Below are 123,621 nucleotides of genomic sequence, written 5' to 3' on the forward strand. Positions count from 1 at the left end.
AACTTCTAGATATAGCTACAAATATAAGATATATCAGACCATGTGCATTAATTCAATATTTTGTCTCAGACTAGCCAAAAACATGGGTTTAGGAAACAAAAATGCAAAACCAGGGCATTTGTAGAATTTTTTTTTTGTGGATATAATACTGTCTTTCAGTGATTTGAGGTTTAATAATAACCTGTATCCTCACCTTTGTGTTTAATAGTCCACAATGGATTTCCATTAATTAATCTAATGACATTTAAACAAATTGCTGTCAGCACTTAGGGGTGATGCAGCGTGACCATTATGTGACATGTGCACACACTGCACTGCCAAATCTTCACACTGTTGTCCCACATATGGGTTCTTTCACATGGTGCACTAGAAGCTGATCCACACATAGAGTCAAAATATTTATTTCATCTCTGTGCAGAGAGGAATGCTGGATGGTAAATCCACAAAGCTGGCACACCTTCTCTTTTATATGCTTTGAGCAGTGAAACATTGGCATTTCCCATATCCATAACAACCTGAAACCATAGTCACTGACCTCTCATCCTCTTATTCCTGCTGAAAGGTACACTGCACACTTATTTTACTGCATGTGGTCTGAAAGGAAGAGGCTTAGGTGAGGAAGAGGCAATCATATGGTGGGTATTATGTTATTTAATGACCAAGACTAACACAAAATTCCCATCTTTGGCTTTGTAGTTTGATTTCCACTGTTTACTTACTTCTCAAGCCATGGCTCTTGGTTCCTGAAGGTTTGGTTATTCCCTCATTTTTCATAAGCTTTTTTATTTACCCTGTACTGTGCTTCAGTGAATTTTTTAGCTTTTCATGACACCTTAGTTCAACAAAAGAGAGAAGGGCTTACACTGTTATAATCCCATGTAAAACTGGACCTGGTGCTAGACACACCTTTACAAATAAAGGTGTCACCCATTTTGCTGATAATGTTTTAAAGCTTGGCCTTGCCGGGTTGTTCTCGTTTTCAAAACAACTCACAACACAATGCTACCTGTGACCTATGTTTTGAGTAACACATGAAAGAAACTGAAAGAGTATTGTCCTGTGGGTTGTTGGAAACTACTGATCTGTGTCTACAGCTCTTTACTGTGAACACTTTCTCTCCCCCAGCCTTGCTCCAACATAAGGCAGCTGTCATCTTCTCAGCTAAACTGGGAAGCAATATCACTACACTTTGATATGAACACTGCCTTGATCGTCTCTGGTGTTGAATCCATTTTCTTATGATGAAGCTTCTAACAAAAGGCCAAAACACTTTAAGAGACAAATACTTATCAGATCAGTAATTCAGTTTCAAACTTTCAACAGTCTGTCTTTTGACGGGGGAAACACTATCCACTATCCACAATGGCAGGGACACTCACCTGTCCTTGGGCTATGCAAATGTTGGAAGAAAAGATTAGTTTATCTCCTGTACTCCTAGTTTAATCCAGGATGTGGCTGATAGCACTCACATTAAATTTACAAAACGCAGAAGCAAAGGGTGAGCAAGCCCAGCTGCCATGCTTTTGACCTCTTTCTTGCACATCAGTTATGAGATGACTGACCAAATTTTCAAACCTTTTAAATGTCTTTGAATGCTTGGGTCTGGGGTTTTTTTAAAAACTATTATTATAATTTTTAAGTGTAAGACATTTTAAGCAGCAAACATGTTTCTAATTTGGCAAATTTGGACAGTGCTTTATTGGCAGAGAGGAGCTAGTAGACCAAAAACTGTATTTAAAGACACTGAAGATTGCATAAACATATCTGATTTGTTTAATTATGTGTGTTTAATTATCAAGGCATAAATACACTAAAAAGATAAAGTCCTTTTTTTAAGATTCTGTATATAGAACAGGTTTCCAGAGCTGATGATTACAGCTGTCACTGTCACTAGCCTCCTTTGGAAACATACATACATCTGGAAATCAGGCTGCTTTTGTTAATTTTTTCAGCTTCAGGTCCCGGGCACTAGAGTTTTACTCATTGTTCTATATATATCTTGAACACAGAGTGCCAAAGCTAAGAAAAGGGAAAAAATCAAATTGTTAAGCTGTCACTGCAGGGCTTTTTAAAAACTAATTTAAAAATTAAAATTATTTCTAATTTGTCATAGAGTCCATTTCCTCTTCTTAGCTTTGGTAAAGTTGTAAACTCTTAATTTTCCAGGAAAACACAAAAAGTTAGGTGCCTACTATTCTCAGGAAGAACTTAAGATGAGAGAATTGAGATTTTGAACAACATATTTATTATAATGAAGGGGCTTGTGATCCTGAAAAAAGGCATCTCTTTTGTTGGTTAATTATTTTGCTGTAAACAGAATGACTTGGGACATGAGCCACAATAGAAGCAGACAGTGCTATGTCCCTGTTGGCTACTGGGCAAATCTTTCAGCGCCTAGGAAGGATGGAGCTTTCAACCTGTGACAGTTGCTGGTTTTACCGATGTTTTATTTGGAGAATGACAGAATGTCTGTAACTGTTTCAGCTTTTGCAAGATTCTTGTGTCACAAATAAAATGACCAATTGTGATATTTGCTTCTTGCCTGCCTGCTGATCAATAAGCAGGTCTGGGTCAGTCTCTCTTTGCATTTAAGCATCTACTTGCCCTTGAATGATTTACATTCAAAAACCAGAGTCAAGGGCTCCATGTTGTCTTCCAGGACATATATGTTGTGAAAGCTTTGTTTAAAATACAAGTGGGACTTTCCCCATTTGTGCATGAGAGCTGGGGTTTTTTGTGTGGTGAGAACTGCGCACTTGTGATGGTTCCTGCTTACAGTGGTTAAATAGGGCTACCATCTGTTTGGGATTGGCTGTGGCCATATTCTGATTATTGCCAATACTACAAGCCATAAACACATAATGGACTGCAGTTCTGAAGCAGTTTGGACATACAAACCAACAGGGAAACCCAGGCTCTTTCAAAGCAAATGAGAAGGTTGAAGGCCATTGGCACTTCAAGTATGCATGCACAGCTTAACTGTGTGTTACAAGATGGTAGATCTCAGCCAGGTATTTTGTGAAATAATTCATATCTGCAGATGTGACTGTTGAAGAAAATTCCACACATCACTCCTCTCTCACCTAGCACCAACAAAAGATGTCTTCACAGAAGGTTTCTTCTGAGAACCATTCCATTACTTCATAACACCAGTGATAATGTATAGGTTACCTTTACTGTTGCTTGTGGTCACTTTCTTTCTAGCCTTAGTCAGAGCTTGTCTGCTCCATCTATATTTGGGATTTGCTGCTGGAGTAGTCTTCTCTCTTTATAATGAGCCAAGGCAGTTCATAAAGTCTTTGTCACTGCTTGTGTCAGCACAAGAAAAAATTGCAGGAGTATGCAGTCAACAGTAGGAAGGGGAAGCAATATCATATATATTATATCATATCCTTGCTCTCCTAGAACTTTCCTAATCTCCTCTAGTACTGGTTACCTTAAATTTGTGTTTTCAGCAGGTTTTGCCGCTTGAATGAGAAAGTGACTTTTATTTTCTAACTAGTAACCAATGTCAAATCTTTCTCAAGGCTTCCTCTGCCTGTGGATTTCAGACTTACTTAAGAGCTTCTAACAAGGCCCTTAAAAATTTAGAAACATTTAGAAAACTTTACTTCTTTATCATGAATGATTTGTTTCATCCCCTAGCCTAGGTAGCTTAGCCTTACACCACAGAAGTCAGGGGACTCATCTCTTTTATACTGGTTGGGAACCTCGCAGCCAAGAATCTGCTCCACTAGTTTACCTAAGAATTTAATTTAAGAAGTAGGATTTAAAAAGGCAGGACTATTTCAGCCCCATTATGCGTTCACATCACAATGTTATGTAATTCTACCTTTAATGTTTTGCTTCAGAGTATTCCTTCACATAGTTTTTCCCAGAAAACAATATAACATGGGTGACTGTCCAGCCAAGCAGATCTTCTGAACCATAAAGAGCATAATTTTTGTTGTCAGTATAGGTATTTTATTCCTTGGTTCTGTAAGAACTCCCAGGTAAACTTCATCCAGTCTTGGCAAACATTCACCAATTCCTACAGTTTTTGTATCACATTTTTAGTGCCTCTTCCTGTGACAATGCCCCATCATCAGACAAACATCAGCATATCCTTTCCTTTGTTGTGAGAACTACAGCAAAATACTAATTTTGCTGCTGCCTTTTGATGTTCTCCTTTGATAGAAAATGTGTACTTGTTCTGGATTATATTTATTTTTCCTTAGAGGATAAAATAAGGAAATAACAAACACAATGTCCAGAGAAAAATTCCTCCTCCCTATTCCCATACTATGAGAAAAATGCCAGTGAGATGGAGAACTACAGCCCTGGCTATGGATACACAACAAATGCCAACGGTTCAGATTATCATTTTATGTCATTTATAATCAGGCAGTCCCTATTGATTACCACTCAGAATCAGAGCCTTATGCTCTGATAAGTACCTCTGTGGAAGGTACTGGCAAACAATTAAGAAGAGAAGCAGATGTTTACATGGAGTTATTAGTATCTAGAGAGCTTATGTAATTTCTGGCATTTCCTGTTTCCAAGTGGACTATAAACAATGTTAAACATTTACATCTCCAAAGTTTTAATTGCTCTCCATAGGGATTCCAATAAGATATGTGCTGTATGCATTATTATACATGTTTATTAGGAGCAGGAGACAGGAATGGTGAGTTGTACAAATACTGATGAGGAGTTCCTGGCAATTACCTGTAAAAGAGGCTGGCAGCTCTTCTCTCAACATAGGCTTTCTCCCAGTTACATAATCTATTTCACCTGAACTAAGAAACTAATGAAGGATATTTTGAGGGTGTAAATATTCATTCACATGTGGGCTATAAAGATATAATCCACTTAAAATATATATGGAATCTCATTACAACCAAATACTGTCAAGATGCCCCTCCCTGCTCTTGTATTCTTGCTCAATATCTCTGACAGCACACCTGCTGTGTAAGCACAATGACAACTTCATGAGGAGGCTACCTGCAGACTGAGTCAGATGCACTTGTTCTGCTTCAAGTTATTTTATATACCTACAGATACCAAAAAATCACAAGCATTTTCCTTCTTGGAAGCAGGCGCAGAGTTCTGACCAAAGAGACTGCAGGCAGGTGTGCAAAGTGGCGGACACAGGACAGGTGATTTTTAACAGCACTCAAGTCCAGAGCACACCGCTGAATTTACAAGGACAGATCTAAGTAAAGACATGGAACCCTGGTAAGACAGTGAAATACTGGGCTGAAGCTGGAAGTGTGCCCAAATGCCAAGTATTTATCACCTTAGAGTAGAAAACCCTTTTGCCCATATATGTCTGTCTATGTATCCTGGTGGTGTCCTAGGGGAAGCAGAGTTTTAACAGTCTTCTGCTGAAGAAGTGTTTTCTTTAAAAACTTCTAAATCCATACTCCAATTACAGTCAAATTTGACAGAGAATGAAATAATGAAGACTTGCTTCATGTATTAGAAAAACAAGAGAGAGGCTGGCAGAGTGATTGTCAGATATCAGCATTCTCTCTAAGAAAAAAGGCTTCACAAAACACCAGCAAAAGATGCACATGGGATGGAGATTCTGCTGCTTGCCTATCCACAGGAGAGCTCTAGTCAGCGAGTTTACTTACTACTAACTAATACCTAACTAACCAGAAAAACACTCTGTAGTCCGTTTATTGGTGTCTAGTAAGCAGTGAGTTGACAAAATAGCTTTGATATAACAAAAAAACCCAAGTAACTATAAGATGTAAAGCTCAAGAAATTGGGATTTATGAGTTGTGCTACTTCTGGAACTAATTATTTTGATTCAAGAAATAGGATTTAAAGGGGTCAGCATCACATTTTACATGTATTCATAAAATCCGCTCAATTCAACATAAGCATAAGCAGATAACCCATCATTGGTCAACTTTTAGTCACAAGAACTAAAATAATTAGTTACTGGAATGCTCTGGTGTTGCGGTGCGACCGCTTTTCTATTCTTAGTTATGATCTGTGTAAGTTTATTATTCAAGTTGTATTTTGATGCTAATGTTATATTCAGTTAGTAGGTTCGGTTTCCCCCTGTTCTGTTATTATAATGGTTCTGCCTAGGGCTCCTTTCCCGCCTTTCCCCCTCACAGTTATCTGTCAATCCCCAGTTGTCAGAGCAACTCCCGCCATCAATGTATCTATTTTTATGTCTATCATTTATCCCCACCTTTGTTTCTATGGTTTCTCCTAAACCCCTCCTTTGTTCCCTTGGTAACAGCTCTGTCTGTCACTATCTGCCCACACCCCTTCCCTAGAATCTTCCATCCTGAGCAGAAAGTGATTGGACCAGAAGTTGTTTCCCCTCGTCAACTAGTCCCCTGTTCGTTGTTGCATAATATCAATCATTCCTTTCTGTAAGTTCATTTGCCGGGGGACGGGTCGTTCCTCCCTTCTGGAAGCTTTTATCATCCCACCCTTTGGCGAGTTTACTGCAGTGGTCGTCCTTTGCGGAGTAAATCCAGTTCCTGGTGCGGAAACCTGCCTGCCTCCTTGCCTTTCTTCGTGCCCGTGCTTCGCTGCTGCCTTTGTCTTGCCTAACAAGGTGCTGCATTCCCCGCCGCGCCGGGAGGGAGAGCGCCTTAGGCAGCCATGCGCCCCGCCTGCCTCCTGCCGGGAGCCGGGGCTGAGCGGCCCCGTGGCTGTCACACGTAGGCTGCTGAGGTGCCTTTCTGTGGGCTAGCCGGGCTCGGGCTTTCATGCACCGCGGCACTCTAGATTTCAGCACTTTTGAATCTTTTGCTTCCTAAGTACACCTACAAGCATTTTTTAGTGTTCAAGACTTAGATGGACAAAGTCTCCAACATGTGCCCCTTGCATGGAGTCTTAGAAAGGAAAGGTCTAAAATAAAATGCTATCTGAAAAACATAACATGACTCCCGAGTCACTGATGAATTGTCAAAAAGTAGTTCAGGAGACAATAATCAGCCTTGCTAGTTCCACTTCCATTTCCTTCGCCATCTAACAATTTCTCGTAGTACCCCTGATCTTTAGTTTCCTGGCAGAACTGTGCAGGACATGAATTATTTCCAGAAGTTTTCAAAAATACCTAGATTATGATCTGGAATGTGTTTTTCCCATCCAAGTAATCAACATGCACTCTTGATATGGATTCTCTGATTTGTTAGCACTTACCTTACAAATCCAAAGCCCAACAATATCTCTCCACATTATTATTACTTGAATTTCATTTCTATTTTAGTAGGTACACTCAGGAGATGTCTGTTCTGGTTTTAATTTTCTTTTCTGTATTTGAATCCCAAAATGGAGAATTTGAATCCCAAAATCTCTGAAATGGCACATGTTTAGTGAGTGAGAATTTTAAAACAAGTCTCTTCCTAGTGCAGTATTGTAAATATATAAATGGACGTTAAAACAAATCTAGGAAATATTTTTAAACCCTCTGTGTCTCAAAAGAAGCCCAATTCCTATAGATTACCATGTCAGAAGTGTTCATCCTTTGCATGGGCTTTTCACTGATACTGTATTTCCTATGTCCGTGCAGGTCATCAGCCAGGAAAGGCTGCCAGGAAAGAGGAACACTGCTTGCCTGCATCTCTGCAATGGTCCAAAGATATGATACAATGCAGAGGAGATGAAAGTACCACCAGCTCAATCTTTTTTGAGGATATTCTCCCTGTGAGTCAAATATTTCTCCCTGACTAGCCCAGAGTGCTGTGGGTAAATAGACAGTTTTGTGATTACATGGGACAATTAAAAAGAAAAAGTAGTTGGGATTTTTGATTTAACAAACATTTGTTTTATTTCTATCTATTTCATCTATTTCTCTGATATTTGTGCCATCCTACATCTCCATAGCGTGATATGAGGTAAAAAAAATGTGCAGGGTAACGCAACTGTTACTTAAACTTTTCATAGTTATGTCTAATTTCCTAACAAAATCCAGCTAATACTAAACCACTGGCTACCCATCTGCTTATTTCGGCTGGGATGGATCTCTATATATGAGCTGATTCATTTATGGTCTAAGTCACTACATATAGAGGCTGCAGAGTAGTCTAGATGGCAAGCAGAATAGTACTGTCTGGCTGTATGTTCACACTGCTTTCTCAAAAAAGCAGACTGGCTTAGTATTTATACATACACAGTAAGGAAAGGGAGAAGGGTACAGATTTTTTTGTTGTGCAGGTGCTGACTCTGCTAAGTTGAAAATGGCTTGTGATGAGCCAGCCTGCTACACTGGAGGTCTGGAGCACTACTGAAAGTTATGGGACAGATGCATAAGGTAGAGGTATTGAAGATCAAGGATAAAGGCTTGAGTGGTGTTTCCAGACCTTCAGAATTACTGCCTCAGAAACTGGAAACTGCAGCATCAACAAATGTGCCGGTCTCTTGTTAGACCTGAAGAAAATGAATAGGGAGACTGCAGACCACAAGTAATATTGAGCAAATCCCTGACTCCTTTAAGTGTAAATTCAGGTCCTTTTCTGTAAGAGAATTGTGCCTATATTTATACTGCTTTTGCATCTTGAAACTTAAATGCCAAGTAGATGGACCTTTGCTGTCTCCTACTTTTGCCAGTCTGTGGATGAACTTTCCCCAAGCCAGTAACATGTCAGGCAGGATACAATCACAGGAAGCTGGATGAAAGGGAGAGAGCTTTGTCAGAAAGTTAACTTCTGTATTTTTGTATTCAGACTGAGCAGGGATTGAGGGCTCAATCTGTTTGAGGATTCTGTGCAGAGATGGCGACACTGGCAAACTGAAAACACCTCATAATAACTGGAGCCAAACTGCTGCCATGGAGGATCATGAGCACAACCTCCTTTGCAATCTCTTTTAGTTTTCAAATTTCCACTGGAGATATAAGATGAATAAAAATAGGGCTTGTCCTAGGCACATCTAAGTAGTAAAAAAAAATCCATAAAGTGGAGAAACTCTATAGCCCTAAACAGCTTCATACAGGTAGTCAATAAACCATGTTCTCGGTTCTCTGAAAAAGTGAAAACCATTGAGCTATAAACTGCCATCGAAGAGCTGCCAAACTTCATTTGTCATCAGTGATGGCCTGAACTACAGAAAAAACTAGAGAGGAAACTTTTACGAGACCATACAACTTACCAGGATAAGTTACGCTTACTGTAATGCAGCAGTTCAGATGCATAATTTATATTGGTTTCCTTATTTGACCCTTTAATTTAACTGCTTTTGGTAAAATACTGTAGTCAGTATTTTGGAGTCACCAGAGTCTTCCTTGAAATCCTTCCTGGGATTTATATGCTGTGTTCATGGAGTAGCCTGATGCTGGAGAGAACTTTTATTCCTAGCCAGTGCTGGTGATAACTTGTTGACAAGAGTTTGGTTTGGTACTTGCATTACCTAAATCTTAAATAAGTTTTACCAAAATGAAAATAGCTTTGAGAAAAAGGTTTTCTTGACTTTTTGGCTAGTCATTTGCATTAAAGTGATCCTAGGTTTCCCTTTCTGGCAGAAACAATGAGTTAAGGCACTTGTAGAGGAATAGTGATCTCATGTAAAAGCTTCACCAGCACTCTTGATTAGACTTGGGATCTTGCCCTTTTAAAAATGTCAGTTGTGTCCTTATTGCCCATAATTAAGGAGGAATATAACTCCAAATAAATGATTTAGCACCTAAAAATAACCACTAGCTATGTCATGAGAAAAAATGTGCTTCAGCTCCCTGTGGCTACACAGAGAAATATTCTCCCTTGGCAAATGCAAAGCTTCAAAAGCAGTAAGAGCCTGTCAATCTTCTAAGCTCAAGTGGTATCACAGTTGGAACTGTCAGGAGCCCCTAAACACTTCCACAATAAATGGTTTTCCACAGTAGACACAATATCATTGAAAACACGGAATACTTCACATTAAAAAAATAACAACCAACCAACGCATTACACGCATTACACTATTATTCAGGACAAAGCACTCTGATTTCCATGCTTGCCATCACACTGTTTTACTTATGTTAATGATAATATACCACTACACAGTGGAAGCATAAAAGGAAGATTAGCTGTTGAAATCTGATGACCTCTTTCACTGACACCTCTTAGTCACAGAATAACAGAATAATTCAGGTTGGAAGGGGCCTCTGGAGTTCTTGAGTCAAATGTCCTGTTCAGAGCACAGTCAACCAAAAAACACTAGAATAAATGAGTAGGAAAAGTGGCCCAAGTCACTCTAGAGTTAATCTGCCTTTTAAGTCAACAGCAGTAAAAATGTTATGCTGGAGTAATAGGTACTTATGCAGAGGGCTTTCTTTATCTGTAACAAGAGTATGCAGCAGGAGTTTTACCAGTCTTTTCACAATGGGTTACATGTGGGAAGCATTAGGAAGTGGAAATGGCTGAATAAGGAAGTATTCTCCTTTGCCCCATGGAAAGCAACAGAGCTTGATGGGTTACAGGATGTGACCTATGGAAAGACATGTGCTGGCCCAATAAAAGAGGAAGTGATAAAGTCTTCTGAGTTTTGGTTACTGAAGTTCTAAATTACAGAAAAGTGGCAAAAGTTTGTGTCTTTCCTGCCTCAGACTAAGTCAATAAGAAACATTCACTGAACATAGTCAAGACTGCCAGGAGTTAGCTAAAACCTCATCTGTGAGATTTTTCATTCAACTGGCAATTTAAACTCAAGACAACATTAAATTCTAATTTTCTCACGGCATCTTCTCAAAGAAAGTTTAAAAAAAACCAGCTATAGGATAGGGCAACATGGAGAATAAATGTAAGGGCTGAGGAAGATATGTTTAAAGCAACAAATATTTATAATAACTATAGATAGACATGCAGGTGAGTTGTGTTGATGCTTTTGTGGATGCCATAGTTTCATCATTATCTTCTCTGCTACCATTGATTGTGCTCCACTCCCACAAAAATTAGTAATGAAAACATGCAGGACTAAAGAAGCTATTCAAATACACACTAACTGAATATCTGAGCCAAAAGTCAAATATTTGTCATCAACTTTGATAAACTGTTACTTCCCATCAGGTTCAATTTAGTGTTGTTTATTCCCAGGAACACCCATCATGTATTGTTTGTATTAGGATTGGGTCAAGAAAAGGAGAAAAACCATGTCAGAATCTCAATCTGTGATTATTCTAGCCATAGATAGCAAGAAAATTTCAGAGTAGAGAGCAACAGAAATTTTGTGTACAACCTTCCAAATTTGATTTGGTTAGAATCAGAAATCTTAAATTTCTTCTAAACAACTCCTATGCCTGTGAACCCAAATGCTATGTGACCTGAATGAATAAATGTTTTGAGTAAGACCTCTGCCTTCTTCTATAAAACCATAGACATGTTGCCTGTAACTTTATGGAACCATCCTGGGCCCCTATATTGACAGCCCATGTTTTATAACAACTGGAGGATGGCTGTTTCACATGACAGGATGAACAGCTAGATAATCCTGTATGGCAGAGCACCTTCCATCTCACTTGGAAGGCATTCCTTAAATGCAGATAACAGCTATTTATCTTACAATGTGCTCTTGTTCATTTGGCAGCCAAAGCTCTGTGAGAGTTGAGTAATACATGCCTTCTGCAGGCCTTTGGTGAACTCTGGTAACCCTTCTGCCTGCCACTGGCTCACTTGTCATGGACTATACGGGCAGGTTCAAAAATTCTCTTGTGGGCTGGCACTGCCTAGAGCCACAATTTTGCAAACAGTTGTTTATCTGGGTGTCTTCCATTGCACTAGAATAACCCTGTGACTGGGACAAAAACACCCATTGATGAATGCCCTCTCAGAGAAGCCACATACACAACAATAGCATATGTTCTGCATTTAATTGTGATTTTGCAAACATTGCATTGGTTGTAAACATCAGCTAAGCAATAATTGTAGATGCATGCACAAGCAATATAGGAGTCTTTGTTAAAGAAAGAACATCTAGTGAAAATTGTACCTACTAACCTAGCGCTTGCTTGCGGCTAATTACTGTAACTTCCAGGGGGTGTTAAGACATGTCAAATCAATTATTTCCATTTGTGTTTTGAAATTTTTTTAATTAGTCAAATAAAATTTACATTAAACAGTATCTTTTTTTTTGTCAAATATGCAAACTAGGCACTATAAGAGACAACGGGCACGAACAGCATAACTCAGATTCAGCTCCAATGCCTCCAGCAGTTAGACAACATAACATTAATAAAATTAAAATAAGAAGTGGTTCAGCAAGATCTACTGTTGAGGTCAGAGCAGCCAACACATCAAGGAGCTGAAAGGCCTGTACTAGTGTGCTCTTGTTAACAGAAATTAATAAAGCATGTGTATACACATACCTGTCTATATATCTGTTTACTTAACTGTGTTTTTGAACACAGAAATATCATCAAAATGTTAAAATCATGAAAAGAATCCCAATGAGGGTCATGAGAACATGGGATAATTTGGATTAGAAGAGTCCACAGATCATCTCTAGACTAACCTTCTTCTCATACAGGATCTGCTTGGGATCAGGCTCAGTGTGTTGTCCAGTTACATTCTGAAATTCTCAAGGATGGGGATGACAGCTTCTCTGAGTAGCTTGCTCCACTGTCTGGCTGTGCTCAGGGGGTACAGTTTTTCATTACACCAATCTAGACCTCTCCTGTGTTGGATTATGCTTGCTTACCATGCTCCTGCCATCTCATTCAAGTTGCAAACATCAATCACTAGGACTCTGGCATTAAACCCTTATCAATTTGCAGTCTCTCTATTTTTCCACTGAAAGTACAGATTCCTCTACAGGAAATTTAAACTTTCTGAACAGGTAGTGATTTTCTGTAGTTCCCTGACAAGTTGTTGAGGACCACCACCTGGAAAACACTGTCAAAATACGTTTCCAGTTAAAGGCTTGTCAAATTTCAGCACAGAAGACTGGGGAGCAGAATGGTTGAGCACCAGTCTGGAAATATGATCCTTAGGAGCAGATGGCTAGCAGTGAAGAAATCTTAATACTGCCAATGAAATAAATTTATCAAGATGGAGAGAAAAAGGTACAATAGAGAGAACATAATCTCTCTTCACTAATGAGAAAGAGCTGGCACCCTAACTGCTGTAAATCAGTTGAGCTCCAGTTCTTTCAGTGGAGATATATGCCTCTTACACCACCTCAGGATTAGGCTTGAAGTATCCTGTCCCCTAAGGAGCTATTCCTTGTCTCATTCTAGATATCATTTTCCATGTGCCACACATTATACGCCAGCCAGGAGCTGCTTGTTATGTCGATACAGTGCTGCACTGCACGGTAATTCGTTGCTCGCTGACATGTCAGAAATTTTTTTAATGATGTGCTTCTGCTACTCCAAAATAGGGTGACCCCTGAATATTAAGTTTTATTTACATTAGGCATTCATTTAGATATTGCAGCAAATCCAAGATCCTCACAGCATAGCTCAAATTCCTTTTGACGCATTCCTTCTGTTTGAACAAATAATCTTTAATAATTTTTCCTTCTTTGGCACAAGTCAAGAGTGGAGAAGGCATTACAAGGACGAACAGATCTGTCAAGAAATCTGTAGCATGCTAGAAGGTGCACAGGCAGTTTATTTGTGGCACTTGAGTGAGATTGAATGAGTGCTACATTAAACAGCTCTTATTTATCTATAGAATGGAAGGAAGAAGTAGAAGGATCACATTCAGTTTTAAAATAAGAGCTCTCCTAGGGATGTGGCAGTGCATAATTGTATTACAAGTCTGGCTGAATTTGCAATCTGATGCAATTCCAGTATCAGTCAGGAAGTCAGAAGTCATTGCATGATACCATTCTAGATCTTTAATTACAATCCCTGTCTAAGCAGGTTTTTAAGTACAAGTTAAAATCTCACTTCTACAGGATCACTCATGCTTCCAAGTTAAAACACACGCTTGAGTGTCTAGCTTAATAATGGCAAAGCTTGATTAATTCCTAAATCAAACCAAGTGAAGATTTTCACAGATAAAAGGAATTCAGACTGGCCCCTCAAACTAGGTGCAATACCCCATGCCAGGGCAGGTAAGGCACAAGGGCTAAAGAGACGCATGACACAAGATGATTCACATAGTATTGATCTTTAACGAGACTGTCAGATAGATTATTCACTGATGTAACTCTGACATAATGCCTGGCAAAGCTGACAAAACAACGCTGGCAGAACAATAGGATGGCAAAGTGTGGAGTGCAGAGGCTCACTGCCCCAGCTCTTATCTCTGCCACTTCATGCCAAAGAGATATAATTGAAAGCCAGTCTTCAACACAATAATACCTATTCACACATTCTCCGCATAGCAAATGAAAAAAGCAGGACTACACTTACTGTTGTGCTACTGCCCCTGGTGCAGCTTTTCCTCATTCATTAGTTCAACAGCCAGTTAATCTGCTGTACACCAAATGAGACACAGGATTCTTAGTAATATCTCAGCTAATACACACACAGTCAAGGTATGCAATGTAATTCCATATGATTTGGCTAAACCAAACTGGATTTTCTCTCCATTGGGTCTAACGGATTATATCCATTGCAGGCTTCAGGTTTCTGGTTCCTTCTCTTGGGATGCTTTAGTCAACGCATTAAAAAAATACACCTTTGTTTATAAATATTGTAATAGATGATGTGTATAAATTTGTGCTGAGGCTACAGTAATCTTACCTGATGAAAATCCTAGCATACCAAAGGAGAGTTCCGGGAAATTCCCTCTGATGAGATTACAGCGATATACGCCTATATTCTTGAATATTCGTATCCAGAAATTTTGATTACAGAGGATTATTCATCTGACCAAACCCTAGCAATATGCATTTGATATGCATCATTGATAAGATAAATATGTGTCTCCTAGAATGTATATTGCAGGAGATTTTCCTCTAACAGTTTCAGGGAAACTCTCAGCAAGAGTGACAGCAAGGAAGGAAAAACTACATGAATATGCTAAAAGGATAAGATCAACATAAGAAAGCAAGAAACCCTTCCCAGCAACCCTCAGAACTTGGAAATGTATGAAAAAGACTTTGTGAGAGCTGTCTCTCCGTGATGCACAGAGGAGAAGGAGCCATAGTGGCCCCCCCTGTCTCACCCAATACTGTTAGCCTGGTTCAGCACAAACCTGATCTTTGCTTTTGGCCTTTTCACAATTGTATTTTAATTATGGAATAAATTCTCCTTATTAATCAAATTGGCTAATTCATTTATAACAATATGAAATCTAGAAAGAAAGTAATTCCATTGCATCAAGCTGTTTCTGCTCAAACTTCCCAAAATAATTTCTTTTCTAGCAGAATCCAGGTTCAGAAAAACTTCAGCTCTGTAAAAAAAAGGAAGCCATCTTTTTTTTGTTAGCTTTGCTTCTAACTCACTTTAGATTTCAGCTATAACATTCATAATATTGTAATATTTAGAAGCATTACAGTTCTGACTTCATCTGAAATATTCCAGTTCCATTGTGATTAGATTTGGGATGTGAAGTGTTGGGGGTCTTTCTGTAGAAACCAGTATTGAAAGAAAATAAAAATATTCAGAGAAAAGTATTAGAGTGTCACTGTAAGTGACAAACCTGTGCCATCTCTTATAAACTCTATCTTTCCAAAACTAGAAAATATAAAACAGTTATAGGGCCTCAAGATATACGTGAAATTAATCTGGTGAGAAATGCAAGAAATGTGTTGGGGTGCATGTTGTTTTGCACTGTTTCTATATGTTTTGCACTGTTTCTATGTTCTGTGGTTGAGTTTTACAAGTTTTATATTTTATTCCCATTGAATTCTATTAAGTTAAGATGGCGACTTGAGTAGGGGATTTCCAGGGCTCCCTCCCCCTCCCTCAGTGTCCGTTATATGTCAATCAGCCGGGTCCTCCTTGTTTTATGTTAATTCTCTTGTCCATCAATGTTCCCCCTCCCCTGTTTCCCTGGCGACCCCCCTGTCCATCACCCCCACCCCACTCCCAGGGTCTGGAAAGTTCCTCGGGGTTCGGGTGGTGAGTGATTGGGCCTGGGGGGAAAGCCACTCCTTTGGTTTCTGTTGATTTGCTGTTTGATGTCTCCTCATTTGGTGTAATGTTATGTGATTGGTTCTTTGTTGTTTCTCCCTCCCCCTGGGGTCGGCTATGTAAGGCCTGACCAGGGGTAGGTTCGTGGTCAGTTTGTCGTGACCCTTCTCCCTCTCGTGCTTTCCCTGCTCCTCAATAAACCCTTCTCCTACCACGGCAAGCTGACTGACTCGCGTTGTTCTTCACCTGCTCCACCGCTTCGCTATTGCCGCTGCCTGTGCTCCTTTTCGTCTCCCCTCTCTGGGACGCCATCTGCAGCTATACCGCCCAGGGGTCCCAGGTCGCCGGGGGATCGGCTCTGTCCTTCGACAGCCAGTCGTCCTCTGGCCAGGACAGAGTGTGGCCGCTCGCGAACTCTCCTTCTTAGAGTCTCCGCTCTGTGGAGCGTGCCGGGCCACTTCCAGTGAGCGACCGCAGAAATGTACCAGTTTATATAAAGAATAAAAAGGCAAAAGCCAAGTTGATGCTAAACCTAATGAAGCCATGACAGAGATACAGATAATATACTTTAGCCACCTTGCTCTTTTCTCAGTTGTCATAAACAGTAGTCACTACTGACTGTAAGGAATATAAAGGAACAGAAAACACCCACATTTTTAGTTTAGCTGGTGCTTGTAAACACTCATAAAGCATTTATGACAACAAGGGCTTAGCAAGATCTCTCTCTTAACATACTTCAACAAACCAGCACGGACTTGCACATATTTCAAATTAAAAATTATAATCAACCAAAGTTAGGCTCCAAAGTAGGAGGCTAAGCTCCTGTTAATTCTTCTGTGTGTGGACCACTACATGCATTTTCACTCCTGACCATTAAAAAGAGGAGTGGCCATTAAAAAGAGAGATATAGAAGACTCCATGACACCATTTTAACCTTTCTTTTTCTTAATCGTCTTGCTATTATGTGGCAAATAGAAATCTCAATTGTAGGAAATGGCTACTTTTATGAAAGCATAAACACACATGCTTAAACACAATAACAAAAAGAAATGTCCCTTATCACCAACAAAGGGGAAAACAAATACACCAGTTTTCTCCACTCCCTCCTACCCCACCCCACCCCTGATGCAGGAATTTTCACAGAATTAACAGAGTCTACTTTGAAGATTCAGGTCAGGCAGAAGCAGTTTACAGATATAGGAGGGAACACAGAACAATACAGTTCAGCCTTTTATCTACATGAACTCTGACTTACAAGTACTAAGACTTGTTTAGATTTAGCACACCTCTGAATTCCACCATGAAGGGGCCTGATGGCAAAGAACCATCTACACAGAAGGAACTTTGTTTCTGCAGATGTAGCTATGTGGGCCTGGTAACTGAAAACTGCAGCCAGGCAACCTTGACATACCTCTTTTCCTCTGGTCTGCATTTGGCCTGTGAGATTATTGTGCCCTTGACCAACTTTCAGGTCTAGCAAGGCTTCCACTCAATTTAGTATCTGAAAAAATAACAATGTTTCAGGCCACAAAAGATGCTTATTTTGCTCCTCCTGTTGCCAGATTTTTTATCAAGACTTGTCTACAATTCAGGTTTTTCCATCTTGTTTTCCTAGCATGTGGTATCCAAAGAAGCAAAAAATTTATAGCTTCGGATGTTACTGATGGAGTAAAATAGAGCCGTGCCAAGTTTTCTTTACTAAATCCTACTTTGCTTCTCTTCACTGATTTTGTCTATATAGCTGTACCCCATCTAATCTGCTTCAGGGATCACTCACCCCACTGCCTATGAAGCAATAAGGTGAATGGAGCTTGTAGACTTACCCAGTACAGTTCTCTTCCCATTTGGCCATCATTTCTGGCATCACTAATCTCTCTTTCTAAAGTGTTTTTGTTAAATAACTTGATAAACTAGAACAATTTTTTAAAAAGCACGTGATCCTCCAGCATAATAGTCTATCTGCTTAAGTAATTACATGCAGATTTGTTATCTGCAAAAAATACTTTCTCTGAAAGTAGATGAAAACATATTTAAAACTTTCTGCAGGGAGGCATTTTCTGAATAGTTGTTAATTCAAGACTTGTGCCATTCTTGAAATATTTTTTGAGAGTTTTAGGAGCATTAACAAAACTTGTAGTACCTGTGACCTAGAGCCACAATCTGCTTTTGTACTTTCCTGCACAATTAAGCAAAAGCTAAAAGCTCCCAGGCCTAACTCAGAGCTGGTATTCTTCCTCCAGCCAGAAAGGATGGTTTGTTTCAGAACAGAACCAAGAAAAAAAGGTTGTCAGCATTTCAAATCATCTCTTTGGCATTACTCTACAGATTTCCCTTTCTCTCTAAGCCATATGAACTGTGTGTATCTTCCACACCTAACTGTTGCATACAACTTTGTGTGTTGGGCTCTTGAGCAGAGCTCGTTAGACACCAGCCCCATTATACAGCTTGGCTCTAGATGAACACAAGAGAGCTCACTGAAGAGCTGGGAGGTGGAGTAGTGCATGGGAGACTTTCTTTGCCTGGCTACAAATCAGAGCAGCAAGTTTCAAACAAGACCTGCCAAGGGGTGAGGGAAAGAGGGATATGGGCAGAGTTAATGCCAAGTACCATCAAGCAAAGCCTGCAGAAGAGCTAGGCAGCTGCTGGGAGTCAAGTTAAGGACTTAGTTGAGTGAACATCCACTAAATCTGAGCTTGAAGGCAATCTAAAGTTCAGATCACAAGTACAATTGCACTGGACCTGAAACATGCCAATATCATTGGGAGAAGAGTGGTATCATTTCAGTACTTGTTGTCATGTATGGATGACTTGACCTTCTAAGAGTATGGATGACTTGACCTTCTAAGAGTATCCAGGTATTCCAGCGTGAAATGTCTTTTCAAGTGTCTCAGAACTACATGTCCCAGGCTCAAGCAGCACACCTTCAAACATCCAGTTTTAATTTTCAATAACCAAGCCATGCCCCTTGACTGAGACCACAGCAACAACCCACAGAGCAACAGCCATAAATCTGTACTAGCACAATGCTGATTTACCTGCAGAGTGACAAGAGGAAAAATTTAAACATTTCTGCCTATTCTGTGTTATTGTCTGTGAAGACCACGAGCACATCGGGAAGCTGCAGCTCCCAGCAAAGGAGCTGCCCAACAAGCTTCCAGATAACAGCTGGAGCTGCAAAGAGAGGAGCTGCAACTTAGCAAAAGAACAGACTGTCTTCAGCCACTTTTGGAGGTTATGACACCTTGCTGTATCTACCAATACAGGAGGAAAACCTTCAACAGCTGTAAATCTGTATAGCAACAATAACTACAAAGGATTGGTGCAACTTTCTATAAAAGGGACAGTAATTTCAGTTTTGACAGACACCCAGAAAGGTCTTACAGCAGTAAAGATCACCTTGTTCTCTCTTTGCATGAATCTAACCACAGTGGTACTGGGACCCACATACGCCCCCTATGCTGCTAGGACAACCACTAGTAACAGTAGTAACTAAGAGTTCTCAGAAAACGTCTAGCTTTACCACTCCCGTTTGCACTGTAAGACCTACCCCATGTCTTACAGAGCAAGGAGTACTGGCAAAGCTATTAATACTTAGCCACAAGGTGCTATCTTGGTATAGTTATTTAGATTTTATTTGCTATTAGATTTCTTCTGCTTTACATGCAAAGATGACTATGGCTTAGATGGCCTCAAACAAGATTTATGCTCTCTGGAAACCTGAGATAATTTAGGAAATGAAGAAAGATAAACCAGACTGTCTTTTACATGTTTACAATATAGCATGTGTTCATGATCTCTTGAAATATGTGTATGTATATGTGATTTTCATACCTTTTTTCCTCAACTATGACCCAGTCCAGATCTCTGATCTATGTAAGATCAGAGAGAGGAGAGAAAATACCAAAATTGGTATCTCCCCAGAGAAGGGGAAAGAATTATACAACACAGAAGACAAAATGTTTTGGGCTTTTTTTCTGGCATTGATCTAGTAGTATTTGTGATATCCTAAGCCTAAATCTCAGCATACAAGACTCTACACCATTAAAAGCACTCAAAGTGCAGAAATGCTGTGCCATGTACGGCAACTTCTGATTTTTAGAACTTTTTTCTTCCCAAATAGCAAAAGTATAAGTTATTTTCTTAAAAAAAAAAAAATCTGAAAAAAATCCCTTCTGGAATTACATTTATCTGACTATGTTGAAGTGATCTGTTTTATCTCTGTTGTCTGGCATTACATGTGGCAGCATAGCATGGTGTAACACATCAAACAGTATTTAGAGTCCTAGAACCATAGACTCATGAAATGGTTTGCATTGAAAGGGACCTTACAAATCACCCACTTCTAACCCCCCTGGCATGGGGACACCTTCCATTAGACCAGGTTGCTCTGAGCCCCATCCAACCTGGCCCTGAACACTTCCAGGGACGAGGCACCCACAGCTTCTCTGGGCACCTGTTCCAGTGCTTCACCACCTTCACAGTAGGGGATTACTTCCTCATATCCAATTCAAACGTACCATCTTGCAATTTAAATCCATTCCTCCTTATCTTATCATAACGTGCCCTTGTAAAAAGTCTCTCTCCAGCTGTCATGTAGACCAATTTAGGTATGAAAGTCTGCTCTAAAGTCTCCCTGGAGTCTTCTCCAGGCTAAACAGCCCCAACTCCCTCAGCCTGCCTTCATAGGAGAGGTACTTCAGCCCTCTAACCATCTTAGTGGCCTCCTCTGTCATGCTGTTGGCCCCAGAGCTGGATGCAGTAGTTAAGCAGAGTACAAGGAGAGAATCACTTCCTTAACCTTCTGGCCATGCTGCTCTGGATGCAGCACCATTGCCAGCTCATGTTGACCTTCTTCTATATTCATAAGTCCTTCCCTCCAGGGCTGCTCTCAATCTCTGCCAACCTGTACTGGGGCTTGGGATTGCCCTGACCCAGGTGCAGGACCTTGCAATTGGCCTTGTTGGACTTCATGATGTTTAAACAGGCCCATCTCTCAAGCTTGTCCAGGTCCCTCAGGAAGTCATCCCTTCCTTTCAGCTTGACTGCCCTACACAGCCTGCTGGTATTAGTGAACTTGGTGAGGGTGCCCTCAATCCCACTGTCCATGTCAGCAACAAAGATATCCTAGAGTATCAGCCCCAATATTGACTCCTAAGGGACACCACTAATCACTGGTCTCCATTGGTTCATTGACTGCTGACCACAGATTTTTGGGTGTGACTATTCAGCCAATTCCTTATCCATTGAGTGGTCCATCTGTCAAATCTGCGTCTCTTCAGTTTAAAGAGTAGGGGTGTTGTGTAGGACAGTGTCAAATACTTTGCACAGTTTCAAGTAGAATAATGTCAGTCATCCACCACCTCTGTAACACCATCATAGAAGGCCATCAAATTTGTCAGGCACAATTTGTCCTTAGTGAAGCCATGCTGGTTGTCACGAATCAGTTCTGTTTTCCATGTGCCTCAGCATAGTTTTTTGCAGGATCTGCTCCGTAATCTTGCAAGGCACAGAGGTGAGATTGACCATCCTGTAGTTCTCTGGGTGGTCCCTGTAGTTTCCCTTTTCCCCCTTTTTAAAAATGGGAGTCATGTTTCTCCTTTTCCAGTCAGTGGAACCTTCACCAGGCTGTCACAACTTCTCAAGTGAGATCTTCATCCACCCAGTCCCTTAGTATTCACAGCTGCAACTCATCAGGTTCCCTGGACTTATGCACCTTTCCTGACATGGTCTCAAACCTGATTTTTTTCCTACAGCAGGTGGTTCTTCATTCTTACAGTGCCTGCCTTCGCCTTCTATGACTTGGGTGGTCTGGCTGGAGCACTTGCCAGTGAAGACCAAGGCAAAAAAAGTTATTGAATATTTCAGCCTTTTCCACATCCCAGGTCTCTTGTCTCTTTCCAGAGAAGGCCCACGTTTTTCATAGTTTTCCTTTTATCACCAACACACCTATAGAAGATTTTCTTCCAGCCCTCTGACATCCCTTGCCAGATTTGGTTCTGTAAGAACTTTAGATCTCCTAACCTGATCTTTGGCTGCTTAGATGGCAATTCCTCACAGTTTCCCTTTGTTTCCATCCTCTGTAAGTCATAAAATTAAACGAAAGGTTCTTCCATCACCTAACCCCCCCAACATTTCACGTCTTTCTCCCAGTAGCATTGGTTAAATGTTTCTGGGTTTGTTGAATTGAAACAAAATTGCCACAAAAAGTTCTGCTAAGAAATTTTTATTCTGCTTTGCCTTCTACTTTTGTTAGCAATTCTCAAATGCATAAAGAGATGACAGGTAGGTTTGATATGCTCTCAGACTGGAATGGAAGCCTTTTATGCCCTCTTCATCCAGGTGTGAAGGACAATACAAAGTACAAGTAGAAGGACTAGTGAGCCAGGCCTTCGGTGAGCTAATGTGCTTGGAAGGGACCAGAATCCAGCACAGTCCTGCTGCTAGAGCTGCTATAATCGGCTGAAAGCTGAAATGGCACAGTGCTAGGACATGCAAATTAGAAACATACTCAGTTAATGGGTTTTGACTGTCTGATTGTAAGTCTGATTTAGAAAATGTTGAATAGTTTTATTATATCTGGTTAGGTTGACCATATGTTGTTAAGATAGGTGTAGGAAGTTATGATGCTGTGATTCTTTCTGGCTCATGTTTTAGCTAGTATTAATACTTGTTAGCTTTTGGTATTCAAGGGCAGATTTGGGCCTAGTTCTCTTAGAAGTATTGTCAGTATTGTGGACTGGATCCATGAAAAGAAGGGAGTTCATTTTGTCATAGATTAAGCTTGCAGTATTACAGAAGACAAACTGCTTAAGCAGCAGGCTTGACCTGGGATACCTTCTGTGCATCCTGCTTTCCAAAACAAATGAGCAGTCCAACCTGCAGAACTAATGTTCAGCTTTAATTGCATAGTGTTATAGCTTTTGTCTTATCATACACAAACATCCTCACATATTTTAGCCTTGAATTAGTTCAAGGTTTTCTCATCTGTTGATAATTCAAAGGCTTTGTTACTATAGTCCCTTTCATTCTCTTTCATCACCTGTCACTTCTACTCCCACTCTGCCAGTCTTTGCCCTATCTTCTAACTGCAGGAAAAAAAGCCAACAACCTTCCCCATACTAGGGAAGAACGCACTTTGAATGACCTACATATTTTCAACTTATCTTGCAATACCTGTTTATAAGGGGACTGTAATGAATACATGTACAAATCAAGCAACCTCATTTTTTTCAACCTCATTTTTCACTTTACTTTTCTGTTTTCTGGATGTGATGAATTTTAATGCCTACACATCCAAGAGCCCCACAATCATGTCAGGACACAGCACAGGATCAATAGAGATGAACACTACCTTAGCTGTTTTACTTATTGCAGTCCTTGTGTATCAGAAGCTGAGCCTCAGAGAATGGGAGCAGCGCTCTTTGGTAGTCTGTGTCTGACTAGGATTTGGGTGTTCCCACACATTTAAAGGTTTCAGTCCCAAACTTTTACACTAATTTCTTCTGTTTTTATGGGAAATCACCAAATCTGTTTATGACATTGTAATGGGAAGTACCAATTCTTGCCTGTCCATTGCAGGATCTTTGAGATGGCAATCAGTTTTTATTACTAGTCTCTACAATGCCAAACACAACAGAACACTTATAAAGATCTGCAGGAATTACTGTATTACAAACACTGTGAATAATTTGGAATAGCCAGTAATGTTTTGTGTCATGTTTTGTTTTGTGTCATGGCTCATCTCAAGTAGTTTCTGGTTTTTGTCACAATGAAGAATAAGGTTGGGGTTAGATGTCCAAAGCTGCAAGCACAGAGAGAAAGTAGCTTCACCTAAATTCCCAGTGAGGCTTTTCTTGTCTGAAAACATTAAGAGGAAACAAGAGACCTGCGATGTGCTAGAGAATGAGTTGATGGTTCTTCCTATGCTCTGCTGTGTAGGCACGCGGAAGACATATCTACACAATGGAAATGAAACCAGACAAGACTGGCACTCTGGAGTTACCAGATTAGTAGTTCTACTGAGGCCAGCTGTGTAAAAAACCTAAGATACTACTCAGCTAGTATCTTACTAGCTGAGTACTACTAGTATCTCATATGTTTATTGAGTAAGCACGTGAGACTTAAACAGTCATGTAGTGTGGACGTTGGCTATGTAGTACAGACTGTTGAGAGAGAGAGAGAGAGAGGAAATTCCTCATTTAATCTCTTGGAGAAGCCATAACTTCATTAACCAGCAGCTATTTACATATTTTAGCAGCTGCCTTTCATTCAGAAGCGATTAAACCACTCAATAAATTTTCACCAACAGTAGCTGCTAGAAATAGAGTCCTTTTAAAACAAATTTAAAAAAAGCCACCAAGCAAGCAGTCTAAAAGACAAAAGTAGACATTTAGTACATTGCAGTTACAGTAGCAGATTATGAAAGTGTTGGTCACATTCATAAACTGACAGCGGCCTCCTCCCACCAATGCTGCATCCCGTGCAGCTAAATCCACCATCCAGATCTCTGAAAGTCCAGCAGACTTGAAAGAACAGATGACTCATCTCGAGGAAGTCTAAGGCAGACTGCATAAGGAAGCACTTTGAATAATTCACCATTCACCATCTTCCTTCTAGGCCTGTATTATACAGGCACCATGCAGTTTGCCTCTTCCAGTGAAGCAGTGGCCTAAAACTGAGCTCAGTTTATCTATCAAATATCCAGAAACAAATGATTTGACAATCACACAATTAAGCTGATACTAAAGTAACTGAATCCTTCCTCTTCCTAACTCTAGTGGAGTGCTCCTACGAGATGCTCTTCCCTTTTGAAAGGCTGACAGTTTTTCTTGTTTCAGAAAGCTGTACAGGTTTTCTTGTTTCCTTACTCAAAGGATGATGATTAGCAAGAAGCCACACCCATGCTGTCAGACCTAGACTGAGCTAGACTGACCTGGCACCCTGACTGCCAAGTCTAAATATCGTCAACTGTTATGCCTCAGTACAGAACAGATGCCCCTTAAAACAGTCACAGCTGGTTTTATACACAACAGACTGTTCATGCAACACAGATGGCTAAGAACAGAGCAACTCAGGGCTTTGCTCTTTTCCCTGGCTTCAGGTCAAAATAAAATGAGGGGTTTGATCTGCATATTATAAGAGACATTCTGGACTTATCACACATGCCATCCTTACAGATGTTGCTTTATTCTTTCATGAAAAAAAATGAATGGAATGTAAAATAGGCAAAGACAGCAAAATCAAAATTATAAACCAAAAACCAGTGCTACTGAAGCCCAAAACTGCTTACTCTTTTGTCATGGAGACTAGATTTGCCCCATATAATCAAGGTCAGGGTCCAGATAAACAGGACAGTGACTAGGAAAGGAATCAGAACCAGCACAATGAGAAGAAAAGAAAAATCATACCCGTGGATTGTAACCCAACTTTCAAGTAACACTATATAGTTGTTTTCTGTACATAGATGAAGTACAAAACACTCTTCTGTGAAATTCTCTGGTCCAATGAAATTGTAATTGTAACAGTATGTTGAAAACATGGAGAAGAGTAAATGAGATATTCAGCTGCTTTGATCTTTGCTTTGGGCCTTTAACTGCTCCTTTAAGGCAAGAACTTCTAGAACTATGATGTCATACTGTACCAGCCAGCATTACACATATGAATCTTGTCAGATAAATCTTGTCCAGTATAAGAAATACCCCAACAGATCAACTGCTGGCTTTCAATGGCATTCTTCACTGTAGTCTAAGAATTTATTTTATGGAGAATTCCCATAATCAGGAATTGCTCTTTCTTAAAAATAAAATTGAAAGTAAGTCTAGGATGCTTTGTTTTACAAATATGGTCTGAGAAGGTTTTCCTTTGCTGTCATGTTGAGTTAACATATATTGTTTTGACTTTGGGAAATGAGTAGAGACCCTTAACATGGTACTATAAGGAAATATTATGGTCCTATGAGAAAAAGAGAAGAATGGGACGAGACTGTCAACTGAGTCTCCAACTTGAGACTAAACTTGTTTTGTTCTATCTCAGACTAATGACTTAAACAAAAGCAGTGAGATGTAATGACCCAGTGCCTTTCTATTCTTTAAAGAAGAGACAGTTCCCACTGCTCATTCTCTGTTAGACCAACCTGTATGTTTGCTATAGCAAGAGATGACAGTTGTTCCATCTGTTATGATCTTACTATCTTAATTGGGTACTCTAGTCCTGAACATAGAGTTAATTTCTACTCTGTGAGTGTGTTTCTCAAAGGCTAATTCTTCCACAATTTCAGAGTACTTAATGTACTGCATTATTTGCTGTAGCTGAATATTTAATGAAATTCCAAGGCTTTGAATAGGAAGAAAACTTCCCATTCATTTCTAATAAGGTGCGAAAAGAGAAAAACACTAATACATATCATGCACAAAGTAACATTTGACTGATTTGACTGACAAGTCAGCTTGGCAGAAACCCATAGACATGACCTTGGGAGGGAGGATGCAAAATTCAGGTGAGCACTCACACTGCTGTGACTGGGATTGGCAAAAAATACTGGACAAACTGTAAGGCATTCAGTGGCAGACACATTTTTGCATAATAAACTGGTAACCCTCACTAAAAAGACACATAGCCTAGTTAATTTGCATAGGAACTTTCTGAGAATGACCTTCTGCTTTGACTGCTTTCCGGTCTATAGCTGGAAAGCCAAACCTTTTTTCCCCAAATACTGCTACCATAAGTGGGATTCAGAGCAGCCAACAATTCAGCTATGAATCCCACCTCAAAGTACTGCAAAAGAGAAGCTATTTCGTGCAGGAGCATGTTGACTCAGTGGGCAGGTGGACAAAATTGCCACTGGCAGAAGCTTGCAAGTGTTCATCAAAGTTAGTTATGAGGTAGAGTTTTATGTCTACAGCCAGGACTGGGCATAAATTAATGTGTAACTGTCTTTTTCGGGTTTTTGAAGAGGTTAAAGTGTAGTGCTATTACATGAAAATGTATGTGTTTGGGCATCATAAGTTAAAATTATATTCATTCTTTTTCAGGTTTAAGGTTTCTAATATCATTTTCTATATCCACTATTTTCTTCATGGATATTCATACTGAATTCATAATGACATACTCGGTACTGTTGAAGACTGTAGTAGAAACAGGTAGAAACAAATATAAATAGATGGAAAACAGAAACACGGACACAGCCATCCCAGGGATGAACATGTCCTCTTGTGCCATTCAGCCAGTAACTATCTCCATCAAGTAATTGGTCAGACAAGCATATGTCACTTTGGGAAAGCAACAGGAGCTGGATGATTTTAAAAATGAAATGCCTAGATGGATGCTCTAATCCACTCTAAACTACTAAGGCACTAGTAGCTCCATTCTAGATACTCATTATCTAATGTAAAACTTACTCTGGTTTCTTCAGTTTCATGAAGGCACTGGGCAGAACACAGAAGGTCTTCAGCTATGTTATGCCACATTAATCTATGAAGAGATTTATGAACAAGAAGAATAAAGCAGTCAGTCATGACTCAAAGAAAAATCACTTTTCTTTTTGTGGTTCTTCTCTTTCTGCTGTCTGAATTTACAAAGCTGATCAAGAGCTCTGAAGCAATTCACATTTTCTCTATGGTGTGCATCTGCGATTAGCCAGTCAAACCTAGCTTGTTCCCCATATTCCATCCCTTGACTTAAGTATAATAAGGGGCATAAGCAATCAATTCGCTACCTCCTTGTTGCAAATGAAAAGCCAGAATTATACACTCAAAAGCAAGCTGACTTTAGTTTTAAACTGCAATCCCAAGACAAGGAAAATGTCTCTTTTACCTCTCTATGAATAGTTCACAGCTCTTCTTTTGCAGTGCAGTTCTTTCTCTATATATTCTCTTGCTCATTTCCTTCTTCAGCTCTCCACTGCCAATTTCATGTCAGATTTTCCAGTCCAAGGTTATGAATGCTTTACTGGCCTTCCTCTCTCATTGTTTTTGAAACTGTGCAGTGAACAGGACATGCTTCCCTTACCATTAAGTGAATGTTCAGTCTTTGTCTAAATGACAGCAAAGCGAACAAGGGAAGAGAACAATAAGCCAAAACACCCAGAGACAATAAAGTTAAAAGTAGGGTGTCACATTCAGGTGTTTGTTGCATTCTCCTCTTCATCAAGACCTTTGACTCGGGCATCTATGGCATGGTTAGATTGAGTCCACCATTATTTTCATAGCACTGATGAATGAACTCATTCTAGGGGAAAGTAAATATTATGATGCTTGGCACTGGATCCCTACAGCTTTGATGCTATTTGAAGTTTCCTGCTGCTTCAAAGCAGAAGGAGTGGTGACTTGTGCTATTGAGATTACAAAGGCCTGCCAACAAGGCTGCAGCTCATGTACTGGTCTGTTAAGGTCCTGAGTGGCAGTGTCATCTGGCACCCAACATTCCGCTTCATTCTTCCTTGTGGTTACACAAATAAAAGCACTGTTGACACTTTCGGGATCTTGGTCATCCAGAGCCTGCAAAGCATTCTGCCAAAGAAAAAGGCATTCAATGTATACAATAATCCCACTAAATCCTCATCAGTTTCACTGTTGTGAGTAATAGATCATTTTACATTGTTAATTATATGCTGACAGCTAGCTACAATAGACTGGCTCTAAAAATACTGTCTTCCAAGAAATTACAGAGTTGGTCACAGAGTAGCTATCATGACAATTAGCAGAGACATTGCTATTTTGTTCTCACGCTATGGAGCTTTCCCTTGCCTATTATGAAATGGCTTCTCCTCAGTATTTTGTTAGCTTCTTAGTTTATCAGAGAACAATGAAAACAGTTTATCAAGCCACTGTTAAAGAAGCTCTTGATTTGATCTGAAATGCATTTATCCAGCTAAAGACATTGTTTGGTACTGAGCAAACCTTTCTGGAATGACACAGATTTAATTTTATGTGAATATTAAGCAAGCAGTATTTCAGTGACAGGCAGGAGAGCTGTTAAGATCTGTGTCCACACTGTAGAGATGAGTTTGGACACATGTAGCTGTGAAAACAGAGGAAAAAAAGCTGGACCATTTCATGACAATGATGATAATAACAGCAACATCAACATTAATAATAATGCCAAAACCATCTTCTCCATCTGATTTAAACATTTTGAGCAAATGAAACAAATCAAACATCAAAACATTTGATTCAAACATCAAAAATATTGAGCAAAGCTCTCAATGAAGATTGTTTAGAGAAAGAGAAAACATTTACCATTAACTGAAATAATACACGTGTAATTGGAAGGAAAACAGTTAAATGCTAAAATCTTTCCTAACTCTACACAGTCACCTTTTGAATGAGTCAAAATGATTGATGACTCTTTGAAATCAGTGTAATAAAAACAAAGTCAAACTTGACCTACAGAGTTTAATCTTAGCTCTCAAGTTTAATCAGTGGAGACAAGAGATTCATGTATGCAAAAAAAAAATCTCAATGTCAGAACCACTGACATATATATCTTACTGCTGTAACTGCCTCTGGAGACCTTGTCTGACACCTTCAGTGCCAAGCATTATGTAAAAACATTTTATTTGATGTAGAGTTAACAGTCAAAATGGAGGAATAAATAATGAAGAGATAAAAAACCATATCTCAAGTCCCAGTCTTCTTCACAGCCACTATGCAGTATTGTCTTCTTTGTGGATTGTTTGTGGTTAGAATCAGATTTATTGGGAGATAAAAAATCTGATCATCTTCAGTCTGAACAGCACTACATGAAAAGTCAGAATGTTGGCTAAAAGAAAAATCATATACCCTGTCCTCAGCTTCCACTGATGATATAATCTCTGATACAGCTTGCCAGAAATAACTGCATCTAATAAACTGAGAGAAAGCACAATTGAATTTATTACAATTGGGTCATCTTAGGCAATTTCAGTTGTATCATTCTATGCAAATGATCCCTGCATTCTGATCCACAAAACAAGTCCCCCAAATAAGAAACTAAATGCAGTGTTGTGCTGGATAAATTCCTTAGTGATGAGAAATACCTATCACATGCTGACAGGTTGTAGGTAGGTCTCTGAGAAGCTGCAAGACTCTTCAGTTTGCGGCCAGTATTTAATAAAGAAGATGAGGAACCCTTTCCCTCTTTTGGAATCCTTCCAACACTACTTCAGAGCTGGGGGCTATCAACAAGTGCTTTGTGGCATAGGAGCTGTATCAGCTGAATACACCAGGAAAGGCCTGCACTATTGGTGCACAAGTGAAAAGAGGTAGGAGAGGAATTCCCCCAAGCCTCTGTCTCAGTGACCTCAGTGACCTGTGGCCATAGTCTAACAGGAGCACCACAAGTGAGCATTTCTACTCTGCATAGAAGCAGTGACACCCTGAGAGGAGCCCCCCACCCACAGCATCTCCTGCAGAAGGAAGTAACAAAAAGTCAAGGTATCTTGGGATTCCCCTTTTTCACACAGTCTGTCCTCAATACCTGTGACCATTTCTGGAAGAGGTAAACATTACATGTATTATGAAATAGTAGAATTTGGTCTAAAAAATATCTGCAAGTTCTCTACACAAATATGTCCTGACATCAGTGGAGATAGCTTATTTCCAGAGTGGCTTTGTCCACAGTTCAAAAGCAAAACCAATGAGAGTTTGTTGTGAATTAAGAATGTATTTCTTTATCACTCTGTTGTCTGTTGGCAATAATTTAGCCAATTTTTTATGGGTAGGATCTCATCTGTTATCGTAAAATAATTCAAGAGTATGTGTGTATAAATGGAAGAATTTAGCAAACTTATCCTTGAAAGATTGATTTGCCTTTGAAATATGACCTTTCTTTTACATTTCACCAGCTCTTATTACTTGAATATTATTCGGGCTTTTTGAATGTGTACACATTCGCTTTCAAATGGAACAACTTCCACACCAAATTATGATTTGAGATAGAACGACAGAGCTTACTAAAGGAAATGGGTTGCAAGTTTCAAAGCAAAGAGGTTACTCCTTCTCTATTATATTCAAAGGAACTTCTTTTACATCATTTATCATATAATGGGAAGCCTTCACAAACACTCAGTATTTCCAATTTCAAATAGTGAAAAATTAATTTGCTTAAAATATTATGACACTTTAAAAATGTTGGTTCTACTTGTCTGCCTTGTAGTTTTAAGTTTTTAGGTGTTTTATTTTTCTCCAATTGGGGTCAGTACTTTTACTTTCAAAACAAAGGTATTTGCTCCAGAAAGTCCTTTCTCAGCACCTACAGGGACTGCATACCAGTTTGAAGGAATGTATGTGGGGGGCGTGTGTGTGCGTGCGTGTGTTTGTGTGTGTTCAGTCCCAAGAGCAGTAGTCTCCTGTCTTTCCTATGACTATCTGATAGTCATAACTTCATCTTTCTCTCCTCTCTGGGAGGAATGAAACAAAAACTGTAAGCTGACTCTGTCCAGCAACAGAAATAACTTAGGCCATGGAGAAAACACAGAATGGTTAAAGATCTGTAGGAGAAAAATCCCAATGGCCACATCAAGTTCTCATACTAGAATCTGGGGGAGTATTTAAAGATGCTAGTATATCCTTGTTTGTTTCTAAACTTCTCCCTAAACACTGTTGTTGTATTGCATCTAGCTGTCCCCTCCCATACCTGGTTCGGTGGGCTGTCCCATGGGTGGTCCCTCCCCATTGGCATCCCATTGGCCACGGTCCTCTTTCCCCGCCCCCTCTCCCCTGGACAAAACCCCATAGCAGGCGGTCTGGGGTCTCTTTTCTTCACCTGGGTGGCTGCACCATCTCACGTCCTGTCTCAAGCTAATAAATGGATACCTACACCCACGTGGAGGAAGAGCGCTCCTTGTCTTTTGTCCTTCGTCTATGCTGGTTCTGTGCTGGGCTTGGATTCGTGCTGGCCGGATTGGATTCATATAAGCCCAGAAACCCACGGAACGCAGCACACTGTGTTTTGGCTTATGTTGAAAACATAAATCCAGGATCTGACCAAGTATGTCCCTTCTTCTGTTCTTACAGAATAGGGCAAGGAGGAGAGAAATGCTGTGGTCCATCTTTGGAAAAGGGCAGATCTGTCATGGGTTTAAAATACCCACTTCTTCACCCACTTGCACACTTCAGTGTATTCATACAGGTGTATGGAGTGCTGCTTTCTCCTGCTATAATGCCTTGCATGCATGTCTTCTTTCTTTAGCACTCTGTGCAAAGCAGTTTACGTGCTTTTGTCCTGTAGCTCAGCAATGCCACCATTGCAGGTAAGAAGAGTGCTTAGACAGGAGAAGATTCTCTTCATTATGAACCTCATGCGAGCTTGCCCATCAAGCATTGCTCACTTAACTAAACACATGCAAAGGCTTTCTATGTGCTGACTTGCAAAAGCATTGCAAAACACAGGAAAGAGAGGAAAGGCAATGCCATTTGGCTGACTGGACAGAAGACAGAGCCATCAGTCCCATGTCTGAGACCTACACCAATATGCATTGCTACTGAATATTTGCAGAGCACTAAAACCACACGTACCAAACTGCTCTGCAAGTCTGTCATTATTTTCAGATAAAATAATGGCAACTAGCAGGAAGCAGCAGTTCCGACAAAGAGTCCAGTGGTACTGCAATAGGGAACTTTCAAAGACAAATACCCTCCTCAGAGAAGAGAGGCTTGAGTCATCTTTTTCATTGATACTTAAAATGTCCCAAAAGATATCAACACTACTTACGTATTCTGAGATTATCTATTTGGTAGGATGTTCCAAAAAACAACCACTGGGCTCAGAAGCCTGAAGTGAGACCTCAGGCCTTTTGGCTGTTCCTTGAAGCACCAGGTTTACAGTGCACCAAGCAGAGAGCTAACATTTCACATGTGATTGAGGTTTGTCATCATTCAGCCATGCATTCAAGCATATGGCTGAAATTAACTACCTGTGTAAAGTGCTTTGCTAGATCACAGCTTTCCATCCATCAATGTCTGAGACTGAGTTATCTTACTAAGACAGGTCAGTGGGAAGACCTTCTCCTACAGTTATTTAATTGCTTACTGAAAGTAAAGACAAAATCACAACTTGTGGAGAGCAAAAAACCCAAAAACTTGTGGGCAGTGATTTTTGACAACCATCTCTGAGAAGTCATCAAAAGTTCTAAAACATGGTCTTCAAAACCCATCAATCAAACAAAGTTGTGTGTCACTCTATTCTAAGCTGAAAAACCTCCTGTCCTGCAAGAACAGACATAATATTGGGATATTAAAACTTTGCCATGAAAGCTATTTTTAATAAAGTAGTTAGCAACATTTCTGCTGACATCCAAATGCTGGATACTAAAAATACTTTCCGTCTATTTCAGAGCAGCATTTTATATGCATAAAAAAATAGCTGCTGTCTTCTTCAAACACAGAACAGGTCTGACTTCTAAGGCTAAACAGTGGAAAAAAGCAGAGTCCCAGGGCTGTGAGCTATCTCTTTTATACTAAATTAGATACATTGTTACTGCAGTCATGTGGCAAATCAGGTCTTTGAATACACAAAATGGCAAGACAGCCATGCTACTGCAAATTCCGAAAGAGAGTAAATAATATTTTTACAATCTGTGTATATACATTGATCACAATGCTGTAAGGTACCCTTCCATCTTAATGAGAAAAAAAATAATAAAATCTGAATACTGAAATGATACTCAAAATATTTTCCCATATTAAGCAACAATGTTTATAAAAGGTATTATTCCCCTAGCCAGCAGAAAGTGAACAACTGACTTCCTCCAGTATTTCAGTCAAATTCTCTTCAGCAGCTTCCACATGTCACAGCCTAAAATAAACCTTTTTCCCATTTCAGATGTAGAGGAAGATGATGTTCCTGATTCCTAATGTCAGGAAAAATCACAGTATGACTTCCTTCCTTCCTTCCTTCCTTCCTTCCTTCCTTCCTTCCTTCCTTCCTTCCTTCCTTCCTTCCTTCCTTCCTTCCTTCCTTCCTTCCTTCCTTCCTTCCTTCCTTCCTTCCTTCCTTCCTTCCTTCCTTCCTTCCTTCCTTCCTTCCTTCCTTCCTGCCTGCCTGCCTGCCTGCCTGCCTGCCTGCCTGCCTGCCTGCCTTCCTGCCTTCCTGCCTTCCTGCCTTCCTGCCTGCCTTCCTGCCTGCCTTCCTGCCTGCCTTCCTGCCTTCCTGCCTTCCTTCCTACCTCCCTCCCTCCCAGGGACCAGCTCCCTTATTCAGAAACAACTAGTTCCTAAGATAAACATCGACGCTTTAACGTCAGAATAGAAGCTTCCAGGTTGATAATCGCTGACGAAATCGCCCTGCAGATTGCATCTGTTGAGATAACCAATGACACCACCCTGATACATGTGAATACATGGCTTCTCTGGAGTCGATTGACAACATCAAGACACCTGGACGGGGCCTTTGTCCACCTCTGCACATGGAAAGCAACAGCGATGCATGTGAAGAGACACAAAGAAAATTCGGTCATTTTTGCCTTGGGCAGAATAAACTGTATAAAACCTCGCTGTGCGAAGCCGCAAGCGTGAACTGGGGGAACTCTGACTCTCTGGAGGTCAGATCCAGATTCACCCAGTGCCGATCCCAGGCTCGATGCTGTCTCTTTGGCTGTGGTGGTTTTGAAGACCAAACTTCAGTCTTGCAGACAAATTAATAAATCTTTGCTAAATTTTCTTATAAGTTTGGCTCACAATTTGATCATTTATATCACCTCCCTTCCCTTCCCTTCATCCCTCCCCTCTCTTCAATAACCTAAGTGATGGCTAGGAGCATAACACAGAACCTTTGCCTTGGGCTCCTTGATTAGAACAAGTGGAAGTCTGTAGGGACACAATGCAAGCATCAGTCCATTGAAGCCAAGAAAAGCTGCTGTCTGATGTGACTAGAGTTTGGATTTCATCTTTTGCTATGCATGTTTTGAATTTGGGGGAGGGGAAATGCCAAGTATTCACGTGAATTTTCTTGTTATATATCAAAGATGACACTTCCATGAATGTTAGAAGCATTTAACTTGAAAAATTAAGTTCATGATCATGAAGTGCTTAAGATCATGAAGTCTAACCATAAACCTAACACTTAGCACTGCTAAGTCCACCACTAAACCAGACCTATAAGAACTCCATTTGAAATGTACTTTTTAACATCTCCAGGGATGAAGACACAACTACTTCCGGGGCAGTGCATTCAAATACTCCACAACAACTTCTGTGAACAAAATTTTCCTAATACCAGATCTAAACATCCTCTGGTGCAACTTGATGTGATCTCCTCTCATCATATTCCTTGTCACCTGTGACTGGCTTCCAACTGGATTTACCTCCATTCACCACCATGGCCTGGCCATCCAGGCCAGAAAACAGCACACCTGTCCAAGCCATGAGCAGACAGCTTCTCCAGAAGAATTTAGACAGTGTCAAAGGCTTTGCTAACACCAAGTAAAAAACATCCACACTCACTTCTCCACAGAATCAGTCACCCTGTTGAAGATGATCAGGTTGGTCAAGCAGGACCTGATTTTCTTAAACCTCTGCTGGCTGGGCCTCATCACCTGCTTGTTCTGTACATGTCACATGATGGCACAGAAGTTGATTGCCACCTTAAGATGAGTGCTGTCACTGCTCAGTAATCATCCCTGGCACTGAGGTCAGGCTTACAGGCCAGAAGTTCCCTGGATGGTCCTTCCTGCCCTTCTTGTAGATGAGCATGACGCTGGGTATCCTCCAGTCACCTTGGGACCTCCCAGGTTAGCCAGAACTGCTGTTAAATGATTGAAAGTGACTCAGTGAGCACTCCCCCAAGAATAAGTGATGTTACTATTTAAGACTGCAGCAATGAAGGCATTAAATACCTCAGCAATATACTTTCACATACAAGAAATGCCCTTTCTTCTTTCTATGACAAATTAGAAGAACTCAGAGAAGAATGGTAACAATACATTTGAATACAAAAACCCAAAGGAAGCAGGAAGCAAATACAAAATCACTTGAATCACTACAGCCAATAATTTTTCTTTGGGGCCTTCAATACTCTTAGCTAGGGGGAATAGCACTGATGAAGGTTAGGAGCATTGAGTTGTGCATGCAGAATTATTTTCTGTGTGCTCAAGACACTGAGTTAGAATCAAGTGTCAAGTCTGAAGAAACTAAGATCTGGGGACATGGATCAGAAAATTATGAAGACTGTGTAATAAAAATTAAAAATGGTGCTAGGTAATACCGTAACTTTTTGTTGCAGTTGATTTCCCTTCCAGAATCCAAAGAATTTGTTTCAAAGTCTTGAAATCTTACTCACCTTTGTTAACACTTGAAAAGAGTTTTTATACCAGCAAGCTCTGCTCAAATGCTGCTACTAATGTGATGTCTGCATATTTGGAAAAAAAATTGCAAGGGGAAACAGACATTCCTTCACAGATCCATATACTGGAATATTATATAGATCCATGTATTGGAATGTTACACTTCCTTGTGGACAACCAGAAACTTCAGTGAACGGGTGAATTGTGCTCCTTCCTGTTTCATTCTGATTGGAGAATTATGTAAGACTCTGTCTCCAAAGTATGTAGGACAACAAAATATGCCAATTACAGGATTAAAGAAAGTGGCAGGAGTGTGTTTCTTTCTATGCTGCATGAAAGCACAAAGAAGTTATTTACCCTGTCCTTCAGACATTTCAGTATTTCCAGATCTACCAAGACAAGAAACAGCAGTCTTATTCCAGAGATCTTGTTCTCACCAATTGCTCCTTCTTCTGACCAACCTGTGCTATGATCAAGCACAGAAGATACAGCAACTTGAACATTAATTTATCAGACTAGAAACTGATTTGATCTGGAGCTGCTTCAAATTCTGCAATTTTCTAAGTTTAAATTTTCTCTGTAAAATCAGTCTTGTTAACATATTCCCTGGACATTCTTCATTTATCAGAAGGGTGCTTGGAATAAGAAACATTATTCAAATTTTCTCTCTCTTTGTAACCTAAAGATTCAAACCAACCTAAAGCACATTGACAGAAAGAGGTTACAGTTTTAAAAGTTCACCAAACCTGAATTTTGCAAATGTTTTGGCTTAGCTCAAAAAATATGATCCCTTGTGATGTAGTCTGAGCTTTGATTTCCACTAATGTTAATCAAAAACCATAAATGACATGTCTCAGAGGCAGGTTCCTATTGGTAAAAAGAGCAAATATTACCCAGCAAATACAAAACCCCCCTGGAATCACATTTGAACCTCCTTTGAGACTGGCAAATCGAAGCCCTGAAAGACTGCATTAACAGGAGAATGTGTCAAATTTGCTCATGTCTTGAATCCAGCATAAGTGCAAGTGATCCATCAGCTGCAGGCCATCATATCCCTGAGAGGGTGTCCTGCTTGTTCTTTCACACAGCTCCCTCTGTCAGGGCTTAGATACTGATTTACAGGAACAAAGCTTAAAAAGTTTCCAAGCATTAAAAAAAACCCCAAAAAACAAAAACAAAAAAATCACAACCAAACTGAAAAACAACAAACCCGCATGGTTTGACAACGTAAATTCTGCCACCTACTGACGATGAAACCTGCAGTTTACGAACAGGCTGAGAAAGGCCTGGCTCACACAGCTGCTGGTGGGTGGGCACTGCCTTAACTCCACCGGCGCCCGTGGTTCACCCAGGCACTTTGTCAGAGCATGCTCAGAGCATAAAAGAGGATGAGTGTGTGCAGCGCAGCAGTGCATGAGAAGGATGACCAAGCCAGTATGTACAAACCCAGTTCATTCATCACACTGGAACTGCTACTGCCTCTGGATTTCATCTTCAGAGAGCTCAATGAGCATATTTAGCTATTGGCTGCACAGAAACATGGTATGGGAAGAGGGAAAGGCAGCAGACACTGACGTTCTTTCACAGTCCTTTGGCTTACTGGAGAACAATCAGCACTCTCCATCTTTAAAGTGTGTCAGCCACATAGTGATTTAATGAGATTTTGCAATTTCCTAAAATGTCAGATGGCTCTGAACTGAGCCATACACAAAAAGGACATCATCTGAATCAGTGAAAATCATCAGCCAGGGAAAATGTATGTATGTGTCTCTGCCCAAAATCTTCTCACCTTATTTTCATTGTCCTGTGTCTTGTGCACAGGTTCTAGGAAAAGACAAAGCATTTAGGGTAAAGGTTACCTGCTGTTACAAAAGGAAACAGCAAATTGTGTGGTGTTTAGAAACGTGATTTCAGAGCAAAATCATATGGGTTAAAACATTAGCTTCTACATATCTGCCCTGGAAGCATTCCTACGCTACATAGGTATAAATTCCTACATAGGTATAAATTGTTAGTTACCACATTTCTTGGTGCTTACCTACAGTGAAATTGCTCTTCAAGCTTTTGTAAAGGGGGTGGCAAATGCACAGAAAACCACAGTTGAAATAACAAACAAGAAAAAGCTACGCTGCTTTAAAAGATGTGTTACTAATTAATAAAGTCTGCAATTAATCATTAAAATCCTAGCAAGGACAGACTGCAACAGAATCCAGGCTTGCCATCTTTATCCTCCTTGTTCTAATGATTTGAAAGCCCTTTGTCCCTGACACAGACAATTAACTTGACAATTTGATGGCTTAACACATCAGTACTACAGTTAAAACATTTGTTGTCCCTCAAATGGTCTGAGTCACTAGGCCACAACTCAGGACTGGGTACAACTTTTCTACTCCAGAGGAGACACACTAGAACAGGCAGATACAGACATGGTAACAACAAAAAACAACCATAACCCTAATGAAATAGTGCTAATGATTGATAGTTCATGCCCATCTAGAAACTGACAGGGAGGAATAAATGCTGCAAGAGATATTTGGTGAGATAAAAGAAAGGAAAACAAAACCAGCAGAAGCCAGTATCTTTTCTACTTACAGTGAGAATAGGTCATCTGCCTCATCTTTACTGATGTGTTACACACTTTTTGCAACTTGCTTAATGACTTCCATGATGACTTATAGATCAAATCCTCCTCACAAAAGAATGGATCTGCACTATAAACAAAGCATGGTTCCTTATGCAAGCTTACTCACTGAGATGGAGATTATCTATTTCTCCAAGAAATTTCACAGGAAAATCCAGTACCACAGAAGACTTGCTCTAAAGAAGGATGAAATGCAGTCAGCTCTCCTAATTCTTTCATAAGCTAGCCTACTCCCCTGAAAAAGGTAGATACACCCATTAGAGAGGTGGAAGAAGTCCCCTCTTCCCTGTACCCTGTCACCACTTCTAAGCAGCAGAATATGTCCTTTGGAGATTTTGTGGAATTGTCTCTGATGAAAGCAAACTTCTGTGGAATTGTCTCTGATGTCTATGATGAAATAAAACTTTACAATAGGAAGACATTTATTTCAGGAAAGTCTCTGAGGTTGAATTATTTGGCAAATGTGATGAGATAACCCCTGAAAAAAGGACAGGTCTCTCAATCCTACCTGAAGCTATTAGTTTACCATCACTTTTATTGCAGTTGAGTTCTCTTGTTGTCTTAAGAAATATTTTGACTAAGCAGTTCCTCACTGAAAAATGCAACTTCTTTGAAACTGAAACTTCTTAGCAATGCAGAAATCTTTCCCTAAATCTGTCAGAAATTAATTTTGATATCTGAAGGACAATATCTGATCTATACCAGAGTCTGTCCTTGGTCATTAGTCCAAACAGAACTAACTGTTCCAAGAGTGAGGCATTAATTTGAAAAACAAGTGAACAACTGTGCACTACTTCCAACAGAATTGGCATTATTTCAGTAATTAGATGATTAACTAAAAAAAAATGGGCGTTTATCTTTTTAGAAGAACAAATATGAAATATTTTCTTTTCTTACTGCAGAACAAACAGTTACTGAAATCTGTCTTTATGGCATGGCACTGTTTATTACTGTTGAGGTTTTGTTATGCAAAGTACAATTTCTAATGTAGATTTTCTGAGAACCTGTGTTTTCTCTATCTACTCATAAATCTTCCTGCCTTTCACTCCTTCCTTCATTTGCTGAAGGAAACAGTGTTCCTGTTTTGCAAGCACAGACTGGCCATACCCTCCAGATGTCTCAAATGCACAGCACATTAGGAAGCAGTAAGGGAGGTGGGCTTGTAGCCAGCAGCCTTATTATGGCTCCTGTGAGTAAGGACTTCACCAACAAGGAGCTGAGATACAGAAAGGCAAGTCTTAGTCAGGATCAGGGACAGAAACAGCGATCAGGTTGGACAGAGCATCTCCCAAGGGAGACAAGGGGCAGGCCCTCACCTCTGGCCTTCTCTACAATAGTACTTACTAGGGAAGATGCTGACCTTGGGCTCAGACGGTTAAACTTAACTCACAAACTAAACTTCCAGGATGTGGATGTGTGCTGGACCCTACCTACCAAGGATCTGACTCAAGAAGGGAGAGGTTTCCCCATCTACCTCTAAAATAAGAGGGTTTCTGGTAATGAGCTATTGCAAGCACCCATGTCAACAGACTTGGTTGGACTCTAAAATGTACAGTGTTTCCACAGCACGGCCAAAAACCAGTTTTCCACATTTAATTTTTTTCTGTCTTTCAGCTTGAAAACTGTCTCATGAAATCTTCTGAATTTCAAAGTGATGCGCTTCTCTCTCTTCGCAATCCCTCCTACCAGAAATGGCTACAAAAGTGTTGGTACCAGACACTGCATCCTGACCCAGAATTTTTCCAGTGCCATGAAAATTGATAAAACTGCTCTTTTGTACCCAGGATCTGTCAGGCACTCTGTGGTCGATGCCTAGCTAGCTGACTTGGTCAGGTTTCTGGAACCTGGTCAGTGAGATAACAGGGACAGTGACAGGAAAAATAACAAAATCCTCTTCAGTCAGTTATTAGGACTCTTTCCACATTCCTCCACCTCCTGAGCCTGTTGCCTGTGTCCCTTCACTGCAATGTCTCAGTTCTGTGTCATTAATCACACGCTCATTAGTCCCGCAGCAGAAGTTAAACACTTCTGCTTGTCTGCCACCACTGTGAAGAAGCCACAGCAAAAGAGCTATTTGTCAGTGTCACCTGCTCAAGAGTGATATATCTTCAAGTGAAACAGTAACATGTTTGGCTTGTCAGACTAATACCTACAAGCAGACTGTTGCTGCTTTTATTTTGGAAGAGTTGTCCCACTCAGGAACTTACACCGTCAACAAAAGCATTAATAACAGGAAAAACTGGTGCAGGTGACAAGAGGCTGGAGTTAGAATTGTGTCACATAGAAGCAAAGAGCAACAAGAACATTCTGGAATACTGTTGAATAAATATTTTTGGGAAAGGCAGGGAAATGGAATTCCTGCAGACAAATCCTACACATTACAAAACAACTTATTACAGTATTTAGAGGGATATTTTTTCAAAGGAAAGAGATACAGCCAAATTGAAACTAAATAAACCTAAAAATAGCATTGGCTGATTGTGTTCTGATAAAATACTTTCTGAGTTTGAATGAACAATCAGAAGCAACTGTACCTCTCCAGGTGAGCTATAACCTCTAGATAATCAGACCTGCTAATCAAAGATAAAGTGCTGACAAGAAAAAATGCTCAAAAGTTATTAGAACTTGCTCTTCTCAAGAATATTGTCAGCCAATGTTTCTTCTTTGGTGTTTATACTACAGGTTATTGCAAATGGGGAAGGATTTTTTCTCCCATCCAATTTTTTGTGGCCTTAGACCCCAGAGCTAGTGGTATGAGATTGCATCAACTAGTGCATGCGTGGTTCAAAGGACATGGGCAGCCTGACAGCTGATACTGCTCAGCAGATGGAACCTTTATTCACTGGGGAAAATACATCATTCACAGTACCATACTGGTCTCCAGGACTAAGAAGGATGGAAACCCTCCAACTAGGCCCACAAGGTCACACAAGCTCTACCACCTGCAGTTATTTTCTTAAACAAAAAATGCTCCTTTTTTTTTTCCCAGAAGAAACTCAATATTAACAGGACCTGATGAATATGTAGAACTTCTGAAAGTCCCCATATTTTCTGTAAGCCAGGAAAATTAACATAACACCGTTTTCCAAACATTCTTTTCATCACTTACAGGCTTCCACTAAGCAAAGTACTTGTTATGAAGTTAAAGATAAGCATGTCTATATATGGAGGAAACATGCAAGCTAAGATTGTCAATTTCAAATAAATCTCGATGCCTGTTTGTACACATAGACTTATTTCTTTTTGTAACTGAAGTGGTGGGGCCATTGTATTAAAAGAAACTGCTTTCCAAATTTTTATTACCCTAATTTTAAAGGTAAGGATGAGTGACTGAAGAACAACCAAGCATTGAGGCTGGGACCTTTACAAGCCACCTCAGAAGGAAAAAAATCCAGTGTAATTCAACATGAAGGCCCCATTATCTTCTTTTGTTAGCTGTCACTGCCAGCTGTATTGGCTGTATATATACTGTCAGCTGCAGTACGGAGCTGAATTATGTAGTCCCCTGACAGTCCCGTATCTCTATCCACCTTTCTGGTTGGATAGAGCCTGAAAGTCTCAAAAGACTGCTTTCAAGGACTCACAACAGGACACACAACAGTAGTTTGAGCTCTATCGTGTCTACTCACCTACAGTGAGTATATGAATGAGTGTTTGTGTCCATGGTAAAGCACTCCTTGGTCTTTAGCCTGCGACCGAGTTGAATGCAACTTCTGAGCCCACTGCAAATATTCAGCACAACCAATAGTCCAGACTTGTGCCAATCTAGCAATTATTAGCCTGGAAATAACTACAACTAAGATAAAAAATTCAGCATCTGGAGAGGGATTTCTACTCCCCCTCTCTTATAAAATACTATGCAGAAAGCCAAAGTATTACACTTTGAATATAGTCATGTCTCCTTTCTTCTCTTTCTCCCAGAAACAGCTGAACCTTCCTTGATGAGAGATTCCTAGCATAATATTAAAGAGTGTAGAAAGGAACAGTACCTCTTTCTATAGCCCCTCTTCCCATCTTCCCTAAGAAAACAAATGGCAGGTCCCTTTAGCATAGTTTTTCCTAGGCAATGACTCTTCTCCAGGAGATTTACAGCAGCAGCCTTGTAAGAGATTTGTTGCAGGCAGTCTTCCATCTGTAATCTTACATCCTCACTGTGGGAGCCATAACTCTTCTAGAGTGAAACGACAAGAGATTGTAATAGCTCATCATGTATTATGATGGTACAGTCTCTAGAGGAAGGATTCTACTTGGCTTTGTATGTCTTCTTCGGGTAACACAAAACTTTCTCAATAGGCTGAAATAAATTCTACAATTTTGATTGCTACCATGCCATCATTGCACACCTAATACACACACTCCACACACACACAACAGCACCATCACAGGTATTTTAAAGAACATTTTTTGAGAATTTTTGGGTTTGGATTTTTGGATATTTTGGGGGCTCAGATACTGGATATGGAACATTTCAGCTGCAAATTGCTAGAATGATTATGGCTCAGGCTGGTAATGATATAAAAAATGTGTGACAGGTGTCTTGCTTGCATGAAATGGTCTATTCATACTGTTCTTCATGCACAGGTGATCTGACATCAGAATGAAGTCCAACAGGTATTAAAATAGGGCAAAACCTCCATCCTTTAATATAAAAAGAATATCCATTTTACTTTCATTACAGCATGAATGTACTACCACAGATACAGAGCAGTACTTAAACTAAATGTTTAAAAAGCCATTTTCCTAACACACTAAAATGATAATCTTCTAATGAGTCCTGAATATTTTTGATAGCCTCCTACAGACAGGATCTCCACTGTTCACGTCTATCCTCTCACCAGAAAGTTACATCTCTAAGAGTATGATAGACCAAAATTTTGTTTCAGGACTGGAGAAAGAAAATTTCACCTTTCTGATTCATTCAAAAAGCCCTGTGCTCTTTCTCTCTCCTTGGAGTCTCCAGTTTTAAATTGAAACAGACCTAATATGACTCATTTATGGGGCTCCAGTAAAAAGTAGAATAGGTTTTCTGACTTTTTCAGAGAGTTTACTGAATTGACCTCTTCTTTGGTGGTCAGACATGCAGCAAGAAGAAAATCCTAGTCTTAACTGATAAGAACTCAGACTTACTGAGCATTGTTCATCTTTTCTTAGTCAGCAATCAAAAAGACTGCAAGAATCCTACTATTCTAATTCAAAGAAGAATGCCTTGAATGTTTTTATTTTGACTGACAAAAATTCACAACAGACAGGATTTTCAGTGTAGAAGCTGGAGTTTATAATATACAGCTTCAGTTCTCTGTTTTGTTACTGGTGTCCTGTGTGATTTGACACAAGCCTCAATGCTGTAGTTCCACAGCACTTAAAAATGTGCAATGGCACAGTTTAACTTTTCAGAAAGATGATCAGTTTCACGTGAGCTGGGGGTCTGAATAAGTCAGTGGTCTTTATCCCCTGCTCATAAAGACAGGCTGACAGCTATTTGCCATGTGTTTATTGCAATTCCTTCTCATGATGCGCTTCCATCATGAGTATTCAGTATTCTGCTGAAATCAGCAGAATCACCCCTAATCCTGCATTGATACATGTGTATGACAGCTAAGTCCATTCACCGGGCACATTATGGAGAGAATATGTGTGGTTCTGTATTTAAATACATTTTAAAAAACATAAAACCAAAACAACCGAAAGGGCCAAAATCAAGTAAAAACAACATCAGGAATATGGAGGCTAAACACACTGGATGGGATTTAAAAAAATTCAGAGTGGTTGCCAAGCACATATAGATGCAGGTTTAGTGGTAGATGGAAGAAGTCAGCAGAATGGTAATAAGCAGAGTTTGTTAATTAGAAGAAGGATGCAAACACACAGACTGCAACAACACCTTGCTGGTGCAATATTCAGTTTTCAGTCTGCACAATGCATTGATTCCCAGTTCATTAATGGCAAGGCCAAGTTTTGAATACCTCTTGATTGAGCATTATGTTCAGAACTGAGCCTGTTCAAAAATTCCTTTCCAAAATTCACACTTAAGAACATATCAAAAATGATAGAATTTTATCTAATACTGTTTTAAAGGTATTTATCTAATTAATATGGGGCAAAATATATAGATTATATTGTACTTCGTAAAATCCTTAGGTTTTTAAATATGGCTGAGTAAGGTCAAGATTCTGCACCTGGTGAGAAATGAAAAGGTAAATATTACCATATAATTAATGCTTTCTTCTCAGAATAAAATCAGTTTGGACATAACCTACAATTTTCTCAAGTACTAATGGCATTTCTGTCATTCTAGGGCCTTCTCTCTGTTGTTGTCTCCCTCAGTATTAGATGGGTACTTAAAAAACTCTTACCTATCATTTTGAGTCTAGCAATGAAATGAAAATACAGGTAAAGCTCTTGGCAAGAGCAGAAGGAGAGACTCAAATCTGTTATGGAAAAATAGGTAGATTCTTATTAACAGTAAATTGGGGCAGTCAGATTTGCTGTTTAGCAGCTTGTGATGTAACCATGCCTTAGAGCCTATTACATTCAGATTCAGTAAGGTATCCAAAAAGCCCAATTCAAAAAATGGACTTTGACATATGCCCAAAGTTCAAGTTCTGTATTACTGAACTAAGATTCAGCAAGCCTCAGTTCAGTTCCTTCATGAAATGCTAATCCAAATAAAAATATAGCTCATCCAATAAATATAAAAGCTCATATAATTATGAATAAACCAGAATCTTTTAACTTTTCTGCTCCTTTGTGACTGACCAGACAAAGTACAGTAAAACTAGTGACAGCCAGGCAACTACTGCTGCTGCTATTACTGCATCCCTACCAAAAACATAACTAATGTCCTTAGCCCAGAGGCAGAGATTCTGAGATTATTTCTAACACTCGTATCTGTTCAAATAATTTCTACAGTTGTCATATATCTGCACTAAACCCCAGTTACCTATGCTACAGCTGGTATGTCTTTACAAGCTTTTTCATAAAGGCTCCCCTAGCCAATGAAGGACTGGCATTTTTTAATCACTATAAAGTTATTACTGCCTCTCTGCAGCTGCACAAAGCTTTTCATTGCTGGCTAGAATGTAGGGTTTTAAGACTCCACAAATTTGGGGGGCAGACATTTTTAATGTCATGTGTTTTTAATGCATTACTCTCTTCTGATAATCATGCTGATAATCATGCTGAATGTTTAGTCTACAGGCAAAAAAGTAGAAGGCAGAATTTAATTTCCATGACAACGTTTTGAGGTCCTAAATGAAACTATTGAAGCAAAAGTCCTAAATGAGTAGACTATTTAAAAAAATTTAATTTGGTCTGTTTAAGAGACTGACTAAATAACATCTATGGCACAGACATAATTCTTCTGATACCCAAGCAAACAGAAAAGAGAAACACTGAGACAAAAGTCAATTTTATAAAAGGCAAAATGGAGGAACAGAGATTCTGATGTCTCCAAAGTTACACAAGAATTGGGTACAAATTTCTTGTTATCAATTACTGTGTCAGTCACAACAGCTAGAGAGTGTTCCTTCAAAACATTTCTTTCATGGCCACATCTTTGAACACCAGATAAATATCTGGATAGAATGAGGTGGAACAATGAAAAAAATAGCAATATATATGCAAAAAGGTAAAACACTATTTTAACCAGATACTACAAAATCAGAAAATTGTGCTGTTACTGATGAGTCACCAACCTTGGAGGTATTTAAAGGATATGATGATGTGGCATTAAGAGACGTGGTTTAGCAGTGGACTTGGCAGAGCCAGGCTGTGGTTGGACTCAATGATCTTAGAGGTCTTTTCCAACCAAAATGATTCCATGATTCTACTTGCCATTAAACTGACAAGAGCTAAAAAAACCCCAGCGTGATTCACAACTCACCCACTTGTCAGTTTCTCAGTTTTTTTGGAAGCCTAACAAAACTCCTTTTCTAGTCACAAGGTCTCTTTTGCCTCATTCTGCCTGTCAAAGGATCATTTTATATTTAAGTCATTGCAACACTATTTCTAATAATGGATATTCTACTATATTGATAGAATAATAGATAACTCTGCTACTGACTTAAGATTCAGCAAAAAAACCCCACACTTATACAGAGTATTGCTTTGTATGTTCAGGTTGTGCCCGAACGCACTGCTGGACCAGTAAACATACCTTAAAAGGGACTGAGGTTAGCCAGTGTGACACTCAACTACAAGAAGGACAGGATGGAGGATCTGGGAAACTACAGGTTATGTCCGCATGATCTCAGTGCCCAGGAAGATTGTGGAACAGACCATGAGTTCTGGACATTCTTGATCACAGAATGTGCAGGACAATCAGGCAATCAGGCCCAGCCAGCATGGGGTTAGGAAAGTCAGATCCTCACTGAGCAATATGATCTCCTTCTATGACAAAGTGATCTGCACAAGGGAAAGGCTGTGGGTGTTGTCTATCTGGACCAGAGCAAAGCCTTTGACTCTCTCTCCCATAGTATTCTCCTAGGGAACCTGGCTGCTCATGGCTTGGATGTGTGTGTTCTTTGCTGGATAAAAAATTGCCTGGAAGGCTGAGCCCAAAGAGTGGTGGTGAATGATGCCACATTCAGTTGGCAACAGGTCACTGGCCCCCCTGGGCTCAGTACCGGGGCCTATGTAATATATTATATATCAATATACCTGGACAAGGGGATCAAGTGCTCCTTTAGTCACTCTGCAGATGACACCAAATTGTGTGGGAATGTTGACATGATGAGGGTAGGCTGGTTCTGCAGAAGGATCTGGACATGCCGGATTGGTGGGCCAAGGCCAGCGTAAAAGGTTCAACAAGGTGCCAGGTCCTGCCCTTGGATCACAATAATCCCAGGCAGTGCTACTGGCTGGGGCAAAAGTGGCTGAAAGCTGCATGGTGGAAGAGGGCCGAGGGATGCTGAACATGAACAGAGCCTGAGCCAGCACGATCCTCGTACTTGGCACTGGTTAGGCTGCACCTCAAGTTCCGTGCCCAGCTCCAGGCCCGACAGGACACTGAGGCGCTGGAGTGTGTTCAGAGAAAGGCAATGGAGCAGGTGAAGGGTCTGGAGCACAAGTCCTATGAGGAGTGACTGAGGAAGCTGGGGTTGTTTAGCCCGGAGAAAATGAAGTTCAGGGGTGACCTTATTACTCTCAACAACTCCCTGACAGGCGGCTGCACCCTGGTGGGGGTTGGCCCCTTCTCTCAGGTAGGAAAAGCTGGCCTCAGGCTGCACCCAGGGAGGTTTATATCAACAAAACATTCTTCCACCATAAGGCTGGTGAGGCATTGGAACAGGCTGCCCAGGAAAGTGGTTGAATCACTATCCCTGGAAGCATTAAAAGAAGCGTAGAAATGGTGCTTAATTCTACTACAGATTCTTGCCTGCAAATGCGTATGTACTACCAGGCCATACGATCAGATCTTTACTTCCTCTCAGCGGGCGGGCCCTTAGACTCTTGGGAAGCCCCGCTGATCAGAGCTTGGTTTCCACACGCAGCTGTCCCCACCGCGCCGCGTACCTTGCCGCGGGGCGAGGGGTCAGCGAAGGACGATCCCCGAGCTCGGCCAGCTCCTCAGGATCGGCACCCCACCCCCATCAACACACCGGAAGCGGCCGCGGCGCGGGGGCGGGGCCGCCGGCCGGGCAGGTAACCCCCGCGCCGCAGTGCTCTGGCCCCGCCCCCACCAGGCCCCGCCCTCCCCCGAGCGTCTGCCGGGGGGAGGAGGATGAGGGGGCGCCGCGGCGGCGCTTGTGGTGCAGCCGCGCTCGTCTGACCGGGCCCCGCGGTCCCCGCCGCTTCCTCCGTGCCGCCCTCCCTACGCCCCGCGCCGCGCCGTGCCGTGCCGCCGCCCGGGGCGGGGGAGTCGCCGAGAGTGGATGCCTAGGGGGCACCCACGGGGCAGGGACCAGCGGACGCCATGGGCTGCTGCAGCTCTGCCGCGCAGGTGAGTGGCCCGTGTCCCCCTACCTTCTCCGACCCCGCCGCCCTCCGCTGCAGGGCCCTGCCACATTTGATCCCGGCCGCGCTGCCCGCCCCGCGGCTGTGCCCCCCCCCCCCCGGCCCCGAGTCTGCCCACGTCGGTGTCCTGTGGCTGCGCAGCCGCTTGTCCCCTCCACACCCGCGCTCTCTGGCGGCCGTGCATCCCCTTGTGCCCCTCTCAGCACCGCTTACCTCATGCTAAGCACCCCTTAGCTGCCTCCCACCACGAAGCCCCGCTTTCCTGTGGTAGTGCATCCCCCTCGCTACACCTGTAGCGCCGTCCTCCCATGGCTGCGCACTCTCCGTCCCAGTCTGTAACCATACTCTGTCGTGGCTGGGAACCCATTGCTTTCCCTCCCCACTTCACACTCCTCCACCAACAGCTCTGCCCTCCCGTGACTGCGACCACCTTGCTTTCCCCTCCCGTAGCCGTGCTGTTTCGTGTCTGGGTACCACCCCCATACGTCCACTCGCCCAAAGCTTTCATGCCCATGAACTGTGCACCCTTTTGCTCCCTCTGTAGCTGTGCTTTTCCCGCTCATGGCTGTGCATCCCCGTGTTCACCCCCCACCATAGCCTTGCTCCTTACCATGCTACGCACTTCCACCTTCTGCATACTGTCCTGTGTGCTGCTTCTGCTGTGGATCACTTTCACCTCGCCTCTTCTTCCCCAGCCCTTCTTTGGCCTTGTGATCTGTGGCATTCCCTGCTCCACTTCCCTGCCATGGCTGCAGCTGCAGACCTCCCAGTTCTCACCTGCCATCCTTGTAGTGCCTTGCACCACTGTCCTGTGATCCCCACCCCAGCTCCCCCCTACCTCAGTACCTCTCCCTAGATAGCCCTGCATGCCCTGCCCTTCCCTGCAGCATGTCATGTTCTTTGAGGTCCCTACTACCTCACCAGACAGAAAGAAGCTATTCTGTGGGAGAAAAGTCCTCAGACCCAGGGCGTCCCTCAAGTCCACTGCCTCTGGAAAGGGAGACAGTCCTAATCCCAGCCTCCTTCCTCACTCTATGACCGAGGCTTCAGGTGCCTCCCTACATCCATTTCCCTGTGTTTGATTGGTCCCGTACACATCTCTTGTTTCCGAGGTCGGTTTTTCTTTCTTCCCCCTCCCCCTTCGCTCTGTTTTGCCCGTACTGACTCCTTTTTTCCCCCAGAGTTGTGCTGCCAGGCAAGGCACAATCGGGAGCTCCACCCAATGCTCCAGTTTGTGGCTCTGCTTCCCATATTATCTTTGCCTTTGAACAGCACAGCCAAAGCTGTGCTGCTTTTTTGCGTGGCTGTTTTCTGAAGGCTGTAGTACAAACGATCGCGACTGATGCCTTGGCTGTGCTTTGCTCGCTTGTAAATGTTAGTTTCCTTTGGCTGTATCACTTGGCTGAATCGTGCTTCCAGCAGACTGCTTATGTGGGAAAGTCCGTTTCTGCTGTCCCAGATGACTCATCACAGAGATGAGTTTTTGTAGCTCATCCATTCAGGCAGACTTTTATTTTTATATAAGAGCTCTGTCCTTCCAATGCAGAACACTGCGGAGAGCTGTCCAGTTGCAATAGGAAACATCCTTTCTGTATAGCAAATATGCTGCAAAGAGGAAGGCAATCAGCCTTATGGTGCATGAACAAATGGTTTGAATTAAGAGAGTGAGATATATGCTAAATGTTAGGGGCAGATTTTGAAATTGTTCAGGCACTGCAGTAGACTGCCAGAGGATATTGTGAAGTCTGTATTGGTTGAGGTTTCCTGAAAAAAAACCCAAAACATGTTAGATAAACATCTGTCAGAAGTGGCATAAGGAAAGCTAATACAGACTTGGAGCACTGAGAGTGAAGTTGACGTTTTGAAGTAATGTTTTCAAGTCTTTTCCAACCTTATTTTCTGTGATTTCTATCCAAATTGCTTTTTTTTTGGAGTGTTTTTTAGGCCCTTTCTAGCTCTTCTGTATGAATTTGAATTGCAGTTCACAGTTCTTTTCTTAAAGGAAAATGCAGGCTTATTTGTGAGTAATGTTAGAGGATGAATTGGTTTGCATATCTAGCCTGTTCATAGGTTTCAGCTGACTGATTTTAGGTTTTAGTTAAATTTGTGTTCTGCTGCTAGGTTGTATGATGTTCATAGTAAACTTTTCATTTGCCTTCCTTATGTATGGCAAGATACAGTACAACAATTGAGCTTTGTACCCCATATACATATGACTGAAGTATAAAGAATGGCAGTTTATTTAATTTCCTAACTGTAAGCAAAGGTGTGTCTCCTCAGGAAATCCAAATCAAAGGCTAGTTGCTGAATATTTTATCAGCAGTTTTGTCTGGTATATGGATTACAGAAACCTTGCTGTATATCATACAGCACTACATTAGGTCCTAATGTCTGTCCTATCATCCCTTTTATCATGAAAAAAGTGCTGTTTTCTTCATCTACCATGGTCTTTGCATTTCCTCCTCTTACATTTTTCCTGGGCAGGGGTCCATCAGACATTCCTTTACATTTCCTCACCTACTTCTTGCTTCTCCGTAGTTTCATATTGGTCTTTGACATAATCTCTCCTCTTAGCATGATCACCCTCATTCCTTATGACTTTGTTTTTCAAGTAGATTTCTCATTAAGTTTATTTTTCAGCACTCTAGCCTTTCTGATTTTTGTCTGCTAATCCCCGTTTCTGTTTCTGACAGAAATTATCACTTCTGTTTTGATTCTGCCAACCATCTTATCTGATTACTGCATCTCCAAGTCCCTTTCTCAAGACTACCACCTTCTCCTCTCGTTTCTGATAATGCATCTACCTGTGGCTGATTGTTGAACTGGATAGATTTCTTTGTTGTTTTATTCATAGCTTTTATTTCATACTCAATTAGCCATTTTCCCCCCTATATATGTTTCCCAGTTCCTTTGCTTTGCAGGCTGTCTAAAGGCCTCTATCTTAGGCCTTTTTTCTATGCCTCCTCCCCAGCAGAATCTAGAGAATTCCAGAGAAAAACTGATTAGAATTGACATGTTTACGTTTATTCAGCGCTGTTGATTGCTACTTACAGAGATGTATTCTCATGTTTATTTCCTAGTATTTCTGCCTTTTTAAATACCCAAAGCCCCATTCATTCAGTTGTTCTGCCTTTTTAACCACCAAAAGCCCCATTCATTCAGTTTTTCTGTTTTAATTTAAAATTTCAGGTTTTTACTGCTGCCATCTTATTCCCTTCCTAATTTTATTCTGAGTTGCTATTCTCCATCCTTAAAAATAACAGCACTCTAGTCTATTTCCCTTCTTTTCCGAATTCCTGAACAGAGCAATGTATGTTTGTTGTCACACATTCTTTCCTCTTCATATTAAATTAATTCCAGTCCAGATTCTGTGTTATGCTGAAATTGTCTTCAGTTAATATCGCTACAGGCTTCTTGTGCCCAAGGTGCAAGGATTCCACATCTTTCTTAACCTCCTTGGTCTCTGTTGCTTTCTATAGCTCTACCACATGATGTCTTATTCTCCCTTGATGTCTGTAGTGCCGCAGAATTTTCTGAGTTGGAAGGAACCCACAAGTATCATTGAATCCAACTTCTAAGTGAGTGATCCCTACAGGGATAGCACTGCCTTCTACTCTCTGATTATTGTTTATTTGCCACTACTTCTGTCTGTGGTTGTACTTCCAGCCTTTTCCCCCCTTAACTTCTTATTTTACCAAATTTATCAGCTTTATCTGTTGAGTCATGTTAAATTAAGCTAAATGCAACCATACCAGACTTTCTTCCAGTTGAGCTAATTCTTTCTGTTGCTCCACTGCTGTTTTGCCTGCTCAGGCAATTAGAACTGGAGTACTTCTTTGCCTGTTTCTTTCTTATTTTCATTTTGATATTCTGTGGTTGCACAAAGTTCTTTCACTTCCCCTGGTGTAGCATCTTCTATGATCTCCCCTATTTCTTTATCTTCCCAACCAGAATTCTTGTTTACTTCTTGTTCCTTTTCAGTGTTACCGCTTGTTTCTCCCTGGTGTCACCAGGGTGTTGTAATATTTTTTCCTTTAGGGGCTTGTGCAATCCTGTACTTATTTAGGATCACTAAGCTGTCATTTATTTGTGCTTGCTGTCTCTTTACTACCACCATCTTGAACCTTGAGCTTATAGAGGAAAGCTTGTGCAATGTTGGCTATGGCTATGTCTTAGCAGTTGTCTTAAAGCATTCTTGTTTACCTATTGTCAGTTATCATGAACAGATCTTCCTAAGATTTCTTTGAATTGGTGTTTAGCCAAAGTGTGCTATCCTATATGAGATTAAAACCTGTAAAGGAAGGGAAGAATACTGAGGTGGGATTTCTGTCTCCTGTCTGGTATTGTTGTTACTTGTCAGTACCTTCATGTTGTTTCAGCCCACTGTCCTCTCTTGGCCATATCTTTATGGCCATCATGAGATGGGTATTTTCACAAGAAGGGTGCTTCTGTCCGGATGCATCTCTTTTGTTATGGATCTGCTGTGCAACAAAGCTTTAGTTTCCTCTTAACTTTTAATGGAGGTAACTCTAGTTTGAGTTTGTGGGGGGTTTTTTGTATGTTTGTGCAGTTTTGGAAATTATCTTCTCTACTTAAATGTAGGGATCTTTTTAGCAAATAGTGCAGAAGTTCTGAGTTGTTAAAATAATTGCATTTCTTTCAAATCTTCAGTTTTACTGAGGAAGAAAAACGGGGTTGACTGCTGGTATTCTCTTCCCTGGCTTTTCATTCTTCTCCTTTTCCAATGATGTTTTATGTCACAGCATCAATCCATTTTAAAACTGGATTTTAAGGAAGCAACTGTTGGAGTTCATCACTCTTCTGTTGCCACAGCTGTTAGGCTGTGCTGTAAATCTGTTTGAACTAATCCATACAGGGTTTTTTTATTTCTTTTTAAGCAAAAAAACTTATTTTACAGTATAACTCAAATTGCTCCACTGATGTAATTTATAGCACAGTTCTGTAAAGTTTGCCTTGTTTTATCTGAGGGGACAGAAATTCATTGATAGTGAAAGGGGAATGAGGTGTGGGGAGAGACAGACCTTAAACTGCCGTCTGATGGAAAAGTTGTAAGACAGAATCTCTTCTCTTCTCCCTTCCTACTGTTTTACAATGGTAGTAGCTGATAGTAGTTACAAGGTGTTTGCTTTGGCAACATGTTATAGGAAACAAGGCAATTTATTGAGGTCTTAGTATTTGTGTTGCAATTAGAAAATGTGTGTGTTTAAAATAAACTTACAGCTTTTTACGCTAGTTACTTAATCTACTATATGTGTGAAAGAAGCTTGAAATATTGCTGGAAACTGGAGGCATGGCTGGGAAAAACAAAGCACATGTTATTCTTGGTGGTTTTAGTGGTGACCTTGGTTTTTGAAAGACTGTAAGAACTTCCCATTATAAGAGGAGATGAAGACAGATTATCCCTTAACTTTCCCTTGAGCATTTACTATCAAAACAACATTTAATAAATCTGTAGTTCCTAATTTTTTGCAAAATTGAGTAGTTCTGATGGAATTCCTCTTTCAATAAGTATGGGCAATACAGATTACTAATTGTACATCAGCCATATATCTTTAGTTGCCATAGGTTCTCACAGTCAAATGACTTTAAGGGGCGTCAAAACATGCCTGTTTCATTCTGGGCATAGGTATTGTCATGGAAGAAGACCAGACAAATAATGGTGTTGATGAAGGGAAACAGAATGAATTATGAATTCTCCTTCCAGGAGATAGAAAGCTTAATTTCCCTTTCAATAAATTGACAGTAGATGAGGCTTCTGTTCTAGTCTCTGGTAAGCAGATATGGTAAGAAGGATGAAGTGTACAAGCAGGATCCAAGAACATGCTAATGATAAGGCATCTCATGGAATTGCTTCTTTGTTTCTGGTATGTAAGCTCTGTTACTTTCCTGTGAAGCATGAGATGTCCTTTTATAAATGCTGTCATAAGCAACTGCGCAACCTGTGCAAGTAATTCCTTTTGATCTTAACACAGAAATATTTCAACTACATAGATACTTACGAGTACTCTATAAAATTCATTGAGTTTTTCCTACTGAGGACTAGCTGAACCTCTATAAAATTCATTGAGTTTTTCCTACTGAGGACTAGCTGATCTGAGGTTCAGACTACCCTTCAGTTGTATCACTTCTTAAAATTTGTAGGTAGTGAGTTATTTCCTTTACTTTGTCAGATAATTCAAAAATAGACATTTTAAGAGCTTCAGGAAGTAATAGTTTGTACTGGGAACAACCATGGGACATAGCAAAAGTTACAAAATTTACACAATTTTTGCAAAAGTTTTTTTTTATGAAGTGAGAACAGTTTTGGAGAAGAATGATTATCTTGCATTGTTAATAGTGAGTGCTAAATCCAAAACTTGTTATTGTAATCTATTTGGTATCAAGATTTCTGTCAGCCACCAGAATTTTAGGTTAATAATTGTGAGGGTAGGTTAAGTATCACCCTGCTGATGGCTTTTATTTGTCATTATGAAGAAATAAGAGTGCTTGTTAAGTAGTGAAGTTGTCAACTGTCTTTATGCTGCTTACTCTGAAGGCAAGCTTTGGCAGTAACTGCATGCCTTTTCCGTATTTGGGCTGACTAGAATTTTTGTTCTTACGAACTTAGGTCTGTGATTTCTTTTGTGAAAAGTAGAACTTGCAAACCAATTTAACAGAAACTATGTCTTTGATATTTTGTATCTTTCCTCCTCTGAAGCAGCCTTTAGAAAATTGTGTAAATTCTATGCTTATTTTCTAAAAAATGGTTATGCAGTATTGTCAGGCTACTTCTACCTGTTGACTAAACTGATTACTAATTTTTACCTTTGTTTTATGAGACTGTACTGAGAGCTTGGTTATAATTTTTAGAGAAAGAATTTTTGTTGATGGTTAAGGTTCTAATAAGGTTCTTTTAGGTCATTCTACCACTTTGACATTTCCCAGACTTACATAGTAAATAAACATCATTGTATTCATTGGCCTGCTTTTGCTAGGTCCCTTCTTTTTTTTTCCCCTATTTTTTTGTGTGGGTTTTTTTGTTCTGTTCTTTTAAATCTTCTAGGTAAGCAATTTTCTAATGTGGAATAGAAGTGTATAATTGTATGACAACAGCCTCAAGAGCATCTGTATGTGTATTTAAGAAGAGAGAAGCATCAACTTCATTTTGAAGTTCAGCTTTACAGTCCAAAAATTTAGTTTTCTCTGCTTTAATATTTCAACACCCACTGTGCAATGCATTATAAGAATAGAAGATGATTGCTGGTATATTGGAAAGCTGATGCCATACTGCATTTTTATATGCTAGTTTCTAGCAGCTGCTATTTTTATCAGTAGTGTTGCTAGACTATGGTGGAGAGCATGATGAGCAGAACATGGTGACTTGTATCTGATAATATGTATTGTGCCTGTTCTTAATTAATGTAGTTAAAGTAGCAGTCTACCGCAGAAATGAGCACTGGCCTGTTTTGGTTTGGTTTTGATTTAAATTGAAACCACTCTTGCTGCTCTCTAGATAACATTATTGGATTGAGGAAGAGACCTCTGAATGTTGTATTCAGATCTACAGAAACAAAACAGGAAACCCATTTAAGTATTTTGTTCAAGGTCACAGTAACCATGTTCTGCAAATGCTTTGTCAGACTTCCCATAGTTTGCAGTGAAAAACTGCAAAATTATTGCCTACTTATAAGGAAGTATGCTTATGCAATAAGCTAAGGGCTTGACATATTATTTCCCTTTCCATTCTCCTCCCACTTTTTCTTACATAAATCAGATAGAGCTTTCTTAGTATTAGTTCCTGTTAATCTAATATACTTTCAGTGTCCTCAAGCGCTGCCCTCTTATTATATAATCACGAGTGTTTTTCTTTCTTGTTATGCCAGAATTTTGAACCTGTAAGTCAGGAGTTTGTGTTTAAGCAGCTTTGAATTTCACTTGGCAAATACATTTGAATATAGGATGCATTTTGAAGGAACGTGTATCAAACTGCTATCAATGTCCCTGTAAGTGGCAGCACTGTTAGTTCTCACAGTAGCGGTGTGCAGGCCATGAGCTCCTAATGAGCTGTGATTTACATGAAGACAGTGCAAAGAACAGGGGCAGCGTTTTCCATGGAATGTCCTCCACATCTCACATGGAGACCAGTAACTGGAGAGTTCTCCCCTGGGATTCCTGGTGGGTTTTTTGGATGCATCTCAATGTCCTGCGATAAAGCTAACATTTGAAAGTAAAGTATGTTTTTAATTGCATGTTTTACTAGTCATAAGTTAGGAAATATTTTGTAATTTAGGATTTGCAGTGTGTAGAAGTAAAAAAATTTGAAATTCTGTGAAACAGGTTGATAACCAAGTAGAAAATTCAAATGTAGTGCAGTAACTTGATATATGCAAAATGTCTTCAGAAGTGAAGAAATGTTTTGATTTTTTGGTTTTGTGGTTTTGGGAGGGTGGGGTTGTAGGGTTTTTTGGGGTGGTTTTGTGGTTTGTTTTGGTTTTGTTGCTTTAGGTTTTTATTATTGTTACTGTTTTGGTTTTGTTTGCTTGACTGATTTTTTATTAATGATTAAGAACTGTGGAAGTACCAAAATTGCATTGAAATGGATATTTTAAGCCCCTGGAAGATATTACTGTGATATTTGTAAAATATCCTTATTTATTACTTTTTTGAAATGTTACTTAATGTATAATATAGAAAAGAAGCCACAGCTAAATACTTTTGAGGCTTAAAAACAAGGCTTTTGTCTGCAGATGGCCTGATCTCTAAACTTCAAAACTGCAGCAGGTGTGCTGATCATATCAGCTTTATTTAATCAGCTGTGTTATGTTCCAAGATAAATATTTAAGTTGTTGATTGAGGTGGAGGTGTGTAATCAAGGAATTTTAAAGCCATGTTTAGTATGAATTGACTAAAGATGAATGGAAGATGATCTACAACACAACATATGCTACATTTAAGAGTGAAGTCCCCGTGTATGAGTTTCAGGGTAAACATCCTTATATTACACCATTAGTAATACTGTAAGTGATACCTTATGTGTTCTCAATTTTGTTTACCTTATGTTAAAAACTTACGAATACTATTGGTGCTATTAGCAAAATAGAAGATGTGGACATATTGAATTAATTGTATTCTTAATATCTGATAAGAAGCAAAGGATAAATTCATTACCTTTTGGTGGATAAAGCCATATTACACCATCAGAAAACTTCTCCTAGTATTATTTTTGTGTTTCATACTTATAACAGGCAGGTACATCTTTTCAGTGGATGGGCCATTGGAGAACAGATGGTGAATTGTGAAGTTGTTAGGAAAATAAGGATGTGGGTGCCTGTATGAAAATACAATAAAATACAATAAAAATACAATAAAATAAAATATGGCTCTAGGTCCAAAGTGTGACTAGTGTCTGCTTTGCAGTAAATTGAAAAATACACTGGTTTGTTGCTGTGATGCTGGATTTCTTCAGCCTGACTAACTCCTGACACTGACAGTGGGCTGCCCCCAGAAAGCTGTTGAATCTGGGATGCAGCTGTAGGGCACGGCTGCTCTAGGGCACAGGTGGACTGCGTTGGGGATAGGACTGCGCCGAGGGCAGGGACAAGGAACAGGGAGAAGTCTTTTGTATGTTTTCCAAAGTAGATTATTCCCCGCAGGATCGGGGACAGAAAAACGCGGACTCAAAGGCATGCACCAACTTATAAGTGGGGAGAGGTCCCAGGGGAGTATACAATCTTTAACCAACTGGGAGAAACTGGGGGTGGAACACAAGGTGGTGAACACAATGTTTAAACCAATAGGGGACTACAGGGGAGGAGAACTTAAACAAACCAATGAGGTTTCGAATGATATAAAATTGATAGGGAAGCTTCTAGAGAAAGGGGCAGGCTTGGGGAGGGATTGACATTCAATGGGAGGAGGAACAGCGTTAAAAGGGCAGGTCTTTGGGGAGATGGAGAACTAGATCAACACCAACAACCTGGAGAAAGGAACAATCCATTAGTAAAAAAATATGCTATAACAGTACAAAATAGGAAGGATTATAAAACTGGCTGCTAGAACTGCATTACAGTCAAAAACACACACTGCAACAGTTTGTAGTGAGATTGAAGCAGAAATTCCATAAAAATGGAACGTTGGACTTCACTGTGAGTTGCATGTCCTATTATGGAGTCCCTTTTGGAATTACCCCAGGGTGTTTTGGCTTTTTTCTAAAGATGACTGGGACATGCTGCAGTAGTGTGACAGTGACAAGCTCTTTTGTCCTTTAAGTAGGAGACATTGCTTCAACTGTCTCAGTCTCTGAGACTCAAGATTCTGCCTCCCATGAGAATGCAAGCATTAGCAAGCCCTTTGAGGTTGGAGCAGTAGTTCTCTTCCCAAGAGGTAGATCCAGGCCAAGTCTACGCTAATAATTATTTTAGTGTGTGTATGCAGGTATTCAAATTGATACAATGTAGTTCATTCTTCCAGGGAGCTGATACAGTTTAGTAGAGTAAAAGTTTGCGTTTGCTGGTGTGTATTCCTGTTCTAGTAGTAGTGGAGGTCTACTAATAATATGCTGTACAATAAACAACTTTTATTATGCACCTGAGAGATTGTCTGAACTCATGGAAGAGTGCTGTAAGCTGCTGTTTAGTGCTTTGTCGGAACACCTTATAGGTCAGCCACAGGAACTTTGTACAGAAAGGTGGACATTTTAACTAAGTCAGCTGTGTACAGTGTTCTTAGACTTCCTGGTGGAGTAAGCTAAGGGTTTTCTATAAAAATATAACATGGTTGGTAATGTCATGAACTGAAAATAGGCTTCATTCTTCAAGACTTTGTTCTGCACACTTAAATAGTAGACTCGCCACATAAAAGTTTTATAGAGAGAACTAGTTTAATTTTTATTTTTGTTCTTGGAAGTGTCTTTGTGTGGATTTGAGTGTATGGTTGGGGTCAAGACTCGTGGTCTCTTTCTCTTTAGGCTGTAGGATTGAGGTCTGTTCCGAAGTGGAAGTTTCATTAGGATAATATGCAGCTGCTGCTAATTCTTCTTTTAAACAGTTGCATAGTGTAGAAAAGTCTACCATGTTTTGGACAGAAAAATGCCGTATCTATTAGACCTCTTGCATTGGAAACAGTTTGGTAAACTAGTAAATTATGGCTCATCTTATTTGTAGGCGGAATGCTTCACAGTAAAGGTTAACATGTGATTAGTACTGTTCTTTAGCTTGTAAAGATGTAAAATGGGTAAAATACCATCTCCTTAAATGGCTGTTAGGAAACACTGATAAATGTTTCAAGAACTCTCTTTTTCTTCTGGGAGGGTATTGTTATAAATGATCAAATTGTGGGCCAAAATTATCAAAAATTTAGCAAAGATTTATTTGTCTGCGAGACTGAAGTTCGGTCTTCAAAACCACCACAGCAAAAGAGGCAGTGTCGAGCCCGGGATCGGCACTGGGTGAATCTGGATCTGACCTCCAGAGAGTCAGAGTTCCCCCAGTTCACGCTTGCGGCTTCGCACAGCGAGGTTTTATACAGTTTATTCTGCCCAAGGCAAAAATGACCGAATTTTCTTTGTGTCTCTTCACATGCATCGCTGTTGTTTTCCATGTGCAGAGGTGGACAAAAGCCCAGTCCAGGTGTGCCATCGGTGTAAATCAGCTTCAGAGGAGCTGTGTATTCACATGTATCAGGGTGGCGTTGCTGACTACCTCAACAGATGCAATCGGCAAGGCGATAATCGCTCTCAGGGTGGCTCCCGACAACTCGGTCCTGGGAACCTATATTCTCACGTTAAGGCGTCGATCGTTATCTTAACTTGTGTCCGGGAACTAGTTGAATCTAAATAAGAGAGCTGCTCCCGGGGGTGGTCAAAAGACATGGTTTGGATTTCACAATCTTTTATACCATACGTTAATAGCATGAATTATCCCTACCATATATTACAGTGTGTTTCAAAAACATTTGAAGGTGCAGGGTTAAACTTGGCTTGCAGGACAGCTTCTGAACTGGATGACTTCTTGGTCACCACCTTTTTAATCTGGTTTGTCCATTTCCCAAGGAGCCATACCCTTAAATGTCATTTGGTGGAATGCACCAGTATTGCAAATGGACTCTCCAATTTTGAAGAGTTGAACTTGCATCACAGGTGTAAAATTTATGTATTCTATACTCGCAATGCTACTGGAACAAACCAAATGCTGTTTATATGATCAGTTGAATCACTGGTACTTTATCAGAACCAGTTTGCCTTCTAGGAAAGGTGCATGTTGCAGGACTTTGGCAGTTTCCACAGAAGAAGCCAATTGGGATGAGAATCCTTTTTTGCCTCTAAAGGCCATTTATTAATGCTGTGTGCACACTGTGGCTGTTTGTCTTCTATGAAGACAGTTAGCTACACAATAATTTCTGAACTGTAATTTAAATAAACAAGAAGCAGTTATGTCTATTTACTCTTCTGTATTGAATTACCGTTGTATGCATTCTGAGTCAGGATGTTACATCAAGGTGATGAAACAACAGAGAATTTAAAGGAGATGTAGTTAGATTAATATGGTTCCTGGGATAGGGTTTTGTAACAAATTATCTTAACATCAGTATAACTATCTAAATGAAGTTGTGACTTTATTCTTACAACCTTTGTGTTCATATACAAGTTGGAATAGCCCTACACTCTCCAGCTGCTAACTTCTACTCACTAGCTAAAGTGGAGCCTAGGGTCTGACCTGCAACTTCTTTTCATCCAGTGGTTGTAGTAACTCATGCCAGTTATTCACTAGGTTGTCCTTAATTCAGCCCACCTGCCTCACTAGCACCTGCATTTTCTTCTTCTTGAAATGTGTCATCTGACCACCACATGACTTTTTCTTTCTGCTTCCTGTACCATCATGATGTTACAGCATCATCAGTTGATAGCAGATTCCATCTTTATCCTTATCTTATTCACATCTTTGCTACTTACCCACAGCTTGATTATCTCTATATGTAGTGCTGCAGATGTTCTCTAATAGGCCTCTCACTTTAGTCTCATCACTCCCAAATTTTATATTGCATGAGACATGTTGTGTTCAAAATAAATTCTCTGTAGCTCCCTGCATCAATCGTCTCCTGTTAAAATGCAGTGTTTTTTCATCTTGTTATGCTCTTATATGGGTTGCACTTGGGTTATGGCATATGAGTGCTTGTATGACAGCATCCAGTACTGCTATTACAGTTAACAGTGAAAGTGGTTTTGACTATGCTGGTTCTGGCAATTCCTGTACAGAAGTATATTGCAGTGTGCAGAGGAGACCTACTCTTTGGTGCTGGAAAGGTATATTTTTTAAGTGGCAGCAAGAAAGAAATCTGCAAGAGGGGTTTCTGGTTTTGTTTTGGAGTGATTGGACGCAATGAATACCAAGAAAATAGCCTCTTTTAATTTTATATTTGCATGCAAGTACTTTTAGTCCTGAGAATGTGTAGCTCTGAATTCAGCTAGGAAAAAACAGTAGTTAATGTCCTGATATTCTTCCCACTTCCTCTTCCGCAAGAGAAGTCTTAATTGTAGACATCCAATTTTCTAGCTATGTAGTACTAAAACACGATTGTAAAATTGCGGCGCCTGAGGGTTTTGATTTGGTTTTGAGTTTGCTAAGTCTTGTGCAAAATGGACAGATGTAAACTTCTGAAAACAATTACTTGTGTTCTTGAGTAAATAATTCATAAAATCAGCACAGAAAAGCTGTTATGAGCAGGAAATGTTCCCAACCTGGAAGCTTGTCTTGGACAGAAAGACTGATTTGCCAGCCTTCCACTTCTGACTGATAGCGCTCCAGTTTCTCTGTGCTTTCATGACACTACATGCTTTGTTAATGGCAAGAATATCCTTAGAGAGCGTAGTGTAAATTATGAAATGAATGAAATGAATTTCCAATTTTTCTTTCTCTAGCTTTCTTGCATAAGCAAATATTGCAGACTCCTAATCTGGAAGAAAAGCTAAAATGAGTATAAGTGCTGATTTAGGATTTCAGGCAAAGCATGTCTACTAAAATGTTATGGTGTTTCAGTCACAATGGATACAAAGCATAGTTTACAGATTGCAGAACAAACAACATTTGTTAGACCTTACATTGACCATAGATTAACAATTTATGTTGCCAAAGCATGAAAATCAGTCTGAGTAAAAGTCTAAGGGTGTAGAGTAGACAGGGAGCAATCACTGGAGAGATGCAGACACCAATATCAAAGACAAGGATAAAGGACTATGAAGCTATGGAACGGGATTCATTGGGAATCCAGAATACAAGGAAGCAACTGGGAGGAAAATAGTAGTCAGATAGTGGTAGCTAGCTTGGGTTTTAGTGAGATCTGAGGACAAGAAAGATTGCACTGACTACAGAAGAGAGGTGTTGTTTTAAACATATAAAATTTCATACCTTGTTACCACGCTAGGTAGTTAAATTTTAAAATTTTAAGTTAGAAAGTATCTAGTACCTGTTGAGTTTCCTCTTAGGATACTTTTTGTTTAGAATACCTTCCTTTAAAAAAATTTTTTTTGTGGGCTTTTTCTTTGATGATTTTTTTTTTTTGGTCTTGTTTATTTTTGGTGTCGGGGTTTTTTTGGGGTGGTTTTTTTTCCTGGTTTTTTTTTTTGGTGGGATTTTTTGTGGGGTTTTTTTCCTTGTGGTTTTTTTTTTTTGTTTTTTTGGGTGGATTTGTTTGTTTTTTTTGAGTTTTTTAAATTTTGTTTTGTTAATGCTTTCTTTTTTAAGTTGGTTTTTTTTTCAGCAGAGTAAGAACCATAGGCAGAGAATTAATTCATCTGTATAACTTTCTGACTATGTTGTACATTACTACATTTCAAGTTTCTTTTTGACATATAAATTGCAGTCCACTTAGTAAGTAAAATGGATTACTTATGGTAACTGTGACTAGTCAGACAACCGAAATCCTTGCCAGAGCTATTCTAGAGGCTTTTAAAAATCCTATTAAAAGATTTTGTAAGCACATGTAGAGAGAGGATAAAAAAACCCCAAACCAACAAAACAATCAAAGCACACTCTGCAGTGCATTTTGCTGCTCCCTTTTTCGCCATGGGCAATTTGCTCTTAAGACAGCAGCTGTAGCTGAAATTTACCTCTGCTGTTTGTAAATAAATTTCGAAAGAATCTAGAGTTCTTGGAGTGAAATTACGAATAGGAAGCACGAAGCCTTACATATTTTATGCAATTATGATTATGCTAATTATAGCAATGTATAAATGTCACAATCTTGTTGTAAATGTTAAGTTCCAAGACTGTGTTAGTTAGAAGTGTGAACTGCCAGGATCAGAAGATTCATTTTTGCTGAACGTGGCTTGTAGAGTGTACAGTGTGACCTTTTAGCACCTCTAGTGTCTGGTTATTAAGTAAAACCTAAAGAAGTTTTACTGGTCAGAACCTACAGTGAATTTGCATTTTGAATTAAAACAGTGTTTATGACATCTGTAAAACTATATTCATCACATCTGTAAGTGTAACTTCCTTAATAAAAGATTGCAAAATTAGCTTGGAATTTCCTAATGTAAAGTTGGACTACTTAGAAAACTCAATTTTTTTGAAGTGTGATGCGTGCAGGATTTAATTTGTTTACCCAGTTTTTAGGTTTATAACGGTAGTATATGAAAAGGCTGCTTTGTGCTTGTGAATTTAAAGAAGTCAAAGTCATGAATAGCAAAAAAATCACCTTGCTAATATCATGTAAGTTACATGCTATTGCTTTTTTTTTTTTTTTAATTAAAAATATGCAGAATACATACTGGAGATAAAAGTTGTTGACATTTCATTCAGCTGTTCTGTTTTAATTCAGTACTGACATTTGCTACCTTGTTGGCAAAATGTTGAAGATTATTCAGTGTTGCGATCCGTGGTGGTGGTGGACGCAGCCTTCCCTGGGAGTGTCTTGTGCCAGTGGGTAGGAGCCACAGGAACACTAGCACACACACACAGAGCAACTCAACAGTGAGGACACGGGAGGGTCCAGGCATGGAGTTCCAATGTGCTTTATTTCAGGCCACGCTGAAGGCATCCAGAGGCCAAAGACAGGGAACAAAGGAGGGTCTAGGATATAAACACAGGGAAAGAAGGGGCAGAGGAGAGCATCAGGCATCCAGTGAACAGAGAGCTCAGGAGTGGTACACCAGGGAAGGGACAAATAGGAAATGCCCGGGTGGATAGGCAGAGGCATAAACCAAAGGGAAGTCAGGGAAGAGAGAACTAACTAGAACATGAAGGTAAAAGGGTAAAAGGGGTAGGGAAGGCCAATGGGAAAGACAGAACTGGGACAAATTAACATAGTGCTGCAGAGCACCATGGGGAAACTTCTTTCCTCACCCTGAGCTGTGAAGAATGCCCAGAGCCTAAGGTGCATCTCTCCAGGGAATTGCTGTTGCATTCTCCCCAGTTGGCTCACGGGCCTCCACGCTTCAGAGTCTTAAGAGAAAAAAGTAAATTCATAATTTCAACAGTTAATGCCCTTTGATCTGTCTTTGCTGAGGACAGTTGTGTATGTAGTCTCTTTATATCAATCTCCTTTTCTTCCTCAAGGATTAAAACAGTGTCTGCAGTTCTTGGGTCTCAGTCAATATATCTGAAGATTCAGTGTTTGGGAGCCTGTTGAAAAAGCTTGTCTGTGTAACTGTGTATATTTAAAAGTAGCTGTAATCAGTATTTTTGTTATAACAAATTCTGATTTGCTGCTTGGTTTTGTATTCCAGCTAGTGCTTATTCTTTTCCTGAAACCTTTTTGCCTAAATGACTGTTTATAAGACTCTTAATTATCTTAGCAATGTATACATACTTGAGAATTTTTACCTCATGAGCAGCAAACTATCTGAATTGCTTACAACTACCTCCATCATTGACTATTCCAACCTTTAATTATACAACTTTACTTTCTGGCACCATAGCAATACAGATGAAGGATTTCTTCACTGAAGTGTTAAGCTCAGCTGCCTTATGGCAGGCAGAAAACTGTTCCTTAAACAGCAATTTATTGCCTTCTTTCTACATGCATAGTTCTTGTTCAGCCTGCCAGTAGTATTTGAAAAGTTTAATCCTTCCTGGAAATCAGATTACTGAAAGGTAGCTGTGGAAGACTGCAATAGGAGATATTTTCCATTTCATGCCATTGATTTCTGTTTTCTGTTAATAAAAAGACAGATGAAAATAACCAATTTTGTGGATAAATATTTGTAAATTTCTGGATAAATTAACTATTTTCTGGGTAAATAACTATTTGGTGATCTAGCTCCTGTGGAGGCACTTCTTTTGGAATCTTACATGAGCTTTACTCTTTAAGTCTTTCAACTTCTTCTTTCAAGCTTCTTCAACTATCTTGGCATTTAAAGATGGCTCCTACTGTAGATAAATTACCTGTGAAATATTTTTCTGCCTTTTTCTATTATGAGCAGACAAAATGTTGTTAATGTCATCTCTCTCTTCTCACACAAGAGTTCCAAGCGAGAGTGGAAGCCTTTGGAAGACCACAGCTGCACAGATGTACCATGGCTGCTCTTATTCATCCTCTTCTGCATAGGAATGGTGAGTGAAACTCAGAGGATTTTGTAAATGTTATATAGCTAAAGAGTTTACAGTCATAAGAAATTAATTTTAAAACCTGTCAGTAGCTTAATCACTGGCAAAGATCAGGATATGTTTGCGTGGGAACCATCAACTGTAGAACAGAAATGGGTAGTATGTACATATCAAAGGCCTTTGGTAGGGATCCGTAATTTATTGTTGGTGCCAATTCTTGCTCCAGCTTCTTTTCCCCTGGAACTGCAGTCTCAGTGGTAAGTAATTTTTCAGCAAGGTGAATTATCACTTGACTCATGTTCCTTATGCATGTCCCAGAAATGATAGCTAGGTGTCTGGTAAGCAATTCTGTGAATCACAGTGAACTTTTTTGTGAGAAACAAAAATTCTGACTGTCAAAGAGTGAGCTGAGTTTTTGTTTATTTGTTAATTTATTTATTTTTATTGTATACTTAGTAGAAGCAGCTGTTGTTAAAAACCATATTACTAATGATAAGATCTTTCTTTCAAAGTTTTAACAGTTCTGTACTCTGTGATGAAGCCATGACCTTTTTCAAATCAGCCTCACAAAACTCTACACTTTTTATTAAAAGACTAAACCTTCAAACCCTGCAGATTAATGTAGAAGTACACTTCTTTCCATCTTGTTTTGTTTCATGGACCTATGTTTGCTACTGTTCTTAAATAGAGAATATCCATTGCTGTCTTGTACTACTGTGTTGCAAGCAGGTGTCCTTAAGGGGGTTTGGGACTTAATGTGCTCTCAGCTTTCTTCTCTGCTTTCCCTCGGTCTCTGGTGTTAGGAATAATTCCACTGAAAAATTTCTTCTACTTTCCCCAGGGTATTTTTCAATGGTTGGGCTTCAAATGTAAAAATTATAATGATTATTTAAAATCATATCAATTATGTTGTCGCTGTAATGTGAATATCTTAAAATTGCAAAAAGCACAGTGCTTCCTGAAACATGTAGCTCTCTTTTGCATTTGTTTTTTTTTCTGGTTTTGTTCATGTTCCCCGATTATTCAAGGAACTGAACACGAACTGTTCCTCCAATTATAAATTAGTTTTCTGTGCATGTGTCCCAAATGTTCCTTTCTAAGTAATGTACTATACGGAGCAATCATCTGACTGGGTCACATAGTTACCATTCTAGGAGACTTCACTTGCAGGGTGAACCACCCACATTTTCACTGTTCCATGCCAACATCATTTCCTGTTGTCATCATTTCATCTGATCCTGGCACTGCCATCTGTTGCTCTATGCTCTTGTCTCAGCTGTTTACCCACTTCTCAAATCTTAGCCTGTGTCACATGTAAAATCAGTTCCTTGGTGGTAGTGGAGTGAGCTGATGGTTCATTTCTCCCCATCAGTGGTTTGCTAATGAAGCTTTTGGGCTAGTCTCTTGTTTGCACAGTTATTGCCTTAATCCTGGTTTTGCTTGTGAAATATCTCTGAAAGTTCACAGCAAGACCTGCCTACATAGGATATTTTCCACATTACTTGGGTGGTCTGAACCATCTTGCTTTGCATCTGTTTCTTTCCTGCATTTAAAACCAGTGTCTGGAGCCATAGTGGCCTTGACCTGCTCACTTGCTTTAAGAGGATTTCCCTAAAAGAAACTTGTGTTAGATAGGCCTCATCATTCTAGCTCATCTTTGAAAGTACTTAATTTAAAGGAAAGAAAAAGAATCTGAAAGCAAGAAAATCTGGATTGTGTGGAATTGTCCAAGATGCTTAGCAATCTGTCACAACTCCATCTCTGCTTGTAGCTGTCCTTCACTGCTGGCCCTTGCGCACTTGCTGGCCTCTCCCTTCTGCTTCATGCCCCTTGCTGACAGTAAGACTATCAAATAAACAATATACAGGAGTTTTAACTCTGCTTGTATAATATCCAGTATTAGATGTCTGAATCCCCTTTTAACTTGCATTCAGTTTTATTATTGCACAGAAGTTCTCTCCGATAGTCCTTGTCTTTCCCTTTCCAGTCTGAAAGAATTTTTAGACAACCTCTGCTTAGAATAAATTAATAAAACTGACTTTTCCCATCTTTCAAACAGAGTATTGCTAAACTGTGGGGTTTTTGTATTCTTCCAGGGTTTTATCTGTGGCTTTTCAATAGCTACAGGAGCAGCTGCAAGACTGCTTTCGGGATATGACAGTTATGGAAATATTTGTGGACAGAAAAATGTCAAGGTGGAGGGAATAGTCAACAGTGGTCTGGACCTCACACACAAGAAGTAAGTATGTGATAGGTTTTGCCTTTCCTGGTTTAGAGAATTCAAAAACTGTTTCTTTCTTTGAAAGTGATTTAAAATAAGGTGGGAAAAGGGATATGTTAATTCATTTTTACTTGTCCTTTGAAACTTTTCTCACTTAGAGGACAGCAATCTTTTGTAACAACTAGCAACATTAGACTGTAGGTTGGCAGATATGCAATATGAATACAGCTAAGACATTGAGAAATTACTTTTTCTCAGTATCCATTTCATGTAGGATATTGTGCTAGGCTGATAAATCTTGTTTGTTAGGGTTTTAAGTGTGACAGGTAGTCTCAGATTTGGGAGCAGGCTTTGATATCAATGTTTACTTTTGATGTTGTATGCTTGATTTCTGCCATGATGTGTAAACGGAGATGAGATACATCTGGCGCATGAGAATAAGACTTTAAAATTTGAACTGTAGGCATAATGTATATATGTGACTTGTGGAGAAAATGCACAAAACTTGAGAGGTGTGCACAGCTTTCATTAAGCAGTGTCTTCTTAAAACTCATGCTTAAAGTTCAAGTACTTCCTATCTGTTGTCCAGGAAGACATCACACTGCAGTAGTCGTACTGGAGCAGTGGCAAGAATTCTTCACTGACAGATTGAATACCTGTGAATGTCTGTTGAGGTCTGTCTTGTTAGTCAAATAAGCTCAGAGTCCTTCTGTACAACTTAGGAGACTTAAGGAAGCAAACTGTTTAGCTTAGTACAGTGATATTCACTTACCAAAAAAAAAGTGGTTTTTTCACCACCAATTACTTCAAGGAGCTAAAAAGTTACTGATTTTTGAGTATGATAGCCTTTTGCTACACACTTTCAGACTAACAGAATTTTGATAATTTTCCTAAGTTGTTTTAGAAGCATGCTTTCCTGAGATCTTCTTATTTTGAGTTACTATTCTAAAGACTTCTAAGTATCTCATTTAAGATTTAATGTGGATAGATAGTTGGTGGTTATCAGAAAGATTTGAGATAAATAAAATGTCTGGAGCTTTTTACTGATATCTTTTGTCAGAAAAATAATTTCTTACTCTAATCTGATCTTTCAAGAAGATTGAAAGGTTTAAAGTTTATGCAGCAAAATTTTCCTATTTTTTACAGAAACATTTTAGCATTTTCTAAACCCATGTGTATACAGTATAAAATTGTGATTCTAGTGTTCTGAGAAAACATGCAAATTTTAAAAGAATAATTTTAAGTTTATCCTTAGAAGGAAATGGTATCTGAGTTCATGTGAAGGTAGAGGATTTCAGACACCTAATTGAAATGTAGTAATTAATATTGTGATAGTCTTCTACATGTGACATAGGTCAGACCATCATGTGGGGAAACATCTACCACTAAGTAAATTCCTCTTGTAAATGCAAGCTCAAAAGACAGCAGATAAAAAGAGAGACTGTTTTAAACACAGCTAATTGATGGAGACTGTTGTTTGTCAAGACATCTTAATGAGGTTCAAAAGAATGATGCTTTTCTAACAAGGATGTTGTGGCTTGAGGCATGAACTAAACAAATTAATAGATACACACATGTGAGTTACAGTCCTCTCTATTTGGTTAAGAGAAAACCCTCTAAGATAGATTACTCTCTAACGGTTCACATGAAGTTCCTGGTATAGTCCAAGGTATCCAGTTTTGGAAGCGATTGGTTCTTATATAAGTGAGTGATACTTCCTTCCCTCATACCTCGTGGTTTCTTCTGAAAAATTGCCAAGCAAATTAGAAAACTATCTGCTTTGCATCTGTCTCTAGCAGATGGAGTTCCTACAGTGTCTGAGGTGGAGTTCATGGGAGTATTTAATGTTATTTTTATAGGAGCACTTTGCAGACAGATGGTAAAAATAAACTCTTCTTCCTGCCTGTACATTTCGGTTTGTGTAGAGAAAGAAAAGACTTTAAAGGTCCACAAATGGGGCTCTGGAAACATGAAGTTACTCTCATTTCATTTTGCTTGCAGGGTAATTCCATTTTCATTTCCTAGTCCAAGGGCTGAAAAGCTAAATCATCTGTAAAAGTAACATTTTCTTCCTTGTATATGACAGCAACCCATAGTCACTGTCATGTGGAAGTGAAATTGATGTGGTCTGTGTGGATATGGAAATCAGGGTGGTAAGGGTAAAGAGCAGAGTTCTCACAGGGATGTGATTTGGTCTGTGTACATCAGATATGCTGAAACCAGTGAGATATGAAGTATTAGGAAGGAGGATTTTACAGCCTGGTCTCCTGAACAAAGAGTGGATCATGCATCCTTTTATTTTTATAAAGTAACCACAACACACTTTAATAGTCTGTTTTCTACAGTCAGACATAACACAATACTCCAGATCTGGCAGTGAATTCTAATTAAACCTATTTGCTTCAAGTAAGCTCCTTGCTTTACAAGTTCTGGTAGTTATAAAGGGTTAAAAAAATGACCTGTTATTTGCAAATAAATGATAATCACAGCAGCCAAATGCAAGTCTCTGAAATGCTGGTTCAGTCTGGTTTTTAATCACCAGTATGTTGTTATTTCGACAGAATTCAGTTTGTGCTGTCTACTCAAGTACTAGGAGATGCTGTGGAGGATAGTTAGGGTGGCATTCTGCCTGAGCACATGCATTTGACCACAGGAAATGCTTGAACTTTAAGTAATGGGAAAACCCAGTTTTTCAGGATGGTTTGCAGCATGTACACAGAGAATTTGATTGACTGAAACTGTATATGCCCTACTGATGAAGAAATTTTTGACACTGGACTCTTATCTCCATTAGATGGCACAGATCAATTATGATATCTGGTAGCTCAGTCTGTGTGCCTTGAAAAAAGAGAGCCTGAACAAAGAAATATGTGGGGAATTATTAATATGAGCACTGTTAGGGCCTGGAGTGGTCTTGCTTTTCATTGGTTTGCTGTTGTGTTACCAAGTGGTTTCCATGTTGTCATCTTCATACCCTCTTAGGCTGTTTTTCTGGGGGGTTTTGCTTAGTTCTGTACTCTATGATGCAGTATGTTCATTACAGCTCCTATAACATGCCTCAGGCTGTACACTCTAATTAATTGTTAATTTTTAGGTAATATTTAAAATGCTAGCTTTGTCTAAGTGTTATTAATGCTCAGGTTACTAGCTCTCAGTTTCACTTTATTGCTCTACAGCTACCTGAAAGGATGGGAGGAATCAATCTCTCCTCCCAGGTAACAAGTGACAGGATGAGATGAAATGGTCTCACACTGTGCAAGGGGAGGTTTAGATTGGACATTATGACAATTTTTTTTTTGCCAAAAAGGTTATCAAGCCCAGGTAAGTGGTTAAGTCACCATTCCTGGAGGTCTTTAGAAGATGTGTAGGTTTGGCACTTAGGGGCATCGTTTAGTAGTGGATTTGGCAGTGCATTTACTGTTAGAGTAGAGGATGTGAAGGGTCTTCTTCAACAAAAATGATTCTATCATTCTAATTCTGCCTTGTTTTACTTTAAAGCCACGCCCCCTTGTCCTTTCACTATTTGCTTGTGTGAAAAGTCAATTTGTCTTTTACAGAAGCCCCCTATCAAAAAAAAAGTAGTGCTGGAAAGCAGTTCTGGAAAGCTGCCAAAAGGTGTCTCCACAGCCATCTCTTTTCCCAGATGAACAGCCCCAACTCTCTTAGCACATCTTCATGTGCTCCAGCCCTCTCATCATTTTCATGGGTCTCCTCTGCACTGTTCATGTCTTTCCTGTACTTTCTTCTGGGCATCCCAGAGCTGGGTGCAGCTGGGGGCCCCCCTGAGGGCAGAGTAAAACTTGCCTTGCCAGTCATGCTTCTTTTTATGCAGCCCTGGATACAGTTGGCTTTGTGGCCTGCAGGTGTACATTGCCAGGTCATGTCCAATTTTTCATGCACTGCTACTTCCAGGTCCTTCTCTACAGGGCTGATACTTCATAAAGATGCATAAATATACCTTTATTGTAAGTCTACTATATTGATTTTCAAATAGCAAACGTATTTTCATTTGCAGTGTTGAAGCATCTCTAACAATATGATTACTTTGTTTACATCTGCTTTTGTATTGCTGATGTGTTATTTCCTTATTAGAAAACTAGTCTATTGCTGATTGTAAATAACTGAAATTGCAGCACAAAGTATGTAATGACATTCTTCTAGAGGGAAACAAAACCTGTCCTGTGGTGACACAGTATGAAATTTTCTCCAGTAAAATCACTTATCTTCTACACGTAAGCTTTATAAACAAAAAAATTAACTTTTCTTCTGTAATGCTGGTTCCTCAAATTTTGGTTCTTGTTTTAGCTGTGATGAAGAAAAACTAATCTTACTTATCTTACTTGTGTTTTTCTAGGCCGCAGATTTGATAGCCTGGAGTTTTCTGTGCAGCTCTTTTCTGTGCACCGTACAATGCAGTATTTGAATTTCATGTGCTGTTTAAGGCTATGCCCATATTTCTGTCAAAACTGTATAGGATGCTGTAATTGCATTGTATTTCTAAACTTCCAAGTTTGAGTTAGAATTGTAGCATTTATTTTACAAAATATTCTGGCGATTAAAATGATAGCTTGACCCTTGAATTGCAATCACAGTAGAAGTGGGATGAGTTCTAGCTTGCTAATAGTGACATTCCTGATTTGGTTTCCTTGGGAAAATTCAGAGGACCCTCTTGTCCAGGAATTGGAGTCCAGCTCTACAGCTCCCAGAGCCCAGGATCTCTGCCTGAGATCAGAGGCTGTGGGATGTGGATGGGAGATTGACATAGCTGGTTACACAGGCTGGCAGTGACGAAATACTGCCTTCAACAGTGGTACTCATAAGTAGAGCCAATCATGTCCCCTCCTCCTCCTGGTGAAGAAGGAGGGCTGACAGTGGCAGAAGGTCACTAGTGCAGAAGGTCACTAGGCACCCACGTGGCATTTTCCAGGTTCACAAGCTCAGATACCTTGCAGATTCTCCAAGTACTAGCAGAGCACCTTATCCACCTTATGGGTTCCCCCTTCTCAGCAGCTGATCCAGTTTGGTGCTAAGTACCTAACAGTCATGCACTCATTCCACAAACACCCCAGACCCACAAATAACACCCTCTGCCCACCCAACACTTCTCACCTAGAGCTCCCTACTCGCCATCTCATACAGCTTGGAGTTTGCTAGTGAGTTATACCAGAAGCCGGACTCAGTGATCCTTGTGGGTTCCTTCCAACTCAGGATTTTCTGTGCTTCTATAATTTGAATAAATCGTTCTGGAGAAGGTACAGATGCTGAGCCCCATCAAGAACCAGCACCACAAGGGCAGTGACCACCTATGCTGAGTCTATCACCTCTGTAGCTGCTTTTTTTGTGGACACACATTGTTCCCACCCCAGCAGCTCATTGCCACGACCCCTCCCCGCCACTGGCACTGAGAACCCACTCACTTCGGTAGCTAAAACCACATTGCTGTGGCACCCAAACACCTGGTCTAATTCCTGCTGCTGACACCAAATCCCTCACACCCATGTCAGTCCCCCCAGCAGCTGTCGCTTAATCCCTGCAGCACTTGCAGCATCCAAGCACATGGGATAGAGACTGGAATTATGCAGAGAGAGAGTTAAAAGCTTTAGTAATAAGGCAAGATAGACTGCAGTGATCAGGTGCTGAAGTTAGATAATGTACTGACCAACATCAACTTGCATGTAACTGTTCCCTTTTACACCCCTGTGTCTGCTACCCTGTCCTGTGCATGTTCCCTTCGCTGCTAGCAGGGTCCCTCTGACCCTTCCTACATTGTTTACTTATGAGTTTGCATCCCTATCAATCTCAAAGTCCCTGTCTGCAGTTTCTTGATAGCCCATCAATTAGTGTCATTGTCAGGGTTTCTTTCTGATTATTGGTTTTACTAACATTAAGTGGATAAGCTTTCTGTCTGATTGCCAAATTGAGAAAAGGAAAAGGAGGGAGACAAAGTCCTTAGCCAGATAGTCTACAGAAAAAATCACCATTTTCATAATCCACATCCTTACCATTTAGTGAGACTGACCAGATTTGTTCCCATCCTAGCCTCCCTTGCCATATCAGTCAAGTTTAACTCTGTAGGTTCTGCTTTGTAGCTCCTTTGACCAAATACCCTCAAAGAAGTAGACAGTCTCCTGCCACATACCCTTATTGTATGGGATAACAACTGGAGGACCTTCAATTAAAACAGCTATTGTATGTCCTGGTATCAACTCAAGAGTATTTTCCTTGAAGTTAAAGGAAAACTGTGGCTTATTGCTTGCATGCAGTTACTTTTACCATGTTTGTGTGACAGAATTTTCATGTTTACACTTACTTCTCAGACTTCAGTGGTCTGTATTTGAGGTCCCGAGATGTGTAGTATGTAATAAGTAAAAAAGAAATAGGGATGGATTATTTCACCAAGATATTGACAAAAAATTATTTTCATGTTTTAAGAATGCAAGTAATCTATCACTATGTTACAGTTAGACGACATGAGTTTTGATAGACTTCTAGGGAATATTGTACTGCGTAGTAATCATTCTTTGACACTGGGTAATAGAACAGTAGACAGCAATTAGCATATAGACTGAAGGTGTTCCGGGAGGACCTAAATGCTTTCCAGGATCAAAAAGGATTTTTACTGGCTGCAGAATGAATTCCCATCATAAGGACTACAAAAACAGAAATGGCATTTTATATGGCAGATTTCGGGTGTTTTCATATGATATTAGGTAATATGAAGAGAATATTTCAATGCATAGTACATCACCAGAATTGTAGGGATTTAAAAGTTGTTCAACTTTCAAAGAGAAAAGCATCTCTACTATACCATCACTGGAAATTCTGTAGGGTTAATGTTTGTCATAAAACATATATAGCCAGGAGATGTTAGTTAAGAATCTATAATATGTACTTAATGCATTGGATTTTTAAATTACATTCATGTGAAAAGTTAGCAAGTAGAATATCTTTAAAATACTGCACTTAAGCATTAGATAATTCTACTTAAAATATCTGAAGACAGTTTATTTCTAAGTAAATACCAAAGTAATTAATTCAGTCATGGCGTGGAAAAATCAGTCTATACTAAAAAGCTATTCTTAATTACTGGTATTATATGTATGCATTAATATAGCCATGGACCTTTTCTTTTTGCAGAGTAAGAGTGACTTTATTTGGTTTGTTGGGTCTTTTTGGAAAAAATTAGGAATTCTCTAAGTCAAGTTTAAGGTTGGAGTAAAGGGTTATGAATGTTTGGACTCGTATCTGTGAAGAGGCATGGTAGGACTACCACTGTTTTTGTGAGTAGCACCATTTGAATGGACTTGAATCAGGTAGAGTTAAGCATCCTTTTTGTGTGATCCAGAAGTACATAAATACCAGTACATTTGTCGTGCATAAGTTGAGTACATAAATGATTTTGATCCACACAGTTACAATAATATCAAATTTCCTATATTTCTGGGTAGACTGAATCACTCAGTCTTGACTGAATCCCATAGTTTGAAATTTTGTTCTGTGTAATTTTTAATTAAAATAGAAGTAATTTACCTTTTTTCCTTCCATAGGTATGTATTCTTCTTGGATCCATGCAACATTGATCTAGTACATCAGAAGATTAAGTCTATTGCCTTATGTGTATCAGCTTGCCCAAGGAAAGAATTGAAAACTCTGGCTGATATACAGAAGTTTGCAGAAACTAATGGTATGAAAAAAATAGGTTTGTTTTTGTTCATGTTTTTGCAGGATCTGAAAAAAGACTCATGCATTAGCTGAGCTAGAAATGAAATATGTATTAAGAAATATGAATGGAAATAATGTGCTCTTTTCATTAAGCTAAAGCATTACTTTATCTTTTAGTATGATAGTGTCTTGGGCAGTTTGGAAAGCTTGTTTTTAAACTAGGAGTACAAAATGTAACAAACATTTGAGGCAATGTCTGACTATATATGTTTTCAGCTTCTGCGGAAATATTCTGACATTGCTGCTTAACAGTAGTGCTGTTTAAATGTTCTCATGTACAGGGGGTTAGTGAGAGCCATGCTGCTGTTGAATGGCACTTGTGGCACAGAGTATGGCTGTGTGTGTGAAAATATTCCTGCTTTTATTCAGTGCTACAGTGCTGTTCTTTTTTGGTTTGTTTTGTTTCATTTTCATATGCTTTTCTTTAAAAAGGAAGTGTAAAGGAAACTAATTGCATTAACAAAGGAAATATTATACCTTGTCTTCCTTAAGAGCTGTACTTTTTTTCCATGGTAGTAATACTGACATCAGTTCCTATTTAGCAGTCATTGAAATAAAATGCATGAGAAGTAATCAACCTTTGGACATACAAAAGAAAGATATAAAATTAATTTGAGGACATATTAGCAGTTTTTAGCTACTCAAGTGGGAACATTTTCCTAATGTGTGGGAACAGTTCTAAAGTTATCTTTTAAAATGGTGCAGTAATAGCTCTTTGCAAGGTACTTGGCTAAAAATGAGACAGTCTGGATGACCTAGTTCAAAGCAGTGGAACTGATTATTTTTCATAAAAGAAATGGAAATGTTTATTTCTGTAATAGCACAGGTTATGTGAGTACTCTTGTTTGAAAGCAGAGTGAGTTGAAATGGCCCTGGGGCCACTGTTAGTGCCTTTGGTCGCCCTGTACCTGCATGCCTAGGTATCTGACAGCTGAATCAGGAAGCTGAACTACTGTAAGGCTGATATCATAGCTTTTGCAGAGCTGCACAAACAGCTTCCTTGTGTGATCTGTGCACCGTTGTCAATTACAACTGAAAATAGTAATATATCTACACTTGTATTCTTTACTCCTTCTCTGAGCATGCTGTGTTTTTCTTAACTGATACAGGCCAGTTTTTGGTAGTATGAAGTGAAGGTCATTTGTGGTGGAGTTTAAGTACCTTTTGAAGCAATGGAATTCAGAATTGTTTCTATAAGTAAAATCTCTTATTAATTTTGCCTGACATATGTTCAGTATAACTATCTTTTAAAGTGCAACAAAAACCACTCCTCCCGAATCATGCTATTCTGCGGCTTGTCCTCATGAGTCTTTGTTCTAATTCTATTTTCCTTAGGGCTTTAGATTTTAAAACCTAAAGATAATTTTTAAAAAAATTAATATGACAGGCAATTTTTTCAGTTTCCAGGAGTTTGGTCAAGAGTATGAAAACTGGTGCTGGAGCAGAACAGAATCACTAATGAGTTCAATTCCCAGTTTTCATTATATATTTGGCTTGTCAAAGACAGGTATTTGACCAAAATGAGCTTTCCTTTCATAGAGGAAGTCTGTGCATCACTAAAATTGCACCATTCAGAGCAATATTTTTATCCTCGTGGTTATATTTCTGCTTAAATTTTCACCAGCCTATGGAAATTACAAAAAATGATGTTTTGCAGCAAATGAACAGCTTAATTGTTGATTATTTTAACAGTTGCATTTATATAGTAATAGAGTTCAAGTGTGATTCAGCCTTTTAGCACAGCAAGAACAGTGAATTAATACCAAAACTGTAATGCTCAGTAAGCAGAATAATTTTTCTGAGATCTGCTTTGTAGCTATGATAGTGGATTTAAATTAATTAATGCTGGGATTAGGTTTGGCAGTCCATTTTAAGTGACCATTACCTCCGCTGTAAAAATAGTAATAGTAATAATGAAATCTGAGGACCTTGAAAATGACTGCAAAGAGCTTAATTTCAATTTCTGTGTTTGTAATGATGTATAGTTAGAAAATAGAGTTCCGCTGTCAAGTTCTGAAGAAGGAGGGCAAATTTGTTTGGTTTTGTGATAATTGGTACTGAATTTTCTCAGGCTTACAACTTCTAACATTCAAAAAAAAAAACCAAAACACCTCATAATGCTTTAAATGTATAGGTAAAGAATGCAGTCAGCTCTTAATTTTGCTCTGTTGAGCCTTTCTGAAAGCCTTAACCCTTCCTCCATCCTGAAAATGGCAATTATCTGGTGACAGATTGTGTAGGTTGTGGCATGTGCTTTTGTAGAATTGGCCATTTTCACCTGGCTCGAATGCCATCCCTGAAATCACCTTACTTGTCCATGCACCTTGAAATTCTGAAAGGAATTACGGCTTAAGAACCCTTCCCCAACCCAAAGAAATCACTTATTGTGCCTCAGTTGCCCATCAAGCAGTGGTGTGGTAAGTTCAAATAAATGGGGTTTTTAATCTAAACATCTTTATCAAGAGCTGTAACATGTAAAACATACTAAAACATCTTTGTATTGACTAGTGATTTCATCAATACCACATAGGAATTTGCAGTTAGCTTAGCATTTATAGTATTTTTACTAAAGTGAGGCATGCACTTGATTGCCTCAACACAAAAGGACATAACTACCAATCCTAAAGATTCAGAACACGTATGGCAGAGCTCATACATTTGTTGTGCAGTTCTGCAAGTGAGATTATAAATAAGCATTTAGGACAGGGAAAATGCTTGCTTGAAGCAAGAAGGCCATTTCATGATAAAGCAGCCTTTTAGCTTTCTGTATCAGTAATGAGGCCCTTGTTCTTCTGCTGTAATTTGGGAAAAGGAGCTGATTTAGTGAATAATACAGCACCATTTCAGGGCAATAACTACACTCCCACCCCTACCTCACTTGGCCTCTCACAGTCAGGTCCTGCATCTGCAGTACCTTCCCATCAAGAAAGAGAAGAAGCCCGTCCCTTGTGAAGCCAAGCTGATTTAAGAAATCAAGAAAGCAGGTACCTTTAATATCTTCACAATAATTCACACTCAGAAAACTGGAACCAGCTGGCACCTTTTACAGGAGGAGGAAAAAAGGGAAAGAGAAAGCTGGGCACTTGTCCACTCAGATCTTGACTTGTACAGAAATGCAAGCTGTAAAATACAGAAATATTCTGGAGCAACTGCTAAAAGTGGCACAGGAAGATGCAGTGTTACCGGAGAAATGTTGCAATGCTGTTCTCAAACAGCCATGCTAGTACTTGAGTTTGTAGAGCTAACGGTTGGACACAACTGAGAATGTTACATCTTGTGAACTGACTGTTGTTGCTCTCCCCAGGATTTTTTCACCCAGCAGAACACCTCAGGCACAGAGTACTTGTGGTTCAATGTTCTTGTTCGTCTTTGCCCTTAAAAAATTACGTATTTTGAGTAGTGTGACTGACAGCTGTCTTTCCCAGAAACCAAATTGATGCTTCAAAACTTGATGTCCATGAAATACTGCATTGATGTTTTCAAGGACTTGCTAAAGCATTTTGAAATATCCTTGAAGATATAATTAATGTATGACTGCGCCAAATGAATAATGAAGTGTCATTATTAAAGAGAAACACTAGACAGGTGGCTATAATTTCTCTTGTGTTTAATTCAGTGATAACTATAATGTCTACTCAGTGTGGGAGCTGCTATTCCTATTTGTTGTTTAAATAACTGGATGCATATTTAAGAACCTAAAATGAAATTTTTATTTTGCAGCATTGTGCAGCATCTCTCTTGTCAGAATTCTGTAGCTAGACCAGGCTAGTGGTCTGTGTACACATGGAGCCAGAGGAATGCTTCATTAAATTTGCTATAGCGACTGACCTGAAAAAGATCAATAAAGGAAATCAGTGTGCTAAATCAGAGCAGGTGATATCTCTGAGCAGGTGATATCTCTGAACCACAGGGGAAACACAAAAGGATTTTTCTTTTGTCTGAAGATAATGACATATTCGTGTGTTCCTGTTGGCACTTGGTTTAGAAATAGCTATTACGTGGGTCACTGTGAGCTTCTGACATTTTTTGTCTGCTCTTATTCTCCCTGCCTTTGTTTTCAGTGAAAGTATGCTGTTTAAAACTTAATCCTTTTCTCGTGATTTTCCCGAAGTACGATGTACTGTGTTAGTTACAGATACCTTATGCTTAAAGCAGTTCTGCACCCACAGGTCTTTGGAAACCTGGGTATGTTAATTTTGAGTGTCATTTTTTTATTGACTAAAGTACGTTATGAGCGGTTTTGAGATACAGAGTCATCTACTGGTACTCTGTATTGTTACCTGAACTGTCCATCAGGTTTGTGTTGTACTGGAAATGTATCCTCTAGTTAGAATTAAATTGTTTCCTCAACAGAAAGTGACAGCATGTGGAGTCCTCCAATAATGCTATGTTGTGTTATTGATCACATTAATAAACCATTTGGAAAGGGGAAGAAACAATGAGGTTATAAATCTTGTTGTGACTACTGAATGTAGTCACATCTATTGTACTACTGAAATTTAGAATTATATGGAAAAACCTGCTGCTATCAATTGGGTGGAATAAAATGTCAAATCAAAAGGAATGCCCCCAGAATGAAGGGGCGGGAACCTATTGCCATGCATGTAGTGTTTTAATTTAAAGGGGTTATTGATACTTGGGGGAGAGATTGTGAAACTACTGAGGATCACAAGAGGATTAAGTTGGAGGCACAGCATTGTCTGAAAGTGTAATGTTTATGAATTGTGAAGAGGGACTGCATTTTTTGTAAACTCCTGCTACCTTGGCATCATAAAGGCTGTGTTCTAGTCCTTTTTTTTACAAATTTTTTTATATTTGTACACAAACATACATATGTATATTCTCAGCATGTATTCACCTACTGTGTATATGTATATATATATATATATATATATATATACACACATACTGAGAAGGGAAACAAGGATTATCATTATAAAAGGATCAGTGATTTCCTCTGTCTGTAGAAAAGAAAACTATCAGGAAGAGTAAAGTCATTAAAAGCAGGAATATCTTAGAGAAGGTTGAAAAATTATTGTTCCTTCATCTCATAACCTGAGTAATGTGAAACTAGAGATCAAAATGAAATCTCTAAGCATCAGAGACAGATTTTTGTGCACAAGTTAGGGTTAATTGCCATGAGGATATTTTAAAAACAAAAAAGATGAACTCTTAGAATAATTCTCTTAGAATAGAAAATACAAACTCTGTTTGGGTATTTAGTTAGCACTGAAGAATATCCTTAGTTTTAAGTTGTGCAGAGCTAAAGGTATGGTAGGAGAAACATCTGCTACATGACTAGATGGATTCTTAATTTGATTCCAGAGTATCTGGTTTTATTTAGCACTGGAAGAAATACTAGTGGAGGAATAGGTAAATGAATATTTTTCAACTCTCTGTACTGTTAGTAAGAATAGGAGAAAGTGAAGAGTATTGTCTTTATTTTTTTAATTACAACTCAAAATACGTATGTGTATAGATACATGAATTCTGAATCTAGGATTTTCTTTTTTCCATACTCTTATTTGTAACAGCATGTTTTAAGATCTGTCACAGTAGCTCTCTTTGTGGTCTTCAATTCTAGAGACTTTTGAAGGTCTAACTAATGAGGTTTTGTGATGGGTCTTTCTTGGAATATTCTTGCAGGCATTGGATAATGCTTACTTTCACTTCAGTCCCATATTTATTTATAAAAGCACCTGTAATTTCTCTTGCCCTTTGATACTCATTGTTTTAAAGAAGTGGTGATATGTCTCTCTGCAACAACTAGAGCTAAAGATACATATAAACCTTACTTTTCTTCCTTTAAAACACATACTGTGCTTCTGGAAGGCAGCAGTGGGTAGAAGAGAATGAAGCTTTTCTTTTCTGAGAACAATTCTGTCATATTAATCTGAGAAGTCCTGACTGCAAAATGGTCTGTCCTTGCCTTTTTACTTATCTCAAGGCATCACTATTTTGCTAGGGCCCAGAAATCAGATTTAGTTGTCAAGGTTCAGTTCTATCCTTATTTGGTCTTCTGTCTCTATTCCTGCTCAATTTGCAAAAGGCATAGCAGCAGTGTTTAGGTATGTTTATGCAATCCTCTGGTGCTTCCACTTCATCTGATACTTTAGACCCATTAAAATTTCTGGCTAAGAAGTGGAGTTTGTGTTTTCTCAGTCATTATGTGTCTGCTCTTGGAATATTTTTGTTCCAAAATAGGTAAATAGGAAATTTATAGAATCCTAAACTTCTGTGCTTAGTGCTTGTGTTCTGAGTAGAATTACTTCCTATAGTTGTAGATTGGTTAAAATTACTATTGTCAGGCCTAGCAGTCAAAGAATAAAGAAAGTCTGGTCAACATGATGTGGTTTGTTTCATGGTGATCGGAACCTTTTTCCATTTGATAGGAGTTCATGAAGAGACTCCTATAATTACTTATATAATTACTTGCCATAAGCATGCTTTTTCTGGGGTCGTGCAGCATTGCTTTCTTACTGACAGAACTCAGCAAAGAATAGTAAATACCACCTTCTGTGGAAGTAGTATTTGGCATCCTACCAGTTCTGTGGTTTTTGGCTCTGGAATTTGCAGCAGCCATAAATATGAAACAGTATTTTAAGCTGCCACTTTTCTATGCTGTGTTTCTAGTCCATAATATACTAAGGTAATATCCAATTATTGGTAATGTACCAAGTTTCTCATTGCATGAAGCTTTGAATGGTTAGTATGTTTCAGATTAACAGTTTACAGCTGATAGAGTTTGACAGATTTCAGGCAAGTTCTGGGGTGAGAAATGTAGAAAAGTGTTAAGAATTTTATCCTTGTGAGAGTCTGGGAGCTTTGTCCTTCCTGAACTCCACTTCTATCAGTATCAATATCATACTCTAGCCTTTATTGCATGGGATGGTTGGTCAAGCATAATCATCTGTGAGTAATGTATTCGCAATGTTAACTAAGTTTTAATTGGTGAACTTAGTCATAAAACACCCGGAACTCAAGAGTAGAGATGGGCTGAAAGTCCAGAGGTGAGGAGTTGTGATTTTAACAGTCTCATTGCTGCTAACATTTCTGCACATTTCTGTGTCTGTGAGTTTTATTCCTGTGTCAGAGAACTTAATGAACTAATAGGATGTTACTTGTGAAGGAGGCAATGAAATAAAATACTAAGTTTTTGAACTATAAGCTCTGCTTCATCATATGGCTTTTTAGAAGTCAGATATCAATCACTATAGAATATGCTGAGTTGGGTAGATCCACAAGGGCCCATGAAGTCCACCTTCTGTCCCTGCACAGGATACCCCAAGAATCATACCCATGTACATGACATTATTGTCTGAACCCTACTTGAACTCTGACAGCCTGGTGCTGTGACCACTTCCCTGGGGAGCCTGTTCCAGTGCCCATCCACCCTGTGGGTGAACCTAACCTAAACCTCCCCTGACACAATTTCAGGCCACTCCCTCAGGTCTTGTCACTGGTCACTGCAGAGAAGAGATCAGTCCCTGCTCCTCCTTTTCCCTTCACAAGGAAGTTACAAACTGTGATAAAGTCTCTTCTCAGTCTCCTCCAGGTTGAACCGACCAAGTGACCTCAGCCACTTCTCACACAGCTTCTCCTCAAGTCCCTTCATTATCTCAGTTGCCCTCCTTTGGCCACTCTTCCAGCACTTAATATCTTTTTTATATTGTGGCACCCAAACCTTCCCCCAGCCCTCAAGATGAGGGTGCCCGCAGTGCAGAGTAGAGCAGGACATCCCCTCTCTTACCCAGCTGTGATGCTGTGCCTGCTGCACCCCAAGACAGACCTGGCCCTCCTGGCTGCCTGGGCACTGCTGACTCATGTTGAACTTGCCCTTCATAGTGACCTCCAGGTTCCTGTCTGCAGCACTGTTCTCCAGGGTCTTATTCCTCAGTCTGTCCATACATCCAGGATTTTCCTGTCCTAGGTGCAGAATCCTGTATTTGTCTTTCTTAAACTTCATACAGTTGGTAATTTCCCAGCCCTGTCATTTTTTGACTCTTCTCTACAAGGCCTCTGCTTTTAAGGGAGTGAATGTCTCCTCCCAGTTTTGTATCACCAGCAAACTTACTTTGGGCCTTTGAGTCTTGTGTCCAAGTTGTTTATTAAGATGTTCAAGAGCAGAGGATGAGATGAGAATAAGAGCTAAGGATGGAGCCCTGTGGAGCCCCACTAGTGACAGGTCACACCAGTCTGATGTCACCCCATTCACTGTAACCCTTTGTGCCTGACCCATGAGCCAGCTGCTCACCCATCACATGATGTGTTTATCCAGCTGTGGGCTGGATATTTTCTGCAGAAGGGTCCTGTGAGAGACAGTATCAAAAACTTTACTGTAATCCTAAAAGATCACATCAACTGGCTTCCCTTGATCAACCAGCCTGTCCTAGAAGGTAGTCATGTTGGACACGCAGGACTTTGCTCTCATGAAGCTGTGCTGGCTGTGACAATGGTTGCGGTGTCATTCAGGTGTTTTTTGGAACTCCCAGAATAATCTTCTCCATCATTTTACCAGGCACTGAAGTGAGACTGATAGGCCTGTAGTTCCCAGAGTCATCCTTCTTGCCCTTTTTGAACACTGAGACAATGTTAGCCAGCTTCCAGTCAGCTGGGAGCTCCCCAGATATCCAAGACTGTTCAAAAATAATTGAGAGAGGCCTTGCAATGGCATCAAACAGCTCTTTGAGTATTCTTGGATGAATGCCATCATAAAGCCAGATAGATACATGAGGATCCAGCTGGAGCAGCAGATCCCCCACAAATTTGGGGTCAACTGGGAGTTTATCATTCTCGCTGCCATGGTCCTCCAGCTCTGGTCGCTGAGGCCTTCTAGGCTCATCACCAGTGTGAAGGACAAAGGCAAAGAAATCATTAAACATGTCACGTGTCATGCCATGTAAGTGCACAATACATGCACAATATCAGACTGAGAATAGTTCATATAAATTACTTTATCAAAACAGTGGTTTGTAGTCTCTCGAGCTGTGCTTTGCCACATGTATGTGAGAAGGGATATGTGGAGCTGCTTGGAGCTCTTTGTAATTTAAAGGATGTCCTGGTTTAGGGCAAATTTGGGAGAGAAATCTCCAAAGGGGCCCCTCCAGAAAACAAACCCACACGGCCCCTCCCCCCAACCGGTTCGGGAAGAATTCCTCGGAGAGAAGTGGAAAGAACCTGTTTATTTAACAGGCACAGCACCCCCCAGCACACAAAATGAACAATACCAGGTGACACCACTCTGAAACAGATGACAAATTCAGAAAGTCTCTCTCGGGGGGTGGTCGCTCTGTTCTCAGTCCCTCCGGTGCTGGGCAGCTGCTGCAAGCTGCACGGTGCAGACGCTCGGTGTTCCCAGGTCCCAGTCCGGAGCAGGTTCGAGATGGTCAGGAAAAAGAAGAGGATACACAGTCCAGGAAGAAATTTGGACTGTTTAGCTAAACTAGCTAAAGAGCAAAAGCAAAAGCAAGCAGAAGCGAGAGAGAGCAAGCCAAGCAGAAAGTGAAAGTAAGAAAGCCAAAGCAGCCCTAAATACATCTCTGTGTCCCTGATAAGAAAAACCCAAACAAAACTTCCACTCTTCAAAGCCAGTCTTAAAGGCACAGAACATAATATCCTGCAGAAACAGAACATATGAATGGGGATACAAGCATCATAATGTCACCCTAGGACAAAGGAACATACTCCTAAACACCTAAGGTGACTGTGCTGCTCCTGGTACTGAAGCTATCTCTTGTCTCTGCATAGTTTTGTATTTTTCTGCTTAAGTCCTTGACTCTGAATATGAATCCATGTTTCTAGATATTGAAGTCCTTGTTTTAGTTGCTGTTAATAAGTGTTGATAGATGGGTAGACGCTGCTGAACTCCCAGAATGGAACTCAAAACCCCTTGTATGCTTTCCACTGCTATAAGTCAGGGAATATAAATGTCATTGGTATCCTCTGTGGACTGCTCCTCTTATTGGATGACTTAGGAATCTTGCCATTTCTCAAGCTGTAAACTCTTGAATAGTAATGCTGCTCTAGCAGGGGTTTGTTTGTTGGTTCACAGCAAAGCAAATGCAGGAAGGAAAGCTGTACTGGAACTCTGGTCTCTAAAAGTATTTTTACCTAACCATCTTTGGTTAGTTTGGACCTTCCTGTTTACTGTATTGCTGTGGAAAGCAGAGTGTTATATCTTCTGTGCACTGTGTCTTCTGAGCACACAAGACCTTCAAAAATTTGCCTTCTCATTTAGAAAGAATCTTTGAAGTAAAAGTCCTGGTTTTCTACAGCATCTTTATATAAAAACTTGGAGTAAATATAGCTGTTTTCTTTGAGTGCCAGAGATAATGGCTGTTTAGCTCCTTACTAATCCAAGCCTCAGCAAAACAGAAAGGAGACTTCGAAAAGAAGTTTCTATTCTACAGCTAGGTTGGAAGTTTGTCTTTTGAGGTACTTTGCTCCAATTATGGCTCCAATATATTCTAGTGGCTGGAGCAATTCTGTTCATAGAAAAGAAACCATGGAACAGAAATGTTTGTGTGTCTCCACGATATCACTCTGTGTGTGAAACCACCAAATACAGGACTGTGGGGCCAAAGTGTGCACACAGGTCAGGCACACTACTGTGTGCTCACCAATAGCCCAAATACTGATGCTCTGCATAGTTTAGAAGTATTTTTCTTAATGTTACAACATGTTGGGATCTGGAATCCAATCCTTGTAGGACAGTTTGATGTCATTTGCCTAAGGGTTTCTCCAGAAGAAATATGTGCATTGCTGTAGGAAGCAAAGGGTGTATTATATCACTGATCTTTTAGTTTGTACTCTGTATCCTGCTCATACTGGTTTTGAAACATTTGAATGATACTAATTTAGGAATAAAAGTAGTATCTTTGGTAAACTAATTATCTCAGCAGGACGACTCAAATGTTTCCTTCAACTTTTTCTGGCCTTACCAACTTGAACAGCAACAAAAAGATTGGCTGTGTTAGTCTCTGCTAACCCAGAGAAACTAATATAGAGTGGAAAGTTTGACAAGGCTGTTCATTCTTCTCTCTCTCCCTAGAAAATGCAAATTTCTGTTCAGTGATGCACACAGACTCTTTTGTGAAGAAATCAGTTTTAAAAGTGACATAATTCAAGCACACATTTGAGTTCTAACGCTCTCTTACACAGTACTAGAGAAGGTTTTCAGAGTATAAATAAATAAATACTTACTGGAATAGTTAGAGTTTCTAATGATTTGAGACAAAAGGACAAATAATCTCATGGGCGTAATTTCAGCTGTGGGACTGGTAGTTTCTTTAAAGGCAGGGTAGTTAAGATCCTTTGTTTGACAAGCTACATGAAAATATTTTCCTGTTTGACTGTGACTAAAGAAGTGTGCTGTGAGTTAGGCATCTAAAGGGAAAAGATCCAGAGTAGCCCAAAAGCAGTTCTCAGGCAAGACATGGTAGTGGCAGCCTGAGTTGTCAGGCATGGCAGGAGGGAATATACTATTGGCTTCCAGAGGGAACTGTCAAGGTGTTTCCATTTTTCTCTACAGCCAGGAGTGTATTGAGTTACCCTACAGGTCTTACTTCAATGGCTTGTGACCTGTATGCACATCAGGGTCTGGCATTTGATTTTGCTTCATTTACACTTGTGATCCAAACAGGTCTTCAGATGCACATTTGTACAAAGAGTTTCCTTTCCTCCCCATAGTAAATCCTGCCCTTTTTCTCTCATGCCTTAACTGCTAGAAGTCAAAGGGAGCATGGGCATCCACAGACCAGCCCTGTCCCTTAGGCTTGTTTAGATGTGGGGACCTTCTCATAAGATACTTAAAACTGTAGTTCACACTGGTCACTTGGCAGAATGGCCAAGCTGGCCCTAACACTGTGTCATGAATCTATATACACTTGTCCACATAACACATATCACTCTACTTCCTTTAGAGCTCTTTATTCTCGCCTTAGAATTATACCAGAGAGTCATAAGGCTAAAAAACACCCTTAAGATCATCAAGTCCACCACTAAACTATTTACCTAAGCTCCATGTCTCCACATCTTTTAAGTATCTCCATGGATGAGGGCTCAACTGCTTCCCTGGGCAGCCTGTTCCAATGCTTGATGAACCTTTTGGTGAAAAAATTACTCTTAATACCCAGTCTAAACTTTCCCTGGCAAAGCTTGATGCCATTTCCTCTTGCCCTGTGTTTTGTTTCTGGGGCAAATAGGCCAATCCCCACCTGGCTACAACCTCCTTTCAGAGAGTTGTAGAGAGTAATAAGGTCACCCCTGAGCCTCTTTTTTCTCCAGGCTAAACAACCCCAGCTTCCTCAGTCACTCCTTATAGAACTTGTGCTCCAGATTCTTCACCTGCTCCATTGCCTTTCTCTGGACACGCTCCAGCGCCTCAGTGTCTTTCTTGCAGGGAGGCATCCAGACCTGGACACAGGATAGGAGGGGTGGCCTCACCAGTGCCAAGTACAGGGGGACAGTCACTGCTGTGGTCCTGCTTGCCACACTATTGCTGATAGAGGCCAGGATGCCGCTGGCCTTCTTGTCTGCCTGAGCACAGCTGGCTGAGCTGGCTGTCAACCACGTTTATAACTTATCTTTTGACCCATATTCAAAGCAAAATAAATGTAGATTTTCTTTCTGTTTTTAAGAAAAACCTGTAGATTTAGATGCATTTTAGATACTTCATTTACAACTAAGATCAAAGGAATGTTTTTTGTGATATCTGTTTATGTTTATATCATGCCATGTTTTCCACATAAGCAAGCAGAAGCATAAGGATTCATATTGACAGTATAATTGAAAATGCATTTCAGATGTTTCACCTCCTATCTTCTCTTTGTAGGAGATCTGTCTTTCTTCAATAGTGCATTTGGTGGTTTGGACTGGCTTCCAAAAAACTACTTTGTAGAAGTGGTGCTTAAATAGTGTTCCAAAGACTGCATTAGATAGAGAGCAGCTGAAGCCTCTAAATACGCTCTCTGCTCTTTCAGTCTGTGAATAGGAGAGGTCTCTTCATAGAGGTAGAAATGTAGCAATGATAGATAAAATTTCTGCAAATAATATTCTACAAATTCTACAAATAATAGTTCTGTTCAGTGTAATGCAGGCCAAGATAAAGCTGTTTGTCAAAATTCTTGGTTTATTTTGGGTAATAGTGTATATGTATTATCCAGATCCAGCTTGCAGGACACTATTATACAAACTATTCCTGAAGAGTGGACTTCATAACGGAAGGAACTGAATATTTATATTGATGATTAAGAATCAGATAAGTCCTTATTAAGATAAGTCCTTAGTGTATTGCACAGGGGAAAAGGACACTAAAAGCTATGTATTAAAAGCCCTTGCACTTGGAAGTAAGCAATCTATTAGGAAAGAGGCTTGGAAGGAAATTAAGCTTTTGATAGGCAGCTTATATCATTGGAGGCTTCCTTGCCTCTGAATTGCTGATATACCAGGGCTCCAATCTGATTTGGAAGTTTCTGATTTCCTAGAAGCATTGGGTCAGATGTTCAGTGTCTTCATTATAGATAAATTGAAAGAAATCTCTCCTAGGTAAGGCACTTCCATTAAGCAAGTGTCAGGTACAAAGGAAAACTTAATTTCTGTTTGAATTTTGTTATAGGCAACTTGATCTTTACTGTGCCATACCAATTTGTTTATGGAGAGAGTTCAGCTTTTTAGAAGCTTTGGATATGTAATGCAGAGCTGTTATTTCTCAGCCAGCTTTCCAACTTTTTCAGTTCGGGTTATTTTTGTTTCTGTCCCTGAAATCTATAGACGAGTTGTATTTTGAATACACACACACAAAAAAACCCCTGCAAACACAGGAATGTTGTCTTTCTATCATAAATGTTACGTTATGCAATGTTCACGCATTAAAAATGATCCAAAAAAACCATGGTGGAATAGTAGGGGTAGGGGGGCTTCACAGTATTTTGTGTCCTCTTTTACACCACATTGTGAATTAGTCTTCTGCATTCAAATACTCAAACTTTGGAAAACCCAAAGCTAGATGGAGAACGTCATTTTATTTTACTGACAGCTGTGTTTGTCTTGATTTACCACATTACAGGAGGAACTATAGCAAAGCTTTGTGATAATGACATGAGGAAGTGCAGAATTAGCACCTGTATCCATTTTAATGCTGTTTGCAAAGAATATTAGTGGTTTTTAAAATTTGTTTTCTGTACCAATAATTTTTTTTTACTTTTCAACAGGATCCACTCTGTGTAGCTATGAACTACAGCCATCAGAATATACAACAGACCCAAGGGCTGCCAAGTTATGTCCTAAATATCCTGTTCCAGAGAGGTAATATGATCAAGTTGTCTGATTTGGGGTGGAGGGAGCAGAGATTTGTTTTGATCATGACAGTTCTTTAGAAAATACCAACACATGTTCACTCTTACCAGATAGATGTTTTACTGTGTTATTGTATATATTTCTAAAATTCAATTTTTAAAAGGTAGTGAAAATAACAGTCAAAGAAAAACCCAAATTATCTGTGTATGTGTTACTGAAACTATTTAATTGCTATCTTCAAATTCTCTTGTCTCATGTGACTGACACTGTTCTAAGTATCAGCTGTTTTACTGCCTTTCACCCTATCTATAGCCAGCTGCCCATCAGCAATGCAGATCTGAGACAATCATGTAACATTTTTAATCTTCGGTAGAAAAAAATGTGTAGGGATGCACAGCTCTCCGCAGCATTCACTTCTTATACCTACCTCAGCCAGTCAGATAGATGCAAATTGCTTCATTTTTTACTTTTTCAGTCTGCAAATAACTAGTATTAGTTCAATACCAAAAAGAGGGCTGTATTTTATTAACAGATCATTTTGAGGTTTATTTTTTTAAGTGTTACATTAGACTGCTGTTTGTGAAATAGGATTGGAAAGTTCATAGCTGCATGAACTCTTGTAGCTGTGCTGCCTGGACCTGTGGAGATGAGCATTGCTGAGAAAAGAAGTGATGTGTTAGTGTTGTTCGCAGCCTTCTGTCAGTAATTGCACTAACTCAAGAAGAACCATGTTGTGTTTCTCAGAATTTAGCTTCTCAAATATACTCAGTAGTGAGTGATAACTTCAGAGTCATTTCTTATGCATAGTTTTCTGTTACATTTTTTGTAAATATTATATTTGTTATAACAAACTTGTTCTACAAACAAGTTCTACAAACTCTGATTTTAAGTCTTTCTTGTATACGTGGTAGCCTCTCCACTGAATCTTTTTTTTTTAATATTGTAGTGACAATTAGTGGCAGCTGGAATATTAGCTTTTTTAAAAAAGTTCCCAATATAGGTTTATATTCCAGCTAGCCAGCTGTTACTGCCATAATACAAAAACAAATGAAAACTTCAGTGCCAGCTTGCATACTGAAAAGGCTCGTTAGTCCTAATTGTTGCCAGAATTATATTGACTTCTCATAGTGTGTTCTAACATCATTCAGTCTCAATAAATATGGCTTAGTAAGAAAACAGAAGGATAGAATAATGTATCAGAGCTCTAATGATGTTATGTAAATTCCTCATAAAAATGACCGCATGTTATTTTAAATAAACTATTGTGTAGGTATAGTATTTTCCCTTTTTGATATGGTATCACTAAAATATATGATATGTTTGAGCATTTTTGAGATTGAAGAGTCTGAACTTAATGCCCTAGGCAAAAAAGGCCAGCATTGTATCTGTAAACAACTGGTTTTCAGGTTTTTATAGTTAAATTTTTTGAGTAAGTGTAATTTGAAGGAGAAATGTAATCCTGTTGAGACAACCAAATGAAAGCCCAACATCTTGTAGACTGAGGCATTCAGGAAGAACTTACCTAACAGTTACATTTGATCTGTGTCATGGTTTAAGCCCATCCAGTAACCCAGACCCCCACAACCACTTGCTCACTTCCCCATCAGCAGGACTGGGGAGAGAATTGGAAGGGTAAAAAGTAAAAAGCTTGTGGGTTGATATAAAGATGGTTTAATAAGGGAAGGAAAGCTGCACACACAAGCAAAGCAAAACAAGGAATTAATTAATCACTTCCCATGGGCAGGCATCAGCCATCTCCAGGAGAGCAGGGCCCCATCACATGCAACAGTTATTTGGGAAGACAAACAGCATCGCTTCAAACGTGCCCTCCTTCCTCTTCTTTGCCCCTGTTTATATCCTGCACATGATGCCATGTTTGGGATATCCCTTTGGTCAGTTTGGGTCACTTGTCCTGGCTATGTCTCCTCCCAGCCTCCCATACACCCCCAATGTTCTTGCTAGCTTGGCAGTGAAAAAGCAGAAAAGGCCTTGGCCCTGCACAACAATAACAAAAACATCTCTCCATTATCAACCCTGTGTTCAACACAAATCCAAAACAAGGAAATTAACCCTACCCCAGCTGAAACCAGTGCAATCTGTCAAGGGTTATGAACTCTCTGATTCCCATTAGTTCCATGGGATGGAGGTAGCATATGGTGTGAAGATTGTCCCTTGATGTTTTCTGTTTGATGACCAGGGTTCTTCACACCCTTCAGCTGTGGAATGGACTTTTACCATCCATCTTCAAGGTATTACGTCCAACTTTGACCAGGTACTGCAGTCTAGCAGCGCACTCAGCAATATGTATTTCTTCCACACCCCGTCTAGATCAGCTTCTGTAGACATGACTGCATGTTTAGAGAACCCTGGAGGTAAACCTGTCCAGTCCCCTGCAGCATTTATCTGTAAACCAGCTGTGCTGAGCTGTGCCAAGGGACTGCCCTGTAGAGGTTATAAAGAGCAGCTACCAGTGTTATTCCAATTGGAATCCCCCTCCCCTCGCACAGGTTGCTGTACTACCCCTGTACATACACAGGGGTAGTAGTGAGAGGAAAAAATTCTTTGAAATCTAATATTTGAGTAATCAGATGGATCTCCAAACATCATTTGAATAATACTTTAAAAGTACAGCTTCTGAGATCATCATCTACTGGCTTCAACTTTATTCGTTCTTGTTTATGATTAAGCATCATGTTGCTATTCTTAGAAATACTTCCTTTTCAGTAGGTAACATACCAAGATATAATCAAGAGTTCATATAAAATAGTGCAGGTCATAGAGAATAGGTCTATTATTGTGTTTTTTATTGGGACACTTTACCTCACCTACTCATTCAGTCAGAACCACTGGAGCAGAAGCAGATCTCAAAAGTAGTATCTCAGGAGTCCCATTTACTCAAGAAAGCTTGTAGGAGCCACTAACCTATTTTTAATTAATTAAAACAAACTTAGTAATTAATTACTGCACATGAAAATAGTTACCTTAAAATTGGTAGTGAAATTGATTTAGGTTAAGGGATCTTAGGTGACTAATATAAACTCTGATGCAAAAAGCACATTTTCTTTCATTGGGATATATTTTGGAAGAATACTTTAATCCCATTAGTTCCATTTTCAAAGTTAATATTTTTGTATTTGGATGAAGGAATAACATTCTTTTGCCTACTCCCACCTCAAAATTTGGGCTTTGTTGCTGGTAGTGACGACTTACAAATGCTCTAAGCTTTCTGAAAAGTTGTAGCACTTAATAATTAAATAAACCTGTCAAATGTCAGTCTTTTTCAGTGATATGGCATATAATGAACAGCCATATCCCAAAATAGGCTATGTTTTAAGAAACTAAGAGGATACATGGACTGCCTTTTAAGTAGGGCAGCCATCATTATGGGTTTGTTTTTTGATAACTGTGACTAATGCACAATTACTTTGCTGTGCTTAACTGCTGTGTTCATTCCTACCCAAAAGTAGACCATCAATATGAGCACCTTCAAATGCGTTTACCTACTCAGCACAGTAATCCTATGAAATTTGCAATCGTCAGTGACTTTCAACAAAAACCTAAGATTAACGAATTAATTACCTAGAAATGGCAGGTCATTTTTGGCAGATCATAATTTCTCCCAATTTCTTTACAGAATAGTTACACTTTAATGGTTTTCAGCGTGTCATCCTTTTTCCCCAGAAAAACAATGGATGGGAAATATGTGCCTAAGGCAGCTGGTTTATTCACTATGTGTTTAAAATGGTGGCTAGAATTTTAGAAAGACATGGCTTTAAAAATAGTTCTTGAGGACAGAAAATGGTTGATTTATAGGTCATTGCTGAACTGGGGAAACTGCAGAAGATTATGTTCATTGCTGGTATAGTCCACCGAAATTTTTCAAGTAAGGAAGATTGGGCAGGTGAAACAATAGAAAAGACTTTTTTTTCATTGGATCCAGTTACAGGAAGGAACATGTAATTCATGTCTGAAATGTAATTGGGAATTGATCAAATGATGTAATAGGCCACTTTGAGATCTGACATAGTTTATGACCAAGGCAGACTGCTACTAAAGGGGAGACATTTAGAAAACAAAATTACCCACTTTTAAAGGAAAGTTTTTGCTCTCTTGTATCTTTCTCTTGATAGCAGGTTTTTCGGAGCATTCTGCAAAGTTTAGTGCATAGTCTCAATAGTTTTTTGTGAGGGTCTTTCCAAAATGGTTCAAAACAATAAAGGCATCCTGGCATGTTTTGCATAGTTCTAACAAAGTTAATGAATACAAACACTGTGATTGTAATATTCAATACAAGAACTAGCTTAGTATGGGGAAAGACTAGGAATAAATGCATTCGTTTTGCTTGACAGCAGTTGTGAATGCTGATGTCCTTTAGTGCAAAATATACACACTCAAGAAGAGTATTGTTATTCTGCAATTTCTTTTGCTGCAAATATGGACCAGTATTCCATTTTAAAATGAGTGAAAGGCATTGTTTCAGCTGCTGGTTCACCACCTGACACTTAAAAGAAAGACATTTAAGTGGAAATAGGAACATATACCTTCTGCGCCTTGTCATTTAAGGGTGGGAGGGTAATAATAGCCTATTGGAGTGTACATTCCAGCCTCATAGGGTTGTTTGTAAGAACTGCCTCATTTTTCATTATGATCATCCTCATTTCAGCAGCACTTGTGCATTCAACACATGGTTTCTGGTTATGATGTTATAAGGGTAGAATGATTGCATCTATTCACCTTTCATTTGTGTGTTGATGTGGCATTTATATTAAGTAGGAGTAATTTTTTTTTCTGATTTTTTTTTCTTGTGTCACCAGTGCACCTATTCCATTCTTCCATCGCTGTGCTCCTGTGAACATTTCCTGCTATGCCAAGTTTGCAGAGGCCCTGATCACCTTTGTCAGTGACAGTAGTGTCTTACACAGGCTGATTAGTGGAGTTATGACCAGCAAAGAGATTATAATGGGACTTTGCTTGTTATCACTAGGTAATTGTTTTTCTCATTACTAGCTGTTTCTTAGTGTACTCCATTAGGAGGTTGCTAACACACTCTAACCACATTATGAGCAAAAAACCTGTATAATAGCAACAATCCCTTAGAAAATTATTCAGAATGTTTTTTTTAACAATTTTATTTGGGAGTTGGGTAACTTATTCATAAGTAATATACTGGTTTTGTTTCTCTTACACTGATTGTGAGATAGAGGATGCATGGCTGTTGATTAGCCAACATTAGTTTGATATAGTTAAGAGAACAGCCATCTTTTCATAATTTTTTTAATAGTATTCCCATTTCCCATTTGTAGTAGTCATTTTCTACCAACTCACGTCCGAATAAACCCTTTCCAAATAAAAAAGACAGGTTGAGAAATGCAAAGTAGCACACTCTGGTTGGATGTAGGGGATTTAATTTGTTTCATTTAACATACTTGCACAAAGATATGAGAACTTTAAGAGTTAAAGCAAGAAAATCAGATGCCCATTTGTTGCAACGTATGTTACCTCCTTCTTCCCCATCCTTCAAAATTAAAAGCTTCAGGTCTTTGAAAATCTCAGCCTTTTCTGGAGAGCTGGAAATTCCCAACAGTACAGAGATGCTGAATTGTTTCTATAGCTGTGAGATGTCTCTAGCCTATTAAGTGACACTTTGTGCTACACTGAAGAGCTTCTTTAACAAAGTCGTCTTGTTTGAGGTGGAATGTTGCCCACCGACATAAATTGCTTTCCTAGTGAGTCTGTTTTACTCATACAAAGTATAAAATCTGAAATCCTAAAATGGGAGTATCATGATATTAGCTATGCATATGAGTGGTGTATTATTTAGAAAGAAACACTGCAAAGCTGTATCAGATATAGGGGTCCTTTGTTTTCAGTTTCCTTTTGTGGTTAAAAAAAGCAGGGGGGTGAGAAGGAAGGGAAAAGGAAAGGAAAAAGAAGAGGATGCTAGATACCATTAACCCCCTCTATACATACACAAAAGACCACTGTGTATTTTTTTCAACTGTAGCTTGAAAGCTGTTTATTTTTACATCTTGACAGCTTCAGTATTTGGTAATAATGGTAGAAAACTATTCGAAATCTGAAAGCTAGTGGCTGATTCGCAGTTCTACTGTTCAGTTAGAGTCAGAAGTTAGTACAGAATTTACATAAAGTTAATTTAAAAAACACTTTTCCTAATTTCATAGTTAAACAGAAATTATTTGTTTTAAAACAGTGGGTTAGACTGTGATTCAAAAAGCCAGGTTCCAGTGGCTTGCATGTAACTGCTGAACACAAACGTGTGTATATTAAAATATGAATATGTACTTGTACACACCACTCACTTAGCCTTAGCTACTGTATAGTTTTTTGCTTATGACTGGCATGACATTTCAGAATACACAGATATCACATTAACTGCACTGGTTTGACATGTGTATTTGAGTACAGACTCTGCTCTGGTCCTCAGGAGGTGTGCTCATGTTACCAGACTCAAAGTACTGTCATGCCTTGCTGTCTGTTTGGTCATTGTCTAAGTACATCTCTGTCTGTATGCATGCATTATGTCTTGTGTTTGATGTATCGTGTAAATGTATTTATGCTCTCTTTGTTTTAATCAACATTATCAAAGCAGAAGTTGTAGAGGTACCTAATTTTCTTAACTATCTATTCAGTGAGTTTGTAAGCCTCAAAAAAGAAATCTGTCTGTAAAAAATCTGTTGGAAGGCAGTTCCCTTAGTACAGTGGGAAAATTAGGAAGGCTATATCTACTTGAGGGAATTGGTCTACTTATTTTATTTGTCTTCTTTTGCAGTGTTGTCCATGATTTTAATGGTTATAATAAGGTACATTTCAAGAGTACTTGTCTGGATTTTAACAATTCTTGTCATTCTGGGATCGCTTGGTAAGTCTTGTTTGTTTCCCACTTTGAGTGCCCATTTCTAATCCTTGTGCTCAATTTCCTCAGCCCAGCTACAATCCACACACATCTTGGATCATGCATTTCCCTTCAGCCTTTTTTTTTGAGTCCCTTTCCAGATGCACGTCCAAAATGCCACCTTAGTAATTGCAGATCTCTGTCAGAGAGTACATTGCTCCTTGGATATTTGCACACCCTGCTTGGCAGTCAGTCTTTATGGCAGCCTAGCTCACTAGAGCCCACAGGTGACAGTGCAGGAGATTGCTCCCAGCATTTGTAGCACAGCCCTAAATGATGCCTACTTCTTAACGTGCCTTCCAAACAGGTCAGCAAGGCAGCTAAGCCTGGGTGTGTCTGGTGATACTCCCACGCCTCAGCTGGTGCATGAAGAAATCAAAGGGTGACTCTTGCTTATGCAGCTGAATATATTTACAACTCTGACATGTTCATCAGTGCTTCAGTTCTTTGAGTAGCTCTTTAAGACCTGTTCTTGAAGAGAGGAAGTAAAGGTGCTTCTCCAGCAATTCCAATTAAATCATTATATTTCTATATGACTCAGAAACACCTGCATGACCCAGATCATATGTGAAATGCCACCAGGCAAGCTATCTTAGAAATGACCAAAGGTTGTCACTTCCAAAATTATATGTAGCTTGTGTGAAAATAGCCTTGTTTTATCACATTAGCTTTTAAATTCATAAAACTAAAGTTTTCTACTTATTACTGAGTAGCTAAGCCAAAATGTCTGGGCAGATGACTGCACAGAAAGAAAAAAATAGAATAATCACATTAGGAAGCACTAGTGATTTAATTCTTGCAATTCAAGACTGCAATGGATGGAAAAAATCAGCAGACCATCTATATTTTTTCAGGATCACTTTGGTTTTCTGATTAATGGCCTTACAATCTATGACCAGGGAAAAGGAAAAACATGGGGGTTTTTTCATTTATATTCTCTTTAGCAGCTGAGCAACCATGTTGAGTGAAATAGTTGAGTAACTTATCTTACTGGCATCTGTTACTATGTTCTAAAAAGTTTCATCCATTATAATAATGGATTGAATAAAACCCCTGTCTTTTATGACACATACTGCTTTTTCTGTCTTGACTGTTTGTTTAGGAGGTGTCAAAAGAACATTCTTAATTTTAGACCTGAACAGAATGTGTTCAGCAAAAACATGGCAATCACAGAATCACAGAATGGGTGAGGTTGGAACGGACCACAGAGGCTCATCAGGTCCAACCTCCCTACTCAGCTTATGCGTTTGATTCAGAAATACCAGCAAAACAGAGAAGGACAATTAAAAGAGAAATGTACCAGAGAGGAAAGGTGATCTCCCTGAGGGGCTGGAGATCTGTGTTCACTAAAAGTTCTACCTTGGAAAGGCAGCTAGAATAGGAGAATGTTTTTCTGGGCATAAGGTTAGGATTAACATAACAGGGATGAGAAGATAATACCTCATATTGTATTTGCCTCCTGTGCCTTTTACTAATATTTTTCTGGTGTCCAAGACATTGTCTGAAGCAAGTTTAGCTACATATCATTACGGTGCTGTTTCCAGCATCAGGCTGATGCTTGTTGTTTGTAGTCTTCCCAGGAACAGTAGACTCCTTGTTTTGTTGTTATTTCACATCCTAATCCAAAGGTCTGTCTCTGTTTTCCCTCCTAAATTCTTACTCCCTGCATTATTGTACATACCCATACATTCATACATACAGCCTACCACAGAACTTTTATTCTTCATTTTGTTCTTTTATTACCTGTCTAGTGGGAGCTGTGCTGTTCACTGTTAGGGCTTTCTGTGAAGCAGTCCTTCAATGCAGTTTACCCTAAAACACAGAGTCAAAGTTCTGCAAGTCTCTTAAGTGGTCATAGTATGGTGAGACTGTGAAAAGAATATATTCACTTGAGAGGAGGGCAACAGAGGAGAACTAGGTACTTCTCCCTCCTCTCAAGCTCCTGTTGGGTTGAGCATCAGTGCTTTTGAATATTCAGTACCAGACTAGACTTAAAAGGAAAGAACTGTTTTATTTCTCTGGGACTAGGTAGTATATATCACACAGAGGATTCATTTATTTATCCTTCTTGTTTTCTCACTAAAACATAGGTGGTACTGGAGTCCTCTGGTGGCTCTATGCTAAACAACGAATGTCTGTTGGTGCTCTTGAGACCCAAATAGCCAAAGACAATCTTCAGGCTCTCTTGATCTATGCCATTGCAGCTACAGTCTTCACGGTATGCTTTGCTAATGATGGTATTATTTTCTGCTTTTGTCTTCCTGTTAATCTCTATTTTTTATTCAGGTGAAAGCATTGTATTGCACACATTTTGGAACAGTTTATTTCTGCCACAATTTCTGTGGAAGTGATTTTCTTTCATTATGTTATTTTTTTAACTTTTAGGAATTGTTCTCTAAGACCTGATTATGAGTCAGGGGAGACTTTCTAGGAGCTGTTCTCTATTATCTGATTTAAAATCAGGAGAGACTTTCTAAGCCTGCAGCTACTTTCATCTACTGTAAAATGTCCACAGGGACTTCCAAGAATAGGTATGATACTGGACTGCCAATCCAAAGAGATTTTTCTTAGATTCTCTACTTAGTCAATTCAGTGTATTTAAAAGTCCTTAGCCTACTTCTGAAAGAAGTTGTTCTTAAATCATTGTGAATTCAAATACTAACACCATTTTAACCAATTTATCTTCTTTGGGCCTTGCTGTTAATTTCAGAGTCACTGAATTTACTACCGGAAATTGACAATGTTTGACTAACTTCACAGGAATTGTAGACTCCCTCTTCTGTTCTTGTTGCTTCACATCCTAATCCAAAAGTTCCTCTCTGTTCCCTCTCCTAGATTCTTACTCCCTATATTATACACGTATATACATACATCCTATAAGACCACCATGCCATGGTCAGATATAAATTTTAAATTACCTTTCTTAAAGGTAATCAAAGGTTAAAACTGGCTGATTTCACTGCTTTGTAAAACATATTTGAGGACAGAACCTGGTCTTATCTCATCAGCTTAAGGCTGATGATGATTCCAAATACATACTTATGAGAATGGAATTCCCCAAAAGTATAATTGGGAAAATAATTTATCACCAGAAGAAGCTGATAGAGGTTTTACATTTTGATCCTGTGATTTTATAGATAGAGTATGTGTTAATTTAATGTGTTTGAATATTCTAGCTGTGTGAAAGAGTGTCTTGATTCTGTTTCAGTACTCTAAAATGTGATTTGGAAACTTCCCCCTCTAGGTTATCTTGTTCTTGATCATGTTAATTATGCGCAAAAGAGTAGCTCTCACTATTGCCTTGTTCCACGTGGCTGGCAAGGTCTTCATTCACCTGCCACTGTTAGTCTTCCAGCCATTTTGGACATTTTTTGTGCTTATCCTCTTCTGGACATACTGGATCACCGTCCTGCTTTTTCTTGGTACTACAGGTAAGCAGTCACTTACTTTAAATAACTGTCATTTCATTGTTGTATGATTTGTAGCAGAGTTGACGAAAAAGTCTGTGGGAATCTTAAAGAAAGAAAACCCACTTGTTGTGCTTCTATTCCTGCTTGCTTCACTGACTTCAGGTTATTGTGCATTTGAGTCTTCATTCCCAGCATGATGCTTGGTGTGTTAGGCTGGCTTTTTGATTTGATGCAAGTTGGCTTGCTGCAAACCATGATATACTAATAATAAAACTGCTATAGCAATTTTTCAAATAGTTCCCTCTAATTTTACACACACAAGTTAAAGACAGCATAAACTTGGAGTCACCAAGTATTGTACTCACACAGATGAGTACACAGTAAGGGAAGGGCCATTGCACCCAATACTGTCTCCCACAATGTAAATATTGTGATTTTAGTTCTCAGTTGTTTGTAACTTAGGTGTCCAGTATTATTCCAGAATCAATAGGGAGATTTTTCTGCTGCTTGTGCATTATATTTTGAGAGCAGCCAATGTACTGCTAATTCCTGCCTGCTCTTCAGTACATAGAAGGTGAAAGCTTTGTTTGTATTCAGGGTCTGACAAGAGCTTCTAGAATTAATCAACCACATAGGTCCAAATCTTAGTTACTTCAGCAAAAAAAACACCACAGCAGATGCTTTTTAAACAGTCTGTTATTTTGCAATACATTGTAGGCAGCAGAGACTGTCATTTATTATTAAATGTCTTAAAATTTTGAAACCTGTTGTTTGCTACAGACCCAAAAGTAGCAGTGTTTCAAGTCACAAGGCTATTTCACAGTAATACAAGATAAATATTTTTCATATCATGAGTTCTTAGCAAAGGTTGGAGGCAATAGAATTCATATGTTCCTGCTCTTATTACTGATGGAATTTTTAGTTTTCATTGCATGCTGTGCTATGTGCAGAAAATGGTCACGACTGAACATCTCAGCCCTGTGCTTCATTTTCTGAGTCTGACCGCTGCACCGGCACTAAATTTGTAGGAGCATGTAGTCTGATATTATAGTTAACTGACAGAACCCTTCAACCTGCCTTGATTTTGCAAAAACTATTTTGTCTTTTTGGTTTATATGTACTCAGTATCATCACTATTATCAGTTAAACAAACCATTTCTGCAAATAAGGCCAAATCCTTGTTCACCAAAACCAGAATTATTTCAATAGTTAACTTATTGACAAGAAAACATTCATTTTATATGTAAGTATAAAAACATAACTAAGAATGTGAGTAAGGTGCTGTCAGTGCTAAGTCAAAACAATGCTTTTCAAGGTAAGCACTTTATACACACAAAGTTCCTTGCAGTGTTTTTCTGAATCTCATCAGCTGTTCATGTAAATGTTGTATAAGATGAAACATCTCACTGTGCAGTAACACATTGAAATAGAGCTTATCTTACGAGTGTTCTGACATGCTGTCAGTCTCTGTATATTATATTGCTATTCATATTAGACAAAGAGTCAATGCATTTTTGAATATATGAAATGACATATTTAGAATTTCTAAGGCTGCTCCATATGTCTGCTACTAGCTTTAAAGATACAGAAGCTTACCATAGGGAAAACAAAAGTGATTGTTAATGTTGACGTCTAGATGTAAGGAGCTGATACTGATTCCTGCTGTATGAAAAATACTGATAAGGCAGCATACTCAAATTAGGAATGACTGAAGTAGATTTCCATTCTGTTTAACTATGTGAATTTTTGCTATGAGATGGTGGTGAGTTGTGGAATTTTTTTAGTGTACTTTTTTCAAATACCATTATACTTATTGTAAATGTGGCATTTAAAACTATGAGTAGAAACTAGAGACGTTTCTGCTATAACTGGTTATGAGCTGCTAATACCATATACTTCCTTCATTATGAATTGATGTAAACATAATTTTGCTTTTTACCCTCATTCATTTCTAGGTAGTCCTGTCCCAAATGAGGAAGGATTTGTTGAATTTCGGATGGCAGGTCCTTTGAAATACATGTGGTGGTACCATGTAGTGGGACTCATCTGGATCAGCGAGTTTATCCTAGCCTGTCAGCAGATGACAGTAGCAGGGGCTGTTGTAACATACTATTTTACAAGGTAAGGCTAAGCTAGATAGCTCTATCATGAGTAGCCTACACATTGACTTAGCAGAAATAATGAGCAGCAGGGTTTCTGGGGAGAATATTTGTGTCCATTGGGAAAGCCAGGGAACAGTTAAATTGCCTTGACCCTTTTTTAAATAATGTAAAGTCCTGAACTATCTGTTTTGCCATTTATAGATGGTATTCTTGATATATAAAACTTGAAGTATTATTTGCCTTGTAAGCTGTGAACATTCTACAGGTATGGGTGGTTGTTTACAAAGTAGGATGAGTCTGGAAGGTCATCTGTTTTGCTAAATAATTAATACTGGTAAGATCTATAGAGGTTAAAAAATAATGAAAGCAATTGATTATTATTTTAATTGCAAAACAGTGCCCTTAAAATTATTTACAGTGCTTCACTAATCTTCATTAATCTTTCCTTCACAGGATTACTTAAGATCTTATTAGATTAATCATTTATATATAGATCCTGACAAGACCATATAGAAATTCACATAAAATTTTAAAGCATCGTATTTTATTGCTGTACTTGTGAACTAAATTGTGTATCAGTTTTTTGAATAATGCAGGTATTTTTCAAGTGCATGATTCAGATCACAAACGTTTAATTGCTTTGTCTTTTTCATTGAGGCTGGTACCTGAACTACATTTGACTCCTTGTCTGCCCTACTCTTTAAAATAATATCAAAAGCAAGGAATCAATTTATTGTGCTGTCAGAAGTTTTGTTATTTTATTAATGATGAAGTTCTTCACTATACCAATCAAATACGTCTATGAGGTTATTACAAGATGTTACAGGGCTGTAATCTTGTGAATAATTAAACTAGATTGAGTGCAGAATGAGGAAAATACAGAAGAAGGAGAATAACTCTGCACTGAAATAGATTGCTTAGCAATGTGCTTCATCTGTAAGTTTATGTCTTTCCTGTCGCCTGAGGGTGAATGATTTTTATTTCATCCATACCCTATAATTCCTTAACAGCAATTTTATTTTAAGTTAGTAAATACTCGTTTCTCTCTGTTATCTTCTTTTTGCATTTTAAGGTACAACCGTAATTTGAAAAGTGACTTGTAAAAACAGAAAAGGCACTAATTTGCACTTACCCATTATTTTGCATATGAACAGCTTTCCAAATCAAATGAGATGAGGTTATCCATGGAGAAATGTTTTATACCTGTTCACTGCTCATTCACTTTACCTGGATGGATTCCTTTCAACTCAGGCAATAACAGGCTTCAAAGTGTTTTGTGCTACAGACTTTGCCCTGAAAATGAGGAAGTGTTTGGTTTGCCTGGGCATAAGACTCAAGCAATTTATGTGATTGTGCCTAACAGGGAGTAAAATTTGTCTTCCCCTGAAAGCTAATTGGAATAAAATACAGGGTAAACCTACTTTAATCATTAACATCTGAGGATTACATTATGCAGATATTAGTTTTGTGGAATGAAGAATCTACTTTTGTTTTCTTTTCTGAGTGAAATTCTCATCTCTTCCAAGCTGGGGAGATCCTTTATTTTTTGAATGTTATCACATGTTTCTTAATATGCTTATTATCATGCTTTTATTTCCAATAAAGAAGAAGAGCTGTTCTTTAAATGTTTAATTAGTGCTATCCTTTGAGAGATGAGTATAAATTAGTTTCTTGGTAGAAAAGATTAATGGCTTGAAACTGTGAATGTGAGTATTCATCTGATAAATTAAATACATTATAGCTACAGTGCATAAAATAACTTGTTTTAAGGCTCAACCCTTGGCACCTTGAGGATATAACAGCTAAATCAGAAATTTTAAAAATCTGAGCAAAGAGTTTACCTCATCAATTAATAATATCCACTCCAAAGTCTATACGAAGATCTCCAAAAGAACAAGAGAGGAGAAGGCAAGTTTATCAGTAGTCTGACTAAAAAAGTATTAGCACAGTTTCTTACTGTTTTGGAAGGTTTTGAATTGCACACCATGTGATGCAGCTTTAAGGGAATTGCCAGTTCTTAATAGTGGTAATGCAGCCAGCTGCTAGTAAGACTGCCTATCAACAATGAGTGTTTCCAGTTGCTTGGAGAATCACTGGCCAAGGTATTGGCAAAGGCTGGTTAATATAGAAGTTTAAGTGTGACAGAGTTCATTGACAAGATTCACTCTACTACTTAGTAGATGATTAAAGAACACTTTAAAAAGGAAAAGTAGGACTAAAATCAGTTAATCTAAGACTAAACCTAAAATTATGTGGAAGCTGGGGATGGTAAAGGCTAATGATGAGAAAGGATAAGGATAAAAAAATGAGGGGGACCCTCTCATTGAATCACAAGGTTAAGAGTAGGCCATCTTGCCACTCTTAGCCCCAGACTTCACCAACAGTTTAGGCCTAAAGAGTTAAACAGCACTTAAACTTAGTATCACTTAATCAATAGTGTAATTTAATGAATTTAGCAAAAGAGTGTATAGAATTTACTATGAGCACAACAGTGACTCAGTTACTTAAACCTGATTTACTTACCTATCTAACGTTCACAGTACATTTGCTGTAGCACATTCACTCTCCCATGTGTAGGTACAAGGTAGAGACCCGTAAAAATTCCTCTCAAGTTCAGTGAAGCGCTCAGGTCAGATGCCTCCGCACCTTCTCAAAAGGTGAAGGGTTGAGGCTTGAGAAGTGGGGTGTCAGCCCAAGCTCTGTCAGCAACATTTGATGTTGGTCGTCTGAGTATCACAAACTTAAGTGTTCAGTGGCTCAGAGAGGTCCCACTCAGAAGGAGGTGCTGGTCATAGCCCACTGTGGTCCAGGAGTTTACGGGGTTGCAAGAGAATTGGCTTTAGTCATAGTAATTTTCCATCCTGTCCACAATTCAGGTCTGTAACTTTCTTTGAAAGTTCAATAACAGAAATGTTGTTCTACCGAGGTTGATATTTGGGCACAAAAAATAAGTTTACAAGGCTGTTCCTTTAAAAACAGGAGCTTGATAGACAGGACAAGTTCCTGGGAGCAGACTGTGTTTCTGATAAGTTTGAGGAGCTGAGCCCAGGTGCTATTTGTCAAGACAGGGGCCTAAGAAACATTTCTGAGATCATAATGCAGCCCAAGATGGGAAGGGACAAAGGGGATGCATCACCACACTACTCATATGTGTTACAAATCAATTTAAACAGAGAAGAGCAAAGAAAATTAAGTCTTTGTGAATAAAATGGATCGAACACAGAAAGGTTCAAAATATACTCCAAAACTTAATTAAAACCAAAGGAGGTTAGATGTTGGTGCCAAAAAAAACCGAAAAAGTTTATATATTTTATTTAATATTAAAAGAGGCAAAGGGAAAGAAAGAGAAAAGAAAGGAATATGTAGAAAAAGAGCAGGGAGGGGAGCAGGGAGAGGGACAGGGGTTAGGTAGAAACATACCATCCTTCCAAGGGTCCCCCGCACCCCAAAAAGTATAGAATCCAATGGATTCATATATATTCATATAGGAATGCCTAGAGGGCAGGTTTGACATGTCCCTTGCAACCCTGTGGATCTGTTACATCATGTTGCAGTGGTCCAGTGCAAGATCTGGGGGCCCCTTGTGGGGGGACCTTTTGATGGACCATGACAATCCGTCTGTTGTCATTCACGTGGATGTCCTGTAGATGTGGCTTTCCCGAGTGAAGAGGTGACTGCACCTGGGCAGGTCTGCCCTGCAGAGTATTGGCATTCACTGCCTCTTACCGGAGGCTTTTTCACCACACACCCAAAACCTGTCCTTCCCACCCCCACCCTTTAGTGTGAGGGCCTGTGCAAGTGTGGCAGCTGATAGCCCTGGGGCTGTGGTCTCCACCCCAAAGGTGTGAGGCTTAACCCTCCCTTGAACGTTTTTATTTTTTTCCCCAGCCCAGAATTGAGTCACTTTCTCTTATCTCCATCAACTTGCAGTCCAGAGCCTCAGTCAGGAGGCTCATTCAGGGTGTGGTGGTCTTCCATGCAGCTTTTGTTATAAAGTTTTGCTATAACAGGCAAAAGTCCTTCATAAAAATCCTTAAGCCATAAACGATAACATTGCAGTCTCCAACAGTATGACATACCAATTCCTAATCCTTGTCCTGCATTAGAGACAAATTTGTGAGTTACACAGATTGTCAGGGTGGAGTGAGCAATATATCCTGAAAGCTAGTATGAGGATAATATATTCCTTCTGTACATTATTTTATTGAGAATTTGTAGCACTTCTTAAATATCATTCTATGTATTTTTTTTTCTCTTTTCAACAGGGAGAAAAGAAATCTACCATTTACTCCTATTCTGGGATCTGTTAATCGCCTTGTTTGTTACCACCTAGGAACAGTAGCAAAGGGGTCTTTCATTATCACACTAGTGAAGATACCACGAATGATTCTTATGTATATTCATACACAACTCAAAGGAAAGGTAAGAGAAATAGATTCCATTTTCTTATAAAAACTCAAGTCCTTATGTGTTTACCGCTTTGTTTAGTCAATGTGGGAAGATGGAAATCTTGTTTTGGAATAGATCTGGGTAACAAGAAATTCTTCACTGTGAGGGTGGTGGTGAGGCAGTAGAACAAGTTACCCAGAGAAGTTGTGGATATCCCATCCCTGGAAGTGTTCTGGGTCATGCTGGATGAGATTTTGAGCAACTTGGTCTAGTGGAAGGTGTCCCTGCCTGTGGTGTTGGGAGTGTCTTCCAACCCAAGCCATCCTATTGTTCTTGGAATATTTAGACTTTACAGGACCATGGGAGTGGTACAGATTACTTAAGCTAGCAGGCTGAATATCAGTTACTGAAGCACAAGGGATTAGTTTCCACAAAAAACTCTTTATCTATGTTTTCCCACATTTCCCACATATTCCTACACAAATTCTGTGCTTTTCTAGGAAAATGCTTGTGCTCGCTGTATGCTTAAAGCCTGCATTTGCTGCCTTTGGTGTCTAGAAAAGTGCCTGACATACTTAAATCAGGTAAGATTTTCCATATTTATGTTTTATGTAAGAGCTGATATTAGTATACATATTCCCAGAGTGCAATCTGATGCCGACACATAGTGTATTGTACTTTGGAACTGAACTTGAATGACAGAACTTCAGTCTTGTCTCCATTTCTGAAATTACACTGCAAATCACTACACTGATCTTTGGAATATAAACAAGAACTAAAAAATAGCCCATATTCATCTTTGTGAACATGGTTTCTCAACTTTTTAACAATTTGTTTAGTGGTTTAGTGGAGAAATTCCCCCTTAGGTCTACTCAGTCAAACTACATCTGAGTTTCAAAATATTTTTGCTATGAAAAGAGAATTAAGCTTTTCTATGCATAATATTTAAGATTCTCACAGTGTAAAAGCTATACAAAACATCAAATTGTCATAATCATCTACAAAGGACAAAAAGAGTTGCAAAATGCAACACACTGGCTGGTCCTGGTAAAAGACCCATTGAAAAAGTGGGTTTATGGGCCATAAATTTCACATAAATAAATATCTTGTACATAAATATCTTGTACATAATATCTCTTTCACTGTTGTTAATTTTTTCTTACTGGTGAAAATGTAGAGGATAAAATTGTAAAAAAGCATTTTAAATTCCCCAATGTAATCCTTGAAAACTGTCCTCACTAACCTTGAATGCAGTCTCGTTAAGTATTTAGAAATTATCTTGGTTGACTTGTATGACACTCAGATTCTTTTATATTTCCAGATTGGTTTTTTTGGAACTATTTAATTTCTGTAGCTATGCTACTGTTCACCTCCTCCTGCAGACGAATTGCAAATTCTGTTTAATGAGTTTTTTTGAACAAACTTGTTAATGCATAAATTATGAGCAAGAGAGGAGAAGAATAGTAATTCTTTACCTCATATAATCTTCTGTCAGCTGTTTCATATTGCTTGATTCAACAACTCTCAAGGGAAATTTTGTTCATTAAAATCATATGATGAATGTGTCTTACTCAAAGCTGTATCTACCCCCTCACCTTCCCCACCCTCCATTTGAAATACCTGATCATTCTGTGAATAAATCTTCAATCTCCTTTTCTCAGAATGCGTATACAGCCACAGCTATCAACAGCACCAATTTCTGCACCTCAGCAAAGGATGCCTTTGTTATCCTAGTGGAAAACGCTTTGCGAGTGGCTGCCATAAACACAGTTGGGGATTTTATGCTGTTTCTAGGAAAGGTATGTCTGCTGCATACAGCTGCTACAGATATATGTAGGAGCAATCTCTCTTTAGCAATGACTTGAACCCTAATTCAAAATACCTTAAAAATCCTGTTTCTTGGTGTGCACTTTATCACATCTAGCTGCATCATGTTAGGAAGGGACCATCCAATATAGGGAGCATAAACAGATAATCCACCTCAATTTAGTAAAAGTGACTAGAGAGGAATAGCTGAAGTTTATGACACTTTTTGCATTTTTTAGGGAGTCAAGAGAAAAGTGATTAGAAAGTCTAAGGTTTTGATTTTGTAGTTAAGACAAAGGATTGTAAGGAAAGGAAGTTGTTCTTTTAAATTCTGTGTAGTATGGAGTCTCTAGGTTTATGTTGAAAATTCGACACGTTAGTGATCGCCTTTTATGACAAAATCAGACTGGAAGAGTACAGAAGCCTGCTATGAGGAACTGCCAGTTTAAGCAACTAAGTTAGTTCTACTCTGAGAATTAAAAGGAGACCAGAATAATTTCTGTGATCAGTCAGCCTTTTGGATTTCCAGCTAATGGACATATACTGTAATCCAGTGAATTATTTCTATCCTTTGAAGTACCATAATTTACTGAAACAATTAATACCAGATTACTTATCTGGACACTGGTTGGACTGATCTGTATTCTTTATTGCATTCCTCTACTTCTGTTAAATTGGAAGTTCAGCAGGCTGGACCTTGTATCCAGTAATTAAGTGAGTAAGCTGTGAGAAGGAATAAATCCATAGGGGAGATATAGGTGCTTTGGAGAACCTGAAATTACATCACAAAGTTTTACTGAGGAATCTGAAAAGTGTTAAGAAACACCCCCTGAAAAGACATCTCAGATTATTAGAAAAATGTTCATGTGACAGACATGTTCAAATGAACAGTGCACATAAAAATCAGTATCAGCTTAAATAATGCTACACTATCAGCATCTCCTCTAGCAGTTCAATGTGATATTTTTGTAAAAGCTGACCTATTTTATGGTTGTGTTTAGTTGCTATTCATAATAATACACTCATAAATATTCAAAAAATTAATTGGCACCACCAATTTAGTCTTTTTGGTTTTGTCAAAACCAGACTGATATCCAGTGGAATATCTGTTATGGGCTCACACATAGTGTAGTTCTGTAGAGACTGTTACATGAAGTACCTCATGTGAACTCTGATCTACTTTCTCCTGTATGGAGAAGAAATAGATATTAAAGAAGCTTGGAAATTGTTTCCACTAGCAAAATGAAAAACATACCATTCTCCTAATACCTAACTTCTGCCTCCATCCCAAATAAAAAACCAACTGCATGTTAGTTGATGCGTGGCATCTGGTTGTGGGGTTTATATAATTGACAGGATAAAGTTCTTTTTCACAGGAATATTGTATAACACTAGAATGATGACGGCAGAATATAAATGTAATTTTCTCTGAAAAATACTCTTTGTAACGAAGAATGTGTAACAATTGACTTGAACCTGCTGAAAAATAAGTTAAATGTCTTTTATCCTCAGGGACATGGGGAATCCAGGAGGTAAAGCTCTTGTTACCTACTGTCTGTTACCTCTAGTTCTAACCCTGGCAGACCAAGAAGCATACTGCCTTAACACAAACAAACCAAACAAAAAATTTCAAAAGGCTTCTACCATTAGAGTTGTCTACCATTTTCTTCCTCAGGTCCTGATTGTCTGCAGCACAGGTTTGGCTGGCATTATGTTGCTGAATTACCAACGAGATTACACCATCTGGGTGCTGCCACTCATCATTGTCTGCCTCTTTGCATTCCTGGTTGCTCACTGCTTCCTTTCCATTTATGAAATGGTTGTTGATGTCCTTTTCTTATGTTTTGCCATCGATACAAAATACAATGATGGGAGCCCTGGCAGGGAATTCTACATGGATAAAGTTCTCATGGTAAGTTTTCCCTTACTCTCAAAGTTTAAGGATCTGGTTCCATAAAATAGGTATTTTGACAATGGAATGAATGCACTAGCTGAGTTCAATATGGGGGTTTTTTGGTTGTTTTTTTTACCTTGCCATCTTGTTCATGGCTTGATCAAGAGACCGTGGCATCTGATAAGCATCAAGTGAGTAATGATGCTTCCTTCCCATGGTATTGGCTTCTATTTGCTAGCTATTGGATGAGCAGTGATCTTACAGATTCATACTCTTGGATATCATGTCTTGTAAATTACGCAGTGCAGAATAGAAAGAAACAAATCAAGGGAGGAAAACTTGAGGTTTTTTTACTTTCCCAAGAAGGACTTCTCTTTGGATATGAGAGAGGAAAAATATCAGAGTATTCTACCTCATGCATAGATAGTGATCACAGTGGAGTTTTGATATAGGCATCGACCAGAATTGGCTCTGTCACACCTAGAAATACCAGGCTTTATGTCCTATCCTGGAGCCTACGTGCAAGGCCTTTTGCAAGGACGATTCATTTTGTCCATTTTTATTCCATGTTATTCTCCCTTCACTATAACTAGAAACCAAGATACAAAAAAATCGGCTTGTCAAGCCTCTCACTTTTTTGTTGCATAGGAAATTTCTTGTCAGTGTTTTTAAGTGGCAGGTGTAGAATATGTCTCTGTAAAATGTACCCTTGTGTAGGCTAGAGGAAGATTTTCATGACTTCTTAGCAATTTTTTTTGTGGGAAAATCATGCCAAAAATTTAGTGCTTCTGCCAAGAATTTAGGGCTTCTGTAAAGCCCTATGGAATCTAGAGTATATAATAAATAAATCAGCTGCTGATTAGTTGCTTTTTAACAGAGTAAGAGTAAAATGCAGCAAGTTCTCTCAGAAGAAAGCATTGATATATTGCAAAAGCATTGCAGGTTTCTTTAGTCAACAGTCAATATCACAAAACCCCAGCAGCTAAAGTTTACTGACATTTTCTGCAGAATTCTTGCCTTTAAGAGAAAAAATATTGCTTAACATTTTATAGCACATTTTCTAATCTACATGAAAAGGAGATTGTGATTTTGTGAAAAATGTAAGAGGTTGAATTGAGGACAGTTAGGGAAATCAGCCAAATCTTGCAAGTAATTATCTCTAAGTCCTTTTGTTGTTTAATGTAGTTCTAACTTTAGGCACAGGATACAAGGCAATAATGAGATTCTGGTTTGTTTGGGGTATTTGTTGTGAATTTTTTTTGTTTGGTTTTGACTTTATTTTGTTTTTTGAAAATCAGTCTTTTACCTTCTTTCCCCATAAAGGAGAGCACTGCATGGTAAATATGAAAGCTGTAAGAGTACACAAGGCAAACATCTGTCTGACTTCCAGAATTAAGTAAGGGAGACCTTTCTGTTATTTGGAAGGCTTTTTTGATACCTTGTGGTCCAGTCTAAGCAACAGAAGTGGGAGATGCAAATTAGCTAGATATTTTGAGTAGTTACATCTTGAAGTTTCTGTCTTGAGATTTAATGTTTGGAGTCTGCTCTATGAAAGCGCTTGTCATTTCATTACTGTTTTTCAGGAGTTTGTGGAGAATAGTAAGAAATCTATGAAAGAAGCTGGCCGGGGAGGTGGAGCTGAAGGCAGAGAGCTAAAACCAATGGTAGGTGCAGATGAGGAGGTGGCGATCCTCCAAGAGTTTCACTTTTACTTCTTCTCCCTCTTTGTCTTTACTGACTGCACTTCTTCAGGAGAAGTTTTTGTTCTCTGTATCACTCAAGATGTTCTGCTTTTTCTGTTTGTGAGCTTGCCTATCACCTGGATGGCAGAGTTTTTGTCACAGCTGAGACCATCTCCTGTAAAAGTAAGATGAAAGGAACTGTCTCATATGAAACAAATGCAGTATCATTTCATTAGGATTAGTGGTGCATGCCATGTGGTATATGCAGACAGCCCCAGATGCTGAACAGTCTAAAAATAAGCTGGGTCTGAGATTCAATGGGCGCTTCTCAGCCCTGAGATGAACAATTTTTGCTCATCTTACATTCACTGCAAAAGTCTGAAATGAAGAACACTTACTGCGTGCATCCATTGTTGCAAAGTAAGACCAGGTATTCAAAGCCCTCACCAAATTATGTTACACAGTGCCAAGGAATTGGGTACAGTGATTCCTTTCAACCTGCTCAAATGACATTTCTCCCAGTTGTTTGTTTTATTGCCAACTACTTATGTTGCTTGTCTCTTGTGTGCTCTTTCCATTTCACACTGTCAGATGCACAGACAGTGAACAATGCATCATTTATGCTTCTGCAGCCTGTTTTAGTTATGGTGTGCCTGGTAGGAAGGCATTGCATGTCTGAGTAGCCTGGAATAAGAACACTATACATGGTACAGATAACAGATAGGAGGATAAGTTTGGAAGGTGGAGGACAGAGGGTGTATAACAGAGAGCCAGGCTGGGCAAGGTATGATTTCTCATCGTACATTATGACTTAGTGAAACAAAATATTTTTCCATTATCACTTTCTCAGAGTGTTTGGGGTCTTATTCATTTCCGTACCATGGGGATCATTTTTTAACCAAATGGAATCTAAATAAGTGTATGCTAACAGAAGAATTTCTTTTTCCAACAATGTATGTGAAGCCATGTTGCATGAGCATTTTTTGACTAAGCTGGAATGGGTTCCTGCTATAGACTGGATAGATGTGTAGCTTTGCGTGTTTTGCTATTTCATTATGGCATACCAGTTTCTAGATTTGCTTATGCCTAAATGCTGCTGTGTTTATACATATAAAAAACTAATTCTATGCTCATTTACCGTTTTCTTCTGGGAGTAATTCTAGCTGGTCAAGCAGACACTAACGTTGGGATTTTCAGAGCGATCTAATTGCTGTAAATGCAAATGTGCCATGAAAATGATTGAGAATTGGGTGTGCAAGCTCTCTAGTAATATGCACAAAAATTCAGTTCAAAGTTTTATGTGAAACTCTGTTTCAAATAATTGATTAACCTTAAGTGGTTTTCCACTTACACTGTTGTCAGAGCTGGCACCGACTGCTACTTACGCTTTTGTACTTGACTGCCTGAAGCTTGGATGTTAAGAAACTTTATTCAGTCCTGCCCCTTGTAGAATTGCAAACCAAGTACTTGCAAACCAAGGGTGGTTTTATTCTTTGAGATTTTTTATGGACTCTTGGACTGGCTGAAAGTCCTCTTAGGATCACTGGAGAAGATGCTGAGCACTTGAAGCTCAGAGTGGAAGTCTCCTGCTGAATTACTCCCAATTCTGCTGCTCATGTGAATGTCTCGTTTGGAACTGTTTGGGCCTTGTGGTTTTCCATTTTTGGGCATTCAGCTCCAGTTTGATTGTGAAATACTAGGATCTCACTTCCTGATCACGATGGGACACAGCAGTTAAATTTCTGAGACCTTTCCCCAAAGTAGAGGGCCTCAGTTATAGCTAGAATAGGATCATTCATAAGTCTGTTGTGTAACGGTAGTGCCTGTAGTCCCAAAATTGCATGTCTGAAAATTAGATCAACACTACTTTTTTCTCTTTTTTTACAAACAGAGTCTTTACTGGTTTGCTTCAGTTTCCTTGAAATGCAGATATTTCTTAGATATGACAATTATTTCTTCAAGTGAAATGCCCTAAGTGCAGTTGCATTTAAAATAGATATTAGTAGCAGAGATGAGAAAACACTTTAGGAAGTTCTGTTCTTGTATCAAGGCACAACAAAAAACCCCACCTTTTCACACTTTTTTCTTTATGGCTTCCAGTGACACCTTTGACTCAATTTCTCCTTGTCCTTTGGCATCTGTCTAAGACTGTACTGTATGACTTTGTTTTCTAGGCCTCTGGAGCAAGTTCATCTTGAAACTAGCCAGCCATATTGGAACCCATTGACATTCCAAAACAGTATATATATACATATATACATACATACATATATATATATATATATATCTATATATATATATCTATAAAATTAAACAGCCAAAATCAGAGAAAAGGAACAGGGATTTAAAACTTTTTTTAACAATTATTTTTGTGAAACATGTACTCTTTTCATACGGGTGGCTTTTACAAGCAGCTTTATCATTGTTCCATTTCTTAAGTTATTTGTTGTGGTCATGGAAATGTTGATTCTTATCTGCTTGATATTTTAAAATCTGGAGGAAGTATCATTGTAAAGATAATCTGAAATCATGACTGGGTTTAGAGACAGATTTCCCATGACACTGCTAATCTACTGAGAGTTTTACTTGTTTAATTTCTTTAAAATTTTCATTAAATTCAGGACAGTGACATGTACAGAAAACCTTAAAATCAAGAAAAAATTCAAATTTATTTTTTCAAGAGGTTGTTTCAGCAAAAATTTGTTCAGTTGAAATGTGTTTGTAAGCAGTTATTTTACTTTACAGCCCTGGCAGGGCACAGTTCTGTTTACCAGTATCAGACATCACAATAACCAACTCCTCAGGTATTTAGGTGTGTGGGAGCCCTTGCATCTCCTATTAAACAGAACCTACAAAATGGGGACAGATAATTTTTATATGCAATTAACTTCCTGCTTACCCTACTTTTACCCCTCATACCCATTGCCCTCTATCCTCCCCCTGAGTTCAGTAGCCTCCTTCACACTTCAGCAGTGTTCCTTTGAAGGGTATGGATTCTCCATACAGGCAAGTGAAATAACAGATTGTTAAAGCTCAGTCTTAGCCATACTCATGATTAATTCATGACTAGATACAAAGATGCTGAGGATGGGAAGAGAAATGAATTATACTGCTGTACATAAAAAAGTACTATATGCTTCATTTCATCTAATGAGAGAGCTCTGGGAGGTAGAAAGGATCATTCCTTGCCTGTTGCTTGATCCATATTTGTACATACTGTAGTGGGTGGCAAAAGCCAGAAAGGGCAGAGAAACATTCCTTTGGAAGTGTAGCTGCCAGGATAGTTATCTGAAATTATCAAATAATGACAAGAGAACATGCTTTTCTATTATTATTATATACATAAATATCTCTTCAGTCTGGAAGTTCACCAGACGTGAATGCTAATATTCAATTATTCAGCATAGTGAATTGGTAAATGCATAACTGTATTTGCTAAGAATTTATGATCTGTCTATGCTATATATTCCTTTTGTTAACATTTTTTTAAGAAAACTATTTTTGTTATTGTAAAGTTAATATTTCAGAGCAGAATTTTTAAACTTATTGCACTAATTACAAGCTGTCTGCAAATAATGATGCCTCAATGGTTCAATCACTCCATTCCAGAAAATCTTTTGAAAGAGTAAGAGCCTTTCTACAGAAGCTTTATGATGGAGTAGAGAGGTATGTCTAGGTAAAGACATGCACAAATCGTGTAATCAAGGTTTAGTAAGTAAGCAGTTAACTGTGCTTCCTTTCAGACTATCAGACTTCTAAATTGCTGCTGAAGTTTTAAATAATTATGTAGTGTCATTTAGCTAACTAGTGCTCTTATCTTTTTGGCAATAGTAAAACGTTTCACTTTTGCTTCCAGAAGTCATTTGATAACTTAAATTTGTTATTTTTTTTTCCTATAAGCCAGTTAAAACAATTTACACTTTTCATATCACAGAACCCAAACTATTTGAATGGTACAAAAATAAAGATACATTCAGAAATGATAGCTGTTGGGGAGGCAAAGAGACTTATCCAGTCCTGGAAGCACTTACTCATTTAAGTGAACCATATCTGTAACTACTAGCATCAGGAGGGCTCTCTTAAGTATGGAAATTGTAACATACATATCTATGTAAGTGCTGACTGGACTAGAGCTTCAGCCTAGGGATTCAAACTGGAGCACAGGTGAGGACTCTCTGTGCAAGTTAGAGGTCAGACTTGCCCAGAAGAAGCACTGGAGCAGCCTTACTTTTGTGGAGAGGAGACATTCCTGCAGTACCAGTGTCTAAGATGGCAGTGGTACTCAACACCAGTATTTGTGTAGATCAGAGGGGTTTAGCAACACAAATGTAAAAACTAGCTTAGATGAATTCTGGAAACTGGTTTTCAAGACTAAAAGACTTATCAAGTACCCAGTTGCTTCCAGAGAATCTAGTTTTCATCTTGTTTGGAGGTTATTGGAAGTGCTTAATCAAAGAAACCTTGTATTCTGCTCATTTTGATAAGAAAATTCTGCCATGACTGGTTCCACAAGTTTGTGTTCTTCACTCAGTGGATGTCCTGAGTGGGAACTATACTCTGTAATTGCAACTAGGACTGCAATTGGTAACAAATTTTGTATTTTTGTATTACTTGACTGTGCACCATTTTTATAGCAGTTTATCCTGTCTTAAAAATAAATTTGTTTATTTACATGGTGTTTAAAAGACACAGGCAACACTTTTCTATGGGTAGTTGTAATGTTTAAGTGAGAAACCTATATAATTACAAAGTTCTTAATAAAAATGTGTGCACCATTCTTGAGTGTATATCCAGCATGCAGAGCTTTTCAGTCTTGACAAAAAGGCATTCCATCCACACACAGGCTTTCCAGTGGCCCCTTAAAGCTTTTGAATGCCCGTTGAAGTTCATTTGCAACCAAACTACAAGCTGCCCTCTTACAGCTCTGTCTTGTGCACAGAGATAAGCAGAAGACAGAATTTTGAAAAGACAACTTTTCAGGACAAATTTAGACTGCTTTCCTTTCCTAGTGGGGATAGTGAAGTGGGAGGACATTTTGGCATGTAAATCCCATACATAAATTTTGGCAGTAGGGGTGTTGGGGTCTGCCAGCTGTGAGGGATTAAATACTTCTTTTGACTGTTGGTTATTAAAGCCAGTGTATGGTCTGCTTTGTGGGAAGCAGTCTAGACTAAGTAGAGAGTGATGCTGCACTGAGAATAACAATGCAGGAGGAGCAGATGAGACAGCTAAAACAGAGAAATCATCTCCTCAGAAAGTCCAGTGAATTGAATAGTGCTAAAAGACTGGAGATTTAGGCTGGACAATTTGGATTTAGAAACAATCATTGGGATTACTACTTCCCAGCATTGGGTTTCTGCATCATAGCCTCTGACCAGTTAAGTTTCAAACAGAAAAAACATACCAATCCTTAATTTGTTAATTTTTCCCCCCTTATTTTTTCTGTTTGGAAGTTGAACAGTACCATGCCATCTTTACTGCTTCTTCCAGCCTTAGAGAATGTTTTTTATTGTTGTTCTTTTGGGTCTCATTTCCATATTGCTCTCTGAGTAAAAGAGTGGCAAGTGGCAGAGTGTCAGCTCCCCTTTGTCCCTTGATCTTACCACATTCCCTTTCACCTTCCTGAGGCAATGATTCAGGATATTACCTTTAGTGAATGAGAGGGAGAGTATGTGCTAAGCTAAAGTTCTGACGTAGAATTTTTTTCCTTTTTTTGTCTGGTATTACTCCATCACTGTGGTTAGCAGTGCAACCAATCACTTCTAGAGTTTCACTGCTGCTCCACAGCTAGACTTAACACATAGGATGGCTAGCTAGGATTTGCATCTTCAGCATTCCATGAACTCCCAGTGCCAGAACCAGGATGGGCTTCTAAATGTGGCCTTACATTGGCATAGTAAATGAAGGACTTTTTGCATTTGGAAAGCATTTTCTATAAGGGAGACCTAACAATGGAAAATGCAGTTAAATGTTGTGGTGGGTTGACCATGGCTGTCACATACACTGCTATCTGTTGCTTGCTCAGGATGGGAGACAGCAGTGAAAGGACAAAAATACTGATCTAAGTGCAGTTATAAGCAAATAAAGGGAAAAAAACCCAACAAAAACAAAGGCAATCATTTACCAGCAGACCAACGCCCAGCCAATCTCCAAGCAGCTGCTGCTTGTGAACTACACCCACCCCAGTCTGATTGCTGAGTGTTACATTATATGATGTGGAGTATTTCTTCAGTCTGTTCAGGTCAGCTGTCCTGGCTTTGTGCCCTCTCATCCTTTTGCCTAACCCCAAACGACTGCGGGGGTCATAGAGTGGAAAATAGAGAAGGCCTTGACCCTCTGCAAGCACTGCTCAGTAGCAGGTAAAGCTTTGTGTTGGCAGCACAGTTGCAGATCTAAAACACAGCATCTTGCAGATTGCTGACTGTCCAGTCTAACCCAGTACACAGGCCCACCTACCCAGTAATTAATCCAAGACTTGCTCCCTGCATTTCTGTACAGCATCTTCTCAGGGTGGTTACTTCTTTCTGAAAGGGCTTTTTTTGCAGCGGGCAATTAGCCTGCTCCACAGTGCTCCCTTTCATGGAGGGAGCAGGGGATGTTAGCTCTTACTCTTTCAGCACATAATGGGGATATAAAGCAAAAATGAGCCCTTTCTGTATCAGTGTTCTGGCAATTGAGCAGCCAGTGTTGGAAACAATATACTTAATGTGCCCTCAGGGCATGCACTTTAGTGGTTTGCTCTGAGTGGTTATGATGTATTCTATGAATGTATGTTATAGAGTCAGAATAAAATGCATGTTGCAGACACATACTCATCACCATCTAGTGAGCATTTAGTTCAGAGTGCATATTACATGCTATATTGAATATGGCACAGTCGTTTTAAGAAACAGTTTTAAGATTTATTAAGTAGATACCTTACAGCATTCCTGTTTTTTAAATCGTGGCTTGGCCTGTGCAGATACTGTTTACTAAATCTAACGATCACTAGCCCATTGTTTCTTGAACAGCTTGTGTCACATTATCGACACAGAAATTCTATTTCATCTTTGTGAAAAAACCAAAAAGACAACAAAACAACTCTTCTGTTTCCCAACACAAAACCCAGCAGGCTTATTTTAAGCATTTCTTGCCCTCAGCTTCTTTGTTGGGATGATGAAAGTTTACTTTAAATATTTCATTTTCAAATGCTCTTCCAACTGTTTAGTCTCTGCTGTTATTTCCACCATGTAACAAGATTATGGAGACTAGTAAATCTGTATTTCTTGTGTTCTGTAGCAAATACTGTTTTCAAGGTATTTTTTTCTTTTATATTTAAAGAGATGAGAGAAAAGATGGAACTCATCTCCTGTGATGTGGGTTATGTGTAAAAGGCAAAATTTCTGGTCTGGGATGGAGCTGTGATGAGTCTTGCAATCTGATACAATCAAGCCGAAGCTCCTCAGAGACCAGGATTATGAAAATATATGTAAGGAGAACCGGTAGCATAAATTGATCTGAAAATACCCATTTGGGGGTTAAACGATCTGGCATTAATTTGACATACATCTGTTAAAATGAAACTAGCAGAAAACCAGCAAATGCCCATCAGATTCTACTCCCCTGTCTTACTGAGGTCAAGTCATCATATTTGAATATGGTGAGCAGATTTTGGTGTTATAAGCATTTGCTTCTTCTCTACAGAAACTCCCCTTAGAACCAAAGTTCCAAGAATTCAGAGTAAAAGTACCAGCTGACTTTTAACAGAACTAGCCTAATTTCAGTTATGTTAAAGGCAGCTATGGCCTCTCTAAGTATGTGATTTATAAGCAGATACCTAACAGCATTCCTGTTTTATGCTGGCAGCTGATGGATACCATTCCTTAAGTGTACCGCCTCTCCTCTCTGGGTTAGTGGGAATAGGGATTGTTTATTTCATAAGCTATGGTGAAATTAGGAAACTGAGTAGTCATGAAACCCAGCAGAAGTTGTGCACTGACTGGAGTTCCCGCTATAAACATGTTTTTTAACTCTCAAATACCATGTGTCCTCCATGTTAGTATTAGTTGGGTCCCTCCCTGCTGCTCAGACTGAAACAGGAGAATATCTCTCATTTGAAAAACAGCTCCACCAACAATCTCATAATGTCTGCCAGGGGAGTGAGGGAAGAAAAAACAGAAAGGTGGTTTTATTTCTAATGTAGGACAGAAAAACTGCCAGAAGTTAGGTGGAGCCATGGAGAGCAGATAAAAATATTCCACAGGATCTTCACAGTAGTTAAGAAAATTCACATTCCAATTCAGACGTCTCACAGCAACATATCCCGTGTCCCACTTCAATTTTACTCTGGAGCTCTTCAGAGCAAAATGAAAGTGGAATACTATACCTATAGAAAATAGTTATTTCTGTATAATGAATTGTGTTGCTGATTACAGAAACTACTCTGAGGAAAAAGGAAAATCTTCTGAACAGATTTTAAAGGCTTGACAGTACTTGCATTGTCATAGTCCATCAAAGCTTCATCTGGAAACGAATTTTTCATCCTCCTTTACTCATACTTCTAACAGGGCAATCAAACCCCTGGACTGGCTTAGTGATTTACATTGAATCAAGATCAACTAACAAGTGCTCCTTTTTCCAGTGGAATGCCACCTCCTTTGAGAATGGGAAAAGTAAATGTGACACTGTTCATTGTTGTCTTGAGAACTTAAACTATTTTATACTGCAAGCTGTGAATGCAGGAAGAGAACAGAAATTAACAGTGCTGATCTAATCTTAGATTTTCTGTGTAAACTGACATTGTGCCAGGATACTGATGCAAAACTGTATTTTAGTCTAAGAAATGTATAGATTTTTTAATGTATCAAAATAAAGTTTTCCTTTTAAGTAAGAAAGAAATTTCTCTGTCTTCCATGTGGTGTGTGTAAGTTGTGCTCTTACTCAATACAATCCCATGTTCCTGAGAAGCAAGTCAAATTTTTGCTGAAGTTTTACTTTGTTCTGTGCCTGCTCTTTAGCTGAGTAGCTGCAGTAATACTGGAGATACTGTCCTGGTGCCAAGAAAAGTAATGTTTTCTGAGATGAGCGTGTTAATGGGTTTGGTAGAGGAAAGGCAGGATATTTTTGCTGTCTTTCTTCTCATTGATCCTCTCACATCTCTGCTCCTCAGCCTCTCTCCAGAGTCTTGGGAACTGTCCCTTTAGGCTAATGGTTACACCCATCACCACATTCCTCAGCCTCTCTGATAGGCTACAGGGTGTGCTGAAGTTAGTCACATACAGAAGCAGTTGGAAAGTTCTTCACTGTGAAAGGGGAGGTTGTGGTCACACATGCATAAGAGTCCTTGCTCATACCCAGGAAGCAGGAATCTTAGGGCTCATAAGGCTATGTGGAGCATGCTGGCTCACAAGATGCTTTGCATTACCAGGACAGCTGTGGGGCAGTGAACAGTAGGGAGGCATGAAGGAGATACTGCAATGCATTATGAGCCATGCAAGCTACATATCCCAGCACAGCACCTCTTGTGGCACCATCACCTTGTTCCTCAAGAACCTGTACACACTCCCCACTCTGCACAGCTGTTCTAACAGCTTGGATATCTAAAGATGGATGGTGAGTAGACTCAATAATGGAGGCACATACAGTCACAAAGATTTCTTCCCCTCTCCTCTCTGTTCCATAGCACAGCATATTTCTGCTTCTTGCTGACAGGTATTTTTTTTACACTAATACACTAATGCACTAGTAGCCAGGCTGAACCATGTCTTCTGCTTCTATTGTTATTTACTACAAACTACTTCAGCACTGTATTTGCCTGAGATAGTTTACTTTATCTGGAAACTCCTGCTGCTTCTGAAACGGAGACTGATGCTGTTGTGCTAATCAGTCATCATCATCAGTCCATCAGGAGGAAAAGGACCAGACAGCCCATCAGGCAGGACCTCTGCACACAGGCAGGGTCCATGCTGTGGACCCAGAGTGTTCTGCTGCATGTCAGTGTTGTGCAGTTCTACTGAAGGTGCGTGCGCTTGGCTCAGAGTGTCTATTTCACGGTTTATTAACAGTGAAGCTGCATGGCTAGATGGGTTTAGCTGCACGGAGAAAAAGAGGCTCCAGAGATATCCTTCATCAGCAGAGGTGTTAGGGGCTGGACCATGAAACATAAAGGTTGTATAAACCCTGTCTGGTTTCCACTGTATTTTGCCTGTGTCAGAGCTGCAGAACAGGAGCTCTTTAGCTTTATTTACTCACTCTAGCAGTGAGGGACTGAAGCACTGTCTGCAGAGATCAATACTCTGAAACAGGAGTTTCATGACTTCCAGGAGAAAAAAAACCAAAACAAGCACCTAAAGGTGGTCTGCAGAAGGCTAGTGAGGGAAGCATATGCAGGGAGAACAGAATGGGACATGGGACTTGCAAGGAAAATTTCAGGGTACTGTGATGGAGTGTGGAAGAAAACCCTGCTCTCCTGCTGTTAGCAGGGACCTCAAGACAGAGGACTGGAGCTGCAGAAGCGGGATTTTTCCTTCAACCACACAGCAGTTCACACTGGCAAGACATTCTTCATGCGGTGGGCATGTATCTCTGACCACTTACCCTTGGGACTCAGCCCCTGGCATTGGCAATTGCAGAACAGCACAGGCAGCTGCCTTCTCAGATCCCTGCTCCCTGAAAAGCCCTGCTGTCCCACTGGAGATGAAGGACTAGTCTCCTTGCTAGCAACACAGCATGTGTCCTTGGCTGCTGAAGGAGCTCTTCTGCCATGTGTAGAGGATGGGACCCTCTGTATGCAGCATTTAGTGAGCAGCAAATGAGCTCATTCTCCAAGCCAGGGAGCTCAGATCCTGTGCTGCTGGAGTCTAGA

General features: G+C 39.3%; 1 protein-coding gene across 3 annotated transcripts; it reads left to right on the forward strand.

Moving 5' to 3' along the window:
• Positions 1-48,549: 48,549 nt before the first annotated feature.
• Positions 48,550-121,645, forward strand: SLC44A1 (solute carrier family 44 member 1). 3 transcript variants are annotated; one of them, XM_030968291.1, is made up of 16 exons: positions 48,550-48,790; positions 66,261-66,350; positions 68,441-68,583; positions 76,113-76,249; positions 90,498-90,591; positions 95,397-95,566; positions 97,373-97,462; positions 99,586-99,713; positions 100,740-100,926; positions 102,861-103,026; positions 107,273-107,429; positions 107,897-107,980; positions 109,058-109,195; positions 110,878-111,114; positions 112,680-112,760; positions 114,953-121,643. In XM_030968291.1, the coding sequence occupies exons 1-16, from the start codon at positions 48,764-48,766 to the stop codon at positions 114,974-114,976; spliced, it is 1,953 nt and encodes a 650-aa protein (XP_030824151.1). In that variant the 5' UTR covers positions 48,550-48,763; the 3' UTR covers positions 114,977-121,643. The 3 variants fall into 3 exon arrangements, with proteins under 3 accessions (XP_030824151.1, XP_030824152.1, XP_030824150.1); XM_030968292.1 differs by having other exon boundaries at positions 121,193-121,639; XM_030968290.1 differs by having other exon boundaries at positions 112,680-121,645.
• The last annotated feature ends 1,976 nt before the right edge of the window (positions 121,646-123,621 follow it).

This window comes from Camarhynchus parvulus, chromosome Z (genome assembly GCF_901933205.1).
Source record: "Camarhynchus parvulus chromosome Z, STF_HiC, whole genome shotgun sequence".
Classification (NCBI taxonomy): domain Eukaryota; kingdom Metazoa; phylum Chordata; class Aves; order Passeriformes; family Thraupidae; genus Camarhynchus; species Camarhynchus parvulus.

Excerpts from the sequence above, each read along its gene's own strand:
- SLC44A1 (XM_030968290.1), top strand. The coding sequence starts at position 48,764 with ATGGGCTGCTGCAGCTCTGCCGCGCAG. Across the intron at positions 95,567-97,372 it reads ACTTTGCTTGTTATCACTAG|TGTTGTCCATGATTTTAATG; the intron begins GTAATTGTTTTT and ends CTTCTTTTGCAG. Across the intron at positions 107,981-109,057 it reads GCCTGACATACTTAAATCAG|AATGCGTATACAGCCACAGC; the intron begins GTAAGATTTTCC and ends TCCTTTTCTCAG.